Consider the following 144,179-nt stretch of genomic DNA (forward strand, 5'->3'; position numbering starts at 1 on the left):
CAGCAAAACACACGAGTACACACCATTATACGTTCTCCTAGAGCCAATATAACAGTGATCACCCGCACATCGACCGTGTACCACACAAGCATAAAATATGGAAAGGATCCAACTCAAAATATCGGAGAACTCACCTTAAAGCTGAAGACAAATTTTCCACCTTTGTAAAAGCCCTTTAAACAAAGCAAAAAATACATGTTACAAGCATCCATACGGCCATATGAGGGTTCCATACAGACTACGGCAGACAAGACAGCTGAATCCTAATTAACATCACCTGTGCCTAACAGGTACTAATCACCTGGTGCATGGCAGACTTAGTATGCGACAAGGGGACTTCACAATGATGCATGGTTCAGGAGCCTTCAATAGAAGTCCTTACAAACAAGGCACCAACATTTCTTTTGTGTAGAATCCATATCTCTTAAAATGAGCTGATTAATAAGGTAAGCCCCCCTTATACAATGCTTGGGACAAGGTATACGCCACAAATACAGGGCAATGCGGAGAACAAATTAAACCACAGAGTATCGCACATCCTGGAGCAATCAAAGTCTGCACCAAAAGCTCCCAGTGCAACGAATATCACATAAAAACATAATTAATATTTAAAGGTGTGGGCTGGGAAACATAGAATTTGACGGCAGATAAGAACCACTTGGCCCAACTAGTCTGCCCCTTTTTTTAAACATGTTACCTCAAACCATATTTGATTCTTATTTTTCTGTAGGGATATCAATATGCCTATCCCAAGCATGTTTAAATTGTTCTACTGTAGAAGATTTACTCCTGATACGGGGGGGGTAGGAGCCATGAATATTGGGGAAGACAATTTGTAAGACTGGCCTATTAATAGAAGCAATCTTGTTCCGAGTTTTGGTAACAGCTCATTGTGCCTGTAAGTTAGTGTTACCGGCAGCAGGGAGACCGCGTATCGGAGCACAAAGGTCTCTAGTAAGCCAACACGTATGTACTTAAGAACTCAAATCTTAACAATTCACTTGCGCAAATATTCCAGAGCAGCAAAATTTAACATTCAAAAAGAAAATTGTTATGGAAACTTGCGGTGACTCGTTTTAAAATGGTTTTCTGGTGAATTTGCCTTCATTACATATAAGGCTTACTAATACAGCAGAATACTAAAAACACCAAAAGGCCACAATTTTTGTAATACACAAACAGATTGCAATTTTGTGAGCTTAATATCTCATTGAAAGTATCAGCTCATAGTTACGGCAATAGATTAGTCCCTCCCCTTGTTTAGGTGACAAGTACACTATAAGGGGGTATGCAATACTCCTCTGCTGTTTCCAACAGGGGAAATAGTGGCGGGGCCCTACTCAATGCTGTCTTTACCAACAGCATTGAAGAGGGATCACAGCAGATCGAGCCTGACTTTAGAAGCTGTTGGGCCCTATCTGCTGATAACGGCCATGGATTGAGCTGTTGGATCCCACCTGCCGATGTGCTGTCGGGTAAATGCAGACGGGCCAGCATCACGGCTGTCAGGAGGGATCGACAGCCATGATCCGGGATCTCATACCCCCTAAGGCTGCGATCAGGTCTCTAGGTTTGAGGGACTTAATCTACATACATTTATTTTACACAAAGACCAGGATTTATTTTCTCCAAAATTGACCCTATGACCACCGAAAGAGAAGTGCAACACCTGTATTAACGTGAAAATAGCAGATGCCCTCTCCAAGTACTCTTAAAGAACCATACACAGTGGGTGATTTTAAAGTTCAAAAGTAGATCACTTTTCCCATGTTGCGAGCTCCTGTATCGTCCCGAGCTGCCACCCTGTACTACAGGACCAGTGAGCCACTTTCCACAATCTCCCACTCTGGGCAGTGGTTCACCCCATGTGACACTTGCTCAGTGTGTATGCACTGAGTGATTTATTGGCCTGATATTTTCAAAACCTTGTTCATGGCCAAAAACGCCCAGTGTGTACACACAAAGGCCCTTATTCAGGTCTGATTGCAGTACAAATTTGTTTGGAAAATGGGCAAAACCATGTGCACTGCAGGTGAGGCAGATGTAACATGTGCTGAGAGAGTTAAATTTGGGTGGGGTGTGTTGAAACTGAAATCTAAATTGCAGTGTAAAAATAATGCAGCCAGTATTTACCCTGCACAGAAACTAAATAACTCACACAAATCTAACTCTCTCTGCACATGTTACATCTTCCCCACCTGCAGTGTACAAGGTTTTGCCCATTTTCCAAACAAATTTGTACTGCGCTCAGATTGGAATAAAGGCCAATGCGTGAACATAAAAGGATCGGTAGAGACACTTACCTCATCGGGGCAGATGACTAGTTTGAAATTAAGAAGGTCGTCGTGGTCTGAAAACTCTATTTCACATGTTTTCGGCAAATTCAGTTCATTAATATCTGCAAAACAAAGCACCAGGTCTATGAACGCTGAGAGCAATATTTCTGTTATTATTCCCCAGTCCGGTAATTCAATACAACTCTGCCGATGGGAGTACAGTAAGTGCCGCAGGTCTTTTTTTTGTTTTGTTTAAACATTCAATACCACAAAATGAAAAGATTTAGTAGCCTGCATGTAAGCTACTTGGTTAATTTGTTCCTTTGTAGCAGTAACCTGACCCTCAAGCATACAGAGGATCCTGTTGATAGGGGTCTCAAAGATGAACTTTACTTCATAGGTATTGAGTAGTCAGAATTTATTTTTGCACCTTATTACTTTGAGCTTCATATTACGACTGCACACCAAATGCAGAAGGAAGTGCATCAATCCAAAACCAGTGCTGATCCTCTCTATTTCCTGGTGTGCCGCTTTCTGATGTGGTGCTGCTAGCACAGTGTGGTCTGTATATCAGTGCTGAGAAACAGACCAGCCTGTGCTAAAAGCACCACAGCAGAAACTAACATTCCAGGCAGGAAAGAGGAACTGTAAGGCTTTTGAAAGGGGCATGAATGCACACTATGTCACATACATGTATGGATAGTCAAACCCAAATATCCTGGCCATTTGGTGACCTTACCAAATTATTGAGTCTAGAACTCGAGTTCGAGAGGCCTCCACTCTAGAATCCACCAAAAATACTTATTTAGGGTACACGCAAAGACGAATCGTCCATCCTGCCGACCCATCTGATGATTGGCAAGTGCATACACCCATACATTTGCCCGATCAGACATGCATGACCTAACTGGCCAGGTCCAAATTTGGCACCGTCCCCAATGGCCAGGGTGCGCACGTGCAAACCCCTGGCACGATTCATGGGCATGCTCATAAAAATGGTGGGCGTAACCCTGCAGGCGTGTCCCAATCAAATCGCAAGCAAAATCGCACCGTGTATACCCACTAGAACACCACATAAAGTTGGGAAAGTAGTTTAAAAAACAAACCATCCATCTTATTACATATAAAACAAATGTATACAAATAAACACTACTGTATAGTATAGCAAGAATTGTTCAGTCTTGCCGTTCTGCGGAAAAAACGTGAAATAGTGACTATTTCCGCACAGAATAGACAGAATTCACATTCCATCTTTCATTTTTATTTTTCCAGTTTTCAGAAACAATAGAAAAAACGGAAAAGGTGCAAAATCACGTGTTTTTCTGCGGAAAAGGCCAGTAAATTCATAATTTAGCAGCCGTTTCCGGGAAAGCATCTTTGTCTTTCAAAGAATCTGCAGACACGAATACTGGCCGTTTCCTTGGAGAAATTGGCCGTGATTAAATACTCAAATCCCATTATTTTTCATTAATCATTAAATACCCCCCATATTGTCATTTAAATGATTCTTGCCTGGATATAAGCTACTATTGGTAGTTTAAATGGATACACAATATAGTGTCTGTTTTTGTAACAATTTGTATTATATGCAAAAAATATATATTTTTAAACCACTTTCCCAATTTTCTTTATACTGTATATCATGTGGCTTACACTGTTGTGGTTTCTATACTGTTTCGCATTGGTAATGTTTTCATACACCGGAATCTGAAATTAGCAGCAGCTATGATTTAATGCATAACATACCCCCAAAAGGTATTTACCATATCATTTTATTTTTGGATTTACTGTAGAGCACCCAGGGATTTTTCAATACTGGATCCAGTGGTCTTACCTGCAATTATTGCATATCGCAGGCACAAAAGTGGAAACCCAAGCCAGTATAAGGGAAGGGAATAGATTTTTACCAAGTGACATGCGACTGAGCAATTTGAAATGAGACCTTTTTGTGCGTGTGCAAACGACTTACGTTGAGGGATGAGGAATGCAAGAGGCCAGGAAGGGTGCTGGTTTAGGTGGATAAATGAAGGGGTCAATTGTGAACTCAAATGGAAGGAAACCAGTGGCATTCGCTAAAGAGTAATAGAGGTGAACGATAAATTTAGAAGAGATAGCTGCATGCTCTCTGGGATATCCAATTATAATAAAAATGCATGCTGGGTTTTCAGCTCTGAAAACCCTGCGGTGCGATGGAAAACAAATACATGCCATTCCACAGTTTTCCCCTCCATCTTTTCACTGGGGAGGTGACTGCTGGGAGATGTAGTTCTAGGAGCAAAAGAGTCGGTCGCGGTGGGCGGCTGATGTCACATGGCGTCAGCCTCCAATTCAGAGAAAACCATGCAGGCAAAGAGTAAAGGAGCCATATACGGTCCGTTGTGTATGGCTCCATTCTGTACTATGCGATGCGCGCTGCAGCGCATCACATAGTACGGTACAAAAAGTATGTGCTGCACATACTTTTTGTACTAGGTACACATTGGATCGGATCGCAGTGCATGCACTAGGAATCCGATCCGATGTGTGCTAATTAAGTCCCAAACGGATCCGTAAAAAGGGACCGTGTATGGGCTGCTTTAGTCCTGGGCTTCTTTTTGGCTGTGTGCAGAGGAATAGGAAAACACGGTACTTGTTTCCTAGCACGGCCACACCGATTCAGATCGGGGTGGTCGTGTCGGAAAAATCGGGTCGATCGCATCGCATGCGATTTGGTCGCATGCGATGCGATCGACGCGACCGACTTTTGACCCGATTTTTTTCATTGAATCCAATGTAAATTGGGTCCCTGGGACCCAATTTTACATTGGATTAAATGAAAAAAATTCCCAACCCCCCCAAATTTAAGCGCGTTAACCCCAGCCCACGATAGACGCCAACCCGAAGCGTGGCGAGCGCAGCGAGCCCGCGAGGGGCGGCGGTACGCGTCCTCCGACCTTTTCATGCCCTACTATCCACGTCGGCGTGGAGTGAGAATAGAATAGTGTGGCGAGCGCAGCGAGCCACCGAGCCCGAAGCGTGGCGAGCGCAGCGAGCCCCGCGAGGGGACGTGGATACCTTCACAGGTAAACGCGTCCCTTCGCGGGCTTCACAGGTGTCTGCGTCGCCACGGACACCTGTGAAGCCCGCAAGGGGACGCGTATACCTGTGAAGGTATCCGCGTGCGCTCGCCACGCTTCGGGCTCGGCGGCTCGCTGCGCTCGCCACACTATTCTATTCTCACTCCACGCCGACGTGGATAGTAGGGCATGAAAAGGTCGGAGGACGCGTACCGCCGCCCCTCGCGGGCTCGCTGCGCTCGCCACGCTTTGGGTTGGCGTCTATCGTGGGGTGACGACGGGGACATCTATAATGTGAAATGGGTCATATTGGCCCATTTCACATTTTTACAGCATTTCAATGTTAAAAAATATTTTAACATTGAAGCCTTTGCAAAAATCGGGTGCATCGCGTCGCATCGCGTCGGGACCAATGTTAATGGTCCCGACCGACGCGATGCCCCCGATATTTTACCTTTTCCGACAAGATTTCAATGTTAAAATATTTTTTAACATTGAAGCCTATGGAAATATCGGGGGCATCGCGTCGGTCGCGTCGGGACCAATGTTAATGGTCCCGACCGACGCGATGCCCCCGATATTGTCTCCTAGCCGGCAAAATGGACCTGATTTCAAAAGAAATCGGGTCCATCGGGGGTAATCGTGTCCCTTAAGTAAGGGACACGATTACTTAAGATTGTGGCCGTGCTAGGAAACAAGTACCGAAAACACAAACTGTTTAGACCGGATTTGAGAACCTGCACTCCGGTAGCGTTAAATCTACCTGTGCAGTTCCTCTGTCCTGCCTGAGGTGTTGCGGTCTGCTTTGGTGTTTCTGGTACAGTCTGATCTGTATTCAGATACAGGCCGCAATGTGATAGAGAAACCACAGCAGACAGCTACACCCCAGGCAGGAAAGAGGAACTGCAAAGGCTTTAAAGATGCAGGGTGCTAAAATGAAAACATCAGAGAAATCATATATGACTCACCAGCGCCATCCAACATGGATCATTGGCCTTCCAACCAGTATTTTACCATTGGCTAAAGCATAGGCTGGGAATCTGCTATCGCCATAACTGCCCCATAGTGTCCCTACCTCTGAAGCACCACACCGTAGATTTGTGGACCATCTCCCCTGGAAATTTGTACTTGGCTCCAACCCGGATTGAGAACCCTTCCAGATTGGTGGCTCTAGCTGGATTACTGCCAGGCTGGTGACATCACCAGGTGTGCCCCCACCCAATACGCTCATCCTGCCGACATGGGCACCACCGCAGGGAGTGGGATGTAAGATGCTGATACTACCTTCTGTTACTAGTGGCAGGGTAGGTAGCCCTGGTCTCTCCAGCTGTTGTGGAACTACAAGTCCCAGCCTGAGGCACTACAGGTACACCCCAGGGGTGGGGAGTGTGTGGGAGGTATGAGGGTGCTGGCAATGTGCCGCCCCCCGGTGGTGGAGGCAGGGAGGGCAGGAAGGCAACTAGGCCCCGCTCTCACCTTTCTGGATGCGCAGCTGCGCCGCTGACGCCTTCTTGCTGCTGCCCTTGGTGCCGCCGCCACCGGCCGACTCCTCCTCCTTCTTCTGCTGCTTCAGGGAGAACAGTTTGATCATGGTCGCTGGATCCCCCCGCGGGCCGCCCCTCAGCTCTCCTCCGGCTCTCCCTGTGTCCCGCACCGGGGCAGCTCCCGGCCTCCCTCCGTCCTTTCCTCCCCTCACCTACAGGGGGCTCGGAGGACGCTGCTCGCACTAGGCCGCTGCTGCTGCTGCTACACTCACTGCCTCTCCCCGGAGCCCGGCAGCGGAAACACTGATCACTGATCTCCGCCCGGCCGCCCCAGCACTGGCTGCTGTGCTGCCGCTACTGCGCAGCTTCGGAAGCGCTCGGAGGAGCACGCGCTCGGCAATCTCCGGAAACGCTAGGAGCAACCGCTCGGCAATCTCCGGACGTGTTCGGGAATACTTCGGCACTGCGCCGCTCGGGAAACGCCGTAAGAGCATGAAAGCCAGAGCGACGTTTGGCAACGTCACAGGGTCAGGTGAATCCCGGAAGTGATGCAGCATGCTGCTTGGTGATTGGTTGATTTTATATAACGATAGAAATTTAGAGCTCTATCTATATATATATTATGGTAAAAGTGTGTGTGTAATCTATATATATATATATATATTTTTTTTCATATATAATATCAAAATGTTTTTGTACTTCCTCAACTTTGTGGCCACTGCTACGCCACTTAGTTACGTTAGCCGCTATATTCACCATTGTCCCCAGCTACGTAAGGATTTTTGTTGAGGGAAACCGTTACAAATCCTCTGTCCACGCCACCATCTATTACCTTTAGTAAAGTTGTGGCAAGCGGAGCGAAGCGAGCTACTGAGACAGAAGCGTGGTGAGCGAAGCGTAGGGTTACCAACTCATCCCTTTAATTCGGGACACATATTAATTACACAGGTTCTGTGGCAGTTTAAAACCATGCGAAATGGAGTCTTGAAGTGTGGCAGTTTAAAACATACTTGCCTACCCTCCCGCATTCAGTGGGAGGCTCCCTACTTTCACCCGCAAACCCCCTGTATCCTCCCGGTTTTCTGGAACCCTCTATTAAAAGACGGACGGCGCAATGCACATGCGCGAGTCCTGAAATAGTGGTGGTCAGAGAGAACATTGCAGCCGGACACCGCGCTGGCCGAGCTGCTGTGCGTCGCTGAGAGGAAATCACTGTATGTGACTAATCGGGAGGAGCAGAGACCAGAGCTGGCAGCTCTGCTTGCCGGAGGCTGGCCCCGCCCACCACACACAGAGCAGCAGGCTCAGTCAGTGCATCAGACCAGCTCTCCGTGTTCCTCTGACTGTGGTCAGCTGCCTCCTCCACCACACTCCCAGGTGTCTGCCTCCCAGCAAAGGAGCATCAACACTGCCAGGTGAGTATTTAATGGGGGAAAGGGGGCTGTGTGTAATGTAATACAGTGAAGTGTGTGTACTGTCTGTAATAAGGGAATGGGGGGGGGGGGGGGGGGGGAGAGCTGATGTGCACATAATGTAATATAATGGTGTTTGTACTGGATGTAATATGGGGTGGGGGACTGTAATGTAATCGTGCATGTACTGGCTGTATTATGGGGTGGATGTAGGTTTTGGTCTAAAACCAAGTGGGCTAAAAGACATGTGATGTGACAGGGGAGGAGTAAGGTCCAGAGAAGGGACCCAAATGGACCCCTGTGGACTCGCTTTGCTCGCCACGCTTCGTCGCAATGACTTTGCTCGCCACCTGGTTACTAAAGTTAACCAGAGGTAGTGTGGATAGTGGAGCTGCACAGAACCTGTGTAATTAATGTGTCCCGAATTAAAGGGATGAGTTGGTAACCCTAGCGAAGCGAGCCCGAGATTGGACAATGATGCTACATAAGCTTTGTAGCATAAGCACCAATTTTATATATAAAATAGTTTGGCACTCTGGATGAGCGGACAACTGCTGCGGTGCCTTCCTAAATTAACAAATAATAGTGCACCGCTATAATACTTCCTGCTTTGCCTGATAAGAGAGGCGAAGCAGCAAGGGACATCTCCCCTCCTGGAGATATCACATCAGTTAACACTGATGCGCTATATCCTTCCCCTGGCCGGCTGGACTGGGCATACGCGGGATCTCACTACTCACGCGAGATCCCCAGTGCAGCCCAGAGACAACAGCAGGGACAGCGCTGTCCCTGCTGTTCAGATAGGGCTTTGCCAGCCTGCTGCTGGCAAAGCCAATAGCAGCAGCAGGTGGAACGGTCATCAATGCTGACCTTCATACATTCAGCCTGCTATCATTTAGATAGCAGCGCTGATATGGACAGGGGCGCATAAAACCCCTGTCACTTAGCAGCTTCATACATGGGGGATAAGCGGTATCAGTGCACATAACGTGCGCTGATACCCCTTCTCCCCCATACCGCAGTCACACATCTGCCCCATTGATAGAAATGTTTACTGTGAATTTTACTAGATATGTTGTAAGATCTTTTAGCCGCATAGTATTCATCTTTATAGTACTCTATATGAATTTTTGTTTTTTCATACTGTATACACATTTTTTTTAATCCAACTGTTTTGCAGTTGGTCTTCCTTACACTGTCTGCCTCTCTCCCGAACAACCAGGGAGCGGTGAAGCTGAGGGTTGCCCAGCAACAGGATGCAAAGGAGTAAAGACAATCACCTTGGCCAAAGCACAAGTGGACTAATTCCTGAATCTTGTTTGCAAAAAAGAACCACCCATTACATAGATGTGTCCAAAATCATCCCTAGGAACTGAAGATGTTGTGGGGGCACCATGCTTCATTTTGGGAAATTGAGAATACAACCAATTTGAAGAAGAAAATATGTTTGGCCAGTTCTACTGCAGAAATTTCGAGCAGAATCTCCTGTTTAATGGACAGGGTTGCATCTTCACATATATATACCAGCTGGTGCGTCTGGACCCATGTGTCTCTACAAATCTGTTGGCAGGTCACCACTTTGATTTTGGGACTGGGTTCTCCTGAGGAAGGATGCCAGTCTCCGCAACTGGGGGGTACTGGTCCTGGACAATCAACTCCAGGGTTGCTGGTCTCGCCAGATAACACTCATCCCCATATGAAGGGCAACTAAAACAATACCAGGCTTCATTAGCTAAAAGACCAGCCTTCTACCTTCAGGTCAACATTTACAGTGTTGGGCATTCTGCTCACATGGGATCACCGGTGTTCAGTGTTTCAGCTCTGAGTCAAATGTCTTTGTGAGGAAAGATGGTTTAGGTCATAGATATTCCAAACCCATACACATATCCTTTTTCATAAAGTGCCTTCCCGCAGACCAAAAAAAAAAGGCTATTGAATTTTTAGTGTCTGTAGAAAGGGTTGTTCCATTTCAAGAAGAACAGAAATGGTTAGGGTTCTATTGGCACGTTTTTACAGTCCAGAAACCAGATGGAATTTTTCCTATCATGTGTAATCTGAGCATTCTAAGTACCCATCTTTGTGTGTACAGGTAAATCGGGGTACATAACATTACCCAGTCACCAGCACATTCACATGATTCCATTCCAGTCCCCTCATCATTACTCTTGGACTGTATCTTTCAGTCTATTCCTGAAAATATGAGGGTACACACAGGGCCGGTGTAAGGCTTTTCAGCACCCAAGGCAAAATGTAATCTACTGTCCCCCGTCCCCCCCATATTGCCACCAATACCCACTTTTCAACCCTTAAGGAATACTTGCCTAACATTCCAGAATGGCAGGGAGGCTCCCAATAATCGGGTGTTACGCCCAGTCCCATCAAGGTGGGAAAGACTTCTGCTTTCCCTGGAGGCCTACACCTTTGCCACCCACAACAGAGTACAAGGAGGATGAGGCAGCAACATAGGGAAGTATGCCTTAAGGAAAAGTATGGGGGTGAGGTCTTAGAGGATCCAAAGCAAGCCATCTGCATTAAGTACAAGGATCCTCATAGACATCCTTGATTTTTTGATCGTCAGACTTGGTTCCCCCCCCCAGACCATTTGCTACAAAATTAAACAGGTCTTGCTAAAGAGTATGAGAGCCACAGATGAACAAGTTTTTAGGAAGCCACATCATCAACTGTCCAGATGTTTACATTGTTGTTATAATTATTAGGTTTACATACAAATAATTCTAATTGAAAAGGGTTTTTTTTATGGGATGCGGTCATCTATTAGAATGAACTTAGGTCTACAGTCATTAGGTCGACCCCACTAGGTCGACTGGCAGGAAGGTCGACCTGACTTAAGGTCGACATGGGCCAAGGTCGACATGACTTAAGGTCGAATTTGCATAAAGGTCGACATGAGGAAGGTCGACTGGTCATAAGGTCGACATGGGTTTTTCACAGTTTTTTGAGCCGACATGTGCCGACAGGCGGTATTTCATGCCCTACCATCCACTAGGGCGTGGTGGGAGAATAAAATAGTGTGCCGAGCGCAGCGAGGCACCGTGCCCGAAGCATTGCGAGCGAAGCGAGCGATGCAAGGGTCCGATTCTCATTGCCAACTGTGTCCATGTCGACTGTGTCGACATTCGGATAAAAAAACAGTGAAAAACCCATGTCGACCTTCCTCATGTCGACCTTTATGCAAATTCGACCTTAAGTCATGTCGACCTTGGCCCATGTCGACCTTAAGTCAGGTCGACCTTCCTGCCAGTCGACCTAGTGGGGTCGACCTAATGACTGTAGACCTAAATGCAGTCTGACGAATGATCCCATTCCTTTTTTACATATCAACTTAATCACATGTTAATATGGACCTGCATCTCCATAACCAGTCTCTAGAAATGTAAGGTAACAAGCCTCAGCCCTCCTACAAGTCCTGATGTAGTTCATGTAAATAAATACATTTAATACACAAATATATAGATATTCCATTTTTTATGGAAATTGTTTTCCTTTCTAGTGAAAGACGATTTCTTTTTTTTTTTTTGCAGAAACCCATTAGCTTAAAGAATCATGGACTTACAGCAATCCCATTATATAAAAGATAATTCAAATAGAAAAAATGTGCCCTAATTTAACAGGTCCCATCTAGTGGATAAAGCGGGTCCAATTTCCTTCCTTAAAGACATTCCATTACTGCAATATATTTGCCCAATCCGGTGTTACAAGAACCACCGGAATTTTCCTATTCTAGTTTGTTGCATCATTGTTAGTTACTAGAAGAATATAGACTTGGAAGGCAGATCTGCTCTGCCCTTTCGGGTTAGTTTAGGGTATCAGGAGTAGGATATTATTATTGGTTTAGCCATTTTGGTTAAGGAAATAGGTGTGGGTGTTATTGTTAAAGGTTATGATTAGACTAGGATATTAGGATTAATTACGGTTTAGAATAAATTTTAGGTTCGGGTACAAGAGTGAGATTAGGGATACTGGGTGTGGTATAGCAACCGACGGTCAGTAAACAGACATCGGAATCCTGACTGCCGGTACTCCGACAGGGACAAGCGCATCAAAGCCCCTTGCGGACTTGCTGTGCTTGTCACATGTTCCATTCTCTCTCTAAGAGGGTCATGGACTCCCACGAGGGAGAGTAGCCCCTGTAAGTTGGGATCCCGACTGTCAGGCATTTAACAGTCAAGATTCCGATGTCGGTCTACTGACTCTCTGGATGCTGACCTAGACAAAGAAATTTAATAGGATGAGAGATTCAGACAGTGAGAGATTTGGCATTTACACTGGCATATACAAAATCAAACTGGCTTTGCAGTGTAAATGATTGCCGCTTTTGAAAAAAACTGGTGATTTCTTACCAAATCTCTCACTTTCTGAATTTCTCACCCTAATAAATTTCGTCCATACAGGATTCCGACGTTGGTCTACTAACTCTCTGGATGCTGACCTAGACCAAGACCTGCATGGCAGCTTGACAGAGGTGAAGCTTGGAGACACTGGGCTCACCCCAGTATATGACCGCCTAGGTTTGTAGTATTCCTATTGATCGCGTGATGAAGGCAGCTGTCTTGAAGGCAAGATGTTTATTTGCTCAATAAATCTAAAAAGATTTAGTGACGCCTGTCACTAAAGTTGCCAAGACCTATTCACCACATGTTTACAGCAGCAAGAGTATCCCTTCTCAGCCAGAAGAGCTCTCTTTTTACCAGGGCTCACATTCCCCTTTATATAGTCACAAGACACAATAGCATGACCAAATCCTCACCATATATAAATATACTGTAGATTACATTTCAAAGGGGTGAACCCAGATGTCTTCTTCTCTTTAAAAGAGTAGAGTAGAATAGTGCTCTAGCGTTTGCTAGACACGTAATCACACTCGAAAATTCACAGTTAATACATATATGTAGCAGGGGCCTCTTATAGGTGAATTCTTAGAGCACAGAGAGAATGGTGATAAAGTTTTAGGCTTTATTAAGAAATTAGCTCATGGGTTAAGTTACAGAAAAACAGGTAAATAAACAAGACTTAAGCCCTGTACACACGGCTGCGATAGGGGCTGATATCACTGGGAATATGGTCACTGGCGACCATATTGCCAGTGATGGGAGTGTGCCCCGGCGATAATTTGTCAGGTGCGCGCTCCCGTTTTCAGCCCCGTTCTAATCGCTGGTCGCAGGAGCTTGCTGGTGCCGCAGCTAATTACCTCTGCGGCACCACCAGCAGAGGTTTCTTTTCATCAGCGACCATCTCTGGTCACCGATGAAAAGGGGGCATTCAGCGATATATATATCGCTCGGTGATATATCGCCCCGTGTGTACGCACCTTTAGTGTGAAATTTAATAGGATGAGAGATTTAGAAAGTGAGAGATTTGGTAAGAAATCTCCAGGTTTTTTTTAAAGCGGCAATCCTTTATACTGAAAAATGAAACTGGTTTTGCTGTGTAAATGATTGCCGCTTTAAACAAAACTGGAGATTTCTTACCAAATCTCTCACTTTCTGAATCTCTCATCCTATTAAATTTCCCCCATACAGGTCTAATATGTGCAGTGACCAGATCTGCAAGGAGCGACCCGTTTGTAGATTTTCCAACTCCCTCCACCATTGAAGAAACTCCCTTGTCTCCTGTGACAAGATTATCTTTTCCTGCTTCATGGCTTTGGGGTCCCCTGACCAACAGCTCAAAATGTTCCATTGGAACAACCTTGAATGAAAACGGGCATACTGTAAGGTCTCGAATGTGGCAACCATCTTGCTCAATAGCTTGCGGCACATCCAAACGGATGGTCAGGGTGTCTGGAGGATTTGCATCACCAATTGACAAATTCCCTTTGCCTTGTCCTCCGGTAGGAACACCCAATGTAGAGGTGTGTGTCAAGTACTATGCCTAGAAACTGTAGTTTCTGTGTCGGGTTCAAATGAGACTTCCTGAAGCTCAGAATCCAACCGTGATCCTGCAAAAACTGCATCGCCATCCTGAAGTGTTCCTGTAGCAACTCCACTGACTCCTTGAAAACTAGGTTGTCCAAATATGGAATAATCACTATTGCTTTCAGTCTGAGATCTGCTGCCTTAACCACCATCATTTTGGTGAAAACTATTGGCGCCGTTGCCAGCCCAAAGGGAAGGTCCTGGAATTGAAGATGCAGTGGGACCATGACTGATGCTCCTTCAAAATAGGAACGTGTAAATACGCGTCCTGAATGTCTACAGAGGCCAGAATTCTCCCGGCTCCATGCTCTGTAAAACAGATCGTAGAGACTCCATTCTGAAGTGATCCACCCACAAATGCTTGTTTAGGGACTTCAGGTTCAGAATAGGCCTAAAAGAGCCATCTGGCTTGGGAACCAAAAAGGTAATTGAATAGAATCCCCTCTTTCGCTCCCCTGGAGGCACTGGCATCACCACTGAGTGAGACATGTCACAACCCCCAAAAGGGGAAAGCACTCACCCCGTCATACCTCGGACTTTGAGGAGGGCATCTTTAGTAAAGGCACCAAAACGGGGCTTTGCAGACTTTCCACTGACAGAGGATAATTACCTCTTCCAGATTGTCCCCTCACAGATGCACCCCCCCCCCCCCCCCCCCGAAAGGAGGAATGAAAGGAAGGGCAAAAATTACATATATTTAGAGGAACCTTGTTTTGCCGTCGGAACAGGCAGAAAGGTACTCTTTCCATCTGTAGCTTGGTTTAACCAGGGACTCCAACTCAGCACCAAAAAGAAATTTCCCTTTAAATGCTAAAGCCTCTAGTGATTTTTGTGGACTCACTATTAGTCTCCCAAGCCTTGAGCCATAACACTCTCTTAGCAGCGACCGCAGTAGCTGACACCTTTGACGCCATTATGGCGCCCTCCTGTCCCACTTGACATACATATTCAGCAGCACACCTCAATTTCTCAGCCAAAGCAAACAGCTCTGAGTCCGGCTGAAGTTCAGCACACAAAGCATCTGCCCAATCAATCATGGCCCTTGAGGCCCAGGCTGAAGCAATTATTGGGTGCAATACAAATCCCACCCCTTCAAAGGTGGCTTTAAGACAGCCCTCTATCTTTTTATCAACAGGGTCTTAAATGCTGCTCCCCCCTGCATAGGGAGCACTGTAGCCTTGGACGGGTGCAACCACTAGGAGAACTTTTTCACACAACTTAACTTGATCCTCAGGCATGGGGTACACATTTCTGGCCATAACAACCCTTTTATTCTGGGTCCCCCCCCCCCCCCCCAAGGATTTTCCTCAGAAAAAATCACCCTCCTCCTCCTCATCTGGTCTAAGGAGAGGTTGAGATAATAAGGGGCGCCTGGTAGACTGAGTGTCAGGGACCCTCAGAAACTATTCCATAAAGGAACTCATCTTATGTACACCCCGTGCAGTTGTGCTGCATTACCTGCAGTAAAGCAGGATCCCCCTGTAAAGGTGGAGGGGAGCTCAGAGTAGGCTGAGATGAGGGAAACAACTTAAGGGAGCTGCTAAGATCATCCCCCTGCCTGTTCTAGGGCCCTTATTCTGATTGACTCGCTCGGGCGTGAATTCACACACCCTTGCGAGTCATTCAGAACACGCTCTGCGAATGGTGGTACGCCCGCCAGGTTTGTTCGCCCAGCATGTGAATGGATGTTTTACATAAACATCCATTCGCATGCCAGTGGGAACCTCCCTTCGCCAACCATCGAATGATGTTGAAGGTGCACGCATATGTAAGGGTGGCATATATGTGTGTAGAAATCCAGGAAATTGGACAGGCAGCTGACATCTGGTTATGTCGTCAGCTGTCCAAACGTGCATCACGAACGAATTAACATGTGTAAGCCCAGTGTTTTCATGGGAACGCCCATGAAATGCTGGGTGTTCACATATGCTAATGGAACAGCCCCTCCACGCCCCTCTCCACCCCCCGCTTGAAAGCCAGGGAGCGTGAACTTGGCAAACAGATTTGCGCCGAGTTCACACGCTCCCAGCATATGCACATGCGCAGAAATGATGCTGCGCATGCGCATATGCAAAACATCGGTCTTGGTGCAAATCCGCGCCCTGACAAATCAACCAAAATAAGGGCCTAGGTCTGTTATAGATCTGCCCAGAGCTGCTACCTACGCAGGCTCTGGCTGCTCTAGCCTCTGCCTTTGTGCCCCACTGGGAACAGCTTTGCAGGCAGGGCACAAATCCCCCCGGTCCATCTGCTCACTAGTTAATTTAACTCTGCAAAACCTGCAGTGAATCAACATGGCAGATGCCCCCTCTTCAGCAACAGCAGAATTACACCTTTCTGTCATTGTAATAGAAACACAATGCAATTGACAGGCGCTCTACAGAGTAATGAACGAGTGGTACTTATCTGTTAGCTGCTGTTGTCCCTCACCCACAGTGGTCACAGGTAAGGCACTGCATGGAAGAATCACAGCTGCAGACTGTAAACAAGGAAAACTCTCTCAGCTCTGCATTACAGGGGAAAAAGTGCGCCAGACTGCAGCTATAAAGAGACCAAGTCCCTGCTTCAGCGGGGAGGAACTGTATTTTGGTGCCCTACCCCTTCAACCGTTCCCATTAGCTGATTCGTCTATCTCCTAGTGACTCCCCTTCAAAGGGATCACTTTGGAGTGCGTCGCAGCGCAGGGCTCCTGTAACTGGCATGTCCTCCCTTGGAGTTAGCCAGCAAACCATGTAAAATGGCAGCACCATAACTGGTGGTCTGTCACCTGAGACCTCCCTCTAGCAGAGAGCCGGTGAAGTGTGCCCCCAGGGCTCAGGAGACCTCGTCATGCAAACAACAGAGGGGGAAACTTACTATGATGTGTATTCTACATCACATGTGATGTTGCTATGGGCAACCAATCAGATCCTGTCTATTATCTTCTAGAAGGTGCTAAATAAATAAGTAGATTCTGATTGGTTGCCCATTGCAACATCACATGTGAAGTAGAATACACAGCTTAGTAAATTTCCTCCAGACAAGTCTTAGCGCTGAGCTGGAGAAAAGCAAGGCTTTCTCACCAGCTCACAGGGAAGCACTGCGGTTAGCCCCTGGAGCACTAAATACCAGTGTAATGAGGTTTCCTTAGGAAACCTCACACTGAGCCTGCTGCTAGCTAAAATAAAAAATTCCTAACTAACTCTAATCTGGCTGCATCACGCAGCCCCATAGCATATGCACCCACTCCTGTGGGCACCTAAAGGAAACTGGGGTCTTCTGGGATGCAGCAGGGGGGGAGCCTGCCTCTTAAAGACATAGCATAAGAGCCTTGGCTCCTGCACCCATGGTTAGCTGTGTCACCAGGATGGATGATAGAGAAATATCCGCTAAAAATGCCAGTGTCGCTCACATTTGTTATAGAACTTGAAACAAAAATGTGTAAAAAAAATATATCATATTTCCTATATGAGGTAAACATTACAGGTCATTATAATGAATAAAAATGTTTGTCAATTTTTACCACTATTTTGACAAATTCACTTAGTACTCAAAGGGTTACGTTATAGAGATATGTGTATGTTATTTCCTTTTTAATTATATTTTGTTAGATCTTCAAAGTCCATGCTTTTAACTTTTTCTATTTCTGTTTTAATGTGATTTTCTTTGTTAGCCGAATTATGTTTCTTCCGTGCAATTTCTTTTTAGTCGTCTGAAATAACCACCCAGTATGTTGTTTATCCATCTTCTATGGTGGTTGCTACCAGAACAAAGACTAGTCTTCTATGACATCTACCCTACATCAGATGGCCTTAACCACTCAAGCAGACAATAAGGCTGGGCATGAATAACAGCGGCAGCATAAGGAAGTTCTCTAGTCGCCGATTAGAAGGATACTTAAGAGATGCAAAATTACCAATATTACATTATCTTCTTGTGTTCTTTTTGTAAACACATATTGCACTCCCTAAAAGTGACTGTAAATATTCCGCTTTTATCGTTCCATCTGACTCAAATTTTTGTCATATTAAAAAAAACCCAGGGATTTTGTACTTACCGTAAATCCTTTTCTCCTAGTCCACAGGTGTCACTGAAGTTACACTGGGGAATAGAAGGCGACCACAGGGAGCATGGGCACTTTAAATATAAATTAGTGTGACCAACTCCTCCCCTTCTACTTCCCCTCCCAGGCAGTCATAAAGATTGTGCCCAGAAGGAGCAGGAAGATACTCACACACTTCCGAAGAGGTGGTTAACCACTTGAGTGGTATGCCCTGAAATTTTTCGGGCATAGCACTAAAATGAAGGGCAGCGGCGGTAGGGGAGGGGAGGGCAAGCGGAGGTGAGGGGAGGATGTGGGGGACGGCCTCTGACGATCTGTGGTGGGTTTTGCTGGGGCAGGACAAACCTGCCCTGGAGTGGTCAACCTCTGCCGACATGATGGGGCCCACACCCCAGACTCATACCCAGTATTAGGGACCCCCAGTGACACAGAGATGCCTTCATGTACGGCCTGGGGGGCTTAGCCCTATATCTTCAGATATATGCAACCAAGATCTCTGTATTATCTGATTATTATGTGTATATTTCTCACGCACCTGAGTGACATCACAATCTGATTGAGCAGCTTGCCAACAAATGTGTTGTGCAGGACAAACCTGCCCTGGTAGGTTTGTCCTGCCCCAGCAAAACCCACCACTCAAGGGGTTAATCACAACATAACAAAATTCAATACGTATAGTAAAAAAAGTAACAGTGAGAAAAACACTGAAGAACAATAACATACAGAGTCAAACAGACCATGTGGTATAATAACCATATATCTATGAACCCTGACAAGGGAAAACTCCAAGGTTACCTGGTAGGAACCTAACCATGAACACTATTATGGTGGAGAACAGTGCCAAGGCGGGCGTCCATTGACACCTGTGGACTCAGAGAAAAGGATTTACGGTAAGTACAAAATTCCTGTTTCTCCTTCATCCACTAGGTGTCACTGAAGTTACACTGGGGATGTCCCAGAGCTCCCAATAAGGGCGGGAGAGCGCTGAGAACCCCTTAAGACAGAGCGGCCAAACTGTGAAGCTGGCACAGCAAAGGTATGAAACCTATAGAAACAGACAAAGGTTTGACGACCTGACCATGTAGCAGCTCGGCAGAGCTGTTGGAGAGAAACCCCCACAGGTGGCTGCCCATGAGGGACCCACTGATCTAGTGGAGTGCACCCCTATGGTAGTAGGAGGCATCTGAGACTCAGCAATGTACGCCTGATGAATGGTCAGATTAATCCATCTGGCAAATCCGAATCTCCAAATACGGTGGTAGTGTCTTGAAGTGACTTCTTTTCTGGCCTGCATCATGGCAGGCATAACTGCTCTTGGGATACTTGCTTGTCTTAAGATGGACCTTTCAGCAGCCACGCCATCAAATGAAGACGTCCTAAATCTGGAAAGATGAAGGGTCCTTAACTGAGAAGGTCTTCTTGAAGAGGCAGTGGCCATGGCTCATTGACTAGAAGAGCCATCAGATTAATGTACCAAGAGTGACAAGGCCAGTCCGGCGCTATTAGAAGGGCTGTGACTCCCTCTCTCCGTATGCATTGAAATACCCAAGGTATCAATGAGAATGGAGGAAAAAGGTATGCGAACTGAAAAGGCCAAGGAGCGACCAGAGCATCCACCCCCACAGCCTGTGAGTCTTGAGTCCGTGCAAAGTACTTGGGAAGCTGGAAATTGTGTCGGGACGCCATCAGGTTCACCTGAGGTCGGCCCCAATGATGCACCAAGGTCTGAAACACCTGTGGGTGGAGACACCATTCTCCTTGATGGACATCCGGCCGCCCTGTTTGTTGATATAGGTGACGGCCATGGAGTTGTCGACTGGACTTGGATGACAGAAGATGTTTCGCCTGAAGTAGGGCATAATATACCGCTCTGAGTTCCAGCATGTTGATGGAGAGCAGGCTCTCTTGTTTCATCCATAATTCCTGGAACAGGTGATCCAGAGTGACAGCTCCCCAACCCCAAAGACTGGCATCTGTGGTGAGGAGTGTCCACTCCCAGATTCCAAACCTTTTCCCTTTCTGCAGATTTTCGGAGTTGAGCCACCACAACAGAGACAGCTGCGCTCGAGGAGATAGAGCCACCCTCTGCTGCAGATGCAGGTGTGAACCAGACCACTGATGGAGGAGGGACAACTGAAAAGGTCGCAAGTGGAAGAGACTGTATTGAATTGCCTCGAAGGAGGCCACCATTTTTCTTAGGAGTCTGGTACAAGGATGTACCGACACCTGTCGATGTTGCAGCACCATGCAGGGCCTGCAAGGACTGAATCTTGTCGGATGAGAGGAAAACCCTCATCTGGTGTTTGTCCAGAGTCATCCCTAGGAAAAGATGCTCAGAGGGTTGGAGTTGGGACTTTGCGAAGTTCAAGATCCACCCGTGAGAAATAAGTCTTCTGCGTGAGAAGGATATTGGACAACAGGGTATCACTTGAAAGGCTCTTCAGCAGACGGTCATCCAAATAAGGGATAATTGTCACACCCTGAGAGCGGAGAATCTCCATCATCACTGCCATCACCTTGGTAAAGACCCGTGGCGCCGATGAAAGACTGAACGTCAGGGCCTGGAACTGCCAGTGATGATTTTGTACCACGAATCGAAGGAAGGCCTGGTGAAGAGACCAGATAGGGATATGTAGATACGCATCCCTGATATCAAGAGATACCAGAAATTCTCCCTGTTCCAAACCCTGTATCACCGACTGCATGGACTCATCTTGAATTTGACCACTTATAAGCACGGGTTCAAATCCTTTAGGTTTAGTATAGGCCGCACCGAGCTGTCTGGCTTTGGCATCAGAAAAAGACTGGAGTAGTATCCCTGAGTACGTTGATCTTTAGGTACTGGAACCACAACTCCCATTGTCCTCAGTCTTGAGACAGCCGACAATAGAAGTTGTCCCTTCTCCTGAGGGACAGGTAAACCTGTCTTGAAGAACCTGTTTGGGGGTGACGAGCGTAAGTGAATCTTGTAGCCCTGAGCTACCAGATCCCTTACCCATGATTCCTGACAAGACTGAAGCCAGACGTGACTGAAGGACTTTAGTCGAGCCCCGACCCTGGAATCCCCCAGATGGGACAGGAGACAGTCATGCAGTGGGCTTAGTGGACTTGGGTTCCTGGCAGGTTGCAGAGGCGCCTCTTCCACGTCCTCTGGAACCTCTATGTGTTGGTGCACCGCCTCTAGAAAGTCCTCTGAATCTGCTAGTGGGACGAAAGGACCGAAAGGTAGGTCTTTGTGGTGTCCTGCAAGTGGCTGCCGTAGCTGCTGAGGGAAGAAAGTGAGACGGTACTTGTTTCCTAGCAGGGCGCCCAGATTTCCTATGTACGCTCAGTAGTTAATTTATTCACTGCACCCTGAGTGAAATCACATCGCATAACCCTTTTTTGTGGCATGAGATGTGAGATAAGATCTCAGTAGTTCATATGGTAAAACACCTAGAACAGCACCACTCTCCACATCGCCCCGAAGCGTGGCGAGCCCCGCGAGGAGCGGCAGAACGCATCCTCCGACCTTTTCATACCCCCACTATCCACGTCGGCATGGAGTTGATTTTATATAGTGTGGAGAGCGCAGCGAGCCCAAAGCGCGGCGAGCGGACGCGGAATACATGTAAAGTAATCCGCCTGTGTTATTTGTGAATAATAGTTAACCAGATATTTGTAGGAATATTGCTGGAGACCATTCAATACAAGTTTGAGCATTCCTAACAGGAGACTTCCCAGTATTTATAACCGGAATGTGTGCCTCAGATTGCTGGCACAATTAAAGCCACACTTCTTGTTTACTGGTGAACATTTGCTGCGTCTCTGGTGGTGGATGTTACTGCTCAGCCATTGGTAGATTATTGATATATGAAGTTTTATTGAAGGTTAAGGGAGTCATGCTTTAATCAGACCTTAGAATATTGCTTAATTTCACACAGATACAAAACTTGGATGATAGTGACTGTAGCCGACTTTCTTGGCTCCTGATTGGCCGCTAGGCGGCCAATGGAATCATTCTGAGGAGAGGTGCCGAGTATGAAATATCTCTGCAACTCTCCTCAGTGCAATGCGGACAGTGCGGGGACCGGCGACAGCTTGAAGATTACCTGGATTACGGCGGACCAAGAGAAGACATCTTCAGCACAGGACCAGGTGAGTAGGATTTCCTTCCACAGCTCCAACATGGATTTCTTCGGACCCGGACACCGCCATGGACCTGGAGGACGACACGGAGCGCCGACATGGACCTGAAGGACAACACAGGACACCGGACACCGGACACCAGGACAGAGGGCTACCTACGGGATCAAGATAGGTAAGTATCAGTGTGTGTGTAATGGATGCATTAAACTTTTATTTTCATTGTGTCAGTGTGTGTTTATTGTACTATTTTTATTACTGTGGAACTACAAGTGCCAGCGGGCCCTTTAATGCCCCGCAGGCTGGGACTTGTGGTTCTCCAAGTCCCAGCTTGCGGGGGAGGCTTGCTGGAACTCATAGTTCCACAGTTTTAAACAATAGGTTTTCATCTATTCTTTTACACAGTATCAGCTCGATGCCCACCGCCCAGGGGCATCAAGGACAGCACCAGGCTTCAGCCTGGTCAGGTAAGTCCTGGAGGGGGGGGACCCCTTTATTGGGGGGTCCCCACTCCCCCAGGACCCCTGGCCAGGCTGACTGGTCGGTAGGGAGAATGTTTTGGCCGTGGGACCTTATATAATAAGTGTCCCCCGGCTGTGACATTACCCTGCTGGCTGGTTTGGCCTGGGGCTGGTTCTTAAAATACGGGGGACCCCTACTCATTTTGTCCCCCGTATTTTGGGAACCAGCCCCAGACCTGGAGCCTGGGGCTGGTTGTTAAAAATCAGGGAACCCCTATTTGTCGGGTTCCCTGATTTTTAATTACCGGCCTGGCTCTTTCAGCCTGGTGCTGGTTACGGCTGTGGGGGGGGGGACCCCACGCCTTTTTTTTTTTATATTTATTTATTTTTTCTATTTTTTTTACACCTTGCAGGCTGCACGGATCTGACTGATCCGTGCAGACTGCCTGAAAAATTCGTATTAGCTAATACGAATGGTTACATCATCGGAGGGTTACAAAGCAGTCGTATCTGACTGCTTTGTACATTCCCCTCCGGAACACGACTGTGCATACGGCTGAAACAGTCGTATGCAGTCATAGGGGAAATACTAATACGAAAAACTAGGTTTTTTCATATTAGTAAATTTACCCCTAATTGTCAACACCTGGAAATGATCAATATATCAGTCAGCATTGACATGTCGACACAAGCTTAAGGTCAACATAGACAACACTCAAAAGGATAACACAAGTTTTTCAAGTTTCTTTGGCATAGACCAACTTGGTTCACGCTTTACTTTCCAAGTGGACATAGAGTGAGAATTTAATAGTGTGCCGAGCGCAGCATGAGGACACTGTACACTTATACAGTGTCCATGCTGACATGTCAACAAAAAGGAGATTTTTGTAAGAAATTACCGTTCGAATCCCTTTCTCTGATTCCATCCTGGTGACACAGCTCAACCATAGGATGTAGGAGGGTCCGAAGGAGCCAGGCACCTATGCTAAAGCTGTGAGAGGCAGGATCCTCCCTTCTGCATCCCAGCATTCCTCTATACAGCTTCCAGAGCACACCAGGATACATTAACTCGTTACATCGCCTGAACATATTAATATGCACAATCAAGTAATCATAACCATCATAACATGACAAACATAAAACGGCATTACTTACTGAGCATAAAGGGAGGGATCGCTGTGTCACCAGGATGGAATCAGAGAATGGGATTTGAATGGTAAGTTCTTACAAAAATCCCCTTTTCTCTTTCATCCATCCTGGTGACACAGCTCAACCATGGGACGTTCAAGAGCCGCTCCTTTGGGAGGGTACGCTCAGGCCCGCAGTTCTCATCACTGCTCGCCCAAATCAAGCGCCCTCCGACGCAAACTCATGGAACCTGTAGAATTTGGTGAATGTGTGAACAGATGACCAAGTGGCAGCCCTGCATACTTGATATGCCGTGGCCCCATGGCGCACAGCCCAAGAGGTAGCAACCGACCTGGTGGTATGAGCATTGATTCTGGAGGGCACTGGTCTGCAAACTTTAGTATAGGCAAATTCAATCACCGACCTTAACCAACGTGCAATGGTCTGCTTAGAAGCTGGCCAGCCCCTTTTCTGTACATCATACCAACACACAAGACCACACCAAGACCAACAATAAGTCAGTTTTACTAAACTCCTTCACTCTGTCCTCATAAATGTGCAACATGCGAACCACATACAAATTCTTTAGTCTGTCCCTATTCCTGGCCTCCTCAGGAGGAGTAAACACCGGAAGAACAATTTCCTGGATTAAATGAAATGAGGAAACTTTAGGCAAAAACTTAGGGACTGTTCTCAGCACAGCCCTATCCTCATGAAATACCAAAAATAGAGACATGCTAGGCAAGGCTCCTAAATCGGAAACATGCCTAGCAGAGGCAATAGCCAACAAAAAGGTCAGTTTCCAAGTAAGAAACTTCAGGTCAGCCGACCTTAACAGTTGAAATGGAGGTTTCTGTAGAACAGATAACACTAAAGATAAATCCCAAGGAGCTACAGGCTGTCTATAAGGAGGCTTCAAATGTGTAAAGGCCCCCATACACTAGGGTGACTTGTCCTTAGGACAAGTCGCCCCCGACTTCCCCCTGAGCTTCCCCTGCTGCTCCCCGGGGGAGCTTGATTAGATTGGCACTTGATGTGCCATTTTTTACATGTGATAAATCGTCTCGATTAATCACATGTAAAAAACCCGGGGAGCAGGGGGGGGGCTACCGAGCAGGGCTGCTGGTGGGAGAAGGGGGGGCTGGGGACGCTGCGGGGGACACAGGAGGCATAGAGCCGGGCAGGGGGAGCCGGCCGGGAGCTGTCAGTAATGAATAAAAAAAAAAAGCCCATACAATGAATGGGCAGCCTGTGATTGGCTGCTGAGCGCTCTCTCAGCCAATTGCTGACTGGCTGAGAGAGCGCTCAGCCAATCACAGGCCGCACATTCATTGTATGGGCTTTTTTTTTTTATTCATTACTGACAGCTCCCGGCCGGCTCCCCCTGGCCGGCTCTATGCCGCCTGTGTCCCCCGCAGCGTCCCCAGCCCCCCCTGCTCCCTCCACCACCGCGCCGCCCCACTAGGTCCCAAGTCGGGTGGTCGGACGTGCAGCAGGTCCGACCACCCGACGCAGATCCGATGCGCACGGGACCGCGCATCGGATCTGAGGGGACATCAAAACTAGCCGATTTTGGTCCGATTTCGGCCAGATCCGACTGATCTGGCCGAAATCGGACCAAAATCGGCTAGTGTATGGGGGCCTTAACCCTTTGGTGAAATGTCTGCATCTCTGGTAGCAAAGCCACTTTCTTCTGAAAGAAAAAATCGACAAAGCTGACAATTGCACTTTTAGTGATTGAATACTTAAGGTGCCCATACACTAGTAAGATTTATCTTCAGATCTGGCTGGTTGGAAAAAAAAACATGGTTATGGATTGGAGTGACAGTGTGTCATTTTTCCTGCATTTCCAAGCAAATGGTCAACTGTCATTTGCTCTCATCCATAACCATGTTATTGTTCCAACCAGCCAGATCTGAAGATAAATCTGCATGTGTATGGCCACCTTAAGTCCTGACGAGAAACCATCCTGTCAGACTATGAGTTTGTGAACCCAGCGTGTGTGTGAAGTCTGTGCAAGAGGGTGGAGACAGGCGAGAGACAGAGATCAATCCCTAACTGGGAATCGAACCCGGGCTTCAGCAGAGAGCCGTATCCTGACCACTGGATCACCGGGGAGTTGCTATTGGAAGCAGAATGATAGATGTATAGTTGTATGACTGAATTATACAGGGTATAAGAGTTCTATGGATGAGACAAGATATAGATAGGACTGTACCTGATCGGATACGGGAAACAACTGGACTGGCTGGATACAGGATACGACTGGAGGCTGGCACGATTGACCAGGAATACTGCACCGGATGTCAGGAGGTGCACTGGTGGTAGAATCAGGTGGAGCACAGGTGCTGGATGCAGGTAAGAGGGAATGGATGCAGGTAACAGGTGTTGGATACTGGTAACTGGCAGTGGATGAAGGTAACTGGTAAAATATGCTGGTAACTGGCACTGGATGCTGGTAACTGGTAATGGATGCAAGCAACTACCAACATGAACCAGGGAGGTCAGTATACACACTGAGCTGCGTGACTTAAGGAACTGACAACCTTGGAGTCCCAGGTCTCTCTATTTCAGTGGTTAGGGAACTCGGTTCTCATTACCCCACGCAGTACATGTTTTGCAGGTCTCCTCACAGAATCACAAGTGAAATAATTAACTCCACCTGCGGACCTTATAAAATATGTCGGTGAGTAATTAGTACACCGGTGCACCTGCTGGGTTACCAGCAAAACATGCACTGTGTGTGGTAATGAGAACCGAGTTCCCTGACCACTGTTCTATTTATACCTGGGTGATTGATGATTGATGACTGGAGACCGGTGATTCTGAGAGACCCAGGAAGACTCATGATTGGATGATTCATGGTCAGAAGTTCAGACCCTGTGGTGTCAGTACTCCAGGCAGGCTTGAATTAGAGAGAGGCCTAGTAGGCCAAAAAACACTGAAGCCTAATGCTGGCCACACATCAGACCAACTTTCCTCCAACCATCCAACTATCCAACTAGTTGGTTGGTTGGACTGAAAATCTGGTACTGTATGGGGGCAAATGCCAATAAGCAATTTGCTCACAAACTCAGGACAATGGACAAAAACATTCAGTGAAATTGTTTCAATCAAATAGGTCCAACTACAGTACGTTGTCTGAGTGACAGTTGTTGTCCATTTTCCGATTTGGGAAACAAATGACTTCATTACAAATTACATTTGCTCCTATCCAGTACCAGATTTTTATTCCATCCAACCAACTAGTTGGATGGTTGGAGGAAAGTTGGTCTGATGTGTGGCCAGCATTAGTCCTAACATACACAAGGAATGCTGGCTTTCAGATCCGGATACTAAGTGCCGATTTGCAGAGGTTTATCAAGGGCTGCACCAAGGCTGTAATAATAACTTATAGAGGAAATCCATGAGAGTTCAGATGGAGAAATGCTAACTACTGCTAGCAGGGAGCTTTGGGGTTACAGCTGTTAGAACCTGGGCTAGAGAAGTCTCACAGGTGTGTAATTGAGGAGAGCTGACTATAGTTCCACACACAGTGATTGCAGCCTAGGTGCAGACCAAATGAATCCAGACAGAATACACTGAAATACCTTGTAGAAACTGGAGAATGGAAGAATAAACACCCAGGTTCGTGACACATCCTGTAAAAACTCCAACAGTTTAGAAACTTTGAACCCAGACGTGTGGACTTTTTGTCTCTCACACCATATAATATATGTTTTCCAAACCCTGTAATAATTAGCTGCAGAAACTGGTTTTCTTGCACTAATCATGGTAGGGATAACCTCCTCAGAGAAACCTTTCTTCTTTAGAATGGAGGTTTCAAGAGCCAGGCCGTCAAATTGAGCCGAGGAAGGTCCTGATTAAAGAAGAGCCCTTGCCTGAGAAGGTCTGGCCGAAGAGGAAGACGCCAGGACTGTCGACAAGCTCAGAATGTTGGAATACCAAGATCTCCTTGGCCAAGCCGGAGCTATCAGAATGACAAATGCACCTTGTGTCCTCACTCTCGAGGACCCGGGCAAGCATGGGAAATGGCGGAAAACATATGCAATCTTGAAAATCCAGGGCAATGTTATGGCATCCACCGCCCACGCCAAGGGATCCCTGGTCCTCGCACAGAACCTGGGTACTTGACAATTGTGCCGGGATGCCTTCAAGTCCAGCTCTGGCAGTCCCCAACGAGTCACTATTTCCATTGAACACCTCCAGGTGTAATGCCCATTCCCCTTCCATGAGATCCACTCTGCTGAGGAAATCCACTTCTACATTCCGAACTCCTGGAATGAACACAGCAGATAAGGCCGGCACATTGGCCTCTTCCCACTCAAAGATCTGGGACACTTCCTTCAAACGCCATATTGCTGCGAGTGCCCCCTTGATGGTTCAGGTAAGCCACAGCGGTGGCATTGTCTGACTGGATCCGAATGGGAGATCCCCTCAGTACTTTTTCCGCCTACAAAAGTGTTTCCAGACTGCCCGCAGTTCCAGAACATTGATGGGTAATGCCGATTCCTCCCTGGACCACAGGCCCTGTAATCTCAACTCCAGGTCCACTGCCCCCCAGCCCCTGAGACTGGCGGAGGTGGTGCCCACCAGCCACTCCCATGACTGAAGGGATCGCCCTAACTGGAAGGATTCCACATCCGTCCACCACAGTAAGGAATTCCTCGTTTCTGGGGTTAAGATAACATTCTCTGTTTTCATGGTCTTGAGATTCCCCGACCAACACTTAAGAATGTTCCATTGGAACGGCCTTGAATGGAATCTGGCATACTGAAGGGTCTCGAATGTCGCCACCATCTTGCCCAGTAGTTTCAAGCAATGCCATACTGATGGACCGGGTGACTGTAAAATGGTCCAGACTAGTTGAAAAATGTCTCTGGCTTTTGCTTCTGGAAGAAACACCTGATGAAGATGTGTGTCCAGAAGAACTCCCAAGAACTGAAACCTCTGAGTAGGGCACAGCTGAGACTTTGGCAGATTTAAAATCCACCCATGGCTCTGCAGAAAATGAATTGCCGCTGACAGATTTTCCTGCAGCTTCTCTGCTGACTCTGCTTTGAACAACAGGTCGTTCAGATACGGGATGATTACAATTCCCCGAAGCCTGAGTGCTGCTGCCATGACCGCCATAATTTTCATGAACACCCTTGGGGCTGTTGCCAGTCCAAAGGGGAGAGCCCGAAATTGCAGATGCAGATCGCCTATCGCGAAACGCAGCAAAGACTGATGTTCTTCGCATATAGGAACGCGCAAATAGGTGTCTTAAATATCCATGGACGCTAGGAATTCTTCCGGCTCCAGGCTCAGGAGCACTGTTCTTAAGGATTCCATCCTGAAGTGATCCACCCACAAATGTAGGTTCAAAGACTTCAAGTTCAGGATTGGTCTGAACGAGTTGTCCGGTTTGTGTACCAAGAAAAGAATGGAGTAAAACCCTTTCTTCCTTTCCTCTCGCGGTACCGAGACCACCACACCCCTTTTCCAAGAGAGACTTCGCCGCCCCCAAAGCAGCCTTTCTTAAGCGTACCTCCCTGGGTAAAGGTGTAGGGAGAAACCTCCGGTACTGCCAAAGGCAACCCCCCACTCTGAATCCCAACCAGGAAATCTCTGGCCCGTCATGTGGGGGGCTTCTCACCCTTGGCAGTCTGCTTTTTTGCAAAGGCACCAAAATGGGACATGGGAGCTTTACCTTTCCCAGCCACAAATCATCCTCTACCAGACTGCCCTCTGGAGGAAAACGGTCATCTGTCAGACCACATAGTCATTAGGTCGACCCCGGAAGGTCGACTGGCCCCAAGGTTGACATGGGCTTAGGTCGACAGTCATTAGGTCGACATGAGATTTTCACTGTTTTTTGAGCCGACAGGCGGTATTTCATGCCCTACCATCCACTAGGGCGTGGTGGGAGAATAAAATAGTGTGCCCGAAGCATAGCGAGCAATGCGGGGGGCTGTGGTTCAACTCCAACTGTGTCCATGTCGACTGTGTTGACATTCGGGTAAAAAAACAGAGAAAAACTCATGTCGACCTAAACCCATGTCGACCTTTAACCCTGTCGACCTTGGGGTCAGTCAACCTAATGACTGTAGACCTAAGTCTGGTCTGACCGATGTACTGATTCCTTCTAAAGGAGGGACGAAAGGACTGATGAAAAGCAGTAAACCTAGAAGATCCTTGTTTTGCTGCCAGTGTGGAAAGAAATGAGCACTTTCGCCCCGTCACCTGTTTAATGAAGGATTCCAATTCCGAACCAAAAAGCAACTCCCCTTTAAAGGCCAAAGCTTCCAGATACTTCTTGGATTCATTCATTAAGCCACAAAGCCCTTCTGGCTGTCACTGAAATGGCGGACACCTTGGAAGCCATTTTCACTCCCTCTTCACCAGCCTCACAGGTGTATTCAGCTGCCACCTTTCATTTCTCTGCCAAAGCAAACTCTTTCGAATCTGGCTAAAGCAGTGAACACAAATTATTTGCCCAAGCCATCATGGTCTTGGAGTCCCAGGCTGAAGCAATAATAGGTCTCAGTGTAAAACCAACACCCTCAAAGACTGCCTTTAAACAACCCTCTAACGCAGGTCTACCTGGTCCTCAAGTACCCCCAACAGTGCACGTTTTCCAGGTCACCCAGCTGGTGCACAGATTATTCAGGCACATTTTTAAAGATCCACAGGTGGAGCTAATTATATCACTTGTGATTCTGTGTGGGGACCTGGAAAACATGCACTGTTGGGGGTACTTGAGGACCAGAGTTGGGAACCAATGCTCACACGTTTTATCCACAGGGTCCTTAAATGCAGCACCCCCTTGCACAGGCAAAGCAGTTGCTTTTGACAGCCTGGCGAAGGGGGCATCTACCAGTGGGACTCTCTCCCACAATTTCACATGCTCCTCAGGCATAGGGTAAAGATTCAAAAATATTTTGGGTATAAGAAGTCTTTTATCCGGCGTCTTCCACGCCCCTCCCAGCAATTCCTGCATGCCTTCATCAGAAGGAAACGTGACTGCGTCCCTGCTCTGTCTTTTGAACACTCCCTGCTGCAGAGCCTTATCCGCCTCAGATAAATTTAACGCCTGCTTAACAGCAATAATGAAATCATCCACACCTGGGACAGAAGCTTTCAATTCCCTCCGGTCCCATGACACGTCTTCCATGCACTCCCCACCCTCCTCAGGGTCAATATTAGGGATAGGTGGTGGATAAAGGATGTCTGGGAGAGACCTCAGACTCCTTTGTAAACTGCTCCATAAAAGCATTAATCTTGTGCACACTGAGCAGTATCCTGTATCACTTATAAAACCGCAGGGTCCCCCTGTGAGGGGAATGGAGCCTACAGAATGTTGAGATGATGACTGGCCTGGGAGATCTCACCAATTCATCTCTGTCTGTTCAAAGCTTGTACTAAATCCGACAGATTTCCCCACGCAGGTTCTGGTTGCTCAACCCTCTGGGCATGCGCTCCACTGGGCACTGACTCGCATAAAAAGACATATATCCCCATGGTCCATCTGTTCAGGGGTTAATATAAGCCCACATAATTTGCAGTTAATTAACATGGCTGACACTCCCTCCCCTAACACCGCGTCGCCTCAAAAGAAACTAGTCACTCTGTCTGCAGAAAAAATCCTCTACTTCCAGCTCCGCACAGTGAGGGTGAAACGGCACCAATGCAGAGTGAAGTAAGAGCCCAAAGTCCCTGCCACCTGTGAGCCGCACCTACTGCAAGTTTCTTCCAACCAGTGTCTCCCCTTCAATGGGGACCACATGGAATCGCCCAGCTGTGCTGAGCTCCTGGCTGCAACCTCCACATAGTTCAGCCTGCAAACCCTTTCAAGATGGCGGCCGCCATCGTAGGGTGCCTGTCACTCATGATCCCCCCCCCTATGCAGGGAGCCGGCCCAGTGGTCCCCCAGGGTCCATGAAACCTCTAGTGAGGTTTTAGCGCTGAGGAAGCGTCACACTGTGCCTGCACTAACTAAGACGTAATATTAATAGCCGGGCGCCCAATTAACATACGTACGGCACCGTAGGGAAATCTCATCACATGCGATTTTCCTATGTAATTTATTCACTGGCCTTGGGCATCCGCTAACATCAGCTGCCCGCCCCACCGGACGATTTGAATGGGAAAGCCCATGAACCCCACTGGGCATTCCCATGGGTTGTGCCTCCTGCCGCCGACCCCCTGCCCACACTGCTAGATTTAGTTGACCGCAAATCTGGTTAGGATTTTAATAAGTAGAGGAGGGGGGTAAGAGAAAGATTTGCTCTGCGGATGCACTCCGAAAGGACAGAAATTAATAGACTCGTTAAAATCTTTTAATCTTTATTTCAAACAATTTAAAAAAAAAAAAAAAAGTTTTTTTCAAGATCCTGTGTCCATTTTTAATTAATGGATTTACAGGAAAAGGCTCCTACTGGCAGTGAAAATTTTTTTTGAAGGAGTTTTTTTTATCGTTTTTTTGAAAAAAATCAGTATCTCCCTGCTACCTCTCCTATTTTAATCTTTATACACATTTTCTTCTCTTTTCTCCACAAGTGCAATTAGCACTTTATTATATGTTGTGTGTCAAGTGTGTTTTAAAAAACGATAAAAAAAACTCCTTAAAAAAAAAAATTTTCACTGCCAGTAGGAGCCTTTTCCTGTAAATCCATTAATTAAAAATGGACACAGGATCTTGAAAAAAACTTTTTTTTTTTAAATTGTTTGAAATAAAGATTAAAAGATTTTAACGAGTCTATTAATTTCTGTCCTTTCGGAGTGCATCCGCAGAGCAAATCTTTCTCTTACCCCCCTCCTCTACTCTGCATGACATTTGCCTGGATGGCACCCCCGCCAGAATAAATAAGGCGGTACCCTGAGAACCCCCTACCAAAAATCAATATATAGGGGTAATCTATCTGTGTGCGGAAAACCCATATTCCCTTCACCCCATTTTCCCAGTATCTAGGATTTTAATAAAGAATATTCAATTTGAGCATCTGGACACATTGGGGCAGATGTATTAAGCCTTAACAAGAGATAAATGCAAGGGTGATAAGGAGAGAAACTTCCAGCCAATCAGCTCCTTACTGACACTTTTCTAACACAGCCTGTAACATGGCAGTTAAGGTGCCCATACACTGCCTGCGACGTCTCGCAGCAGTGTACGGACACCCGATGGAGTGAGAGCCGCCGGGAAGGTCCCGGCGGCAGGGAAACATGCGATCCGTTGTGATGGATCGCATGCGTCCCTGCTTCCGCCCGCCCTAGAACAGGTGGTCGGACGGGCAGCCCGTCCGACCACCTAGTCGGGTCCGATGCGCACAGGACCGCGCATCGGACCCGGCTACATGTCAGGAACAGGCGATTTGGTCCGATTTTACGGCCGATTGGTCGCAATCGTCCGAAAATCGGACCAAATCGCCTTGAAGTATGCCCACCTTTAGGTGGTGATTGGCTGGACGTTTATCTCTCCTTATCACCCTTGCATTTAACTCTTGTTAAAGCTTAATACATCTGCCCCATGGTCTACAACCTGCACTGTAAAAGGCAGAGTTTGGGAATCTCTTTAACACAAAGTAGCATTACTACAGAAATAAACGTGGTATTAAAAACAAAAATATTGTAAACCCATTTAAGATTCTTTAGGTAAGATGATATAACTTGTAAAATAGTGAACAATGTATAATGGTCGGTACTTATGTATTATCTGGGCTCCCGTTTATCTTATTCAGACCGCGTCGGCTCGCTGCGCTCACCACGCTTCGGGCACGGTGGCTCGCTGCGCTCGCCACACTATATAAAATCAACTCCATGCGTAGTTGGATAGTAGGGGTATGAAAAAATGGGGTGCATTTAACATGAGAGCCCAGATAATACATAAGTACCTAATGGACTTATTGCACATGGTAGGATATGAAAATGGCTGAAAGTAACAGTATACTAAGCTTGCTTATGTCAAGTGTCTCTACTAGTTATTTACACATCAAGCTGCCTAAATAAGGCTGCAGCATACGCAGGGCAGCTATTTTTTTTTTTTTTTTTAAATAAAACCATTGCATTAAGTTAAAAATGTTTATTCCATAAGCAGCATTCTAAAATATACAGGCATTTTGCAAGGAATGTAAGTTTGTAAAATAAAATTTAGAGTACTACTTTTGTGAAAGAACCCCTCATTAGCTGATATTTAACCCCTTCACTGACAATCCCTAGAATTTTCCGGGCTATGCCTTAATGCCCAGACTGGCAAACACGGAAAATTCTCAGAATTTCCAGTGATTAGCACTGCTGAGTTCATTGCTGAACTAGACTGGCTCCCTCTCCTCCTCCTCTCTCCCCTCCCGCTCACCCAGTGAGGAGCGCTCCCTAAAAAAAAAAAAAAAAAAAAAAAAGAGAAAACCCACTAAAGGGTTTTCATTAATAAAAATTCAAGAAAAAAAAAAGGCTTTAAAAAAAAAAATTAAAAATTATATAAAAAAAAAAAAGTTTACTGCTCTTACAAAAAGGTTCTCATCAGGTGTCATAGCGGATATCTAGGGAAACAGAACAGCACATTGGTTTAGGAGTAATCATGGTTTTTAAAGGTCTACGGACAATTATATAAAGGGGGACATGTCAAGACAATATAGCAATGATACAAGGACACCCTTATCTCAAACATGTCCTGAAAGGGTATTATAAACAATCTTCAAGAGTATGGTTAGTTTTGCTTCTTAAAGTCTCCAGGTATTTCTGGCACCATTGTGATGCAAGAGAAAAGGGGGGGTGACTAGCACTGACACTCATTCAATTATCACAAATAGGTTAACCAACATATTTCTAATAGCTGGACCATTTGGTCCTATCAATGCCTCTCGTTGGTGGTGCTCCCATGAGTCATAAGTAGTTACAATATTACGCAAGAAGAAAAAGGATGACTCTTTTTTTGGGGCACAACTTACAATGATCTATTATGATCTTTCAATTATACATGAGAAAAACCCTTACTCTTATCACAACAAAAGTCACTACTGCATGAGAGGAGTATTACAAGAGTTACAATTTTTTATACGTTTTTTTTAATGCATATGGGTGAGGGGGTGGGAACACCAAATAAAATATAATATAATAGTACAAAAAAATCCCTGCAAAATTAAATTAAATTAGGTGTTACAGCCTTGGTTTAAAATGATCTCAATGTTGGGATAGTATCCCATGAGGCATTGATATAACCAGGCTGTGGTTTATATGAAGTGACAAAAAGAGTCATCCTTTTTCTTCTTGCGTACCATTGTGATGCACTTATGTGAGGCCTGTGCCAATGAACCATAATAGGCTATTTTATGAACAGCCAAAAGTCCCCAAATTCCTAAAAGCCGTATAATTTAGTGCTTAAAAAAGTCTAAACTAAAAGTGGTTTGGGTGGGGGCAGATACATATCCAATTGGTCTACAATTTGTTTATATCGCCATCTCCTACCAACAATAACTATAGCTCGTTTTACGGAAAAGGGGAGTTGGGGGAATACCGGTGCACAGGCATGTAACACGAATGTAGGCGATTATCTACAAAACACAATTATATATCCACAGTATTTAAATGGGGTGCCTTTCTAAACAGGTATTCGAATGGCTGGTGGAGGTGCTCCCCTGAGAGTAAATAAATGTACAGGTATAGAGAAAGAGTACTCGCTTTTTTTGGGGGCACTGCTTATGAAAAAAAGTTTTTCTAAAACTTAACTTTTATTATATTCAACATATATTCAAGAATAAAATCGACACACATTGACATAGATCTAACATGAAAAACAACATAAATTAGACGTGTGTAACCCTATAGGGGTACTTATACTGGGTTAATAACTTCAGTAAGAATAATTATGTGTAAGACACTTCTTGGAGCATGCACAAAAATTCAATATGCATACTTATTCTTCTGAATTTGGTACACAAATTTGATTGGATATCTATTGATATCTATAAGCAACACACTGCGAGATTTCTTGAATCGTCACACTTAAAAGAAACACTTCAATAAGTCTCTGAAACTATTTATATATGGAGATAATAACAATTTAATGAGTTACTTAGTTTCCGATTAAGACATCAGTGTAATCATGGATATTGGTGTGAATCTCGTTTAGTCAATAGATTCATTGATCAGTTATCTGTGGGTTCAGATCACTGCATTTAGTCTTCTTAATAGAGACTGTATTACTGAGATAATCTTTGTGATATATTCTGCTTAACAAGCGTAAAGAACGATGTTCTATATAGTCATAATTTTTTGCGTTAAATGTAATACTACAGACCTCACCTGCTATAATGATATTGATTAGAATTAGTAGCTATCTCTGGTAAATATCCGACAGGCTGGTTCTATATGTAAGCTGGTAATCGCTCAGTTTACCAAATTATTGGAAGAGGGGGTATAGTGTAATATTACCGTGAAAAAGTAGTGAGAGATAAACCCTCTGATTCCAGGACTGTTGCGTCCTGGAAAGGAACTCGGGGCTTTGCAATTCCAGGTGAGCGAGTCTTTAAAGGTCTCAGTTTATTAGGGTGAAAAGGGAGGGTACAACTGCTGTCCTAAGTGTGCTAGACAGATCCCTGGTAGTTGCCCAGTGCAGGGTCCCTGACTGTACACCTTGGATGAGTGTATCCCCGTGTAGGAAATGCTGGGAAGTAGAGGAGGGGATCCCTGGTAATCGGGTATGCGCTGCTGCTGACCACTTACAGGGTGTAGAGGTGGGGAGTGAGCGGCAATCCGGTTAGAGCAGGGAGATCCCTGGGAGGGAGATAAAGAAAAGGAGGGGGGAACAGTCTGCTAGGCGTGTTTCTGTTATGCAGAGTCCCAAAGTTAGAAACAAGTATGTAGGCTCAGTTATTACTTGTGGCAAAGTCCCCTAATTAGACACAGTTTGTAAGTATGATTCAGAGACAATTAAGTATACACAATTAATACTTAATTAGAAACAGTGGTGATTTATGCCCAGTTTGAAAGTATACTTTAGAAACAATTAAGTATACACCATTAGTATTTTAGTGCTGTAGGAAAAGTACCTTGACAGCGTCTATTAAGGTGCGTACACACGGGGGGGGGGGGGGGGGGAGATCTATTGCTAGCAATATATTGCTTGCAATATATTGCTGAGCAATATATTGCTCAGTGTCTCTTTTTCAACAAGCGACCAGAGATGGTCGCTGATGAAAAGGACCCTCTGCTGGGGGTGCCGCAGAGGTAATTAGCTGGTCGCAGGAGCAAGCTCCTGCGACCAGCGATTACAATGGGGCAGAAAACGGGAGCGCGCACCCGGAGATTTATCGCCGGGGCACACTCCCAATCACTGGCAATATGGTCGCCTGCGACCATATTCCCAGCGATTATAGCCCCTATCTCCCCCGTGTGTACACAGCATTAGTCTCAGTCCCCTAATTAGAAACAGTTTTTATACACAGTTTATAAATATGCGCTGTAGGAGAGGTATCCTGCAGTGCTTGACCTGACTATGTATTAGCACGGTCAACACGGTAATCCGTGTATGGGGGACAGAGTTTAGACACAATCAAGTATATATAATAATTGGTACTTTTAGCGCTGCCGGAAAAATACTTCGACGTCGCCTGTTATGCACATTTATACATAGTCTGTAATTGTGTGTTGTAAGACAGGTATCCTATAGAGCTCGGTCTATGTATTAGTGCGGTCAGTACAAAGATCCGTATTAGGGGGACAGGGGCTTGGTGCGGCTGACACTGTGCAGTATAATATCTGCCAGTGTCCAGCCACCCTGGTAACTAGCGATGTCTGCACGGAAGTCTGTGCGGTGCTTGTCTGGGCTTAAATAATCCTAAAATAGGGGGACATGGGCTTGGTGCAGCTGACACTGTGCAGTGTAATGCCTGTCCCCCTAATACGGATCTTTGTACTGACCGCACTAATACATAGACCGAGCTCTATAGGATACCTGTCTTACAACACACAATTACAGACTATGTATAAATGTGCATAACAGGCGAGGTCGAAGTATTTTTCCGGCAGCGCTAAAAGTACCAATTATTATATATACTTGATTGTGTCTAAACTCTGTCCCCCATACACGGATTACCGTGTTGACCGTGCTAATACATAGTCAGGTCAAGCACTGCAGGACACCTCTCCTACAGCGCATTTTTATAAACGGTGTATAAAAACTACGGTTTCTAATTAGGGGACTGAGACTAATAGACGCTGTCTAGGTACTTTTTCTACAACATTAAAGTACTAATTGTGTATCCTTAAATTGTTTCTAAAGCATATTCACAAACTGTGCATAAACTACCACTTTCTAATTAGGGGACTGAGATTAACAGGCACTGTCTAGGTACTTTTCCTACAGCACTAAAATACTAATGGTGTATACTTAATTGTTCCTAAAGTATACTTTCAAACTGGGCATAAATCACCACTGTTTCTAATTAAGTATTAATTGTGTATACTTAATTGTCTCTGAATCATACTTACAAACTGTGTATAAACCACTACTGTCTCTAATTAGGGGACTTTGCCACAAGTAATAACTGAGCCTACATACTTGTTTCTAACTTTGGGACTCTGCATAACAAAAACACGCCTAGCAGACTGTCCCCCCTCCTTTTCTTTATCTCCCTCCCAGGGATCTCCCTGCTCTAACCGGATTGCCGCTCACTCCCCACCTCTACACCCTGTAAGTGGTCAGCAGCAGCGCATACCCGATAACCAGGGATCCCCTCCTCTACCTCCCAGCACTTCCTACACGGGGATACACTCATCCAAGGTGTACAGTCAGGGACCCTGCACTGGGCAACTACCAGGGATCTGTCTAGCACACTTAGGACAGCAGTTGTACCCTCCCTTTTCACCCTAATAAACTGAGACCTTTAAAGACTCGCTCACCTGGAATTGCAAAGCCCCGAGTTCCTTTCCAGGAAGCAGCAGTCCTGGAATCAGAGGGTTTATCTCTCACTACTTTTTCACGGTAATATTACACTATACCCCCTCTTCCAATAATTTGGTAAACTGAGCGATTACCAGCTTACATATAGAACCAGCCTGTCGGATATTTACCAGAGATAGCTACTAATTCTAATCAATATCATTATAGCAGGTGATGTCTGTAGTATTGCATTTAACGCAAAAAATTATGTCTATATAGAACATCGTTATTTACGCTTGTTAAGCAGAATATATCACAAAGATTCTTAGTAATACAGTCTCTATTAAGAAGACTAAATGCAGTGATCTGAACACACAGATAACTGATCAATGAATCTATTGACTAAACGAGATTCACACCAATATCCATTATTACACTGATGTATTAATCGGAAACTAAGTAACTCATTAAATTGTTATTATCTCCATATATAAATACAGTTTCAGAGACTTATTGAAGTGTTTCTTTTAAGTGTGACGATTCAAGAAATATCTCGCAGTGTGTTGCTTATAGATATCAATAGATATCCAATCAAATTTGTGTGCCAAATTCAGAAGTATGCATATTGAATTTTTGTGCATGCTACAAGAAGTGTCTTACACATAATTATTCTTACTGAAGTGATTAACCCAGTATAAGTACCCCTATAGGGTTACACACGTCTAATTTATGTTTTTCATGTTAGATCTATGTCAATGTGTGTCGATTTTATTCTTGAATATAATAAAAGTAAAGTTTTAGAAAAAAAATTTCATAAGCAGTGCCCCCCAAAGAAGAGAGTACTCTTTCTTTCTCTATACCAATAACTATAGCTCATCTGAAAGGTCACCATTTTTCAAAATTGACTTCTCAACATAAATCTTAATCTCACCATGGGATATTGCACCTTTTTTTACTGGAGATCAGAAAATAAAAATGATACAGCTCCACAGTGCACGTTGTCAGATCACACAGCACGTGCTTGCATTAAAATAATTTGCAAGTGTTGTTCTTATAGCGAGTCAGTCAATTTGTCTGCGAGTTTGTGGATGAATGAAAGCAGTTTATTTTTTTATAATGCAACATGCTCCAATGCAAACACAAAATTGACCCAACTGAGATTTCTTCGATACAAGATTAATAGTAGAGCAGTGAGAACTGCACAAAGTGGCTTTCCGCTAACCGAGGTAAAATCAATGAGTAGACTTAATATGCCAGATTTAAGGGTCCTGTAGTTCATGGAAGCCAGTATTCTTGTGTGTCGGAGGCAGCAGTTGTTTGAGGAGGTGGGGGGTTGTGTACAGGGGAGAAGACACATTTGGTCCTGGTTAAAGCTGCCACATAAAAGCCTAATGCTGTGTACACACAGTGAGATTTGACATTAGATTTTGACTATTATAGTCAAAATTGCATGCAGATCGTATAGGTTTTTTCCCTTTCGATCCCCATGCGCACTCCAGTGACAGCACAAATCGAAACCCAGATAGACAGGGCAGCAATGACTATATAGTGCAAATCTAATGCTGATTGTATGTTAAAAGTACAGAGATAGCAATGATTGCATAGCACTCGAATCTTAAGTCGAATTGCAAGGGAATCTCACCATGTGTACACACCATTACATTCATCATCCAGAACAGAAATTAAGGCCAGCAGTACCTACTGGCCGACCACACACAAAATAGACAAAAACTAAATTTAATTGAAGTATGCTTTTACATTGTAGAACTTCAGAGAAAATCTTTGTACATATTCTACCCAGGTCTTGCTGAACAGCAGTTTGGGCACAGCTAGATATCATGGTGTCCCATCATCACGATGTAGACCGTGAAGTCTAAGCAGTGACCGTTGTGTTGCCAAGATCAGTGCCACGAGTGTGATCACACAGTGGAAACTGTAATAGGAGTTATAAAAAACAATGGAAAAAAACTCAAGGACACAATGCGAGTGAACAGAACACATAAAACTCGCTATTTCTATATCATTGGCCTCTTGCGAATGTCTTTACTGCCTAGGGCATCAGTCCGTTTATTTCATTTCCAGTGGCAACCTATCACCCATCTATTGAAAGAGGAGGGGGAAGGACTAAAATTTAAAATGTCCAGTCACTTGCGCAGTAGTGTTTGTGTGAAACAAGATATGCGCATGTCCACTTGAATTCGGTTATCTGGGTACATCCATTCAGGCTGAATTAATCTTGTTCAGCAGCAGTGTTTTTCACAGATGATACACTCTCACTGGTCGAGCTCACTGGGGAACTCCTTTGAGTAACACTTTCACTCTGTGGCTCATCTTCACCTTCGACCTCCCCCAGGAGACACGAGAACTTGCGGTCACCAAACAGAAGGCTGAGTCTTGCCTCAAAGAAAGACTGTAGCTCGATGATTGACTGCACCACAGCTTTATCCTGCAAAAAAAAAAAAAAAAAAAAAAGGGGATTCAGAATTTTCTCAATATCCAACAGCAAGCAGAACAGCCGGGCCGGTAACTTCAGACATCTATCACCATAAGCACATTGCAGTACTGTGATCAATAATGCACAACCTGACACTACCAGTGACTGAAAACTATGTCTCACTGGTGCTACCATCAGTCCATATTTTTCCATGCCACCCGTGGATCTGTAGAATTTAGCTGTGCGGAATGAATGCAGTTTTTCCCCCCCTAAGTTTACTGTTCAGAATGACTTCACCTGTGCACCCAGCTAGGTGGTCTGGGAAATGTGACCTTAATGCCTAAACCTTTGCCCCAGATAGGTGGTCTGGAAGGGTGAATTGGTTTTACTGTAGTCTCGTCCTCGAAATCTACCATGTAGGTGTCAACTTAAATTATCCTGGCTAATAGAACTGCTACTTTAAATAGTACTGCTATAGTTCTGGAGGAAATGATTGAACACCCAGATGATGTAGTAATATTATTTAACCAGCTGCCTGGCATGGTCACAGTCCATATAAAAGTGGATGGCTGAGGAACAATAATCTTCCTGCAGCCACCAGTCAGAATGACCTCCCGGCACCCACTGCAACCTAAGCTAGTGTCTGGCATGCTGCCTACCAATGCTGAATGCTCAGTACAGAAAGACCCCCCCCACCCCCCATCCTCAGCTGCACAGAGGAGCAGCCACCTGGGAGATGCAAATTAACTCCCATCCCAGTGTCCGCCTAGCAACTGTGCAGATAAGCCACTGGGGGAAATCAAAGTCACAATGGTTACCAGTCTTTAAGGTGAACAAAAAAAATAAAATACAAAACAGTTTGGATTAAGTGGGAGATACATGTTCACCTAATTCACTTCTAAAACCTGACAATTCCCAAGGATTTTTATTTATATATTTGCCAGTTAAAAACTTTGACACCTATAGATTTTTTTTTTTTTGTGGGCACAACCATAATTACCAACTTCAGACTTGAACAGGCAAAGTATAATTTAACCTTTGCACTGCCACAATAACTTTACATGTGGCCCTAAACACACCATTGAATATTCAGACATTCATAACATAACGTTAAGTAAGGAGACCTTACAAAAAAATAATAAAAAGGTTTTCTGACCTCTGCAAACTTGCTGACATTTCTAAACATCATCCATACATCTTTAACAAAATCGTCAGGGCTGACATACGAAGGAGACAACTTCTGCTGTAGCTTGGCTCGGATGAGCGTCAAATCCGTTAATGGATCATCATCCTAGAAACAAATTGTGGCATTATTTATTTATAGTTTCTTATATAGCGCAGCAGATTCCGTTGCACTTTACAATAGTAGACAGTGATAAAACAAACCGGGTAACAGACCGACTTGGAGGTCGGAGGGCCCTGCAGCAAGCTTACCATCTATAGCATTAAGGATCAATCTGTTAAACTACCAAAACCCACAACGCATTCTATGTTATCAATAGGGAACAGTGACCATTTGGTCAAAGTATACTTACCGTTCCACTAGACAGTCTGTGGAAGGGTCGGCAAGGATCATGGCAAAGTAGTTCCAATAATATACGCTCACATTTCTGATGGGAAATGGAAGGGATGAATGGGTAGTGTTAGAAACAATCAGGTACCGCATTTTGCATGTGTGTCGGCTGATTTTGTACGGTTCTATCATGAACATTTGGATTGATACCTTTAAAAGTTTTGACCAGATCAAACTAATGCATGTTAAAAATCCCAGACTATCAGATTTTTGGGTAGAAAAGGAGGTTTTTTTTTTTTTTAAACTGGGGATTGCCAGGGAAGCTGCCTTATCTATGGGCCCCCTTACCATGTGTTCTTAGATGCTACGCCAGGGTTACAAAACATATTTTGGCCCATATCCTTATAGCTACAAAAGCTGCCTTTACCCATTTTTTTGGAAACTATATTTGCTGCCAATGATTAAAAAATATAATAATTATGCAGCATCAAAGCAGAAACTAAATGGATTTGATTTACCCCATAGGAGGTACCATATTCTAGCAACCCAATCCTACACTATTGTTGCCAGAGTGGTAGAATTTGTGTATTCTTTTCATCTCCCTTCATTATACACAGCTCCAAAACCACCCATAAAAGTAGCACACCAATGATGCAGTTTCTATGGATTCATTCCTGATCATGGTCTTCCCTGTCATACTAATTTCCTGAAACTACAATTAGGCTATCTGCATTATAAGACAACCCCCCTTCTCCCATCTGGGTAATCTGAGGGTTAGGAGAAGAGTGAGGCTCACTTAAAAATCAACAGCAAACAAACCTTCTGATCAATCGCCGAGAGGCTTGTGGGACTGGCATCCACTAGTGGAATAACCTCACTCTGATCATGCTTGGAAATGTCCTGACAGAGCATACACTTCCACTCGCCACTAAAACGAATGGGGAAATAAAAAAAAAAAAAAAAAAAAAAAAGTTATTTTGGACTAAGATCACATACTCATTGTTCCGCAAGTATACACCTTGCCTTACACAATAAAAAAAAAAATAAAGTGACTGCTATCTACAAATGGTCTGCTAATCACCCAATAAAATATATTCTTAGCGCGTTGAATCCTTTTGAGATCCAAAAGAATTACACTGGGTACAGACGGTGCAAAATGGAGGACACCATAAAAGAAAGTCTGATCAAGCATAAAACAGTCTGTCTCTGAAAGAGTACACAAACAGCAGAAACCTGAAACTTCAAAAAAAGGCCCAATTCCAGGACCACCTGAAGAAAGAAGGCAAATGTAAATAGTTTCACATTAATGCCTCTGGCCAAATGCCAAGAAAAAAGTCCCCCAAACCTGGCGATACTCAATGAAGCAGGATTAAGGGTAGTCATCATGGTACGTACACATTAACTACAATCCCATCACAAAGTGATGGTCAGGAAGTCTGTGTTGGTGGGAGTCGGAAAAGACACAGGCCTTGTAAGTGAGGGTGTGACCCGCCTCGCTAAGCCTGTATCTGCCGCAGATTCATGGAAGGGTCAGACTTAAACTGGGTACACACCTACAGATTTATCTGTTCAATCTAATGAGAACAAAAACCTGGAAATGTATGGGAGTTAGACAAATTTGTTAAATCAATCTGAGACAAACAAGATAAATTTGTTATCTTTAGAAGCAAATGCAGATTTTTCGTTTGCTCATATAGACTTCCAGATTTTTGTTCCCACCAGATTGGACAGAAATCTGCAGGTGTGTACCCAGCTTTATTACTCACATTTGTACAGATTAAGAAAATAATTTAATGGTGAGTAAATTGCATATGGATTTGCACTAAGCTACCATATTGCTACATTTTTGCAATCGACTCGCCAATGCACACAGGGCGGGTTTTCACTGTCCGGCTGACTGTTAAAACTATGGCCCTAACTGCCATTGAAATCCTTTTTACCTTGAGATCTCCAGGAGAGCAGGCAGATGGCAATCTCTATGGAAGCTGGTTTTACACTGGCTACATGTGAGTAGACTCCCTTCCTTCTGGCACACCTTACAACGAGAAGCGGTCCCGGTTTCTGAAAAAACACCAGCACTAGAACCCTGGAAATCAGAGGAAACTCCATCACTGGCTGCGCTTGGTGGGCGAATGACAGGTGGCAAACTTTCGGGCAGACCATCAGGACGGCCGTATGTTTTATCCTCCGCAGAAACATTTGTAGGGATACTGATGCCCGTTTCCATGGCTTCCTCCTGGCAGAGAAAAGACACTGTTAGCACTACAGCACCGTACCAGCAGATCTTGGTTTAACATACATAGAGCAATTGCCCAATATTCTGCAACCATTGATAAAAACCATTACCTTTACAACAGGTTCCCCAGCAGCGTTCCCCCTCTCAATCACTATTAAATTATAGTCCTCATTTGTGTTTCCGGGGAAAACTTTGAAAACTGGCGGCTGTGTGTCTGGATTAAGATCCACATCCAATCGTTCTAAGCTGACACGGGGTACTTTCTTTAACAGTTCATTTACATCACCTTCTGAGCTGCGTCCCCTTCAAAAGAACACACAAAAAGGAATGAAATACATTAAACCCCAGCAAAGGCACGGAGTACTAACAAAAAGTTACATTCGCAAATACCTTTTATGACCCGCTACAGCTTCCAACCCAGAAGTTTCACCCTCTGAAAAGTGGAAAAAGAAAAGTTGTTTGCATCACCAAATTTGTCTCAACAGGACAAACCAAAATGTAATGCTTTATGGCAACATACCTGTCCTATCATAGTCATCCATTGCCTGAAAATAAGATGGAAACCGTTAATAAAAAGGCACCCTAAAGAAAGTCACATTGCGTGCATGTCGGTCTGGGTGTGACCAGTGTGACCCCCAGACTGCACCTGCTGCATGAAGTTTCCAGGACCGCCAGCAGCTGTCCTTCCATGAGAAACACCAGATCGCGATCGATTCTGTACCATTGGGTTAAAGTTGGTGAGAGGTGTCAGTACCTGACTCGAGTTTAAAGATGAAGATCCTGAAGATGGCAGAACACCAGTTTTGTCGGATATGATTTTGCCTGGAAATAAAGAGGCACCTATCACTGAAACCGTTACAAAAAAGCTTCCTGCCTAGACGTGCCCGAAAGAGGATGGAGGGAAAGTGCTTCAGGAGCTCCCGCATTTTCATTCCAGTAATTTTTTTTAAAAGAGAAATGAGAGATTGATTGATAACTGTTCAGTTCTAGCAAGGCATGGTGAAAAGTAGAAACAAGGGAAAATGTAGTAGGAACGGTTTCTATTCCCAGACAAAAAAAAAGAAAGTCCTTAAGGTGCGTACACACGGGGGCGATTTTGTGTAATATCGTGGGAAATATGGTCGCTAAGCGACCATATTGCCCGCGATGGGAGTGTGCACCGGCGATATATATCGCCGGGTGCGCGCTCCCGTTTTTACCCCTGTAGTGATCGCAGGAACATGCTCCTGCGACCAGCTAATTTCCACTGTCGGGCTCCCCCCAGCAGTTTCTTTTTCATCAGCGACCATCTCTGGTCGCTGATGAAAAGGAGAAACTGAGCAATATATTGCTCAGCAATATATCTCCCCCGTGTGTACGGGGCTTAAGGAGCAATCTGGGAGTCTGTGCTGCCTCAATGATGGAGGGTCACTTAAATGGTATCCATTTTCATTTGCATACCACCCCATGCATGAGACATTGATTTGGGATGTTCTGAGCAACACTAAAGAAACCGTGAGGTGCATACAGTTTAGTCATGCCAAATATGGTACGCACACTTTTCATGCTTGGGACCCCTCACGTATGGTGTGATCCCATAAAAAAACCTTTATGTGCACGGAGACTTATGATTTTCTGTGAGTTCTGTATGCTATAGAGGTTCCCCCTGTACTTCTATTAATTCACTAATCCACTGTCAACATTACCGACACCCAGCAATCTTTCTTTTTGTCATGAATTGATCTAATGGATCTTTATCCACGGAGGCCTTGAAACTAATTATCTGAAGATAAAGAAACCGCTACGAGAGTTTAACTTTCTAGTGAGTGCGGTACGCCACCTACTCTCACCCTCTCAGGTTTAGCAGGGAAGGTGATCCCTTAAAGAAACCTTTACACACAGGTACTCAAATTAATTTGTGCGTTCGGTACGCCATTATTGACCATCCCCTTTCTCACATCATTCGTTTGGATTTCAATAACCTGACATTTTATTTCTATGTACACCATTACAACTGATAACCATCTAGCACACTGAGTCAAGCACCATCAGTGTTCTTCTAGCAAAAAAAAAAGTTTTCTTTTCCTAGTTATAGGGGTCACAAGCTTCCTTATTATCCAAGAACAAAGAGGCAACATCTGTAATGAAGCATCGCTAAAGACACAAATGCCAAGTTACTACATAGAGCTCCTAGTGAGCTCAACCAAATACAGAAATCACAGGTGCTTGGACAGAGTGGTGAACTTGTTGTAATCCACCCTAGAAATGTCACAACTCTATCAACACTAGTCCACTAGTGGCGTGTACAGTTTCATTCAGGAGCCTAGGCCCCTGTTCTGGAACTATAGCACTGGTAATTTTAAAACCCAGCCTGTACCATGACAGTTAGGGGCTGACCTATCACTTATCCAGGCTTAATAAATCTGTGCCAATTGCTCTCCTTTCCAGAACTGTGTTTCAGGTGACATAAAAGTGACTGAAAAACACAGATCAAAAGCTGCCCATTCTCCAAGGGGAGACTGTCCGCAATCCCCCCTTGAGCCACCCGAAAACTTCCCAGACAGCGGTTCTTTCTGCATACAATGTATCGTAAGCGTTCCCATCCAAGCCTGGCTGCAACCTCTCGCTCGCCTGCAGCCTATGCGATCCTCAGGCTCCAATGCGTACAGAACCACACATGGGACTGGATGTCAAATACTTTCTATGTGATTGCGACCATAAATTGCATAAGAAGCATCTAAATAACTAAATCACATGTAAAATTGCCTCAGTGTATGTAATATCCAGTAAATACGTATGACATACATAGGTCACTAATCTTACACATTCTCCTGCACTGCCGACTGTAAGGGGGGTTCTTACCAAAAAACTCTGCATGTTTTGTCCAGGTATCCGAATCCCACTGGAACCTCAAGTCTCCCAACGGCTCAACAGGATCTACAACTACTTTCAGAGCACGGTGCAGCTGGAAATAAATCTGAGACAACAGGGATCAGTTCGTTACACGAAGCATTAATAATAAAGTACCAAAAAAAAAAAAAAAAAACACAAGTGAAACCAAGATTTTTACCAGTTTCTTTGAAAGCAGCAATGCGGTATTATTGTCACTCTCTAGGGCCCATGTGGCAAAGCGGAGTATGTGTTCCTGGTGCTTCTGCAGCTTAGCCATAGTCCAGTGCTGTTTCTCTAGTTTATCCTGATGTCCTTCCGTCACTTTCTAAATAAAAACACTTTACTTACACGGCTTCAAAACAGACCGATTCATCAAACCAATATTAAAGTTAAAGTTAAAAAAAAAACAAATCTAAACCCTGATCTGTTACACGTACATCAAGATGGAGGAATTACATCAGACAAACCTGCATATCATTTACTAGCAGTTTGCCTCGCTTGTTCAGCTCCTTCATAATTTGGAGGATGGCCATCTTCACATCTACTTGAAGTTTTTTCTGCACATCAATCACTTGACGAATTCTGCAAGTCAAGGAGGACGTAGGAAAGTATTTGGATGTACGCACATGAAATCCATTTAAAAAACATTTAAAAAAAGGCTTCACATTCATGGGTTAGAAGTGCTAGTAAGCTGGCTTATATGTGACCAGCATCCAGATCCTTCTACATCCCCCCCTGCCCCCGTATTTTCTATGTAAGGTAAACGTTACAGGTCATTATGATGAATGTTTGCTTGGCAATTTCCACACCTATTTTGACAAATTCACTTGGCACTCCAGGAATCTACCACTACCAATATGTCCGCTATGGGCCATTTAATTAAGCTGACCATACACTCACATGATTTGTGCCCTTTTCACTCGATTTTATCTAATCGGGCTGAGAAGTCGGGTGGAAAGTGACAAATCGTACATGTTTGGTCTGCAATTCAAATACAGGTTTAGGAACTGCATGTGACCACATTGTATGGATCCGGGACACATTTACTTACGAAGCTCGAACGTCCTTCGTAGATTTCTGTAGGGTAGTATGCTTTTCTCCAAGCCGCTTCACCAAAGCGGACAGGATTTTCCGCTGGTTTTTGACAGCATCCTCCAAAAACTGATACCTAGAAAAATTCCATGAGAAATTAGGAGTTACCTTCATTACATAGAAAGCAAATCTAACTCTGAACAGCCTTAAGTAGTTTTATTGTAATTACTGATGGTCTTTGTGCCCCTGTAGTTGACAGTCACGGCAGGTCAGAGTGTCACAAGTGTCGCAGAACAACATGAGCGGCTCCTGTTTATGAACTGGACAGAACACTGTATGCTCGCTTTCTTTTTTAGATCCACCTATTCAAGAAAAAAAAAAAAAAGTTACAATTTAAAAAACACCCAATAACTATGGATGAGCCAACAGTCAGTATGCCTCGGATGCATGCTACATCCACTGTGCAGATAAATACATCAGGGAGAACAGATATTCTATACCAGCAGGTCACACATTGTGGGTTGTAACCCCAAAGTGGGACCGGACCATGTCATCATGGAGTCGTCACAGTGTTCCTGAGCGGCAAACTAATGGCTCCTTTGATCCTTGACTGTCTGTAACTACCTAGTTTCATCCCCATTTCCAAGTGTACAGTGCAATAGAACCTTCTGCGCTGTATAATATTTTTGCCAGTGATCCAAGGAGATGAATTGTGGTATACTTCATATTCCTTTTATCACTGGCCGAGAGATCTGAGGTATCATCAGGTAGCTCTACCCCCACTGCAGTGCTCTGATTTTGTACCACCCACCAGCTGCTGCCACCACCAACAGACTGCATGTATTTCCTCATTTCCAGATAACCACGGGAAGCAATTGGATGTCAGCGAGAGCACCCCTGGGTCTTCCAGGTTGTAGGGAACTTACAGATAAAAACAGGCAGACGGTCAGACTCAGCAGCCAGCTCACTAAGCAAGACTCTGAAGCAGTCAAAAACCTCTTGTAAGCAGGTGCACCAGAGAGGCAGTACAAGAAAGCAGTAGAGCATGAGGGGGGGGGGGGGGGCCTCCATTCATTACCCACTGCCTTCCCATCACTTCACCTTTTTAGGGAAATGTCAGAGTATAATGTGGTCTGCTGACCATTCTGCAATAGTTAGTATTTTTTTTACTGGGTCCCAGAGCAACCTAGTTTGAGAACTACTGTTCTATATGAAGGGTGTGCAAGGGAAAGCGCTCCTTTACACAGCACATGCTGATGGCTACACACGACCTGCTGCGCACATATCGGACATTAAACTGCAGGAGGTTCAAAAGCTTGTGCCGGCCTGGTAGTAAGCTACTGATAATGGAACAATCTGTATAAGAGGAAGAACAGCTTCCAATAATAATAAAAAAAATAAAAAAAAGATAGAGGGAAAAATAGCAACCAGACAATAATTAATGAAGGCTGATGTGATGTCTGGAAGATTCAGCCCCAGGAGACCACATTGAACACAGCAGCCGTACGGAAAGATCCGCTCTCCTGGGTGGAAACGGCAATAGGGAGTCTGTGGCCCATTTCCCTCATCATGGGGTAAATATGGGCATAGGGAATTTTGTACCGAATAGTCCATGGCGAGAAAGACCTAGTCCTAGATTAATGTTTTACCTTTGTATTTCAGGATCAGAAGATTGCTTTGTATACCAGACAAACTTTCAAGATCATGGGGAAGATTCAGTTGTTGATACAACTGAATGGCCATCACTTTCACCTGCCAAATACCAGCATACCAAAACAGTCAAGGCATGCTGGGACATGTAGTTCCACAACATCTGGAGCGCCACAGGTAGAAGACCTGTGAGCTAAAGCATTCTAAAGTCCTCATTGTCAATTTCCCCAATTGGTTGCTCATATCAGCACTTTCAATTACTCATGAGACAGTGGCCAAAAAATTACCCCACAGATGTCTATTTTCAGATAACTATTTTGATCTTGTATCTGTGGTGTAACAGCCTGAAAGTGTCCCAGAGTGATGAGATTAGGCATGTGTGCGTTTCATACAGAGAGAAAAAATTATTCTATAAAATACAGGTGATACAGCAAATGCTTTGTTTCAGCCTAAAAACTACCCTGGTTCCCTTGATCCTTACGGTCAGACTTCTGAAATGCAATTACTCTATAGGTGCATGGCAAAACAGAATTAATTTATGATGAGCATCCAAATGGGAAAGGCTTGATAACACTGTCAGTCCCCAAAATATAGTACACATTTATATCTATACATCCTTGTGGGGATTAGGATTTACCAGCCAGTTTAAACTGTTTCATGAACAGAGTAAAGGCCCATACACACTAGCCGATTTTCAGCTGAAAATCGCTCATTTTGGCTGTTTTGAGCGATTTTCAGCTGAAAATCGCCTAGTGTGTATGGACCACAGATGACAGATTAACGATGATGCGCGCTCCCGCATCATCGTTAACGAGGTCCCCCGTCGGCTGGTTTTACCAGCATGTCTAGCGATGATGGCTGGTTTCTCAGCCATCATCGCTGAGTGTGTACGCATGGCCGCCGGGCTGAAAGATGATACACTTTCAGCCCGAGTGACCGTCCCGCCCTGTTCCCCTGCCCGAGTCCCGCCCCGCAGTGTGCGCTATGCGCTTTAGCTTGGCTGGGCTTCCCCTGCTCCCTCCCTGCTCCGTATTGACACTGAACAGAGCAGGGAGAAGAGGCTGCACGCTCCATCCGCCCCGCCCCCCTGCTTCCTCGCCCCGCAGTCTCCCCGTCCCTGTGCTCTCTCCTTTCCCTCCCCCTCCCCCTGCTCCGCTTTTTGACACTGACTGCGTCGCATGGAGCAGGGAGGAGAAGAGTCTGCAGCACACACGATAATGTATATTTATTAAAGTACCACTGCCCACCAATGTTTTATAATAGGCAGTAACATATACATTGCTGTGTCCACAGCAATGTATATGTTACCCCAGACATTGCCCACCAATCTATATTTTGTAATGGCAGTAATGTATAGATTGCTGGCGCAGGCCAGCAATGTATATGTTACCGCCTACACTGTCCAGTGCCCACCAATGTATATTATGCTATGGCAGTAATGTATACATTGCTGGTGCAGGTCAGCAATGTATACGTTACCGCCGACACTGCCCACCAATGTATATTTTGTAATGGCGGTACCGTATACATTGCTGGTGCAGGCCAGCAAGTTATAAGTCGCCACTGCCCACCAATGTATATATAAAAACCGGTAAAGTATGTAAATTGCTGGCACAGTCCAGCAAGGTATATACATTACCAGCTTTTTCCTATAAAATGTAAACATTTCTTGCCTGTGCGATTAAAAAAGGCCCATACAAACTGGGTGACTTTGAGCTGAAAATCGCTCAAAACACCCAGTTTGAGCGGCTTTCAGCTCAAAGCCGCCCAGTGTGTATGGTCCGGCATCATCACCGGGAAAGCCGCTCATCTGCTTGTAATACCAGCAGATGAGCAGCGTTGAGGATGGCTTTGCAAAGCTCTGCGCTATGCAACGCCATCCTCTCCCCTCCATCGGCGCCGGGCAGGGGGAAAGTCGCTCAGTGTGTATGCACTGAGCGGCTTTCCCCGCAGCGATGAACGCAATCAACGCTGTCCATACACGCTGGGCATAGTCGCCCAGTGTGTATGGACCTTAAGGGGAAAATCATTAGATGAAAACACAGCCGTGCAGATATGTGGGATTTCACCTTGGGTGGGGCGGAGTTTACCTGATTGCTGGGCTCTGAATATATGCAGCCCAGCGATCAGTTCTGAATCAGGCCCAAAGAGCAGACATGCACTGAATAAAACCCTGCGCCCACCCTTGGTATTCAAACCCAGCCCATTATGTAAATCGCCTTTTATATGAAAGATTTTCAGCAAAGTCTTTCGCCTCCTGAAAATCTCTCGCTCTTTGGGAAAATAGCTCAGTGTGTACGCACTACTTTGGTGACAGGTATATCTATCAAAGATTTTGGCAAAGTCTTTTGAAATGAAAATCTCTAAGTGTGTATGGGCCTTAACTCTAGAACATGTGCCGTTACAAACTTTACACATTAGAAAATAAATCTCTCCAAGGACTCAGCGGTGGCTCAGTTAGGCAGCATTGTCATACAGGCCTGTTCCAAGCAGCCAACAACATGTCAGCAATCTTAGATAAACCAGACTTGTATTCGGCCCCCATGATGTAGCCGAGGTCCGTACCCCTGCGCAACTCATCATTGCCACCGCCCTTTTCTTATAACACTAATTATAAACATACATCTTGGCAGCAAATCAGTTATGGAATTACCATCTGCTGTTTAATCACAATTCTTCTAACACAATGGGCTAGATGCACCAAGATACAATAAGTTATAAAGTGGAGAGTGATAAACAACCAGCTCTTAAATGTCATTTTTCAAACACAGTCTGTAGGTTTAACAGCGACATACATTCAGCCCATAGTGTGAAAATTAAATATGAACTGTATACAGGGATCAAGATGGTAAAGAATAATCTAGTAATGTTCTATTACATAAGAGGTCTTGCAAACGCCGCCGCCCCCCCCGCGCAGACAGGATTCCGATAACCGATTGTATCCCGATTGTGGGACCGCCATACCACGCCCACATTTAACATTGGGAGAAGCAAACCTGTGTAATGGCAGTTTTATGGGAACTAGGTTATTTTATCAGAACCTTTGTGAGGTCACTGGTCTTTATGCCCCTTCGGACAAATCTCAGAACAAATCCATAATAATGAGCACTGTGCTAACCAATGTTGATCCCTTTCACACCAAGGTAAAGACCAGTGAAAAACCAGGTCACATGTCAGCTGTTGACCTCAATTATGTGACCCTGGAAAGGACCAAGGTTTTCTTTCGAGGGTCCATACCAGAAACACTGTTCTGAAAAGGTGTTACTCACTTGGTACTGTAGGAGAGCACAGGTTTTACACATATTTCTTCTTATACTCCTTTTACACCAACTACAGTTCCTGGATTTCTCAGTGTAAATGGGCCCTTTAAAAAAACAACCCGCGTCCAAATACCCAGCAATCCAAACCAGAAAACGTGGCAGGTCATCCAACCTAGGACCCGTTTAAATGATGTAGTGTCCCGCTGTCAGTGCGGAGGCTGGGACAGGGCACATGCAGCCTCCTGCTGTACTATTCAGACAGCAGCAGAGCCAGGGAAGTGGTGTATGGATGCCTCTGTGCGGTGCCCATTCTCCTCACAGACAGTTCATCGGGGCAGCACAGTAGCTTTCCTCAGTGCTAGGCTTGCCCTATTATGACGTAGGTGCTGTGGGCTTCCCGGCCAGTGGACTTCAGGCGCTTGGTAATATCTCCAAGCACCAGCACTGAGTGCAGTGTGAACAGTGCCGACTCAAGAATATCCTGGGTCGTCAGTGTAAACGTTATGAATCCTGGATCTGACCTCGATGGCAATAGTGTTCCAAATACTAGGTATATACATCACCCATATGTTCAGTTATTTGGCGATATCAATAGTTGTGTTTGTCCACATATTTTAAGATTGGAAGCCACAAGCACTGGTTCTCTCTGACATTCACCATAAATAACTTGAATTGATCCAGGGCACCTAGGCACACAGTTTGGTAACCACTGAAAGAGCATTGATGACCGCAGCAAGGAAAACAAAGCATATGGATCACCCCCATGGGTCCATTTTTGTAGGTCCCCTAAATTACGGGAATGCAAAATCCACCCCCTCAATCACACACGTCCTATACATATCATATTTCTGAGCATAATCCCCTATAGACCAAAGAACACCTGTTATAGATTCTAGTTTATACCATACGGATGTTTGCTTAATTATATAGTCTGGAGGTCACCATAAGTAGCATAACTACAGATTAGACTTAAATATCACACCTCATAATAACACACTCAGGGGTATGTGTAACTGTGCAATCTGAACAATTAAGGGACCTAGGCAATTAGACGTGATCTTAACCCGATGGTCATTCGGTAAACCAATTTTAGTTTTTTTTCTCACTAGAAAAATGACCAGTTCTTAGGCAAGAATACATGGGATCCAGATTAAGATCCCAACCTCATGTGTTATCGAAACACAGAGGGTCAGCTGTTCGGGGATTATGCTTCAAGTGGATTGGGTATAATACCTAATAAATGCTGGTTATCAGAGATAATTGGTAACTTACCACTGCCAGTAGCACACCACCAGCCTAAAGGGCAGTTAATTGAAAAAGGAAAATCCAGTGTTTTTAGGTGATAGGATTGTAACTTTACCTCGCCACCTTAATTGTGCCAAATGTAATACTCTAACAACCTCCAGGACAAACTATATCCTTACTCTGACTTCCAAATAGAGCCGGATTGCTGAAGGACTGTTGAAGAAATAACCATGCTGCAGCCTGATGTGCGGCCTTGACCTCTCTCCATGCACAAAGTGGGAGCTGACAGAGCAGAGGGAGTCACCACATTGTGGTGTCGCCTGATGAGAGCTGGAACACACAAAGGTTGGCTGACACCAGATGGGTAATTACCTGTTACTTTGACAGTATGATCCTTCGTGTACTTGACTCGCTGATGGGCCTCAACACAGGTCTCGCAGAGCCATTCTGTGCACTCAATGCAGTAACTATTGGCTATAGCATTATCCTCACAGCTGGTGCATCTCTGAATGACAAACAAATAAAGTTACATATCAAACTGGTGCAAGAGATTTTAGAACATATCTATTGAGAAAAGCAAAACATAAAAAAAAAAAGCTATAAATTACCCGTGTACATTTCTGAATGTATTGTATCAGGTGTGCATGTATTAAAAGAACCTTGTAGGGGGCTGGTCATGCAAACATCTGCACAGCTCCTGCGCAGTATAGATGTGACCAATTCAATTATGTAGTTTTAACTTAATACTGATAGATGTAAAGCTGGCCATAAACTTATACGATTTGGGCGCTTCTCACCTGATTTCAAAAGCTAGGCTGAGAAAAACTGGGTGAAAAGTGGCAAATCATATGCGCACTCCTGTGCATATCGGATCCAGGGATCCCAAGCGATACATTGTCTGCTCAAGGACAGCATACAGTGTATTGCATATAATCCTGGTGCTTTGCTATGAAATCTCTACATTGCAAACTAAGGCATTTCAAAGCGGCCTAATATAAAGGGCACTGTTGTGCCTTGACAATTGCAAGATCTTGCCGAGTGCGCCATAACAGCATTTGGATTTCCTATTCAGGCTGCATTTGGAATGTTGTAGAGCACAGGTTCTCAAACTCAGTCCTCAGGACCCCACACAACGCACGTTTTGCAGGTCTCCTCACAGAATGGCAAGTGAAGAATTAGCTACACCTGTGTTTTTTTTTAAAATGTGTCTGAGTAATGAGTCCACCTGTCGGGTGGACTGAGAACTGTGTGGGGTCCTGAGGACCAAGTTTGAGAACCACTGTTGTAGAGCCATGTCTATCTAGTCAGCCACCCTCCTGTATTTGAACACTTCTTACTTTAACAGGACACAAGCCAGTGACCAATAATCCACAGCCTCAGAAACGTTTTCTCCTGAGGCCATAGCAGCAGCCAGCACACACTACATTTACACCCAAAGCCTAGATCGGACACCAGTTTATAAATGGGACTGGAGTAATATGTTCTGTCAAAAATGACCTTTAGTTGTTATGGATTAATTTTATGTAGTTACGAATTATGTCTGAAATGTGCTGCAGAGCTTGCAAACCAATCTAAAAGGCTTTCAATAATGACAGGCTAGCGTGACCTCTGAACAGAAGCAACAAACTACAGGAAAATTAGGAGAATACAGTATGAAGGGTAATGCTGTGTACACGGGGTAATAGGATTGCTGGGGATATATTGCTAGCAATATATCCCCAGCAATCATATTGCTCAGTGTCTCCTTTTCATCAGCGATGAAAAGGAGACACTGCTACGGGGCGTAGGGGGAGCGCAGCAGCAGCAGCAGATGCTGCTGCTGTCACTTTGATGGGAGGAGGGAGGGAGCTGGGGAGAGCAACGCTGATCTCCCCGGAGCTGACCTCCCGGCACAGCGATCGCCGGGGAAAGCCGCTGGAGCATGCTCCTGCGACCAGCTACCATTAGGTAGTGCACACGGGAGCGCGCAGCTGGTGATTTATCGCCAGCTGCGCTCCAAATCACTGGCAATATGGTCGCTCAGTGACCATATTCCCAGCGATTTTACATGAAATTGCACCCGTGTGTACTCACCTTTAGTCATGTTGGAAGTGTGTGCCAAGTGTAGAGACGCAAAACCCATAACTCCTACCAACAACGCCACTGTAATGCTGTATAATTCATGCACCATGCACCAACTTAATAAGGTTATATTTAGTTTTAAAGCTTTATTTTTGGCCCAAACCATTTTGCACTTTTGTGAACATTCAGAATAAGGGAAACTGGGGTACTTATAAGACAGGACTCCAGAGTACTTGACCGCCACACTACTCCTACAGGAAGCTGCATTGTCAAATAACCGTTATTTTCTGTTGGATCATTCCTCTTCCTACACGTCTGCATTTTGAGAGACGTTATTTGCCTGTTATGTATACTGTAGCATATAGGAAATAAGGCTGTCAAACTGCTGGATATAGCAAGTACTTTTTCTTACAATTTCTTGTCATACCAAGTTCCAATCATGTCAATTTCCCCAGTTGGTTGCTCATATCAGCACTTTCAATTACTCATGAGACAGTGGCCAAAAAATGACCCCACAGATGTCTATTTTCAGATAATTATTTTGATCTTGTATCTGTGGTGTAACAGCCTGAAAGTGTCCCAGAGTGATGAGATTAGGCATGTGTGCGTTTCATACAGAGAAAAAATTATTCTATAAAATACAGGTGTTACAGCAAATGCTTTGTTTCAGCCTAAAAACTACCCTGGTTCCCTTGTTCCTTACTGTCCGACTTCTGAAATGCAATTACTTTATAGGTGCATGGCAAAACAGAATTTATGATGAGCATCCAAATGGGAAAGGCTTGATACCACTGTCAGTCCCCAAAATATAGTACACATTTATATCTATGCATCCTTGTGGGGATTAGGATTTACCAGCCAGCTTAAACTGTTTCATGAACAGAGTAACTCTAGAACATGTGCCGTTACAAACTTTACACATTAGAAAATAAATCTCTCCAAGGACTCAGCGGTGGCTCAGTTAGGCAGCATTGTCATACAGGCCTGTTCCAAGCAGCCAACAACATGTCAGCAATCTTAGATAAACCAGACTTGTATTCGGCCCCCATGATGTAGCCGAGGTCCGTACCCCTGCGCAACTCATCATTGCCACCGCCCTTTTCTTATAACACTAATTATAAACATACATCTTGGCAGCAAATCAATTATGGAATTACCATCTGCTGTTTAATCACAATTCTTCTAACACAATGGGCTAGATGCACCAAGATACAATAAGTTATAAAGTGGAGAGTGATAAACAACCTGCTCTTAAATGTCATTTTTCAAACCCAGTCTGTAGGTTTAACAGCGACATACATTCAGCCCATAGTGTGAAAATTAAATATGAACTGTATACAGGGATCAAGATGGTGAAGAATAATCTAGTAATGTTCTATTACATAAGAGGTCTTGCAAACGCGCGCCCCCCCCCCCCCCCGTCAGAGCACCGGCAGACAGGATTCCGATGATCGATTGTATCCCGATTGTGGGACCGCCGTACCACGCCCACATTTAACATTGGAAGAAGCAAACCTGTGTAATTGCAGTTTTATGGGAGCTAGGTTATTTTATCAGAACCTTTGTGAGGTCACTGGTCTTTATGTCCCTTTCGGACAAATCTCAGAACAAATCCATAATAATGAGCACTTACATACATAGTTACATAGTAGGTAAGGCTGAAAAAAGACTTGCGTCCATCTAGTTCAACCTGGTATAGATATCCATTGCTAATTTGGTAGGTTCTGGTATTTTACAGACAAATTATATTTCTTATTTGTACCCATGGATGTTTTTCTCCAGTAAATGTTTGTCCAACTTTGCCTTGAACGCATTTAATGAGCCAGCCGTTACCACCTCTCTGGGAAGAGAGTTCCAGAGTTTGACTGTTCTGACCGTAAAGAAATTCTTTCTACTAGCTGAATGAAATCTTTTTTCTTCTAATCTATACTCATGCCCTCGCGTCCTAGATTCCTTTCTAGTAGAAAATAGGGTGTGTGACAGTTCCTTATATTGGCCCTTGATATACTTGTACATGTTGAGCATGTCCCCCCTTAAACGTCTCTTTTCTAATGTAAATAGTCCCAAATTGCTTAATCTCTCCCCGTAGCTTAAATTCTCCATTCCCCTAATAAGCTTTGTTGCTCGCCTTTGGACTTTTTCTAATTCTTTGATGTCCTTTTTATAGTGTGGGGCCCAGAACTGTACTCCGTACTCTAGGTGAGGTCTCACCAATGCTTTATATAGTGGCATAATTACCCTTGAGTCCCTAGTTTCCATTCCCCTCTTAATACATGCCAGAATTTTGTTGGCCTTTTTTGTAGCTACATTACAATGGGCACTACATCCTAGATTGCTGTCTATTTGGACTCCTAGATCCTTTTCAAGTATGGAATTACCCAGTTCCTCTCCGCTAAGGCTGTAACTTGCACACTGGTTGTGTCTCCCAAGGTGCATAACCTTACATTTATCTACATTGAACCTCATCTTCCATTTTTTTGCCCACTCATCTAGAATTGCAAGATCATTTTGAAGCATGGTGACATCTTCTGGTGATTTGATGACTTTGCTAAGTTTTGTATCGTCCGCAAAGATGGATACATTGCTGAGTAACCCTATCCCAATATCGTTAATAAAAATGTTAAACAAAATGGGCCCCAAAACCGAACCCTGGGGCACTCCACTTAGTACCGGTATCATATCTGATATGGCACCATTCACAACCACTCTTTGTTCTCTATTACATAGCCAATTCCCTACCCATCTGCAGATATTTTCACCCAATCCTATGTTCTCCATTTTATTAATCAATCTCTTGTGTGGGACGGTATCAAATGCTTTAGCGAAATCTAGGAAAATCACATCTACAGCATTTCCATTATCAAGGTTTTTGCTAACCTCTTCATAGAACCCTAGTAGATTAGTTTGGCATGAACGATTTTTCACGAACCCATGTTGGTTAGTACTGAGTAGACGGTGATGATCTAAATATTCCTGGATACCATCCCTTAAAAATCCTTCAAATAGTTTACCCACAATTGATGTTAAACTAACGGGTCTGTAATTAGCGGGATCTTCCTTTTTTGAATATAGGCACTACCTCTGCTATTCTCCAATCTTTTGGTACTATACCTGACGATAGTGACTTCCTAAAGATATAATGTAGGGGGGTAGCTAGTTCATCCCTTAATTCCATTAATACCCTCGGATGAATCCCATCTGGCCCTGGTGACTTATTTGTTTTGAGTTTGCTTAGCCTCAGTATTATTTCCTTCGGCGTGAAATCCACAATGAGATCTGGCTTATTTGTCCCGTTTGTGGTAAATGTTCGTTCCACAGTCTGCTCTCCCTTAGTAAATACTGATGAGAAGAACTCATTTAACAGTTTTGCTTTTCCCTTGTCCTCAGTAACACTTTTTCCACTAGTATCAGTTAGTGGGCCTATGTTTTCCTTAATTAAACGTTTACTATTTATGTATTTAAAAAACTTCTTTGGGTTAGTTTTGCTTTCAGTGGCTATGCACTCTTCATATAATATTTTAGCTGCTTTGATTACCCCTTTACAAGTTTTGTTTGATTCTTTGTATTTTGCGAACGCCTCCTCATTCAAGTTATTTTTATAGAATTTAAAGGCTCTGGTTTTATTGTTGATAGCTGACCTTACTTCTTTGTCCAACCATGGTGGCTTTTTTTTTGTTGAATTTACCTTTAGTTACTTTAGGAATGTATTCAATAGTTAGTGAATCAAGCACCTTTTTTAGAGTATCCCACATTTCCTCTGCATTTTTTCCCTCCATAACCGTTTCCCACCCAATTCCTGTTAGGGCATCCCTGAATAATTCAAAGTTCGCTTTTCTGAAGTTTAGTATTTTTGCAGATCGCTAACCAATGTTGATTCCTTTCACACCAAGGTAAAGACCAGTGAAAAACCAGGTCACATGTCAGCTGTTGACCTCAATTATGTGACCCTGGAAAGGACCAAGGTTTTTCGAGGGTCCATACCAGAAACACTTCTACTGCAGGGCTGGGCAATTGCGGCCCTCCAGATGTTGATGATCTACACATCCCAGCATGCCTTGCGTCCGTTTCAGCATGGCCACATAGCAAAACTAATGCAAAGCATCCTGGGATGTGTAGTTCATCAACATCTGGAGGGCCGCAATTGCCCAGCCCTGTGTTACTTGGTACTGTACCCAAAACTTCTACAATTGTGTTGGTACTAGTTTTATTTAAAAAAAATAGGTAATTCAGTAAGCAAAACAACCTACTCATTAAATATAATATTACAGCAGGTGAACAACCAGAAAGTCTCACCTGGATGGTCTCAGTCACTTGCTTGGATGAGGAGTCCTCTCTAAGGAAGTAGTTCTCAACAACATCTTTCTGAAAGCATTGATTCTTGCACACCGGGCAATGGACCACAGCTGAAAATGCAAAATGAGGATCTTTAATCTACAAGAATTGTAGTTCTAATCAGTACATTTTATGGTTTTAAATAATGCAAACGTCCCTCTACTGTGTGTAAAGAGCAAAGCTTGACCGATATGAATCCTGAGCAAAAATGTCAACATGGAGGTTTTTCCTTACTTTGAGACTGAGCAATTGTCTCATGTTACTCAATAGGAATTGGGAGGGATCAGGATAACACCATGAGGTCAATATAGGCCAAAGGTTGACATGATTTTAACAATCTTTCATTAAGGGCAGTGGAATCGGGGACATGGGAAGGAAATCCACCAAAGTCTCAGGAGTGTGACCCGGGACATGGTGGAATCACAGTGCAAGATGCCCCACCAATCAGCCAGGTTCAACAAAACGACAGAAGTGTTCATACCCAAGTAGTTGGAGTTGTCTATTAAAGGAATTACCTTTCATTTTCTCAAATTCTGGACAAGGGGATTTCATTATTACAGATCAATTGTTTTCCTTTTAAGTACAGAGTCATGTTTGCAAGCATTATTCAATAAAAAAATGGATTTACCAATTTGTGTTTCTTTTGTTATAAGACAAGCTGTAGTTTTACTGCAAGCACTGTTCAGAATTTCACTGCAGCCAGCATGGACACTCCACTGTTCTGCTAGCCAGAGGAAGAAATTCATGTAAATACTGCTTTAACGGGTAACCAAATCCTCTGCATTACTGATTCAAGCAATGAACTGCTTAAGAGCAGGGCCCCTTCACCCATTACCCAGTGATTTTACTGCTTTGTTCCCCAAGAAAAAGTAGTGAGATCACTATAGGATTAAAATCTAACATCTGAAAATGGGAATCCACTGATGGAGATAGGTTGTCATTCCATCACTATAGGGATGGTGCAGATTTAAGGACTGTTTCTGGTAAAACTACTTATTGGTAAGATTAAAGTCTTGTAGGAATGTTTGGCTTAGTGGTCTCCAACTTTAATTGGGTGTGAGCTACTCGGGACAATATACCTCCTGCGGGGCTACTAAAAATTTGAAAAAAATAAATCTACTTAATAACTGAAAAATGCCCCCATTTACATTATGCCACACACCGTAATGTTCTAAGCCTCTGACAATATGCTGCCCAACGTTTCCCACAGTAAAGCTTCTAATTAATGTTAATCACCAGGGGTTCAACGCTCGTTGCCAGGGGGTTACATGGTAGAAGATGCAGCTGAAAGCTGCATCTTTCTCCATGCGCATCAGCGCTAAGCAAACCCGAAACTTCCAGGTAACACTGCAGCGCTGTGCTCCCTTTTAGAAGCTAGAGGTCAAATAGAGAGGGGGATTGTTAACGATGTACCGTACCTATGCGCACTCCTGCACATAGTTAGAAATCCCCCTCTATTTTACACACTTGGCGATATTGTTCACAACATTGCTCAGAAAGCCCTTTCTGAGTGATACCGCTTACAATGTCATCTAGTTAGATCGAAAACCCTCGCTCCATCTGTATGCCCAATAACAATGGCGATGCGCGGCCCATGCATCACCATCGCCTGCATGCTACACACGTGCAGTCAAGATGTAGATAGATCTCCTGCATGTGCATAACAAATAGTGACTTAACACAGATCGTTTACATCCCATAACTTTTTTTTTGCACTTTTCTAAGAATATATCTGCCACTTTTATAATTGCATCAGTGTCGCTACTGTAATTCTTTTATTTATTGTGTTCTTGTCCTAATTTGTATTTGTACTATAAACCACCATATTCTTGTCTACTTGCTCATCTATGTATTGTCAGATGCTGCGGATCCCTTGTGGCACCATATAAACAAACGATAAAATTGCATACACACTTATTCAGCGCATAAAAAGGAGCCATATTTATTAATAAAATGGGACCGCCTTTGTGAGAAGATAAATACACATACCATGATTAAATTGTGTTTTTTTTTTTTTATAAACCACAACTATAACCTTTGGGTGCCCAAAAGAGCAATTACATTGCTATATAAAAAAAAAATAATAATAAAAAAAATATATAGTACTTGTTTCCTAGAACGGCCACAATCGCGGCCATCGTGTACCTTAAAGTTAAGGTACACGATGGACCCGATTTCCTTTGAAATCAGGCGGTGCGCGTCCTCCAACCTTTTCATACCCCTACTATCCACGTCGGCGTGGAGTTGAGAATATAAAGTGTGGCGATCGCAGCGAGCCCGAAGCGTGGTGAGCCCCGCGAGGGGACGCGTATACATGTGAAGTTATACGCGTCCCCTCGCGGGGCTCGCCACGCTTCGGGCTCGGTGGCTCGCTGCGCACGCCACACTTTATATTCTCAACTCTACGCCGACGTGGATAGTAGGGGTATGAAAAGGTCGGAGGACGCGCACCGCTGCGCTCGCCACGCTTCGGGTTGGCGTCAATCGTGGGGTGACGTTGAGGGGGTAAAATTGGGGGTCTGGGGAATACTTTACATTGAATCCAATGTAAAATAGGATCCCTATTCACATTTGATTCAATGTAAAAATCGCGTCGGTCGCATCGCATGCGATGCGACCGACGCGATTTTTCCGACACGATCACCCCGATGCAAATCGGTGTGGCCGTGCTAGGAAACAAGTACCCAAAAAAAATGAAAGATTTGAAGTCAAAATACTTCTGTCTATGGGAAACTGAACCTTGAACAAATTGTAGCTGGGTTCATCAGACAGACACAGCTCAGCAAAGAAATGGCCAACAGTGTAGATCAGTATTGCATGTGACATCTGTAATAGATATTACTTTATTGAATCACAGAATACTTGTTAAGAATCCCCATACTACAGGGTACATTGTGTATACTGGGACACATCCTCATGAGCTAAGGAATTGTGTCCTACTGTTAAGTTCTCTCTGCTGAATCCTACTGTTCTGTATATCATATGTTGTTACAAGCCGTACATTTAGGTCCTGTGAAGAAGAGGGCTCTAACTTGCAGTGATTATGAATCTATAATCTGACTAGTACTTTGATTTCTACAGAAGTATTTTCACTTTATAAGATGTATCTGGATGTTTTTATTCCCTCTTCCCTTCCACACCAACTATAGTAAGCAAACCGTTTCATGCAACAAAATAAACCTAAACATCTTCTTGGTGATGAAGCAGCTCAGCTTAACCTGGGCACCTATACAGGCTTAAGCAACAGACAATGGGAAATCCTAAAGAATTCAGTGGTGGCTCAGTTAAGCAGCAATGTCATACAGGCCTGTTCCAAGCAGCCAACAACATGTCAGCAATCTTAGATAAACCAGACTTGTATTCGGCCCCCATGATGTAGCCGAGGTCCGTACCCCTGCGCAACTCATCATTGCCACCATTTTACTAGGTTTTGTTTTACCATACCAGGGACAAAAAAACTTTTTAATGTAAAAAATTGAGCTGAAGACTTGTATTTTATGTAGACAACATAATTCATTGTGAAAGGGCCAGACACTCCGTTCTCAGCTAACACAGTATGAGCGATGCCACAGTGGCAAATCAAGTCCATCTACTCCACAAGTTTAACCACACACCAATCAGGGTACCCAAGGAAACGAGCAATGTTGGAGATACAGGGGGACCAGCACTACTACTACTATACTACCACAATACAATGCACATGGGAGGGGGAGGGCGATGGACGTCGACACTAGCACCAGGTACAGGTGGTGCACCACTACAGTACATAGGGGGGCACAGGTGATGTAGCACTACAGTACAGTACACATAGGGGGTGGTGCACTAGCACCCAATTGGCGTATACTACAGTACATGGGGTGAGGGTAGGCACAAGTGATGTACCACTACAGTACATATGGGGGTAGGCACTAGCACCCCAGTATAGGCGGTGTACCACTACATAGATTGGGAGGGGGAGTACACGGTTATGGTACAGTGTACTAAGCCACCACTTCTACACAGGTGTAAGAAGGGGGAGTACACGCACAGAACACTCCAAAACAGGGAAGCGGCAGCATGCTTGGATTTGCAGTCCAACACCATCTGGAAAGCCACAAGCAGCTTCCTCCTGCACGCTGGGACAAATAGTACACTGGGTGGGTGGCATACACGGGAGCCGCGCCGGGTGGAGGGGCCCGGCACCGGAAGCCACGCTGCTCTTTGTTCTGCAGCAGCCCGGGCCCTGGCGGCAGTGGGCCTGTGAGAGGAGCGCGCTGGGGTAGAGACCGGTGTGATCTGGGAGGAGGAAGGGGGACGGGGACACACGAACGGGCACCGCCGCTGCGGGACACCTTACCCGAGTCGGGCTCCGTTGCTCCGGTGTCGGCGGGTTCGGCGGCAAGGCAGCTCCGGCACACGGAGTGGAGGCACGGCAGCAGCTGCGGCACCCGCTCCGCACTCAGCCGGCTCTGGCATACGCCGCAATTCTGTAGCATCTCTTGCCCGTCCCCGGCCGTCGCCTCCCCGCCGTTATCCCCGTTGTTGCTGCTGCTGGCGGGAGGAGCAGCAGCGGCGGAGGCTGTGGCGGCGGCGCTCCTCTTCTCACGCGTAGCGGTGGCCGACATGTCGTCCGGGGGTCTCCTCTCTCTCACCTCGGCGGTGTCGGTGGCGGATGGATACGCACGCGGTCCCTCAGCGCGGCAAAGAAGAAAAAAATAACACCCCAATTCTAGCGGCGGAACAATCAATTAACTTTACGTTGCTCCTAGCGCGCTGACGTCAGGTGGGGGCGTGTCCCCATGCGCACGGCGCCATGTGGTGACTGGCTCACTGATTTTAACTGAGGCTCCGGCGCTGCTTTTTATTCTTTCAACTCCTTCCGCGCAGGGGAAAGGAACCTACAGTATCACTACGCTCAGAAGAGAGTTCTACGATTTGATTGTGTACTCCTGCAGACTACTCAGTGGGGATGGGCATCGGAAGCCCACCATCAAATGATGGCTGGGCTTCCACCATCAAATCTTTAGATGCAAAGGCAGCTGACTAGTGCATCAAAATAATTCAATAGAAGAACCGGGTTATAAGTTGTTTGCTTTCACAATCACACTGTACCTCGGCAATTACCTGGGTCCGAGGTTGGGTGTGAAAGGGGTACTAAGGGTAAGTTAACCAAGATGGGAGTTCTATTGAAGAGGCGATGCTGCTATGGGCCACCAATCAGATTCTATCTATTATCTTCTAAAATGTACTACATAAATAAGTAGAAGCTGATTTTTGCTATGGGCAACATCCCATGTTCAATAGAACTCCCATCATAGTGCATTCACCCTTTAGGATAATGCCAAATATTGATTTGATTTAGATTGCTCATCTGTTCATTCAGTTTGCTTTTTGTTAATTGATCAAAATAAATTAGTAAAACTTCTGTTTTTGAAAGCATTGTTTGCAGCATTTTTTCCACATCTGTCTTTTGCACAGTGCTGTACATCCTAGGACACGGGGTATGGGTGAAAACCGGACCAGGACAAAACCCCCGGACCGGACATCAAACTCTGCATTTTGGAGCTTGTAGCCTCCGGTCCGGGGGGTGTCCTGTCCGGGGGGCTGCCTTTCACACTTGTCACCAGGTAGTGGAAGAGAGGGAGAATAAAGCCTCCCTGTATGGTCCGGGCATGCAGCAAAAGCCGGACGGTCTGGACCACACGGGGAAGCTGTAATCTCCCCTCCCCCATGTCCCTGGTGATATCTATCACAGCCCCCCTCCCCCCCCACTCCCCCCGGACAAGACACCCCCCGGACAGGACACCCCCCGGACCGGACCCTACAAGCTCCGGACTGCAGATTTTGATGTCCTGTCCGGGGGTCCGGAGTGTAGTGCGGTCCGGTTTTTACATAGTCCCTAGGACACGTTGGGCTTGATTCAATTCCAAAAAAGCACGCAAAATCATGTTAGGCAAAACCATGCTGCACTGCAGGTGGGGCGGATGTATTGTGTAATGCAGGGATAGGGAACCTTCGGCCCTCCAGCTGTTGTTGAACTACACATCCCAGCATGCCTTGCAACAGACGTATCATGGGCAAATAGCAAAACTGTAGCAGGGCATGTTGGGATGTGTAGTTCAATAACACCTGGAGGGCCGAAGTGTAATGGTTAGCATTACTGCCTCACAGCACTGAGGTCATGGGCTCGATTCCCACCATGGCTGTAACTGTGTGGAGTTTGTATATACTCCCCGTACTAGCGAGGGAACTCCGGTTTCTCTCCACATTCCAAAAATATACTGGTAGGTTAATTGGCTCCCAACAAATTAACCCTAGAATGTCTGTGTGTGCGTGTACATGTTGTAGGGAATATAGATTGAAAGCTCCAATAGGGCAGGGACTGATGTGAATGTTCAAATATTCTCTGTAAAGCGCTGCGGAAAATGTGTGCACTGTATAAGAAACTGTTAATAATAATAAATAAATTGTGTGCAGAGAGAGAGATTTGGGTGGGGATATCTGAACTGGTTGGGATCGGTTGCTGGTTGGGTAACAGCCTGGCAGCTGTGTTTTGTACCAACTGTAATTGGTGCAGTTCTTTTGCGGGTAGACCAAGGTAGCGGACATTGTAGAAATCTAATCAAGATGATACAAATGCATGTATGACTTCTGGCAGATCTTCAGAGGGAATTAAAGCTGGGTACACATCTATACAATCCCTGTTTTCTTGCGACCGTTCGACCGACCGTAGACACGTTGGACCGTCTACAAACAACAGCCGATACGCGCGCACACATCTGTACAATTTTACTTGCGACGTACGATGTACTCCCATCCAAACAGTTGCAAGAAAAAGATTGTACCACTGTACACACTCTCTCGATTGTCATTATATGATGGTGCACCCCTGTTGCACAGGTACTTGTAGTGCCACGTAAAAAGATGTAGTCAGCCGGCAGGGTGACTAGAGACAGACATATGGCAAATAGCCGGGGTCCGCGTATACATGTAGTCAGCCGGCAGGGGGACTAGAGACAGACATACGGCAAATAGCTGAGGTCCGCGTATGCATGTAGTCAGCCGGCAGGGGGACTAGAGACAGACATACGGCAAATAGCTGAGGTGTGCGTCTAGATGTAGTCAGCCGGCTGACTACATCTAGACGCACACCCCGACTATTTGCCGTATGTCTGTCTCTAGTCACCCTGCCGGCTGACTACATCTAGACGCACACCCCAGCTATTTGCTGTATGTCTGTCTCTAGGTCACCCTGCCGGCTGACTACGACTATTTGCCGTATGTCTGTCTCTAGTCACCCTGCCGGCTGACTACATCTAGACGCGCACCCCGACTATTTGCCGTATGTCTGTCTCTCTAGTCACCCTGCCGGCTGGCTACATCTAGTCGGCCAGATACACCGTTCTTCGGAGCGGTTTGCCGGACTTAAGTTTTTACATGGCACTACAAGTACCTGTGCAGTAGGGGTGTTAACCATCATGAAATGACAATCGAGAGAGTGACTACATGCTGTGCTGTAGGAGAGATCATGCAGCTATGGAACGTATAGTCGCAAGAACGTCCAGCATATCGATCGAACGTGCGTACACACTGCACTTTTGTACCGATATGGACCCGGCCGGTCGGATGAAAATTAAACAGCAATGAACCTTCGACCGACCGAGTATGGACGGACAAGACCGTTTCTGTCCGTTTATCTCTCGTACGGGACAGCGTACACACCTATACAATTGAACGGCCGTCCGACCCAGAACGGAAGAACGGCCTGAGGATTGTATGTATGTGTACCCAGCTTAAGTGTTTGATTCTGACTATGTTCCACAGATGAAAGAATCAGGATTTGATTGTGGCTGATATCTGATGTTAAAGTGTCACACCCCCTCCAGCACCAAACCAATATTCTGCCAAGGTCTACACCATGGGTCCTCAAACTGCGGTCCTCCAGATGTTGTGAAACTACAAATCCCAGCATGCCTTGCCACAGTTTTAACACTCCCTTATAGCAAAACTGTGGCAAGGCATGCTGGCATTTGTAGTTTCACAACATCTGGAGGGCCGCAGTTTGAGGACCCATGGTCTACACTCACAGAACAGAGAATGGAAACATTTATTTCATATGAATAGCCTCTCTTGGAACTAGGGTGGCCAATCCCGTGACATTTTTTCAATCCCGGGTTTCGGGAGTGAAAAAATGTCAATCCCGGGATCGGCCTCCTGATAGGGAGAGGGCATTCAAAAAGCACGGGGCCCGAAGCGTGCCGAGCGCAGCGAGCCCATGAGGGGTGGCCGTACGTGTCCTCCGACCTTTTCATACCCCCACTATCCACGTCGGCGTGGAGTTGATTTTATATAGTGTGGCGAGCGCAGCAGGCCACCGAGCCAGAAGCATGGCGAGCCCCACGAGGGGACGCGGATTACTTAACATGTATTCCGTGTCAGCTCGCCACGCTTCGGGCTTGGTAGATCGCTGCGCTCGCCACACTATATAAAATCAACTCCACGCCGATGTGGATAGTGGGGATATGAAAAGGTCGGAGGACGCATACCGCCGCCGCTCGCCACGCTTCGGGCTGTTGTTCATAGTGGGGGTGGTGTTAACAATGGGGGTACATTTTACATAGTAATCACCCATCAGGATGCCTGTACAATTAAAAATCGCATTGCATGCCATTGTAATGGCATGTGATGCGACCTTAAAATTGTACAGTTTGGGTCTTAGGACCCGAAAATCGGGTCCCATTGCATACCTTAATTAGTGGTATGCGATGGCATACGATGGGCGCCGTGCTTGGAAACAAGTACCAAAAAAAAAAATCTAGATCCACTCCTAAAATGGTACTACCAGATCTTTGGCTGGTGCCTGCAGGCTATACCTATCCTCACTTTGTTTCACTATATATTTCTTTCAGTCTTGTGTTGCCCTGGGGTCACCCGGCTGCATCGTTTTGGGGTGCCCTAGATTTGTACCCCCAAAAATTTTAGGGACTTGCCCGACTAATAAGGTCACCTGGACGCGGTGGGCAAGCCGTTACTTATGGCCATAAATAAGCGAAGAACCTAGCTAAAAATGCAAAATGTTATTGCAATATTCATTAAATTGGGAGTTTGATTTGTGCACCTGCAACTTTGACTTTGTATGCAGTTCTACTGAAAGGTTTCCGCATGGTCGCACCTCTCAATTAGTGTGCACCCCAGGACCCCACCCCTGTATATCTACTGGTCAGTTCAGGTGTACCCAACTTGTGACTCCAGCTATTGTGAAACTACACCATACTTGCCTACCTGACCCTCTCCATGAGGGAGAAAATGCTCTGTACCTGGACTTCCCTGGTAATGTATGATTGCCGTCACTTGTGGTGAGCTAGGTCAGGCATGTCCAAACTATGGCCCTCCAGCTGATGTTAAACTACACATCCCAGCATGCCTTGCAATAATTTTAGGCTTCCCTAAAAGCAAAACTGGGGCAAGGCATGATGGGACTTGTAGTTTCACAACAGCTGGAGAGTCATTGTTTGGACATGCCTGAGCTAGGTAATTGATAACAAAGGTGTTTCACCACAGGTGATGGCAATCCTACATTACCAGGGAAGTCCAGGAACAGAGCATTTTTTCCCTCATGGAGAGGGTCAGGTAGGCAAGTATGAACTACACATCCCAGCATGCTGTGCCACAGTTTTAGCATTCCCTAAATCAAATATGTGCCATAGCATAATGGGAATTGTAGTTTTACAACAGCTGGAGAATAACAAGTATAAAGGAACATCAATGAAGCATTCCTGGTATTATGCGCCGGGGACCGAATCAATTAGAATCACCTTCTAACTCAGGTTCTGATTGGCTCACAGGCCTGTGAGAGAAAGAGTGGGTAAAACCATTAACATTCTTCTGTTGCATGGGTTGCTGCAATTGATGGTCACTTGAAGTTCTAATATCCACTTGCCTTAAATATTCAGTGGTCCTTTAAAAAGGCCTAATAGATAAAAATAAATGAACGCCATAAAGAAAAGTGAATTAAAACTAAAATGTTTTTCTTTTTGGGCTAATATAATTCTAAAACTCATTTACATATATTTATATAGTCACTGGATGGATTACCAAGTCAAATTTGCAGCAAAATAGTAGGTACTTTATACTACAGTTAATACAAGCTTTAATTCTGTGACAAGATAGGTTTTAAAAAAAAAATTTGAACAAAAAAAACTGAAGACCAGAACTAGCATTCATTCTAGCACCCTTCATCTTCCAAATCCTGTGCAGTTAGTCTTCCCTGCCTGGGGTGATGCTTCTAGCTCAGTTTGCTCTGTATTTCACCACTGATATACAGAACAGACCTGTGCTACAAGCACCACAGCAGATAACGACACCCCAGGCAGGGAAGAGGCACTGCACGGATTTTAAAAGATTCAGGGTTCTAGAATGAACACCAAACAACGCCATCTCTGCAGGCAAGAAGGTAGATGTAGCAGAATATTGTTAGCTGGGGACCCAAACATGGAGCAAATATGAAGTCAGTCTTTGCGGCGCCACCTCTCTGTTGGCATTCACTTTGGAAAACTATACAAAGTCATTGATGAGCTGGAGCTCAAACACTTGAAGATGTTCCTTCAGCTTCTCTCTGACATCTGTCTGCGCCCGTCTCTCCCGCATGTGTTCTTGCTGTAAAGCAGAGATGCGAAGACGGAGACGTTGTTCCCTCCGCCGGCAAGCCTCCAGCTGCCGCTGAACCTTGGCCAGAGCCTCCAGTGCAGACTCTGCTCTCCGTTTCCACAGGAGAGCATTACCAACATGGTAACTGTGTTCATTTTGAATATAGGCTCCAGGTGGCTGTGGTATACGCATCATGTATGTTGAAGGAGAGACTGGGCGAGGGGTTTCATGCACCTCTCCTGTGGGGTCAGTTGGTTCTGTATTTAAAGACATCTCAGAGGACATCTCCCGTACATGAGACAATTCTAAGTCTGAGAGAGGCCCATTTATCACTGATGCAACCTCCATATCTTCCAGCGTGGTCTCCGGATGTATTTGGTGGTCAACAGTGGTTGCCAGGGCCCCTTCAGCTGGAGCAGCAGCACCTGGAATATCAATGTTTTCAGGGCATAGTCCATGAAAGTTAACCAGAACTGGTGCGGGGACACTGTCGTAACGTCTGCTATCAAAGCACAGGTTGTCAGGAAGATCGGAACTCTCCAAGCGGGCTGTGTCATCGCTGGTTTGAAAGTCCCTATAGAGGAGACAAGAATTACTGGGTGGGTTGCGAATCACAAAACATTGGATTATTGTTTTCACTGAAAGTACACTATTTGACAGCAACATGCATTTTTGTATTAGTGAGCTGAATAACCTAAATGGAAAATGTGAATGGTTTTGAAATTACCACATATGCCCACCATAGTCTGCATCAGTCCTCTGCAGCACATTTCAGATTAGGGGGGAATACTCTGGAATATAATCCTTAACCAATGATTGGCTGATTCAAAAAGGATCATGATCAGAGATGTGACAGTAGCTCAAATGACTGCATTCTCATGATCAGAGATGTGACAGTAGCTCAAATGACTGTATTCTCATGATCAGAGATGTGACAGTAGCTTGAATGACTGCATTCTCATGATCAGAGATGTGACAGTAGCTCACATGACTGCATTCTCATAATCAGATATTTGACTATAGATCAAATTACTGTATTCTCATGATCATAGATGTAACAGTAGCTGAAAGACTGCATTCTCATAATCATATATGTGACAGTAGCTCAAATGACTGCATTCTCATTTATCAGACCTGTATACTCTCCTAATGATGTGAGCAGAGCTCTGTCGTGTTACACCTTTATTCCCACTGACCTGACACCAATAAGCAAAAGTGGGTCAATCTAAATTCATGGACAATGTGAACTTCGGGGGCAGAATTAGATTTTTCTTATTTTTTAAAACACTGGGTGGCCCTTTGATTGGCTGAGAGTTCAGCCAATCTGAGGGCTGCTCAGTGTTTTAAACACTGGTCCCTCTGGCCCCCTCTTCCCAAACCACATGAGATCGCTCCTGCAATACTATAGATACTATGTACAGCTCATACTATCTATCGACGTGACATTTGATGGCGGGCCCACGCATCGCATCACATGGTCCCTAAAATGTGCATACAATCATTTAATTTATCGAACAGATGTGGTCGAAATCGAATGATTGCATGCAATATTATGGGCTACATTACCTGGCAGGAATGTGGTAGGGATGTATACATCGCAAGTGTCATTATGTTGCTAAGCTTACTTTATGAAATTATTTATGAACCATGAGGATGGGGGCAATATGTACAAATACTCCTGTGTGCATTGTGATCGTGATCTGGTGAAAGAAATATGGCTGATGGGTACAAGCATTGTGCAAATCCTACCTTGAGTTATCTAGCGGGCCCCAGCTTTAAACCCCAGGGCCCTCACAGTGATCCACATTTCAAGAAAGGTGGGATGAGGGTTATTGCATTTAAAGGGGAAAGCAGCACGATTATTTTGGCAATGGAGATGATAGGATCTACATAGTACATTTTACAATATACAACAATATAATATCTATATATGCCAGTGACTACATTTAACAACTTAACTGGTACAGTCACATGAGATGGGACCAACCACAGCCAGATGGGCTTTCACTGTTACGGTCACATCCCATGTAACCATACCCTCCACCTCCGTTCCTTGACAGTTTGAACAAAATACATTATGCAAATGTGCAGAACTGATTTCCTCCTGATAGTCCTCCCCTATCGGCTGTAATGGTACATGGTCATTAGGTCGACAGCACTAAGGTCGACATGCATTGGTTCGACCACTAAAGGACGACATGGCGTTTTTCCCCTTTTTTTAGCCGACAGGTGGTATTTCATGCCCTACCATCCACTAGGGCGTGGAGGGAGAATAAAATAGTGTGCCGAGCGTAGCACACTGCCAAGTTACAGAGTCCATGTCAACTGTGATGATATTCGGGACCAAAAAAAGGTGAAAACCCCAAGTCGACCTAACGGCCCTGTTGACCTAATAATCCCATGTCGACCTTCGTGCTGTACACCCGCTGTAATGTAGCGGTCTGTGGATGCCATCACCACATGATCATTGTGTCAAAGAATACAATGTGATTGGCTGTTTGGAAAGCATGCGCTAATTACATAAAGGGAATCTTCAGATTATGGATATTTCTATTTATGGTCAGTCTCTTCTTATACACACTCTGCTGGCCCTGGCATAAAAGGGATGGGTAATGGGGGTCATTCGGGTTTGTTCGCACGGGGAAGTGATGTTTTTGATCTGCGCATAACGAATGAAGCGCACGTGCAGGGTCTCTGGGCAAACGGTCTTGGCGACTTGCATAGTCGCCGATCTGTAAGATGCGAGTTTCGCAGCTTACCGAGTCAACCAGAATGAGGGCCAATGTCCACTGGGGGGAATCTATTTCCACTGGTAGGTATTGCTACATTAGACACAAAACGACAAGCCGCACTCACTTTTTCCTCTTTACTTTTGTTGCCTTTGCATTTTTCTTTTTCTGTGTCTTGAGTTTGGATGTTTTCCGCAGTTTTGTTGAAGTTATAAATATTGTGGGCACGGCGTCCTCTTTCAGGCGATGGTAACCGCTGTAAAACAAACAAGAGACCCAGCTCACATAAAGGTAAGTTGTTCATTGTTCGAAATCTTACTTTCAAATAATATATTTTACCTGAACTCACCATTTATTTCCCATCAATATGATCCTATACTGAAAGGAAGGCCACGTGTGGCGTTCCATCTGTTGTGAAACTACAGGTGCCAGAATGTCCTGCCAATTACACTGCTGGAGAGAAAAGCAGAGAACACTGATTCTAGTAGTTCCACAACATCTAGAAAGCCAAAGTCCATCAATAGTTTTAGTCTGGAAGAATCGAGTGCGATTTAATTGGTGGGATGTATCATTCTGGAGCCGCAGGGACAAGAGCTCAGAAAAGGCCTGCGATGTTCAAGAGTCTGCTGTACATGCCAGGTCCCGCTGCCCGCACAGACAAAGCGGTCATTTCCGGTCAGAGTTCCAGGGGAACCCTCTGTAGGCTGAAAATGTGATCAGTAGCTCATAGGCTACAATGGGGGGCTCCAGAATACGGATAGTGGTAAATCTGGCAGCATCGCAACCTATGAGGGATGAAGCTGTAGTTGGGATCGCAGCAGATATTGCAGATATCTGCTGCCGCCCCTCTTTAACAGGGCCGGATTAACAATGGGCCTGATGGAGCTACAGCTCCAGGCCCACTCTCCAAATAGGCCCATTTTGTAGCTGAGGGCCAGGGCTTTCCAACGAGCCCAGCCCCGCATTGCTAGCCCCCCCCTGGAACGTTTTCCCCATAGGATAACATGGAACCCGCTAATTCCGACCTCCACCCGGTCCCCCCCCCCCCCCCCCGGCTGCCAGTTCCCCCTCCGTCATCACAGAAGCTCGAGGTTGATCTCAGTCGAACCCAAATCGCTGGACCTTCAATCTGATACCTGGTCCATATGGGTTCATTGGTTCTAAAGATTTTGCGGGTAAACCAATTTTTTTTCATTTCTGAAATGTAATTTCATGGACCCAAACGGCCCAGTTTCACAGCTCCAAAATCATTCGAATCATACATGTAAATGGATCAGTTGGTCCGAAGATATAGCTGGTTGTTTAAAGGGGGTCGGCGGTGGTTTTCTCTCACACCAGAGAATGCAGACACTAGGCTGGTGTAAAAGGTGCCAGTCCGGGAATGTCCCTGCATGATCCTGGGACCATATTCCCGGGTAAATCCCTGCATTTTCTGTTATGAAAGGGTTATTATTTCAAATAGCCGGGATATGCAGTGCTCTGAATACAGCCGGGCAGCCCCCTGCTCTCTGCCCGGCTGTCAATCGCTGTCATTTCTGCATAGTGGCGTCTGTCCCCCAGTTACCGTGAGCATGTATTCCCCCTTGACAATGATCATGTAATCCCACATGGCAGTGAGCATGGAACCCCTGGCAATGAACATGTAGGTAAGCAACACTTATGTAGCATAATTTTTAATAGGCATTATGGTGTTTGGCATAATACGTAATGGAGATTATGGTGTGTGGCTTAACATGTAATGGGCATTATGGTGTAAATTCTTAATGTGCGCCTTAATGCCCCTATTTATGAAGCATATTGTGCATTATTGCTCAATCTGGTATAGTGCAGGCATGTCCAAACTATGGCCCTCCAGCTGTTGTTAAACTACAATTCCCATCATACAGTTTTGCTATTAGGGAATGCTAAAACTATAGAAAAAATGGAGGATGACTGACTGCGCGGTGGTTTGATAGGGTGCCGCTGGGTGTCTGGGGTAAGACTATGAAAATCTGCATATCCTGATGAAGCCCGTACCACGGGTGAAACTTGTCGATTAACAGAGAGGGACCTCCGGGCACGCCACGCTATCCAGCCACAGCGGCAGGAGAGGACCTGAAGTCTGCCGGCAGACACCTCCATTTTTCCGAGGACAGTGACGGTACCTTCCTCCTAGTCCCCCCCCTCACAAGTACTTCTTAAATTACACAGGAGTGTGGAACTTTATGCTTTGTGCTGTTATCATCCACTTTGCTTAATATATCGCTGAAAAAGTGAACTGCAACAAATTCAAATACCCTACTAAGGGTTTTTATATGTTTCATGTGTGTATGTATATGTAAATCCAAATTGTATACCGGTATTAGGTCACACCACCCCCTATTTTTTATTCAATATTAAGAGTACAAACTGTATGAATTTCCTGTTTTTATTACATGAATTTTATTCAATAAATGTACATTTATATACAGAAGCTTAAATGGTCATTTATACTATCCATGGTGCAGGGTTGCGCAGGAATGTTTTTTCTGTGTATTTCTAATGCTAAAACTATGTCAAGTAATGCTGGGACATGTAGTTTCACTACAGCTGGAGGGCCACTGTTTGGACATGCCTGGTATAGTGTGCATTTTGGCTCAATCCATGTGGCAAATGTAAATGTTGCCTTAATCTGTGTGCCATAGTGTGAATTTTGGCTCAATCGGTGTGATTTTGGTTAATTCCATGTGGCATAATGTGTAAGAGGCAAGTACAGTATAAGGGGGTTACTATTGTGGTGCATGATTTGTATAAGGGATATATGGTGTGGTAAACTTAGGTGACCACATAAAAGGTGCTGAAATGTTGTCTATAGTTTCGGCTTTCAGTAATTTTTTTATGACTGGAGTGCCGCCTCACCCCGCAAGTATCTTAGGACATCGGCGTCCTGCTGGTGCACCTTTGGAGTGCACCCGACAATATATCTCCCTGCGTTTTTCTTATGCCAGCCCTCTACCTTTTTCAGGCATATATAATTAGTTTAAAGTATTTACACAAAATATAGACACATCCATGAGCAGACCACCCAACCAGAACACTGGCTACGCCCCCCACAACCCCTATTATTGCGCATAATAGGCCCTTGATAATTTTCAGATCCAGGCCCATTTAGACTTTAATCTGGCTCTGCTCTTTAATATATTCATGGGATACTTAATACTTTATAATCGGTCTTAACTCCCTAAAAAATGGGAAATAGCCACAAATAATGTATGATAAATAGGCCCCATGCCGGGTGATCAGGACGGAAACAATGAGGCAATCCTTTTGAAAAACGTGAAATTCTAAAATAGAACTTTAATTTCGTTAATTTAAAAAGGCCGCAGTGAACCTAGATAATCACCTCCAAAGACGTATATTAAAAAATCATTCAATTGTAAACAAATAATCCTGGGCAATTCTATTTTCCGTCACATAGGAGTTTCCTTCCAGCAGGAGTTCAAATGCATTTATTTATATCCAAAGTGTTACCATTGTTTAATAGTAATGCCGATTTAGGGCCTTATTCTAGTTCACTCTTAGAGGCAAATTCCTTTTTAGCTGGACAAAACCATGTACACTGCAGGTGGGGCAGATGTAACATGTGCAGAGAGAGATAGATTTGGGTAGGGTTTTTCTTCAAAGTGAGATCTATATTGCAGTGTAAAAATAAAGCAGTCACTATTTTACCCGCACAGAAACAAAATAACTCACCCAAAGCTAAATCTCTCTGCACATGTTACATCTGCCCCCCTGAAGTGCACATGGTTTTGTCCAGCTAAGAAGGAATTTGCCTCAAAGAGTGAACTAGAATAAGGCCCTTAATTCCAGCCCATTCTTTCCCAGCATATAAAGCAGGGAATTATGGACTGCACCCAGTTCTTTTGAGTGTACATTATAATCCACAATGAAAAGACTAACAGTGATATTATAAAGCTCATTCAATCTTGAAATACACTACAACTACATTGCACATTCTTTTCAATTGTATATTTATATTCCACAGTTGTAACAGAATTAACATTTTGAAAGTAAAAATTAAAGTATACATACAGCTGCGTCCACATACACCTTTCCTCAAATCACGCTAACAGCCCAATAGATGCGCCATGGACTAAGGGCCGCATGCGTAACTGCGTACACATTTTTACATAATATGCATATTATTTGCATCACTAATACAAAATGCATGGGTACCCTGGACACTGGTAACGAATACTTACCAGCATAGTTTTGGGAAAAAACTAGAGTACCCGAAAGAAACGCACACAAGCACGGGGAGAATATACAAATTCCGCACAGTTAGGGCCATGGTGGTTATCAAACCCATGATTTCAGTGCTGTGGGACAACGTGGACAGTGTAATGGTTAGCATTACTGCAACACAGCACTGTGAAATGTATCTGGAATCAGCCATATAGCAATGCAAGGGAGGCAAATTCATTTGCTAGGTTTACATAGAGGGTAAATACTGGCTGCTTTTCCATGTAGCCCACAAATACAGATAGACAGCTTTATCTTTACACTGCACATTAGAATAGAGTTTGGACAGGACTCTCGGAGACCGAAATTACTGTGCATGTTACAGCTGCCTTATCTGCAGTGCAATATGGACTTACCAAGACAGGCATGTCCAAACTATGGCCCTCCAGCTGTTGTGAAACTACAAGTCTCATCATGCCTTGCCACAGTTTTTCTATTAGGGAATGCTAAAATTGTGGCAAGGCATGTTGGGGTGTGTAGTTTCACAACAGCTGGAGGGCCACAGCTTGGACATGCATGTACTAAGGTTACTGGCTGTTTTGCTTTGCTTTCCCTGGTGTAAGGTTTAAATTATATGTATCATTGTTTTATAGCCACTGCTGAAGATGATTAGGGACCCAGGTCAACTACCCATTTAACAATAACAATGGAGGGGCAGACTGTAATTCAAACACAACACAGTTGCGGTCATGCTTTAGGTGAGGCGGCCATGACACGTACCTAATTCCAACCACTTCAAAACAGCTCTTCTCAAAGTGTTTGGAGCAGAAATACACATAGTCGGATGAAGGGTCCCAAAGCCCATTTCCACTGGGGTCTGTTCGTCTGCAGTTTGCAATCCAGAGACTTCTACGAGGGTCGTCTTTTCTTGGGAGCCTAGAAACAAAGATACGTCATCTGCTGAACAAGCAACACCACTGATGGTTCCCATGAAGAGTGTGGAACATAACTAGAAGTATTTTATATTAAATTGGTGAAATACAGGCAAACAATGTACATGACATGCCCGTGTCGGCTTACTATAACAGACGTATGTCTATGTCACGCCCAAGAATAAGACAAATCTTCAGAGAAAGGTTATTACCTGATCTACTTGTCGGGATATCTAACCAAAAGTTATTTGTTCATTTAGCAGAAAACTTTGAAAAGTCCCCAAGGTTGACCTCATAGTTTAATTCTCAGTAATGTTCCCCAGACGACTGAGAATAAGTACTCTGTGCTGACCTGTGAAAGGAGATGTTGTTGTCTCTGGTCAGGCGGGAGTCGCGAGTGGTGCAGCCCAGGGCAGAGCAATGACGTGGCATCTAGACCAAACATAGGACATCCAGAAACAACATCAGAAGCATTGGACATATGAAACCGCCAACCAAACCAATGATAAGCCCATATTTTACCTCACAAGAGCAAACAGGACACCTAGACCTACAACTCTCCTCATGGCTGGGGCTTGTACCTTTACTCCTAACACTTACAGAGATTTGATAAAAGGGCCTTGATGGCTAACCTTGACACATACCAGCATGCTCTGCTTCAGTTTTGCTATTTGGCCATGCTAAATCTGATGCAGGGCACGCTGGGATGTGTAGTTCAACAACAGCTGGAGTGTCAAGGTTAGCCATCAAGGAAATAGGGCTTAACGCATGGATTCAGAGCATCAAGAACATTGTATTTTAATCCATGCACGTATTTAAAATTCAAGGGTCTCCTTTCTTCTATGCAAGGAGGTAGGAAGCCATTTTATTGCATAGTCTAATATGTAGCCTGTGACTTCAGGGACATCACTGAAGTAGAGCAGGAGCAGCCATTTCGAGGGCAACTCATGTTCCGGAAAATCCTCGCCAACCTGTGGCTCTTTAGAAATTGTAAAACTACAAGTCTCAGTCCCTGACACAGTTTTGCCCTTAAGGGATGCTAAAGCTGTGGCAGGTTATGCTGGGATGTGTAGTTTCTGCACTGGAGACACAATGTCAAAGGATCCGCAAGGAATTGATAAGATGTATTCTTCTGAAGATTGGCTCAGGACACAAAATGGCTGTTCATACTATTGATAACATGATATTTTACGGTCTGTCGCTGTTGCGGTGAGCCAGCGAGAGCTCTAGAATGTTACCTTTTGGCAACCGAGTGTAGTGAAAATGACCGGGACAGCAGAGTCCCTCAGTCGCACCGTCTGCCCAGTTCGGTCAAACTGTTTGTCGTGGAAGTGCTGTGAGCACAGGGAGCTGTGAATGGAAGGGGTCCACTCACTGCCGACAGCCTCATGAGAATGGGACACAGCATTCACCCACAACGTTCTCCGAGACTCTTCTTTTGGAAACCTACACAATGAAAACCAGGAAATGGTCTCAAAAGACACATAGGGGTATAACACAATGAAACGGGAGACACAAAAACTAAATAAAAGATACTGACGGTAAAACAATATATTGTAGTTGAACAGAAGTGCAGAGATGTCAGTGATATTACAGATTATTAATCAGTTAAAACATTAGGTGAATGGAAGGTACCTGGAACGGCAATCTTATTGCTTGCTGAAGAAGGGTCAAATAACGCTGTTGCGGAAGAATTCCATACCTCCAACTAGCAGAGTGACCTGCATCTGGCTTGTGTTCATTCTAGCATCCTCTTCCCTGCTTGGGGTGTCGCTCTCTGCTGTGGTCATTCTAGCAATGTGGTCTGTATTTCAGCACAGATATGCAGACCAGACATGTGCCAGTAACACCACAGCAGAGTGCAGCTCAGAAAAGAGGAACTGCAAGCATTTTCAAAGATGCAGAACACTACTGATTACCCTCTGCCATACAGGTGGCATACACCAAAGGAGACCCTGTAGCTGGTCGCTTAGGGGTAGATGTATGAACCAGTGGTGAGGGAGGAGAAGTTCGCCAGAGGAGAAGTGACCCATGGCAACCAATCGGCTGCTCTGTACAATTTTATATTCTGCAAATTATAGATTACTCAGCCCCCCCATAAAAAAGTCACTGTTAGCGAGGCTGGCATTTTTACTGGATTTTGCACATCACTCACAGCAACGTTGGCACTCAAAGGGTTAATAGACATGCTGCACACTGTACCCCATATAACAGAGACTTCCACTGTAAAATGTATAAAACCCTGCTGATTGCACTCGGGGTATAGACATGAGCATGTGATCTCACATACCGGTGGAAAGTTATTCCCTTGCGTTTGGTCAGCACTGTCTGGCGGTTAACACAATTAGCAGCAGAGCACGAACGCACCATTTCGTTCTTCTCAGGCGTGGATCTAGCCTGGTAAAAGAGATGTAAAATACAGCAAATATTAATTGATGATGTTCATAACAACCACCCACTAGATCAGCTTAGACAGCGGTACATTTGCTGGTAGATGGATTTTTACCCTTAGGGCTATTTCGCTCCCTGCAGTTGCTACCGGACGGCAAACCGCCAGACTGGAAAAAGTCATACTTTACTCCAAAATCACCAGTGACAGCTTATGCATCCTTCCATTTGAGCCGACCAGAGGATCTATCCACTAAAAAAGACGGCTTTTCGGTGTACAAGTTCAGCTCTCCCCACCCTCAATTTGATATCATACATAAAGCCCGCCAGCAGAATTAATGTGACAACCATGGCAGAAAAATACTTTTAAATATTTTTATATTGTATTTTTTATTTATTTCATTTTATACATTTATTTAGAAGCACACCACTAAATCTGGCTAAAAACCGATGCATTATTATTTATTTATAAGGCGCCACAAGTGTTTTGCAGCGCCGTACAAAGGAACAGTACAGGGAGACAAAACTTGGCATAACATAGAATACCAAAAATAGAGTACAAATAATGAGCGCCACAGTACAATACACATTACAGCTTAAATGTAAGTAGTGAGGACTCAATCAACATACTATAAGGCTGGTTTCACATACTCCGGCTCCTGCCGGACGGTGAAATCCCGCACGGCCAGGGAGCCGTGCCGCACACACTAGTTTATCATGGAAGGGATGGCCACAGCCCGGCAGCCTTCCAGTGGCGGGATCCGGCTGCAACCGTGCAATAATGTCCATTCACAACTAATGTGTGCGGCACGGCTCCCTGGCCGTGCGGGATTTCACCGTCCGGCAGGAGCCGGAGTGTGTGAAACCAGCCTTAGAGGCTTGAGGCCAATGATGGAGATGAGTATGCGGATGAAGATGGTCTCTGAGTGTTTGAAGGCACTGCTGTCCGGCAAAAAAGCGGACAGAGATTGTCCGGCTTTTTGCTGTCCGGTGAAAACCGGAGTGTGTGAAGCAGCCCTAATGGCATTATGCAATAGGTTCTGAGATTACGGAGCTGCAAGCGTCACAATTACTGATGAGACCATACGGATGTCAGTCCTATCTCTACTTGCGTGGGTGGAAATGGCCATTTGCACATATGACAAGTTGACCCATCCTCTCTCAGACGGATCTCTTGTACCGAGGATAGAACATGTGTGCTGATGATAATGACCATCCCCAAATGGGACTCTAAATGCATTAGAAACCTGCTTTTATCTCCCAAAATGTAACAACAGACACTTTACCTTTCACTTTTGTAATATATATATATATATATATATAATGTGGGTCTGCGGACCGGCACTCTCCTCGTTGGGGCAATTGCCCTGGTGCCTAGCTAAACAATGGACATATCGACGAAAAAGCAGGCACTCCTGGGACTTGGTTAAATGCAAACAAATTCTGTATTAGGCAAACATGCCAAAAAGGCCAACGTTTCGGGGCAACAACGCCCCTTTGTCAAGGCAATACAAATTGCCTTGACAAAGGGGCGTTGTTGCCCCGAAACGTTGGCCTTTTTGGCATGTTTGCCTAATACAGAATTTGTTTGCATTTAACCAAGTCCCAGGAGTGCCTGCTTTTTCGTCGATATATATATATATATATATATATATATATATATATATATATATATATATATATATATATTACAATAAATAAAAGTAATACAAAATAACATTCAGAATGAATCAGTGATAGAAGCAGTGATAAGGGACAGGATTGGAGCCCAGAACACCCTAGGTTCATGCAAAGTTCATGTATAATTGCAGACTGAAGCAGCTGTTGTAGGGACAGGCTAGCATGCTGGAACTAGTAGTTCAACCACAGCTGCCATATGCTGTTTACCCCTGCATTAGACCCGCTGATGCATAGCAGTGACAGTGTGGAGGATTGGGGTTGTAGTGTGATGACAGAGCTGGATATAGGACATGAGATGCCTCCGTGACACTTGTCCCAGCAGCCCCCGCCCATTGCTCTGACCCCCTAATCCTATACCTGCCCGGTGGGTGTAATGAGAGGGGGTATACCGACCCACAGGAGTCCTCCGGGCTCATCTGTCTCCAGCAACCCTCATCCTCCTCCTCGCTTCCCCCATCCTCCTCTCTGGAGGACACTCCGTTCTGCTGCTGCCAATGCACCGCCACCTGCTGGCCGGGAGGAGTTACAGCAAGCTGCTGCTGCACTGTGTACATGTTCTGTCATTGCACTGTGCACACAGTCACTAACTGTCCCGATTTTCCAGGCACACAGGAGTCTATGTGCTAACTAAGTATTAGAGAGAGATACAAGGGGTAATTCAGACCTGCTCGTTAGGTTGTGTATGTTCTGTGCCTAGCGAGCAGGTAAATGATGCACCGTCGAATGATTGCCTACCCCTAATCCCTGCGCTTCCATGCAAGTGGATGTGTACACTTACACGTGCTCGCATGTGCCCGTACAGAGGAAAAATCATTCGATGATCGCTCCTCATCAAATGTTTTTTCCTACGTTTGCATACCGTCCAACTGTAAAGGTGGCCATACATACGCAGATTTATCTGCAGATCTGTCTGGTTGGAACAAAAACATGGTTATGGATGAGAGCAAATGACAGTTGACCATTTGCTTGGAAATGCTGGAAAACTGACAAACTGTCACTCATCCATAACCATGTTTTTGTTCCAACCAGCCAGATCTGAAGATAAATCTTACTAGTGTATGGGCACCTTAACACTTTTCGCGGGTCCCATCCTGGGGCTGCCAGTGTCCCGCAGCGGGGGTCGGAGGGGGGGTCAGTTGGGAGTTTCCCCCTGTCACCCGTGAATAGACCCTATGCTCACAGCATTTATTCCTGCCCCCACAGCGACAAAAATGGGGTGTGGCCTTGTGGAAGCGTTGCACGTACAGACCACACCCCCTTTCCACTATGTCACGTCCCTCCCCGTACCTCTTCAAAGTTGGGAGGTATGTGTTTATTCTGAAAAGTAGCAAGGGCTTATTTTTCAGATGATCACTCTCCACCGAATTGGGGGCGGGCGCTGAAGTCTTGGGACGTCATCCGCCTGCCATGAGCAGGCATGGGCCACGCCTGCGCTTCGACGGGCCCACCCACAATTTCTATCGGCGCGCCCATGAATCTCTGAGTGGGACCATTGGAACGCCCCCTTCATGTCACTCATGTGCAAACCCCTAGCATTTGGGATGGGGCCGAATTTGGACCTGTGTGAACAGGGCTGAATCAGCTCCAAAGCACCAACCAGCTCCTATCATTATTCAGCCTTTTTTCCCTTTGACAATACCGAGCAACTGTACAATGATGTTCCTATTTGTTCTGCCTGTTCCTGTTATGCATTCTTATCCCATTTATAGGGTCATATTTATGGGTGAGGTTTTATAAGTAAACAATTCCTCATAAACTAATTTGGTGCACCTGGCATGTTGGTAGGGTAACCACCCATACGGGATTACTCTGGAGAGTCTGGTAATTAAGGGCAGGATGTACCAATATCCACCACCCTACACCGCCCCTCTCCGTCGGGTACCGCATTCTTAATAATCACATATGCACTAACATAAGCAATTAGTAACGCAAAGGACAGCTCTTCCGATAAGACCTGTCCTTTGCGATGTGGCTCCGGTGCAGGACTTCCGGGTCTGAGACCTGGGTGTCACTCTGTGCATGTGCAGAGTGCCGAAGTCGGCCGCGGGGCATGCTGGGAGGGCTCCATGTCGTATCCCTCACTCCGCGCAACTTCTGTAGGGTAACGACAGCAAAAGCGCTTGCAATTTTGAGGACTGAGTTTGAGAACCTATGCTATAGATATATGGGCCCTGATTCTGATTCACTCGCAAAAGCAAATTCTCTCTTTAATGGACAAAACCATGTGCACTGCACGTGGGGCTGATGTAACATGTGCAGAGAGAGAGTTAGATTTGGGTAGGGTTTGTACTTCAAACTGATATTTATATTGCAGTTTAAAAATAAAGAAATCAGTATTTACAAAATAACTACCCAAATCTAACTCTCTCTGCACATGTCACATCTGCCCCACCTGCAGTGCAGCATGGTTTTGTCCATTAGAGAGAGAAATCGTTTTTATGAGTGAATCAGAATCAGGCCCATGGACAACAGCACTATACCCTATCCCTCTCTACAGTAATCCCAGCATCTTCTTTTACGCTATGCCTCCGTCAGACCCAAATTAGGTCGCTGCTATATAAAGCCTTGAAGGGCGTAGACAAAAATATAGACAATTCCTCTGTACAGTATATTTAGGATTGCAATTTGCGCTGAGCACAAACTCTCTCAGTTCAGCTAAATCTATATACAGCTGGAATGTGCAGTATGGAGCCTACAGAAAATAGATGTTTTCTCTCTATATATATTTAGTATCGGAATGTGATGTGACTAAGATCTGCCTGAAATAATCTGTCCTATATAAAGTGTAGGAAAATGGTGCTTCCTCCACATATTTAGGATTATAATTGACACGCAGTGCACCTTCTGAATTATGCTCAGCCAGTGCCACTGTCACAATGTACTAATCTGCACAGCAGTGCAAGGTTACATTTGGGAGTCACATGTAATATATATTTATTATATGCAACTATGCTCTTCTCAAAAAAGTATACCTCCCAACTGTCCCGTTTTTCGCAGGACCACCCTTCTTTTTCTTTGGCCCGTGGACGGCAGTGTCCTGTGGTAGGGGGGGCAGTTGTGAGTCCCTCATGCTGAGGGAGTTGAAGACAGAATAATAATCACAGAACTCATGAATCACAGAATTTTAGGATGGGGTCAGCTGCAAATATTAAGTACCCCCAGCACAGTGGCGGAACTTGTGAGTGGTTGGCCCAGGTGCAAAAATATCATTTGCAACCCCCCTCCTCCACTCCAACCCAAGTTCACAATTTACCACACAGCAGTAGATGCACCCCTTAGTCCTCAGCGGCCCTGGTGCAATGCACCTGCTGCACCAATGGTAGTACTGCCTCTGCCTCCGCAGGAATCATGGAGGAACAGTAGCGGGAATCTTCAATATTGCTGCAATCCCTCCTGACCCACTGGCAGCTACATCACCCATAGGCTTTTATGGTGAATGCGATGCTGCCTGATTTACCAATATCTGTCCACAGGACGCGCTTGTGCAGCCCCTCCCCTGGCACCCGGCTGAGCATTTTGCAGGAACGGCCCGCCTCTGCTATATGGTAAATGCCGCCGATGGGATCACATATTGCAATGCAAATCTGGCAGTAACATCCCACCCAGATTGCATTACATATGCGATCCTTCGTACATGAGGCCCTCTCTCACAAATCCTTGTCCAGTCTCTCCCCTTCTCTCTGTCCGCTTCTCTCTCCTCCCACCTCCCCTCGACCCCCTGCATGTCTCTCTCTTCCTCATCTCTGTCCCAATAGTACCACTCCCCTACCTGTTTATATCTGTCACCTAGGGCCTTATTTTGGTCCATTCTTTCTGACAAAATCCTTCTTAGATGGACAAAACCATGTGCACTGCAGGGGGGGCAGATGTAACATGTGCAGAGAGAATTAGATTTGGGTGAGTAATTTTGTTTCTGTGCAGGGAAAATACTGACTGCTTTATTTTTACACTGCAATATAGCTTTCACTTTGAAGTAAAACCCCACCCAAATCTAATTCTCTCTGCACATGTTACATCTGCCCACCTGCAGTGCACATGGTTTTGCCCATCTAAGAAGGATTTTGTCAGAAAGAATGAACCAAAATAAGGCCCTACTGGCATATAGTAACTGCCTAACAGATCTGACTTATAGGTGTAACTGCCACCTGTTTCCTCACCCCACCAACCTCTGGAGTATGCTTCTGGGAAGACACTCCAGGCCATCCCTGACATCCTCCCAACTACGACCAGTGTCAGATGAGCAGTGACAGTTGGAGGGATCTTTTTGGCAGGCGGCTGCATGATGTCTGTTCTACTGCACATGTGGAACCCAGACACTTAGGGCCAGATGTATTAACAGTGCAAAATACATCTGGCCCTGCATCGCAATGCTACTAATCTCATATGTATTAGTATATGCGATTAGTATCGCAAAGGACAGATCTTGCAAAAAGAGCTACCATTTGTGAAGCCGCCAGGTAGGACGGTCTCTGCAGGTCCTTCCCACCTTCCTCCTACACCCAGGGCCGGATTAAGCCTTCGGGGGGCCCAGGTAATTTTAGAGAGGGGTTCCCTCTTGTCATTACTGGCCCAAACTGCACGGGAAAATATTACACAGAGTAATAGTTCCCATCCGCTGCTGGGACCCCCCGCTGACTGCCCATCTGCCGCAGGGACCCCACTGACTGCCCAGCCGCCGCAGGGACCCCACTGCCTCCCCAGTGCTGCACGGATCCCGATGCCACTCCAGCCGCCGCTCCCTGCCCCACTGCACATTGGTGTGTGGAAGAGGTAGTGGATAACGAGTTAGCCACTGGTGTAGGGGGCGCAATGAATATGAGGTGCTTTGCCAAGCTGCAGTGTGAAGAAGGGGTTAGTCAGCCCCTGTTTGAAAGCAAAGAAAAAACAGGGGTACACTGCGCTAGATGACACAATTCTGCAAAAATAACATCTGGTGCCAATGGTTAGAGAAATTTAAAAATTATTTAATATAACATATAAACATGTAAAAAATCATAAAAAATCAAACTCCCTTCTCCTTCCATTAGGGGGATAAGGGGGGGTATTAAAAAGAAGAGGAATGGAAGTGTAGTCCAGTTCATACGGTACCGTATTCAGTAGAGGCCATGTATTAGTGGGTCCGTTCCTATAATATCTCCAAACTGTAAAGCTGTGAATTTGTATCCAATATGTCCAGTATAGTAATGGGACAGGATTTCTGTGGAGTGGCGATCTCCTGGTGTAACACCTGTATCCTGGTTCAGACAACTGGGCCCCTGGTTGGGGGGGGGGGAATAACCCGTTCTCGGTGGTCACAGCTGGGAATGCGTGAGAATTGGAGACTGGTCCGGATCCAATGTATGGCAAGGAATGCTGTTAGGGAACTGGATGTAAGTTTTCCTCTGGTTTACCAACGCGTTTCGCCAGGTCTCTGGCTTTATCAAGGTCACACCTCCCAACCAGGGGCCCAGTTGTCTGAACCAGGATACAGGTGTTACACCAGGAGACCGCCACTCCACAGAAATCCTGTCCCATTACTATACTGGACATATTGGATACAAATTCACAGCTTTACAGTTTGGAGATATTATAGGAACGGACCCACTAATACATGGCCTCTACTGAATACGGTACCGTATGAACTGGACTACACTTCCATTCCTCTTCTTTTTAATACCCCCCCTTATCCCCCTAATGGAAGGAGAAGGGATTTTGATTTTTTATGATTTTTTACATGTTTATATGTTATATTAAATAATTTTAATATTTCTCTAACCATTGGCACCAGATGTTATTTTTGCAGAATTGTGTCATCTAGCGCAGTGTACCCCTGTTTTTTCTTTGCACATTGGTGTGTGCCGGCGGTGCTTTACCGCGGGCACACACCTGGGATCGGATCCGATATATTTAATGTGCAGCCCGTCTAACCACTCTGACCCGATGCGCACGGGACCGTGAAAACAGGCATATCCAGCCTGCTGCTGCAATCACACACCCTCCCCAAACTGCATGGCACTAGGCATGCCTGCGTTTTCCCTGTGACTCCCAGCTCTTTTTTCGGTACTTATGTATTATCTGGGCTCCCATGTTAAATGCACCCCATTTTTTCATACCCCTACTATCCAACTACGCATGGAGTTGATTTTATATAGTGTGGCGAGCGCAGCGAGCCACCGTGCCCGAAGCGTGGCGAGCGCAGCGAGCCCTGCGAGGGGACGCGGTCTCATAAGAAAAACGGGAGCCCAGATATTACATAAGTACCCTTTTTTCTGACACACCTACGTTTTTCTTGGCACTGCCATGAAATGTTCGGTTACCACCCCCGGCGCCTACTTCCTGTCAATCACCTTGTGTACGGCCAGTGATCAAAAAGTAGCAGAAATCGGTTATCATCGCAGGAGGGCATCGCGCATGCATACTATGGGTGGTATGCATGCACAAACTAACAATAATTGGTGCAAATTATATTGCTGTGCATTGTCTTCTATGTACACACATATATATATATATATATATATATATATATATATATTATAACAATGCAATTGTTATGACCAGGCTTTATTAATATCTCTGTAGCAAACAAGCAGCAGTAGTTATATAAAATATATATATATATATATATATATACACATTATATATATATATATATATATATATATATATATATATATATATATATATATATATATATATATAATCAGCACCACATTGATGAGTCGTCAGAACATTTCCTTTATTTCCTAGTAAGGGGACTCCGCTATAGTTGTCCTTTGTGATATTGAGCACCGAGACTGCTGTAACCAGTCTGCACAGTAATGTAATTATAGGAGAAGCAGACAGCAGCACTGGTCTGTCTTCTTTGTCTTTACCAATAAAGTTATTCTGTGTCTGGCTGGAGAGGCGCTGGCGCATGCGTGGTAGTCACACAGACGCTGGCTACACTGACTGCTGTCGCTGCCCATTCCCGGAGACTCCGACGCCAGCAGCAGCCGACGCTGCACAGTCCACACCCGGAGCACGGAGGCAGGCCAGCAGCGGAGCGGCCGCACGGAGAGACTGGCGGCGGTGACGCTCGCCCACTCCCTCCCCCAGAGGGACACCGGAGCCGATCGGCCGGCGCACAGCAACATCCTGACGGGTGCCAGGACCGCGAACGCGCGGGTGCGCGCCCCCGGGAGAGCTGGTGAGTGTCCGCTCGGTGGAGTGGGGTACATGCAAGAGTAGTGTGTGTGTGCGTGTATGTATAGAAAATACACATCTCATGGTTGCCTACCCGACCCTCTCCTTCAGGGAGAAAAGGCTCTGTTCCTGGACTTCCCTGGTAATGTATGATTGCCATCACCTGTGGGGTGCTATGTAATTGATAAGAAAGGTGTTGGCAATCATACATTACCAGGGAAGTCCAGGTACAGAGCATTTTCTCCCTGAAGGAGAGGGTCAGGTGGGCAACCATGATATATCTATCACACTAGTATGCCAACTCCAAGCAAAAGCTAGTCTGCTACCTTCTGTGTTCATGTGTGTGCATGTGTGAGAAAGATGTTTCTGTCGCTGCCAACAGATGGCAGTGGTACCTAGACACGAACACTAGACGCACATATACAGTATATATTCCATTTAGCAAAAAGCCTACAGTAGATGGTATCAGACACACGCTTGCCATGTACTAACCATGTGGTATAGGGGTCCCGACATGGTATATTGATGGTCAGTACTGTAGTAGCAAGGGGCTTCTCTGCGCTCGCCCCCACTGTTGGAGTACCAGCAGTTGGGATTCCGATGTTGGTAAAATGAGCACCGGAATCCTGACTGTTGGAGCCGCATACCACACCCGCGTTCTATGATGTCTTCTATCCAGTTTTTATACCTGGGCAGAATGATTGTAGCGTGACTTGTGGACTTGTGTATTATGATTGCTTTGTGACCCTGGATCATACTGTTGCTGTGTTAGAAGACATTGTTTAATAGAAAGGTGTTTTTTTTTTTTTTTTGCAATTGAGTAATCGCTAGATCCAATTTAATGTCTTTTCGCTTCTGTCATCTAATGGAAATAAGAATGCAACTGTCACAATTGAGACTTAAGGTGGCCATGCACTTGTGGGATTTATCCGAAGGGAGAAGTCCCACGCAATTCACCTTGTATCTGCCGAGAATCTTCCTGCATTTTTTTTTTGCATGCGATGTATTGTATGCAATCCCAGCTAAGTCTGCGACATCTCCTATCTGCTCCCCCCGCGCATCGCATCTGATGATTTGTACACTTTTTATGCGATTTATCACCACGATTTTATAAAAAGTAACCAACTCGCATGTACATCACCCCACTGTATGGGCACCTTAATTGTGAATAAAAATGCATTAATTCTGACCAGGCTGCTGTTAATTTCTGTGTAGCAAAATGGAGTTAAGTTGCAGTAACAGGAACAGTCACCTTTTGTCTTTAGACTGGGACTTTTGTGTTTTCCTCTTTGCATTCTTCCCGTGTTTGCAGTAGACCTCAGTTTATACATGGCAAATTGAAATAGTTTTAAGTGATGTTCATATCCACGCTTTAAAGTAAATGTTTGCATTGGCATGAAATACAGGGAAAAGGTGGGCACCAAAAGCCTGAAATCCTGTGTGTGTGTGTGTGTGTGTATATGTAAATATATACATACACTGTGTCTATGTATATATAAACATTTCCATGCTGGCTGTTTTTCATAAACCATTTCAGAAACTTATTAGGATGCCTATTTAATAACCACTGACATTTTTTGTTTATTATGGGAGGGAAAAACCTTGGTTGTTTCTATTGTTTTATAAGCATAAAGAGAAAATGTTTACCTGCCCTAATAACCTGCGTTATAGTAACATGCTAGGTCCTGGCAGCTAAATATGTCTCCCTCATTGTCTGCATAGGAAAAGTAACACTTATGTTCACACCTTCAATTCTGCTATTTTTGTTGATGTTGGATGTGTGTTTGTGGCCCTTTGACCATCATTTTATTAATGAAACCACTTTCCTTTCCTTCAATCTAGCAAACCACATACCAGGAAAGATGACTGACGCAGTTCATTACATCCACCTGCAAAACTTCAGCAAGTCTCTCCTGGAGACTCTAAATGCTCAGCGCTTGGGTGGGCATTTCTGTGATGTCACTGTGCACATCCATGACGCAACTCTGCGGGCTCATCGTTGCGTGCTGGCTGCTGGGAGCCCTTTCTTCCATGATAAGCTTCTCCTGGGTTACTCGGAGATAGAGGTTCCTCCGGTGGTGCCCACTCAGGTGGTACAGCAGTTGGTGGAATTTATGTACAGCGGATCCCTTGTTGTTGCGCAATCTGAGGCTCTACAGATCTTGACGGCTGCCAGTATTTTGCAGATAAAGACGGTCATCGATGAATGCACACAGATCATATCGCAGAGTAGAGTAAACAAGCCAGTGTCTATTGCTGGGGCGATGGCATCTTGTGGATCACAGAGTAGGTCTTCCATGAACAAAATTCAAGAGCAATCTAATAAGGATGCCAGTTGTCCACCGGCTATAGCGATCAGAGATTCCAGTTGTTCCTTACAGCCTTCCCTAAGGTCCAATGATATGGAGATTATATCCCAGATGGGGCCAGTCAGTGAAACACCCAAGTTAATGTGTGCTTCCGAAGTGCGGTACAAACTAAGGGACATGCTCTCCTCACAGCAGAGACAGCTACCGGAGCCAAGGGAAATATCAGTGTCTGAGGTTGAGCACGTGTCTGATGGGGAGAGCATGTCGACAGCATACCTGCCACAAGCAGAGGCACCGCAGAGCTGCCACAGCCGCAAACAGCGCCAACCGGTGCGCCTTCAGCTCACGGATTCCATGCCTGTTATAATTAAAGATGAGGACGATGATGACGAAGAGGATGAGAATGAAGAGAACAATTGCAAGGATGAAACTGAAGATGACAAGGGAGCTGTGTTCAGTGAGTGCAATGTTGGCTTCACCAGTTGTGGAGAGAACGAGAAGGTCAAAAGTCCAGAAGATAAGGTGCGTAATGCACCAAGTGGGAGTAAAGACACTGCTAACCAGATGGAGTTCTCCTCTGAGGGGCCGGATTTCTTCTCCAACCAGGATGTCTTCTCTGAATCGTTTATACCTCCTTGGCAAAATGAAGAAAACCTTACAGAAGGTGCCAGAGAGAGTTCAGTAGACAATGAAGAGAAATTCCGGCCAGACTGTAGTCTAGATGGCGCCAGTCTTAGAAATTTGGCTGTAGTCGCTGGCACGGACTTTAAGTCTAGCCCACCCTTTAATGCACGGGGTGCAGAGCAAAGGGGACTACCGTTCTTGGCTTCAGTCGTTCCCAGAGACGTAAAGAACTCTGTGTCAGCTGCTGCTGTGGCCACCAGCTCCTCCAGCATTTTCCAGTTCCACCTAATGCATCCTAACCAGAATCAGTCCGGAGTCACACAGAGCTTCTTCAGTGTCCAACAAGATGGCACAAGCAATATCGTGCAGATGAACTCCAATATGATCCCTGGAAATGTACAAAATGACCAGGCCCTGCGATCCGGGCCTTCACGGAACCCAGAGCCTTCTTATGTGTGCAGTCACTGCCAGAAGACCTTCAGTTCTAGGAAGAACTATACCAAACACATGTTCATCCATTCAGGTAAGTGCTGCACTGTTAGTGTCTTTTTATGTCATACAGGAATTGTCTAGCTATGTGGCAGAGGGGCCCAAGATACTGTGACTTCAATCACATGCTCCTCATCTGCAAGTTCAGATACAGTAGTTACCTCTACCAGAATTTTTGTAGCAGAAATATCCTGAAAAAAAAAAAAACAGTTTATCAATTCAATGGAAGGGGAACACATTTACTGAATCGGAAAATGAACTGTAAAGAAAGTATATTTAAGGTGCTTAAATCAATATGAGATTTAAAAGGACAATGTTTAATGATTGGATAATGTTTAGAGGCTGCATGAATTCACTTTTGGAAATTTCATAGTTCAAGATGAAAATTCAAATAATTGCTGGTTTGGTTGTAAATTCCCAAATCGGGGATGCAGTCAATAGGTTGATTTGGGCGACACATGACAAAGGTGCACTAGGTTGACGTGTTCAAAAGGTCGGCATAAAAAAAGATTAACATGTTTTTTTCTTGATTTAAAAACAAAAACAAAACTAGCTTGTTCGTACTTTACCATCCCAGTGGGCATAGACATATAGAGAATATAGCAGGGTGCCAAGCGCGAAACATGGCAAGGGTATGTGGTATACTCCTAAGCTGTCCATATCAACCTAGGTTGAGACACCCAAAGAAACCATGGAAAAAAACTAGTGCGAACATTTTCCTGCATCAAACTGCCTGTCAACCTTAGTCTTGTTGACATAACTAACCACACATTTTTGCCTAAACAGCCGTTCTGCCCACTTTGCTTAACGATTTATGGAGGGTATATGGTCGACGGATTTACGCTGTCTAGATCAGCCCTTTAATTGCATAGGTCTAGTGCAGGAGTGGGCAACAGGTGGCCCGCGGGTTACATGCGGGCCACCTGACTGGCTCGGCGCTGCTGTATGTGTGTCTGATGGCAGTTGTGTGTGCGTAGTTCTGTGTAGCCGATGCTCAGCCTGTGCACACACAGCTGCCATTGGACACACATACAGCAGCGCCAAGCTACCCGCCCCCCTGTATGTCACTACAGCCGCAGCGCCGATGCCGAGGATGGGTGAGTCGCCGTGACTGTATGGAACTGCAATCGGTGCCATTTTTGGTATAGCTAAAGAGGGGCAGATGTGTGTAATAACTAAGGGGGAGCTGGTGTGTGGAAATGTGAGGGGCATGTGTGGGATTACTAATGTAAGGGGCCTACTATTGTGTTGCATGATGTGTAAAAGGGATATATGGTGGGCTACAATACATTCATAGACACACACCCTTTTGAGTTACCACACCCCTATTTCTGTAGTGCGGCCCTCAAATATCTGCTGGAAGTATTAACCCCTTGAGTGGCCGCCACCTTCACCTTTGCTCCGACGTTAGTACGCCGGAGCTCCCGTGCCGCCACTGCCCCAGCCGCCTGTCCGTCATCAGACAGGCGGCAGGCTCGGGGATGTTTTGCGGCGGCTCTGGAGGACTCAGGTGCCTGAACTCTCCCGAGTCTCCCCGAGCCTGCCGCCAACGTCACTACAGAAGGATGATTGGCGGTGGGGTAGCTCCAGCGTACGATCGCCGGGTACCCTGGAGTAGAGGGACCGGGGGGGGGGGGGGGTGACAACAGGAGGGGTGGGGGGTGACGGAGGGGTGACCCCTAAAGGTAGTGCGCCAGTGGTGATCCGATGGAGGCAGCACTGGCGTGCACCTACTACATAGTGGCATGCCCGGAAATTTTCCGGGACAGCCCACTGCGGCAGTGCAGCTGAGCCTGGAAAATTTCCGGGCATACCATTTAAGTGGTTAAGTGGCTGAAATAATTGCCCACCCCTGGACTAGTGGATATTTGACCTAATACCAGAGAGAAATCCTTTCTATACCTCTGTGTTGAGTGCAGCCATATGAGAAACTGCTTGCCTCTCCTAGGACCTGCTTTCCAGATCTCTATAGGTAGTGTAGTGTTCATTCTAGCACCCGCCGTCTTTGAAAACCCATGCAGTTCCTGCTCCTTGCCTGGGGTGTCACTGTCTGCTGTAGTGCTGCTAGCACAGTGTGGTCTGTATCTCAGCACTGATATGCAAACCAGACCCGTGCTAGAAACACCACAGCAGACAGTGACAACCCAGGCAGGGAACAGGAACTGCATGGGTTTTCAAAGATGGCGGGTGCTAGAATGAACACTAGTAGTGGTAGTGCCACTCCCGGGGTTGATAGGTAACAAGATCATGGCCACACATGACATATGTCTCTAAGAATTACTATATATATTAGGGGATGATGCAAATTGCTCTTTATGATGTGTATTTCTGTGCTGGGCATATCTGAGTCAATCTGTTATCTTCTTCTTAGACCCTACTTATTTAGGAGATGGTTTAAATTCCACGTTGCCACTGAAATAGCAGAAGAGAGTGCCTGCCATATATAGCACATCAGGGGCAGCTATTATTACCGTGCCTAAACTGGTTTCTGAGCAGCGTATTCCAGCGCTGCCTGGTCTGGGGCTATGTGGGAAACCAGAGTCATCGCTAAATGCCACAATTCACATTTGAATGCAATATAGCCACAATTCACATTTGAAATATATATAGATATAGATATATAGATATATAGATATATAGATAGATAGATAGTATTGCCGCATGTCCTTTTCAGTGCTCATGTTAAATGAATGAATCAATGGGGCAATGCTTCGCGGAACTCTCCTTGAAATAAGGAATTGCCGCCCTGCAGAGCACATTAATTTATTGGGTGATCGGTGTCAGTATGGCAGCACTGAGAACAATGACATTATTGGCTTAGTTTAAAAAAAAAAAAAAAAAAAAAAATGTAGGTATGTGGGTGGCTCATACAGGGCCTTATTCTAGTTCACTCTTTCTGACAAAATCCTTCTTGGATGGACAAAACCATGTGCACTGCAGGGGGGCAGATGTAAAATGTTCAAATACCGTATATACTCGAGTATAAGCCGACCCGAATATAAGCCGAGGCACCTAATTTTACCACAAAAAGCTGGGAAAACTTATTGACCCGAGTATAAGCCTAGGGTGGGAAATGCAGCAATGGTACATTTCCCTGTATAATAATAGCATGACACCACAGGCTGCTCCCCCTGCCTAATAGCAGGACACCACAGGCTGCTCCCCCTGCCTAATAGCAGGACACCACAGGCTGCTCCCCCTGCCTAATAGCAGGACACCACAGGTGGCTCCCCCTGCACAATACACCTTGGGACAACACAGGCTGCTCAGGCTGGGACACCACAGGCAGCTCCCCCTGCCTAATAGCAGGACACCACAGGTGGCTCCCCCTGCACAATACACCTCAGGCTGGGACAACACAGGCTGCTCAGGCTGGGACACCACAGGCTGATCCCCCTGCTCACCCCTGGGACACCACACGGAGGGGGGAGGGAGCAACCGCCCCTTACCTCCTCCAGCTTCCGATTCCAGGGGGTTTGGTGTGCGCCGCTGACTGCTCCACTGGTACACGGCCGCCGCCATTGCCCTGCCGTCCACTTCGCTGCCCGGCTCCACTTTGAACAAAGGCGCGGCTACGGCAACATGGCCGCCGGCCTCCTGCACTGAGGACATGTATAGTGTAGGAGGCCAGCGGCCATGTTGCCGTAGCCGCGCCTGTGTTCAAAGTGGAGCCGGGGCATTGAAATGGATGGCTGGACGCACTGACTCGAGTATAAGCCGAGTGGGGGCTTTTTCAGCTAAAAAGAAGGCTGAAAAACTCGGCTTATACTCGAGTATATACGGTAGTTAGATTTGGGTGAGTTATTTTGTTTCTGTGCAGGGTAAATACTGGCTGCTTTTTACACTGCAATATAGATCGCACTTTGAAGTAAAACCCCCACCCAAATGTAATTCTCTTTGCACAAGTTACATCTGCCCCAGCTGCAGTGCACATGTTTTTGTCCATCTAAGAAGGATTTTGTCAGAAATTGACAAAATGTCCACGTGGTAATGGTTGACACATTAAAAGGTCTATATACATTTTCCCGTGTGTGTGTTTTTTTATTTTTTTTTTTTTTTTTTTTTACAATTTCTTGCTTTTTTTTTTTTTTTTTTTTTCATGCTTTACCTAGCGATCCCTCCAGGAGTACGACAGGGCACTGGGGGGAAAAGGGGCACTTTCAATGTGACTGATGTGGGCCCGCCCGCCTATGTCTTTGTTGGGGGTTTCCTGGCATCTACGTATGTTTTGAGCTTCCCCTCTGGACAAGTGGTACGAATGGGCCCAGCTTAACGGGTAGGGTGCTAATTGCCCTTTAAAAATTGGGAAAGGTGCTGTGCCTGCTTTTGAACACGGTTACCATCCATGTAGATCCAATCAGGAGTAGTAAAGTGTGCCGAGCGCAAGAGTAGTAGAGCAAAGCACCTGGCCTATAGCGAGTGACCGTGCTACAATAATTGGGGGTCCATGTGTTCAGGTGTCAACATTGACACACAAAAACATGAAAAACCCATGTTGACCTTTAGCTTAAGTCAACCCTTTATTGCAGACCTTTTGCATGTTGACCTTTTGGTGTCGACCTATTGAAGACATTATCTGTGAGATGATCCACACCCGGAAAAGTAGACGTCACTGTTGATTCAGCAGACACCGCATGTCAACCTATGTCTATGGGACTTGGTAGTCTGCTTTGTGTCACATAAGATGCTTTTATCGGCTGGTGCACCTGCATAGTTACTGCCGACACACCTATACAGTCAACATATGTTTGCCTGTTATCAAGAGAAGGGGCTGACCATTGTATAGGTGTGTACCCAGCTAATACCCCTTTACACCAAGGCAAAAACCAGGGGTGGACCCGAGTCCGCATCATTGTAAAATGGGTAGCTGAAAAAAAAAATTGCAGGTACATTTCCCTGCGAATGCTACCCTGGTTCTGACCAAGGGAGGACCCAGATGGGGGGCAGTGTAAATGAGTATGCCGGGTCCTCCTACCTGGCTCCCATTTACAGCAGTGGGGAAGCCCAAACTCTGGCCCGTAGTGTCCTGCGGTCAATATGGAGGTTGGGTGGGGGGCCCACGCAGCCTCCGCTGCTGTCTGCTGTACTGTGCAGACAGCAGAGGAGGCAAATAGATGCCTATGTGCAGCATCCATTCACCTTAGGGATGGGGGCCAGGGGGGGTTCATGGAGGCTGGGGGCAGCCCAGCAGTTAACCTTGGTGCTGGGCTTGCCCGCAGCGTGGCAGTCCTGGGCACCGGCGAGGCGATCAGTGGTTCTGGCGCTTGGAGAGGATGTCCAAATCCCGCATTTCTGACCTGGCTTGGTGTTCCAAATACCGGTTTGGATCCGTGATTTTTGTGTAAAAGCGGTATTAATTTACCGTTGAGTAATATCAACTGCATATATTTTACCATAAAATAATTGGTTTACAGCAGGGACGTTGTCTGGCATAAGTCAGTCTCCTGCTATCATTGCCAACTAGAATGCACCATAAGCTCAGCTTATAGGTGGAGGGCTGCTACTTGTGTCTTGCACTATTTCACATACAGTACTTTAAAAGTCCGTGCACACTTGGTGATTATGCCCAGCGTGTATGGACAGCGATGATCGCTATCATCACTGGGGGGAAAGTCGCTCAGTGCATACACACTAATCGGTTTTCCCCCTCCCCCGCGCCATCAGCGCAGGGAGGACAGCTTTGCATTGCATAGCGCTATGTGAAGGCGTCCTCACAGCTGCTCATCTGCTGGTATTACCAGCAGATGAGCGAGTTTCCCGGTGATGATGTGGGAGCACTCATCGCCGGGGCATACACACTGGGCAGCTTTCAGCTTAGTCGCCAAGTGGGTATGGGCCTTTAGTCAATTTTTCAACCAGCTCTACTACAGCTTCATTGTGCTTTTTTGTTTGTTTATTTCATTTAACATTCTCATCCTTAAAGTGAATGTCGACCACTGACTGTGCAGGAGGCCACTCTGTAGCTGCACTTAATACTAATGTTTGTGGTATAATAATATTACATCAGAAGGATCTAATGATGTCTTGTGGTTGCAATGGTGCCGGCAGTGCAGTGCTTAAAGTTGCCACTAGATGGCAGGTTTGCTGAATACTTTAGAATTAAAAATGTTTCCCTCCTCCCCCCAGGTGTTAATAGGTGAAACATTAAAATTCTGTAACAATGAGAGTCCTTATTTTGGCAACAACCACCCTGTTTACGCCCAAATTTCCTTACAATTTTCAATACATATTTGAAGTGTGCAGTGTTTGCAAACATAGTGCTTTGTGTACATAGGAATAGAAATCTCTGAAAAAACTGTAAAGTATTTATAAGGAAATTTGGTGCAGGCAGCACCGCACATGCTCTGCCCGGTTCAGTGGAGTTTGAGTTGCCAAAGCTGACATTAGTTGTCCAGGTTTCTCTCTCCGTGATTAACCTCTTAGCAGAGATCCGCAACGGTCACATGTCTAAGAATGTGTCATATTCTTTACGAGGTCACTTTCCATTGTAGGGTTCCGTGATTCTTTGCCTTGAAGACACAATCTAACATTAATTCTGCAACTTGGTTTCTCTTAGTACAGAATTGACCATTTACAATGTGTAATAGGAATATCTAAACAGGTGGTTTGTAAAGCGAGGAGCGCTTTGTTTATTGTGGACTATAAACTGTTCTGTGCAGAATAAACATCCGGCTCTGTCCTCACTACGTAAACTAGGCGATAGTAATGCCTTCATTCCAGAGCTGGTTTCAGAGGAGTAAAATTCTCTTTGGGACGTATTTCCAGCCATCTCACATTGTTTGTGTTCATTTCTTAAGGTGCATACACACTGGTTTGGGCAACGATTCAATGTCTTTAACAATTTCTTCTGAACTCCTGCACAAACGATTTGGTGTCAAATGATTAACGATTGATCAAACTATTACACATGAACGATTGATCTTTAACAATGGTGGAGGGAGAGGGAGCCAGTCATTCAGCCTTATCCCCCCTTTGTCACCTGTGCTTGCACAGACGACGGAGGGGATCGTTCATGAGCTGATGGTTGGCACTTATATTGGGGTTGGGACCTGGTAGAAAGGTGCTGGGTTTATGTTTGAGCCGTAGTACCCAAGAAATGACGGGATGCAGTCATTCAGTCTACCATCTCTAGGTAGACAGTCAACCGTCAAAAGGACGTTTTTTTTTTTTTTGTATGGACTTTTACATACTTTAACATAATACTAAAGGGAGAATAAAATAACAATAGAGGGAGAATAAAATAGCGCCCAAAGCATGGTGAGCCATGCGAGCGGACGCAGCATACTTCTACAGTATCCATGTCAATCTATGTTGACAGACACCCTTTTTTTTATGTGTCGACCTTTTTAATGTCTATCTTGGCAACTCGTAACCCGAAATGACATTGTTCTAGTTCACTGGCAAAAGCAAATTCTCTTCTCTAATGGACAAAACCAAACTGCACTGCAGGTGGGGCATATGTAACATTTGCAAAGAGAGTTAGATTTGGGTGGGATTTGTATTTGAAAATGATGATTTTGTCCAATGGTTTTGTACATTAGAGAGAGAATTTGCTTTTGTGAGTGAATCAGAATCAGGCCCATTATCTGTATTTGTGTGAAGCTGTTACTGTCAGGCAGGTAAGGGCCTGGAGGCTATACTGTATGTGTGTTCCTAGTGGTCCTGTATTGTAACGTTCCCCCTTTTTGTCTCTTCCCAGGTGAGAAGCCTCATCAGTGCAGCATCTGTTGGAGGTCCTTCTCCTTGCGAGATTACCTTCTGAAGCACATGGTGACCCACACCGGTGTACGCGCTTTCCAGTGCTCCATCTGCTGCAAGCGCTTCACCCAGAAGAGCTCGCTGAACGTTCACATGCGCACCCACCGACCCGAGCGCTTCCAGTGCTGCTTCTGCAATAAGTACTTTTCCCACCGCACCCTGCTGGAGAGACACATCGCCACCCATACCGCTTGATCCATTCCCCTCCCCCGCCCTGCTAGTTCTCACTTGCAATGTCCTGTCCTTCGGGGCATCTCCCAACTCTGCTTCCTATTGGATGGATTATTATCGAGGGGTAGAGCTGGAAGAGAACGGTGTTGTGTCCATATTAGCATTTTCTTCTGGAGAACCTCGGTATGGAGGTTCTTTGATTTTTATACTTGTCGAAGTACAGAGCACTTAATGCATGGTATCCAAAGGTAACCTTTAATCTAGAACTTGTGTTCAAAATAAAGGCTGTGATCCCACAGTCTTCTATAGTGGGTCCCGGTCTGGCTCACACTTCATAGAATGCCACGTAGTGGCCAAGAACCTTGTGCTTCTATAAGGGCACCGTGCGTGCCCACGTTACTGACCCATGTACCAGTGTAAGGTCACTTATACCTGTGGTTCCACATTCCATTGAAAACCTAGTTTACGATGATCTAGGGACAGGTGCTCAATGGGATAACCGGATATGACGTATGTGCCAGGAATGTCGTCTTACCTGGTACAACATAAGTTCATATCCACTGGGGACCCATGTTCTGGCTGCTAGAACAGTATTGTGATAGTCTACTTTTAATTTAACAGTATAAAACAAATGGTAAGTGTTACTCGTTCCCATTTGTAATTGGGGATTAAGACGTCTTCAACTGGGCGTGCGAATGATGTTCTGGATATGTTGAACTTGCGCGTCGTGGATCTCTCGCCCTCTCCCCTTTAGATTTCCAGATTATGCGCATTCTATTACTCTATGATAATTGTCGCACGTGCGGATTTAATGGTGAGAAACCATGTTCACATAGTACATGAGGTTACTATTCGATGAAGGAAACCGGTGATTCCTTTTTTCTATTTTCTAGTTTGTTAGTGTGTGTGTGTGTGTGTGTGTGTGTGTGTGTAAAAACAAAATTACTACAAAATACAAATATTCTGTTGCTATTTGTAAATAGACTATTTAACCACCTTATATGTTTGTATTTATGAAAGTGTGTGGCCTGCTGTCATGTGTTTATATACTTGTGTATCTGTATAATCCTGTTACCCGCTTTTAAGGACGTTGCCTCGAAATGTATTGAAAATGGAGCAAGGAATTGGTTTCAAAGAAGTGTTTAGAAGTGCTATGCGACGCCAAAATAGTACAGCGTATTTGTTTTACGTACCCAGTTCGTGTAGGCACTTGTTGTAGGCAGAACCCGAACTGCCTAACCTGTAATACATAATATTTGCACTTTTAGATTAATGTTATAATTGACGTTGTTACATTTCTCCCCCTTTTTTAATGTACATTTCTCAATTTACGAAACATCTTAACGAGGAAGTTAGTTTAGCTTTATGCCTAATATTATTATGATTGCAAATTATTTTACGATTGCCTTTTTGTTTTGTTTCCTCTAATGCTCATGTTACGTTACTTACAATCAATGTATCCCCCTGTTCATCAGAGGTCGCCTGTTATTAACTAAACTGATGCTTGCGGACGTGGCACTCATCAATCCACTGTGATCTAATGATGTCCGTGAGACCCCATGCTTGTATATTGGACTAATGCACTGTTGGGATGATAAATCATATTGAACACAAATTGTTACAGCTGCTGAGGCCTGAGCTATGTAAACATCATTAAACAGAGTTACGGGGTCCCCTAGCATATCCTCCCATTGTCCATCATTAATGGTAAAGTGTTCATTCTTGCACCCAGAAACTTTTAAGTGTAGTTCTTCTTTCCTGCCTGGGGTGTCGCTTTATGCTGTGTGCTTCTAGCACAGGTCTGGTCTGCATATCAGTGCTGAAATAAAGATCATACTGTGCTAGAAGCACTACAACACAGAGCAGGTTCTGCACACTTTTAAAAGATGTACGAAGAACACTAATCCTCCCCTTGTACTGTGTATAGGAAGCAGTACTGCAGCAAGCAGTATAATCTTTTGCATGGCATACTAGATTCTTGCTTATCTTGTGCAAAATAACAGATGCAAGAGAAGAGATTGGTGTTACTTGACACTAATGTCGTTTGTTGCATTATAACCCAGGACTGACACCCCCCCCCCCCCCCCCCCCACACACACACACACACACACACACACACACACACACACACACACACACATTTTGTGTTACTCCTGCATGTGTCTGATTATAATACGCAAGTGAACCTAATATAAGTACGAAGGCCTAGAAATACTAGTTTAAATAGTATTCATTAGGAAAATGTGTGTTAGCACTAGCACATCCCTTTCTGAATATTATGGATCGTAGAAGTGACCTTGGAAAGCCATGACCTTGTTGTATAAGGCTGCGTCTACACTTTGCATTTTAGCAGGATGCAGTTGAACAGGAACTGTTTAGCAGGATGCTTACTCAAGAGGATATATACAAAAGGCTGCTGCATCCTGCTAAACAGGATCCTGTTCAACTGCAATGTGTAGACAAAGCCTAAAAGCAGACGACAAAGTGATTTGGTGCCTTTTTATATGTGTTTGATACTCATGGCGACATCTAATAATAGTATTTACAGTAGAGGGCACATTATTCTTTCTCGCTACATACATCTGCAATCAATTCTGTGTTTATCAATGCAATAAATGAGCTTCATATTTTGGGGGTTCTGTCCTGTTAGCTTTCCTCTTCTCACCGATATGCCAATGAAGCAGTGCACTAAATTTGCTTCTCCATAGACAGATGTGTTGGGTTTAACTTTTTTCTTGGTGCTTCTATAGGCACAATGCCTAAACAATACGCACGCATGCCTTAACCTAGTCTGTTTTTGGCAGGTAAGTAGATTTGGAGAGAAGTGATCTTTATGAAGAAGCCGATTGGCCCTTCACATATGGGTCACTGGACAGGGAAATGTGGAGATTGTCCACGTTGTAATAACCTATTGTCCAACTTGCAAGGAAGCTTGTGTACTTTGCCGATCTGTTTCTTCATAGCGAACAACTGTGACTGCGTAGCAATTATCTGTCTGTAAGCTGTACGCAGCATGGGGTCCGAGTGTTTATGCAGTAATCTCGGCAAGGCAAAACCAATATATTACTCCATTGTAGTAAGCGCAAATGGCTAATGTAGCTAAACATTTCATGGCTGGATGACCTATTGATGAATTGCCCTTTCCACTGGGTATATTAAGCCTGTTTTGGGCAGGATTTTTTCCTCCATGTAAAATGGAGCGCCCTTTTTGTAGCAAAATGGATAAAATATATATTTATTTTCTAGGCATTATATAGGGAATAATAGCAAGCAATTGCCTTTTATGTTCTTTTATGTAGTACAGCATGTTCTGTTTCTCTTTACAACACTTGATTCTTCACCAAGTAACTTTTACACAAACTGAGCGAACTCCAAATATTTATAATGAAATGTGTTAAGTTTTCCTAAGCTTTAAAATATCAAATTTATGTATGTTGTATGTCCGACATGGTTACAGTGTACAGGAACAAATGTTTACTTGCCCCTCTCACATTATGCAGCCACTAGGCAGTAATACAGCTTACACAGGTCATCGCAGAGGAAAGGGGGATAGGGTCAGGATGACACAATTGGGAGGGGGGCATATTGGGTCAGGAGGTTACCAATGGGGTGGGGCAAATTTGATCAGGACACAAATGGGGGGCATATTGGGTCAGGAAGGCACAAAAGGGGGGGGCAAATTGGGTCAGGAAGTCACAAGGGGAGGGCATATCTGGTCAGGAGGACAGAATTGGCAGTGGGGGGGGGGGGGCGGTAAGGTCAGGAGGATAGAAGTGGGGGGGGGGGGGGTGGTAAGGTCAGGAGGACAGAATTGGCAGTGGTGCCAGAAAGGTCAGGAGGACAGAATTGGTGTTGGGGGGGGGGGGGGGAGAGGAGTGGTGAGGTCAGGAGGACAGAATTGGTGTTGGGGGGGGGGGGGGAGTGGTAAGGTCAGAAGGACAGAATTGGCAGTGGGGGCGGGGTAAGGTCAGGAGGACAGAATTGGCAGTGGAGGGCATTGGGGTCAGGAGGACAGAATTGGGGGGTGGATTATTGGGTGTCGCTAAGAAGTAACCATTGTCCAATGTGATGTTTTTGTAGAGTGTGTGGGTTTATTATATTGGGGAGAGATGGGAAAGGAAGATACCGGTTTTATTCACATCTCTGCTTTGTATTTGTTTTTTGGTCTTGCTATGAAAAATCCCTCTAGATTAGAATAAGAGGACATCCTAGGGACTCTCGCCCTAACACTGCCTGCTGCCTGGAAGGTATTTAAATGGTTCATTTTTACTGCTCAATATAACTATTACCTTTGCTAAGCTGGCCATTGGCGTCTGGCATTATTATGACACGATTAATGTGTTTTTAATAAAAATGCACATTATTTAACACCTCCTCCCTGTGTTTAAACATCCACCTCTTGCACATATATAATGAATTACTCACATAATATCATAGCATCTCTATAAATAATGTTGGTGTGTGTCGCATGTTTGTTTTCTTTAGATGTGAGCAAAAAACTAAATAATTGTAAGGATTTGATGTGTCCTTAATCCAGTCCAACCATAGAGAGTAACAACACCTGCGTAACACATTGTGATCTTAGTGAGCAAGGTCTGGCATGATTAAAATGCTGTGCTGTACGGATCGGTAACATATCGGAAATGTACTCCTAACATTTAGATGGATGTGCCATCTCTGGCTGCTCGCAGGGTGATTGAAACCCTGTGGCCTTTTGGTGGCGCAAGCGCAGCGTTTTTTGGCCATTGGAAGGGACGGCCACTGACGTTATCAGTCCAAAGACGGGGTATCATATCATCTGCATGTACATCATCCTCTAAATAACCCACAGGATGGATGGTGTTTTCATCCTGTGTCCAAGGTGCGCTCCCCTCCTTTTTCTATAACACTAACCTTCCTACCCCACCCCAGAATGACCGCTGCATGTCAATCATGTTGTGACTTAGAGGGCATTGCACCCACCTTTCCTTGAGCTTTCCAGAATCTAGATCGCTCAGAAAGTGCCAGCGATGTGCACCAGAGATTAAGCAAGGAAATTAAGCATGGGAGATTTGTTAAACATGTTAACGCTGATGGCTATCACCCACTTCGCAAAACACGGGCGATGTGCAGTCTCTTGCTTAGCGATCTGACTAGTTATCCAGCAGGCTGGTTATACATCTCCCGGCGATAGCGGCGCGCGGAGCCACGCATCTCTGAGCCCTACACACACAGCGATTTGTGTTTTAATTTCTAAGCGATTCACTCAATTGAGTCAGATCGCTTAGAAAATAGCCCATTATCACTACATTAGGGGTCTGTTCAATTAATGGCGTCGACCTCATGGGTGCGAGTTGTTACGGATTCCCGAACTCGCACAAATGCGCTTGCACCTACATAGAACTCCAATAAATTTTGTGTGCATATGGGCAGAAATCAGCCCATGAAGGGTGCGCATTCTGATGCCGCTCTTAAAACACACTGGTACAATGCACCGTTCGCACCTTATTGGATTGACACCCTATATGTGTTGGAAATATAAGTGTGTTTGCAATGACCGTTTTTCTCCATCCGGAACGGTCACCCCCCCTTCCCCCACACATACTTTCCCCTGATAATGCTAGTAATTTCAGATATAGCTAAGCTGATAGAACTAAGCTGATATTGCCGTTGTTTGGCAACCATGCTCTAGGTCAGGCATTCCCAACCACGGTCCTCAAGGCACACCAACAGTGCAGGTTTTGTAGATATCCAGGCTTGAGCACAGGTGACTTAATTAGTACCTAAGTGATTCTGATTAAACCATCTGTGCTGAAGCCTGGATATCACTAAAACCTGCACTGTTGGTGTGCCTTGAGGACCGTGGTTGGGAATGCCTGCTTTAGTGTGTGGGTGCAATTTGGCAAATCTCCTGCCCCATAATACACAGTAATAGAATTATGATGACAGATTGTGATCAGAATTGGAAAATGATTATGGAAGGTGTGATTTTTAGTAGACTTCTGTGCATTGGAGAAAAATGATTACCCACATTAAAAACCCCATTTTAAATATATATATTTTTTATATGATTCTTCGATCAACATGTAAGCACCAGCAACCTTGTTAGACCTTAGATTAGTTCATGGTGGTGGAAACATCTTGTAGCAAGTTGGATCCTTTTAATGTTTTTTTTTTTCTCTTGTATTGGAAGTTACAAATAAACTAATTTAGCTCTGCCTTAGCTATGCCTTCCGTAAACAGGAAAGCAACTTTCAGATATACCAAGGATTTTATTAAGATACAGGAGGGAGACGAGGAGCAGTAGAACTCAAGGGCATGCACTGAGACTGGGGGGAGGTAGGGAGGTTCAGGGGAAATTTGAGGAAAAATTGCTTCACAGAAAGTGTAGTGGACACGTGGAATAGCGTCTGATCAGAGGCGGTAGCGGCTAAGACGGTAGGACAATTTAGGCATAGGAATATTTCTTCTAATGGCTCAAAAAGAGTTGAAATTGCCTAAAGGATACACAGTGCAGCCTAGATGGACCAAATTTTTATCAGCCTTCAAATTGTATTTTTCTATTACCCCTTTCACATCGCAATGCCAGGTCGGACCCAGCACCCACCTGGGTCATCCATTATACAGAGGGCCACCCGGGTTTAACCTTTGTTATAACTCTGGTAGACTTGCCGGGTTGGTCGACCCGGGTTATAAGCTTTGGTTGCATGTCAGCAACCTGGCAATTACCCAGGCGTGCAATATAAAGGCCCCCATACACCAGTCCTGCTGAATTTGAAAACATTGAAAAGACTGGGCAGACGCTGATTGGCTGAGGCTCAGTCAATCAGTGTCCGGCCAGTGTTTCCAAATTCAGCAGCACTTCTCGTGACGCTGCCCGGCAAATAGTGAAGGGACCCCTTTGACTTACTGCTCAGCGCCGCAGGGACCCGCTGTCCGCCCCACACCACAGATACCGGCTTCCCAGCCACCTCTGCTGCACATAGGTATGTGACAGTGGTGCTTCACCGCTGTGTCACACCTACCGATTGGACTAACACATCGTTAGTGCTAAAAAACACCCGCAATGTGCCACTGATTGGTCCGATCAGACAGATTGAACCTGCAGCAGGTTCAAACTGTAGGGTCCGATGAGGGTCGGAAGATGAGGTGTCAAACGCATCTGATTTGAGACAATTTCTTGGCCGAATCCATCTGGATCTGGCGAAATCGTCCCAAATCGGAGAGGTGTATGGCACCTCAAGGGGTATATGTAACCATGGTATCTGAAACTAGCACATGCCTCAAAAGTTAAATTAAGTAAACCCAGTATAGAACCCCTCTGCACTCACAATGATGCTGTCCCTTTGGCTGCAACATGCTCCTGGGATGCAAAGTTAGAGATCACTGAATAGGGCAGAATAGCCTTAGCCAGCTGGTAGCTCTCCAGCTGCTGTGGAACTACAAGCACTAGCATGATCTGGTATCTCAAGCACCTCTTCACACAAAATGAGGAATGATGACCGATGACGCTGTTCATTAGAGGTCTATGCTTACTATATTGGAAGAATGGTGCAGTATATAAAAACAGTTGTTAAAGTAATGCAGTTTGACTGTTGCATTGTATTTTTTTTAAATGTTTTACTCTGTAGGAAGGAATTGTCTCATGAGTGATATTCTAGGAGTAGGTGTCATATAGGGCTCCATTAAATTAGCTACAAGACAAATAATATAAGAAAACAGTGCCGGTGTATAAAATCTTTGCTATAACCATGAATTAGTGGCATGGTGATTTAGGCAATCTCTCACATTGGTTATTAGTATTGTGGTGCAGTCCCGTCAATTCGAGCCAACTATAAGAGCTCTAAATATAGTGAGTGACATTGATTGGGAGGAATGGGGAGGGGAATGGTTTAAGGTCAAACGGTCACCATAGGAACGGGACTGCACCACAATACCAATTACCACTGTGATTGCATATATAAATATTATTGGTATTCAACTATCCCATGTATTTTATTTTTGATCCTTCTTCTAAACCAGCACTGTGTTTTCTTGTATCTGTTTGTCTTTGGCTATCAATAATGGGAGTGACTGCCCCGCTTTACACAGCAGCTCGGAAATACCACCCATTCCAGCGCCTGTATATGCCTATTCTCCATTGAAATAGATGCTGTCCCATCTTGCCCCAAAATTATGCTTGTATTGAGTCATATGGGGTTGACAACAAAACCCTTAGGGCCAGATGTAGCAAGCTTCAAAAAGTTGCAGAGTGGAGAGTGATGAACAAACAGCCAATCGGCTCCTGTCATGTTACAGGCTAGGTTTGTAAAATGACAGGTAGGAGCTGATTGGCTGGCTGTACTACTCTCCACTTTATCACTTTTTTTAAACTGTAATTGAATTGAGAGCATAGTGATGCAGTTTTGGGTAAATACATAAGGTCAGGTTATGCTCTGAATTTTTGTTATGGGCTCCATTCAATTGGCTGTCAGACGAAATACCAAGGAAATGGACTCTCTGAGATTTGTACTTGACCCTATTAGGCTGTGAATTCTGTTGATGCAACTTTACCCAGTGTACTGAGCTGAGCTTTTTTTATATCCAGAAGCAATAAAAATATAATCAACTTTCTGGACTCAATACATCAGTTTAAGTCTGAGGGCAGGAAACTACTTTTTTAGTAAAAAATACTAACCCTTCATGTGGGCGAGTGGTGTAATAATGGTACTACAGATCTAACTTCTGGTCTGATCATTTCACTTGTTTGGGAGATGGAAGTAAATGATTGTTTTGTGGGGGGACTTGTATTATTGAGATTTGTTATCGCTTTCAGTGATCGCAGTTATATGGGACTTGTAGTTACTTGTGATGTCTGTCCCCCATTGTTTTATGTTCACAAAACACAAGCGTATTATTCAACATGAAATAAAATTGTTTTATGATCAATGAATGTTTGTATTTACTGCTGTTTGCGATGTTGTATTCCCTATGTTACCACAACAGTATATTAGGGCATTTCTCAGCCACAGAATGGAATGTTCTCCTCCTACGGCAACTACACAAATGGGAATGGTAACACTAGGCTGTAGCGTCCGTTCTGTTTTTTTCAGGTGTCTATTTCATTTAAATTTCATTAAACAACAAAATAATTACTACGTACATTTTCTTTATTCTTGAGCGATGCACTCCTTCCATACATGACTATTCCCATTCAGTTCAATAGGTCTCTGTTAAACTTCATAAATATTTTTTATCCTAAAATTCCAGCACTTCTGGAAAATACTAGGGGGGGTTATTCAGACCTGATTGCTGCTGTGCGAAATAGCAGAGCCCTGCAATCAAATAGCCACCGCCCTGACAGACTGAAAACCTGCCCTGTGCAAGTCTGCAAATAGCTTGCGAAAATCACGCCGATCGACAGCCAGCTGCACATCCATTCACAACTCGCTATCAAATCATTTTTCCCAGTCTCTGTATGACCCAGAACTTCTCTGCCTGTGCAATAGAAACAGGCTGACTGAGGCCAGGGCTGACATCACACACCTTCCCTAAAAACGCTGGGGCACACCTACATTTTTGTAGGTATGGATTGTATGGTCAGCCTAAAGATGGTCGACAGGTCATTAGGTTGACATGGTCTAGGTCAACAGTCAAAAGGTCAACATGGGGGTATTCATTTTTTTTTTTTACCCGAATGTCGACACAAGATTAAGTACACCACCTCCCCTCGCATGGCACGCTGCGCTGGCCATGCTTCGGGCACACTATTTTATTCTCCCACCACGCCCTAGTGGATGGTAGGGCATCAAATACTGCCTGTCGGCACGTCTGCTCAAAAAAAGTGAAAAACCCCATGTTGACCTTTTGACTGTCGACCATGTCCCATTATCAACCTTTTGACTGTCGTCCTAGACCATGTCAACCTAATGCTTGTCAAACTTGTCCCATGTTGACCTAGCCCCATGTCAACCTAGTGGTGTTCACCTACTGACTGTCGACCATCTTTCGGTCAACCAACCGACGGTATTCCATTTTTCCTAACTCTCCCAGAAAACGGCCGGTTATCAACACTTCACCCTGTTGCATAAACTTGCATCTTCCAGAAGTAGATTATATATAACTGATAGAGTATCAGACTGGGCATATTGGCTGGAACACACTATACAAGCTCAAATGATGCAGGAGCCTTATTTAATGTGCCATATGGTCCAAAAGACTGTAGGAAATGGCAGATTAGTAGGTCACAGAGAAGCCTTGCCACCGTCATTGAGAAAACAAAAAAAAAAAATTGCACCGCCGGATCAAAGGCCAGAGGTGTAGGTAAGAGCAGGGATAGATAAAGGGGCAAGCTACCTTCCTCCCCTCCTAATAGTGCCGCACATCCTATCAGAAGAGCACTCCACCGCTCACACTGGGCCATCCTCATATGCTCTAATTAGGGCTGTAACATTTGGTGTCTGGTGTTTTTTTTTTTTTAAGGCTGCTTAGCACTTTATTTAAGGTATGCACATAGTTCTATTTATTTCACCTTATTTTAATTATTTTCATTTTCTAACAAAGTGCATAGTTACCAATTACAAATCTGCTAAATTTGGTGTAAGCTGCTTAGTTTTGCTTCATGTTAAGTATACTGCTGCCATGACTAACCACATAACACACAAGATAAAAAAAATATGTGTAAAATATTTGAAACTAGACAGATTTTATGTACAGGCAGTGAAGCAATGGTGGGAAACAACAACACTCACAAAGTACTTAGAAAATATTGTAATACCACGGTGACTGAGGTTACAAAAGAACTGAACTTTGAACCAATAAATAGCAATTTCTTAACCAAATGGAAAGATGAACAAGATCACTGCTCCAGAAATGTAATAAAGCTGATCATAGAAGATAGAAAAACATCTTTGAAAAACATCAATGAAAATATACAAATTTATAGAAAAAAAAAAAAAAAGATTCAAACCATCGGAAAATATGGAGGTCTTTTCAAACGTAATAAAAAGGACAAATAAAAAAAAAAAAAAAGCCTTTTTATACAACAAAAACAGAAGAAATTTAGAAGGGAAGCCCAAGAAAATGATTCACTAAACATACTACTCAAAACATAAATGAAGAGCAATGAGCGACTAGTGAGATAAAACGTACAACAAAACTGTATATACAACAACAAAAGAACACATTCTAATCCAGGACCTCAAGGAACACATCGACCAACCAACACACAGGGCTTTATTTATGTAACTGTCTGGTCCCCCAGCCACCATGACACGGACCGAGCATTCTGCGTTCCCCCGGCTTTACAAGCCGCTGTGACTAAAGATGGATCGTTCGCAAACAAAGCAGGTATTTTGAACGGATCCCATAAAAGACTGAGGGAGCCACCAATCCCAAAAAGGTGATCCGTCGTTCTTTTACTTTCAGTTTAGTTTTTCATTACAATGGATTTGCCTTATCTCAGCACTGCCACCTGTGGCAGCTGAGAGATACTAACTGGAGACTGAGTTCAGTGCTGCTACTGCAAGTAAAAGAAAGAATAACAAGGCTGCTGCTGCTAGGGATGGCCATTGGTACAGATGCCATCGATCAGTGTTTTACTCGGTCATGTATGTTCTTATTTGTTCAGGTCACTGTTTAAAAAAGAAAGTAAAAAAAAATGACAATAAATGATTGTAAAACAAATTATGCTTCGCTATTCTCAAATGACCCCTGAACCGGTTTTTTTTTTTTTTTTCAGGAGCCCGAGGTGTGCTCCCTACCACCAGTGCTGTGCCTAAACACGTGCAAAGGGGGCCGTGCGATCGATGTGGGCTTATCTCCCGAAGGAGAAGGGCCCCGTTTTTCCCCTAACCCCTCTCAACCATAAGGCCGAATAGGGGAAAATAGGGAACGGTGGGTCCTCTTCGCCGAAGCTTAGAGAGACCCTCATTCCTCAACCCCCGGAAGGGTTAGGACGGTGGGTCCTCCGCACCCGAAGGTTTGGAGAGACCCTCAGTGGACTTCCCTCCGCCTTGTGGCTCGGGGTCGTCCTCAGGGGGACCGCAGCTCTCCCCAAAAGGCGAGAGCTTTGGCACATTGGGGAAATGGAAGGCCCGTAAGGGTCGACCACACTACCCAAAAAAATGTGACAAACTACAGAAAAACAGAAAACGTGAAAGTGCACGAACGTGAAGAGGAAGAGAAATAAACAATAAAGAGGACCCCAGCCAGAAGGCCGGGGTGGGGGTGTGAAATATTGTCCTACCCCATCCAAAAGAACGAGGTAAGGACGTGAAGCGCTAACCTAGAGGGAAGTGCGCAGTGCTAGTGCATGGTGATTTTGGGATCACCCGTGCATGTTCGGCACCCCCGAGTTTCCCCGGGGGCACAGTGCAGCCTCGGACTCCAATCAGCCGACCGATCAGCGTCCGACCAAGTGTTTCTCTGCTCCCATCATAGGGCACTTTCCAGCCCCTGGCATGGGAATGGGTACTCCACTGGGCTTTTCGACTGACTCCCTTAGGGGCTGCGATCCCCTCGGAAGAGCAATCGACTCAGTCTCAATGTTTCTCCGATCCAAAGGTTAAGGTACTAATCTGGGCCTTTCGCGGTCTCCCCATCAGAGGCTACGAACCTCTGGAACAGGAGCCATCTACTCAGTCCCAGCCTTTCTCCGCTCCTTGGGAATGGATACTAGACTGAGCCTTTCTCTGTCTCATCCTTCAGGGGCTACGAACCCCGTCAAGAGAGCCAAACTACTAGCCCCAGTGTTTCTCCCCCCCTCTCACCAGTGGGTTTACGGAAACAACCCCTCCTACCACTGGCAGAGGTGAAGGTACTCAGCCAGACTTTTCACCACTCCCAGGCAAAAAAGAGGGGTCCCACACCCTCCGCCCATCAGTCCAGCCTTTCTCTATTCTCTGCCAGAGGCCAGTCCATACCCACTGATAAGAACAGATACTACACTTGATCTTAGCCAAAAGGCCGAGAAGCGATAAATTGTTGAGTTTGAAAAAACTCAGGAGCCCGAGGTGTGCTCCCTACCACCAGTGCTGTGCCTAAACACATGCAAACGGGGCCGTGCGATCGAATTGGGCCATCTCCCGAAGGAGACGGGCCCCGTTTTTCCCCTAACCCCTCTCAACCATAAGGCCGAAGAGGGGAAAATAGGGAACGGTGGGTCCTCTTCGCCGAAGCTTAGAGTGACCCTCATTCCTCAACCCCCGTAAGGGTTAGGACGGTGGGTCCTCCGCACCCGAAGGTTTGGAGAGACCCTCAGTAGACTTCCCTCCGCCTTGCGGCTCGAGGTCGTCCTCGGGGGACCGAAGCTCTCCCCAAAAGGCGAGAGCTTCGGCACATTGGGGAAATGGAAGGCCCGAAAGGGTCGACCACACTACCCAAAAAAACGTGACAAAACTACAAAAAACAAGGAACGTGAAAAGTGACGAACGTGAGAGGGGAAGAGAAATAAATAATAAAGACCTCAGCCAGAAGGCCAGGGTGGGGGTGTGAAAAATTGAGAAGCGACAAACCGTTGATCCACCTAAAAGATACAGATCTTTTCACTGACTGATCTGCTGGATCCCAGCTCTCATTAGTGACCCGTTTTGCCCATCTCTAGCTGTGGAGAGAAAAAAGTGCTTTAGTGAGCTTAAATCCCTTAAAGCAGCTTAACCACACTAAACAATGAGTGACATCCCCATACCACTCAAATACAGAATACAGCAAAAAAGGGGTTTTAGTGTAGGAGTATAGCGCTTAAGGTGTTCTCATAAATCAGCATAGATGTCTTAAATCACCAAATAAATTTTTTTTAAAACATGAAATTTAATTTAAAATTGCACTCACAGACAGACTATTTTAAAAGCATATAAAGGGAGTCCCCAGGCAGATCAGCAACCACAGATGATATATGCAAGCGTCCTGAGCAGCACCCGGTCCGGACCAGTCACACTTAACGCGTTTCTGGATTGATCCCTTCTTCAGAAGTGTGGCTATTCGGTTAGATAGCAGGGTTTAAATACCCTGTCTTCAATGTGTTCTAATTACAACTATTTTCTGGTGATCGCAATCGCGAACCCGGAAACAATATGGCCGTGCGTTCCATTCGGCCGGAAGTACGCGCCATTTGCGTTCCACTTCACCAGAAGCATCAGTCTCCGGCGCTTACTCTATTAATACACAGACTATTGATAATTTTCTTCCATATGGTTATCAGGTCCATGAACATCGACCATTATTAAACATATCACAAAACAAAACACTGCGCTTGGAGAAATATACAAGAATTAAAAAGACATATACATAAATGTATAACTAGATATTTCTCTTAAGTGCACATCTCTAGCTGTGACACGAGAATCCTGTATATTGATGGAGCGGAAGTGATGCGCGTCAAATGCGTTCCAAATACCGGAAGTTGGAGCGCGGCGTGGGCTCCAGCAACCAGAAATGGTGCGCTGAGAGCTGTGCATCACTTCAAACTCCTCAAATTGGACATTTAACGGTAATCATCCTTTTCAAAATATATATAATCAGTCTGCCTCCTTTTATCTTTTTATATTATTAAATAAATACATACCTATAATACTTTTAATTGTGTAATCTGGTTTAAACACTTGAATCAATTGGGCTAATTAGCTGATTAATTAAGTTGAGTAAACTTCCTAAGGGTATAAAAACCCAGACCTGTTACTAGGTGCCATATCTTTGATAAAGTTGTCAGTAGGACAAAGAAATATGTCAGAAAGCATCTGTCATTTTTAACAGCAAATTGGGACTCTGGTTGTACTTGGACTTTCCCATTTGAGGCAATAAGTCATAAACTCCCCACTCCTTGATCCTGAGCACTCACTTTTCTTTGGAACCACCACCTGCAGATTTTGGACTACAAAAATATTGCAACATTGTGGAGGACATCTCCTTAATTTTGGGACCACATTCATCCTCCAGCGTTATTTCCTACAATCCGGCAAGGTATATGGACTCCCTCATTCAACTTTAACATTACAATGGTTCTGGTTTCAAGATGAAACAAACGGGACTGCATACAATAAGTATACAACCTCTGACTGCCCTTTCCTTATTGAGGATTTTACTCTCTTTATATATGCTTAACGGAATTGTCTAATTTTATACCCATTTATTATGTTGATTTTTTTTTACAAACAAATGTTGTTTAATACTTATCCTTAATTACCCAATTGATCAATTTCATAGCGCTCCATCACTTTTGTTACCCAGTATTTCCTATAGGGCTTTGACACCACCCAGCAGGAGCAGCTTGACACAACACCCCTACAGGCGCCCCTTTGGTCGTGAGGCTCAAAGTAATCCTTTTGTCCAGAACAATATCCACACCAGAAGAACAAGAGAGCCCTGAATAGAAACACTCCAAAGAGAACAGGACAACATAGAAACTATGAACAATATGACAAAATAAATTTCACATATCAAAACAGATTTGCAGAAAACTAATTCAAAATGGGTACAAGAACAGCACAATTTAAAAACAAAAGAGCAACTTAATGAAAAAATGAATACGAAATCACACCGGAATCTAAGAAAAATAAGTATTGTTGGCAAGAAACTGAACATTTCCTACAACGATGTACAGGTCGAGTATCCCGTATCCGAATATCCGTTATCCGAATTATTCCGAAATACGGACATTCCAGAAAGTGAAAAAAAAAATTTTTTTTGCTAAAAACTCACTGGGGACATATGTAACAGCATCACTGGGGACATGATATGTAACTGGCACTATATATGTGCAAGACAATGATTGCTTGGCATTCAAATTCAGTGCTGAGATAGTACACACATTTTGTTTCACGTTTTGAAACCTTGTTTTTTGAACAATTAAAATATGTTTGTGTGTATTTTATGTGGTAATAAAATATATTTGTGTGTATATTATGTGTTTATACAGCATAAATGCAAGATACTTCAAAATACATCATTGAAATATTAAAATATTCCAAAATACGGAATAATCCGTTATCCAAAATTCTCCTGGTCCCGAGCATTTTGGATACGGGATACTCAACCTGTACTACTTTCTTCAGAGAACAGCATGTACCAGAGTAGAAAGAGAAATTGGAAGCCCCAGTGCACAACTGAGTAAGAAGATAAGTACATTAGAGTCTCTAGAAATAGATGCCTCACAGGTCCTCAGCTGGCATCTTCATTAAATGGTACTCGCAAAATGCCAGTTACTCAATTACTTATACTATGTAACTATGTGGGTACTCTGTTACCCAAACATAACCTACTGTACACTATAGAGAAAATTGGTCTCAGAGAGCACTAACTGGTCACAACCATCTGTATGTTCCAAATTACTGAGACTTATTCTTATATGAAAGTACGCATATTAAAATGTCAAAATAGCCCTTAGACAGTTTGTGTGTGTGTGTTCTTTGTTAACTTGCACTGCCAAACCCTTAGGTGTTGATATAAAAAATTCCAATGGATCTGAAATTATGCCCATGCACCAAAAGTCACCCAAAAATTGGCCGATTGGCCACACAGTAATCAAATTTCACGTTATTTGATTATACACATATTTATTAAAATGATCAATACATAAAACTTTGAAGGTTACTCTTAAAAATATGGTATAAGTGTCGAATTTAATGATAAACAATCATTATAACTGCAAAACAGGGAGGTATTCAATCCGTGCATATTTTTCAAACAATGTGAAAAATTGTCAGTTTTCTTCAATTTTCAGACTTGCATTTGACCTATTTAATTCAAGCACTGATTTTCTGACTCCTAAATCGTTGGAAAACCTGTTGATCAACAAATTACTCTCCAATCTAGGTGTTTTAGTCAAAAATGTGGCAGTTTTCGAACATTTATTTGCTGATACAGATTAAATTTCAAACAAAGCCGAACCATCCCAAAAAAACAGGGCGCATTGAATAGGTATGTCCAGATTTTTGTCTAGAAGAAAAATACAGAAAACATTGAATACTCCTGTAGTTGTAAAAGACCGGAGGACTGTCTAATTTATTACTTAACCCCTTCCCGACATTTGACATATATATACGTCATGGCCGGGATGTACTTCCCGACACATGACGTATATATACGTCATGACTTTAAACTGTCACCGCGTCTATAGACGCGGTGACAGTTTAAACATGTCTGCTGTCCCTGACAGCAGACATGTCCCAGCATGCCCAGGGGGGGCGGCGATGCCTCCCCCCGTCGGCGATCGCTGTGATTGGCTGTTCAATGTGAACAGCCAATCGCAGCGTTTTCCTGTGTTACCGGCGAATCAGACGCTCGGTAACACAGGGATCAATCACCGCCGGGTGTGAGGGGGTCACCGGTGATGACCACACCTCACCCCACCTGCCCCCAAGGCTGTGATTGGTCCGTCGGACCGACGGACCAATCACAGCCATGGCGCGTGATTTAAACTAACGGTGACTGCGCTGTAGACGCCATTCCGGTCTGGAATTGCGTGCAGAGCGGTCACCGTGCCAATCTGTCGTGATATACTGACCTGATCCTTGCCTGATACTTACCTGATCACCGCTGGTAGCGTGCTGCCAGCAGCTGGATGCTTCCTGGATCTTGTGACTTCCTGTGTGCTGCTGCTGCAGTGTCATAGAGTGAGAGATAGTGATAGAGAGTGCTATATTTTGTGCTGATCAGTATATCTGTGCTGATCAGCAACTTTTTGGGGGTGCAGGTTTTTTTTTAATATATATACCTGTCAGTTGCACCAAAGGTTGTGCTGCCTGTGCAACTGACTGCTGCCCCCCCTGCTGCCCCCCCTTTTGTGCTGATCAGTATAAATTAACTGATCAGCAACTTTTTGGGGGTGCAGGGTTTTTTTTTTATATATACCCTGTCAGGTTGCACCCACAGTTGTGTGCCTGCTGCCCCTCACTGCTAATCAGTGTTGCATCACTGCATCACTGATCTGCAGTTTTTTTTTTTTTTGGAGAGTGCAGTGGGGTTTTGTTTTTACACCCACGTTGCTTTTGTGGGTGTCCTGTGGCCGCTGAGCGCTGATCAGTGACGTACATCACTGAACAGCATTTTTGGCACAGGGTTGATATAATTTTTTTTCTGCAGTTTTTTTAAATTGTTTTTTTTTTGGAGAGTGCTGTGGTTTATTTTTTTTAAATTGTTTTTACACCCACGTTGCTTTTGTGGGTGTCCTGTGGCCGCTGAGCGCTGATCAGTGACGTACATCACTGATCAGCATTTTCGGCACAGGGTTGATCTATGTTTTTTTTTTTTTTGGATCAAATTCCTGTTGCCTTTGAGCGCTGTTCAGTGACGGACGTTACTGACCAACATCTGTGCTCAATTTTTGGCGCAGGACCTTTTTTTTTTTTTTTTTTTTAACCCCTTCAAGGTTGTACCAAAAGCTGCCTTGAAGTTGCTGAGTGACGTACATCACAGATCAGCATTTTTGCCACAGGGTTGATCTAATTTTTTTTTTTTTTATTGGGATCAAATTCCTGTATAAAGTATTTTTTTTTCTGCACTACATACACACTACACACTACATACCCCCCGTGTTGAAATAAAGTTTGTACCCCCCTACACTATACACGTGTTGAAACATTACACTTACAGAAACACAAAAATAAAAATGGCATCCCAAATGTCATCCCAAATGTCATCCCAAAGAATGTATTCAGCGGAGGAGGCATATGCCATGCTTGCCTCTGACTCTGACACAGCCAGTGATGCAAGCGGGGAATTTGAAGGATTCATCTTAACCTCATCTTCCTCCTCTAGTGATGAGGGACCCCCTCAAAGACGCCCCCGTAGAGCAGCTGAGACCCCCCCCCCAAATGATTGATCCCGTATGGACCCCACCACCAGACAATTTTGAGCCCCAGGTTTCTGAGTTTTTGGCCATCCCAGGAATCCAATTTGATTCAACAGGTCTCAGAGAAATTGACTTTTTCAAATTATTTTTCTCTGATGATTTTATAAATTTAATGGTGGACCAAAGTCATTTATATGCCCAGCAGTTTATTGCTCAAAACCCCACGTCATCATTTGCTAGGTGGACCCCTGTAGATGCAGTAGAGATGATGACGTTTTGGGGTCTGGTGTTACATATGGGCATAGTAAAAAAGCCAGAAATTAGGCAATATTGGAGTACAGATGTTCTGTACAGCACCCCACTTTACCGTATGGCCATGACTCGGACTCGTTTTGAGACAATCCTTAAATTTTTACATTACACCGATAATGAACAGTGCCCACCCAGAGATGATCCCACCTTTGACCGGCTATTCAAAGTCATTGATCATTTCAGTGCCAAATTTGCAGAGATGTACATCCCTGAAAAATTTATTTGTATCGACGAGTCCCTTATACATTTTAAAGGAAGGGTTAAATTCCGCCAGTACCTTCCCAGTAAGAGGGCAAGGTATGGCATAAAAATGTATAAACTGTGTGAAAGCACCTCAGGGTACACCCACAGGTTTAGGGTATATGAAGGGAAGGATTCAAGAATTGAACCGCCAGAATGCCCCCCCCTCCCTCGTAGGTGTTAGTGGAAAAATTGTCTGGGATTTAGTGCACCCCTTCCTGGATAAAGGTTATCACCTCTATGTGGATAACTTTTACACTAGCATCCCCCTGTTTAAGGCCCTTGGTTCAAGAGGAACAGCAGCTTGCGGTACTGTGCGCAAGAACCAAAGAGGCCTCCCAAAAACGCACATTGCCCAAGTACTGAGAAGGGGTCAAAGCAGGGCACAATCCACCGAAAATATGTTGTTGGTCAAATATAAGGACAAGAGGGATGTCCTTATACTGACAACAATTCATGGAGACAGTACCACCTCCGTCCCTGTACGAGGTACCAGTACCCACACCTCAAAACCTAATTGTATCCTAGATTACAATAAGTACATGGGCGGAGTGGATCTTTCAGATCAGGTACTGAAGCCGTACAGTGCCCTGCGGAAAACAAAAATCTGGTACAAGAAGCTGGCCGTGAATATCATCCAGATGGCACTGTATAACGCTTACGTGCTATTCCGTTCATCCAGCCAGAGGGGGACATATATGCACTTTCAAGAGGAAGTCATAAAGGGCCTAATATTTGGGAACCAGCAGGCAGAGGGCCCCAGTACTTCTAGTACTGGCCCCCGTATTGTACCAGGGCAGCATTTTCCTAACGAAATCCCCTCCACTGCAAAAAAGGGCAGGACACAAAAAAGGTGCAAAGTTTGCTATAAAAAGGGAATAAGAAAGGATACTATTTCCCACTGTGAAACTTGCCCCGACAAACCCGGCCTATGTATAAAGGAGTGTTTTAAAATATACCACACATCTATGGATTATTAGGTTCATCATTTCACCGTGCTTCGGGGGTCTTGCTAATGCCACATAGCACCCACCATTCATTCCACCAGAATCTGAGCTGCAAAATCCAAAAATCACTCCTTCCCTTCTGAGTCCTGCCATTTTTGGTCACATATGAGGCATTGCCGTACTCGGGAGAAATTGGGGCACAGATTTTGGGGTGCTTTGTCTCCTTCATTCCTTGTGAAAATGAAAAATTTTGAGCCCGAACTGCATTTTTGTGTAAAAAAAATGTAATTTTTCATTTTCACAGCCCAGTTGTACCACAATTGGTGAAACCCCTGGGGGTTTGAAATGTACACTATACCCCTAGATGAATTCCCTGAGGGGTGTAGTTTGCAAAATGGGGTCACTTGTGGGGGGGTTCCACTGTATTGGTGCTTCGGGGGTCTTGCTAATGCGACATAGCACCCACCATTCATTCCACCAGAATGTGTGCTGCAAAATCCAAAAATCACTCCTTCCCTTCTGAGTCCTGCCATTTTTGGTCACATATGAGGCATTGCCGTACTCGGGAGAAATTGGGGCACCGATTTTGGGGTGCTTTTTCTCCTTCATTCCTTGTGAAAATGAAAAATTTTGAGCCCGAACTGCATTTTTGTGTAAAAAAAATGTAATTTTTCATTTTCACAGCCCAGTTGTACCAAAATTAGTGAAACCCCTGGGGGTTTGAAATGTACACTATACCCCTAGATGAATTCCCTGAGGGGTGTAGTTTGCAAAATGGGGTCACTTGTGGGGGGGTTCCACTGTATTGGTGCTTCGGGGGTCTTGCTAATGCAACATAGCACCCACCATTCATTCCACCAGAATCTGTGCTGCAAAATCCAAAAATCACTCCTTCCCTTCTGAGTCCTGCCATGCACCCAAATGGTATTCTTTGGTCACATATGAGGCATTGCCGTACTCGGGAGAAATTGGGGCACAGATTTTAGGGTGCTTTGTCTCCTTCATTCCTTGTGAAAATGAAAAATTTTGAGCCAGAACTGCATTTTTGTGTAAAAAATGTAATTTTTCATTTTCACAGCCCAGTTGTACCACAATTGGTGAAACCCCTGGGGGTTTGAAATGTACACTATACCCCTAGATGAATTCCCTGAGGGGTGTAGTTTGCAAAATGGGGTCACTTGTGCGGGGGGTTCCACTATATTGGTGCTTCGGGGGTCTTGCTAATGCAACATAGCACCCACCATTCATTCCACCAGAATGTGTGCTGCAAAATCCAAATATCACTCCTTCCCTTCTGAGTCCTGCCATGCACCCAAATGGTATTTTTTGGTCACATATGAGGCATTGCCGTACTCGGGAGAAATTAGGGCACAGATTTTGGGGTGCTTTGTCTCCTTCATTCCTTGTGAAAATGAAAAATTTTGAGCCAGAACTGCATTTTTGTGTAAAAAAATGTAATTTTTCATTTTCACAGCCCAGTTGTACCACAATTGGTGAAACCCCTGGGGGTTAGAAATGTACACTATACCCCTAGATAAATTCCCTGAGGGGTGTAGTTTGCAAAATGGGGTCACTTGTGGGGGGGTTCCACTGTATTGGTGCTTCGGGGGTCTTGCTAATGCGATATAGCACCCACCATTCATTCCACCAGAATCTGTGCTGCAAAATCCAAAAATCACTCCTTCCCTTCTGAGTCCTTCCATGCACCCAAATGGTATTTTTTGGTCACATATGAGGCATTGCCGTACTCGGGAGAAATTGGGGCACAGATTTTGGGGTGCTTTGTCTCCTTCATTCCTTGTGAAAATGAAAAATTTTGAGCCAGAACTGCATTTTTGTGTAAAAAATGTAATTTTTCATTTTCACAGCCCAGTTGTACCACAATTGGTGAAACCCCTGGGGGTTTGAAATGTACACTATACCCCTAGATGAATTCCCTGAGGGGTGTAGTTTGCAAAATGGGGTCACTTGTGGGGGGGTTCCACTGTATTGGTGCTTCGGGGGTCTTGCTAATGCGACATAGCACCCACCATTCATTCCACCAGAATCTGTGCTGCAAAATCCCAAAATCACTCCTTCCCTTCTGAGTCCTGCTATGCACCCAAATGGTATTTTTTGGTCACATATGAGGCATTGCCGTACTCGGGAGAAATTGGGGCACAGATTTTGGGGTGCTTTGTCTCCTTCATTCCTTGCGAAAATGAAAAATTTTGAGCCAGAACTGCATTTTTGTGTAAAAAAATGTAATTTTTCATTTTCACAGCCCAGTTGTACCACAATTGGTGAAACCCCTGGGGGTTTGAAATGTACACTATACCCCTAGATGAATTCCCTGAGGGGTGTAGTTTGCAAAATGGGGTCACTTGTGGGGGGGTTCCTAACTTTTAGCATCTTATGGTGCCTAGAAACCTACATGGTGCCTAAAAAATAATCTCATAAAAAGGAGGCTCCAAAATCAAGTAGGTGCTCCTTCTATTATGAAGCCTGTGGTTTAGTCAACGTGCACACTAGTGCCACAAATAGGATATTTATGAAAACAAAAGAATTGGGGGAATCAATTTTTAGTCACATTTCTCTAGTAAAATCTACTGTGTTCCTTAGAAAAATGTATTAAAATTGAAAATCTGCAAAAAAAATGAAATTTTGAAATTTCACCTACACTTTGTTTTAATTCCTGTGAAACACCAAGGGTTAACAAACTTCCAAAATGCTGTTTTGAATACTGTGAGGGGTGCAGTTTTTGAAATGGCATCATTTATGGGGGTGTCTCACATACAAGTCCCTCAAAGTCACATCAGAACTGAACTGGTCCCTAAAAAAATCAGTGTTTGAAATTTTCTTGAAAATTTGAGAATTTGCTATTCATATTTTAAGCCTCCTAGTGTCCAAAAAAATTAAAAGGTGGTTGAAATAATGATGGAAACATAAAGTAGACATATGGTCTATGTTAGTTATTAACTATTTTGAGTGGTATGATTATTTGTCTCACAAGCAGAAAATTTAACATTTTGCAAATTGAAAAATTTTCCATTTTTTTACGACATTTTGGTATTTTTCACAAAAAAGCACAGACTGTATCGACCAAAATTTACCACTAACTTGAAGTACAATGTGTCACGAGAAAACAATCTCAAAATCACTGGGATAAGTAAAAGCAAAAAAAAGTTATCCCCACTTAAGTGATACATGTCAGATTTGAAAAAAAGGGCTCTGTCAGGAAGGCAAAAACAGGCTGCGGCGGGAAGGGGTTAATCACCCAACTACCTCTCTTCTAAATATGCACTTGTTTAATTATTTAGCCTTGAAATTAGTTGGGCTATAGAGATCTTGTTGATTTGTTTCCATAAATACAATGTTGTTTGAATATTTTAATAAATCCCAGAAGTCTTTTAATGACTGAACCATTGTGAAGCTGCAGAGAACACAGTTTATAGAAAATAAGAGTAATTGCATTTGTGTTAATGAGTCCCTTGAGAATAACCCGGTTAGATACATAGGGCATTTCATAATACAGTATTATTATTATTATTATTACTACAGTTAATTGCATTAGCATACCAGTGTGTTAAATTTAACAAAATGGGTACAAGTGACATTTGTACAAGGTCCCATTATCCTTCCTGGAAATTAATTCTGAGTAGATGGTTAATTTTTGGGTTCTAGCATCATAGAAGATACATGTATTTAGGAGCAGGAGCAGTGTCTATTTCTTCAAGATCCAAGTAAAACCTTTGCTTTTTTTTTTTTTTTTTTACAATATCAAGAGTTTCAATGATCAAAGAATGGCTTAAGAGTTTAGAAATTTGTTCTCTTGAATTGATGAACTTGAAAGTTTTGGAGAGGTAAGAAATGTACAGAGATTGGCCTAATTTAGAGGACAATTTAGAACCAAATATATATTTAGAAACAAAAATGGAAGAAATTCATGTTATTTGAAAAGAAAGATAAAGAATAATGAAAGTTACATACATTTTTAACTTTTTAATTTAATTAAGGTAAGGGAATGAGGTGTGAACTGTTTTTTTTTTTTTATTTGAAAGAAAAAATAACAGGGGCGTGACCACGGCAGGACGTGAGTGAGAGTGTACGCCTGCCCTCTCCCTTGCACACCACGCTAATGGTGCCTGTCCCTATGCTTTGAGATAGGCTCCAGCGAGCGCTGCTTTACCCGTTTCAAACAGCTGATTCCGGCTGCCGTCTCCAGGAGTCCCTGGTGCTTTGTATCGCGGCTGGCGGAAGTGTGAGAGAGCTCCGGCGGCGTGACGCAAGGCGTGGGGGCTTGAGAGAGTGCCCGAGGGGGTGCCGGTCCACGGAGGACAGCCACAACGCCGGCGTGTGCGGCAGGAGATTGCGGTGGCAGACGCAATAACTGCCGAGGACGGCTGGCGGCAGTATCTAGCGGGCCCTGCTTTCCCGGAAACTGCGGGTGTGAGACGCAGTGACCCGGGACTGCCCTTCCCGGCAACTACTAGCTGGACGGGGGGCACACGCTTAATAAGCCAGTTGGAGAGCCCAGCGGTGCGGAGAGTTTCCCCTGCAAGAGGCGGAGGATTGCCCTGTGACGCACGGAGGTACATGAGGGTCCTCGAGAGAAGACAGAGGTAACCAGCTGCATAGAGTGGCCGGAGTGAACTATCTTTATTACAAGCGGTCCCCTCCCCGGCCCTGGGTGTGAGGCAGGTTGCCGGGAAAAGGTCCAGATTGGAATTGACTGCTGGGGCCCGTGACCTGAGGTACTGGAAAGGCCCTTGCCTGGTTCTTACAGCGGGGCAGCTACTAATAATTTGGTCTTGGGGCGCATTGTGTGCAAAAAACCCTTGCAAAAATATACATAAAACAACACTAAAAAGGGCAAGACAGGACACATAGTATATCCTCTGCCCACTTACTAGTTGAATCTGGGGGTATAACTACTCCATAACCCGGGACTTTTTTTCTCCTCTGTCTTTGAACCTCTGTAGCAGTAGAGAAGTGTAGTGCCTAAAGACTCTGCTGCATAACCCGGCTGGGAGAAGCAGTGGGGCTGGCCCGCTGATTAAACGGCCAGGGACAGACAACTTCAGGTGTCACTCTGTTTCCTCCTCGCTTGGGTGTGTGCTGCTTTGATCATGGGGAAAACCGGCCAGACAGCGGCCGCGGCTCGGCTGGAGAAATACGCCAGGTCGCAGGCGGGCAATAGTACACAGTCCAGTACCCCATTATCTACCCCTACTAAAGAAAGTAAAAATCCGGGGGCATCTGAAGTAACACTACAACAGCTGCTCGAGGCGATTAATACATGTGAGACCCGTCTTCTCGAGCAGATGAATAAAGTACAGTCTGATATCTCTCTGCTTAGGAATGATGCTCAATTACTGCGGGAGAGAGTCACGGAGGCCGAGACCAGAATTTCAGCAGTGGAAGATCTGGTTGGCCCACTACAATCCCAGGTTAAAACCTTGAGTGGCCAAATGACTGAAATTCGTTACAAAATGTCGGACATGGAAGGTCGCCTGAGACGGAATAATATCCGTTTTATCGGCTTTGAAGAAAGGTGTGAGGGAAATACCCCGGAAAAATTTTTGCAAGACTGGCTGATCCTGATATTTGGCGACAAGGCTTTCTCTGCTCAGTTTGTAATTGAGAGAGCTCACCGTATCCCTGGTCGGGCCCCTCCTCCGGGAGGACCACCCCGGACTCTGATCGCGAAGTTCTTAAACTTTAAAGATCGGGACACTGTTTTAAGGCTGGCTAGAGACAAGGCAGAATTTGCCCATAACGGCAGCAGGATTTCTGCCTTCCCGGATTTCCCCTTAGAAGTCCAGAAGGACCGTGCAAAATTTCGGGAAATAAAAATCCGTCTCAGGGAGTTGGAATTGAAATATTCTATGCTCTACCCATCAAAACTGAGAGTGGTGGTGGATGGGGCTACGAAATTTTTTTTCACTCCCGGGGAGGCAGCTAGTTGGCTGGATGCCACTTACCCCGGAAGGAAGCAGGTTTTGGCAAATTAAAAACGTGTTCCGGTACCGATAGAAGCCTTGAGGCTATAGTGGCAGGCTCAGGTCTGGGTACTCGGCTGAAATGTATTGGGCCCCGAGTAAGGGCCGTTTATATTGTGTGATATTTTGCCTCTATTATCGGATGTGGTGAGGGGATCATTTAAGGGGAACAGGTGGGGGAAACTGAGCTATTAATTTTTGTTATGTGTATTTCTTTTTAATGTTTCTGTTTTGGCTCTTTTTCTCCATAAAGATAGAATTTCAGTAGGGCGAGGTGGTGTGCAGGGGGGAGGGGGATGGGGGTAGGCTTCTTTGGTGGTCATTAGTAAATTGCCTCAGGGGTGTTTGTGTTAGTGTAAGGGATTTATATGTGGATGGGTGGAAGGGGTATAGGTATACCATGGGGTTTGGGTATACAGGGTGGGGGAGGAGGGCAGGGGTGTTCGTATATGTGGGTATGTGTGTTTTTTGTGTTTTTTTTGGTGTTGTTGTTTTTACCGTATCACAGCAGCATTAAGACAAGATCCAGTACTAGCCCGTCCCCAAAGGGCCTCGATAACTCACTTAGTCCAAGAAGGCTAGGGTGTTCCAATCGGAATGGTTGGGATAAATGTAAAAAAAATTTTTTGGTTTTTCCCCGCTTCATTTTATAGTATAAATGGTTAGAGTTCTGACTTGGAATGTTAGAGGTTTGAATTGTAAAGTTAAAAGAGCTCTTGTCATGAAGCAATGTAGGAGTTTTGATTCTGATATTATTTGTCTACAAGAGACACACTTAACCAAGGATCGTATGGGCTCTTTAAAACGTCCCTGGATTGGACATAGTTTCCAAGCACCCTTCTCCTCTTCGTCCCGTGGGGTGGCGATTCTTATTAAAAAGTCTGTGGTGTTTGAAGTGGGAACGGTAAAGATTGACCAAGGGGGAAGATATATATTCTTAGAATGCGCTATTGACCATCTGCGGTTTTGTATACTTACAGTGTATATTCCACCTCCATTCTCCTACGATGTGGTAAGAATGGCTGTGGAATTTGCAGCTTCCTTTCCGGATAATATGGTAATTTGTTTGGGGGATTTTTATAAAGTTCTCCACCCGCGCCTCGATAGATGGAATAGGACAGAGAAGGAAATCCGTAGCGAGGGTAATAGGTTTTCTAAACTAATAGATGAGATAGGATGGAAGGACCCCTGGAGGATGAGAAATCCCGAGGTACAGCAGTATTCCTGCTATTCCTCCTCCCACAAAGCATTCTCCAGGATCGATTTGATTCTTGTCTCAGACAAAGCTCTTACCATAATTAAACATGTAGACTATAAAGCCCGAGGGATTTCTGACCATTCCCCGGTATTAATGGAGATGGATCTTGAGACCCCGATAGGGTTTAGATACTGGAAACTACAGGCTTATTGGTTAGCGCAATTGGGAGAACAGGAGGGGATGGAGGTAATGATAGAGGAGTTTTTTGAGGGCAATGTTGGATCCTCCCCCAACATTTTCGTCTGGGATGCATTTAAGGCCTATTTGCGAGGGGTTTTCATTAAAAGGATAGCATATCTAAAGGGTTTGAATCGAAAAAGGGCTAAGGAACTGGAGGCAAGAGCGGTGGATCTGGAGAATGCTTTTCTGTTAGGTAAATCCGATCAAGCCAGGTCCCTGTGGTATTCTGCTCAAAAGGAATGGGTGGAGTATCTGCAGGAGGTGACCTGTCGGAGGTTGGGGGTCGGGTCACATAAGTGGTATGCGAACTCTGATCGAACAGGGAAGTTTCTGGCCCACCTAATGAAGCAGGATAGCCCATCTAATATTATCCCCATGATTAAATTAGAAACAGGCGAGGTGGTGACTAAGACCTCTGAAATTACAGAGCTCTTCTCTACACACTTGGTAGAAGTGTACAAATCCAAATTAGCTCGCAGCGATAAAGAAATTGACGAGTACTTGGCAAAGCTTGATCTCCCAAATTTGTTGCCCTTATCAAGAGAAAAACTCGAGGCCCCTCTGTCAGTAGAAGAAGTGAAAGCGGCAGTTAATTCCTTCCCAGGGGGTAAAGCCCCTGGGTTGGATGGTCTTCCTGGTGAAGTATACCAGAAATACATAAATAAACTAGGCCCGCGTCTGCTGCAGGTATTTCAGCACATGGAGGCCGAGGAGTGTATCCCCCAGTCAATGACTGAGGCCGCAATAATAATGATCCCTAAAAGTGGGAAAAACCCAACCCGTGTCGATTCGTATAGGCCTATATCACTCATAACGGCTGACGCTAAGATCTATGCTAAAATACTGGCATCTAGGCTTCAGACAGTTATTCATCAAGTGGTGCATCCAGACCAAACTGGATTTATGGTCGGGAAGTCCACTATGATTAATCTCAGAAGGGCGTATACCTATCTTCAGGGGGTTGAAATGGGGGGGTCGGACGCCTTGCTCGCGTCTTTTGATGCGAACAAGGCGTTCGACTCGGTCGAATGGCCATTTCTATGGAGGGTGTTACGGGCATTTGGGTTCGGGGAAAGGTATATTAAACGGATATCATTGCTGTATCAAAACCCTAAGGCCAGAGTCACCATAAATGGGTTTACGTCTCCCTCATTCTCTCTCTTCAGGGGCACGCGTCAGGGATGTCCTCTATCCCCTCTGCTGTTCGCGGTGGTGGTGGAGCCGCTCGCGTGTGTCCTGAGGGCGGCCCTGGGGGGAGGGAGTGGGGGAGATGGGCCCAGCAGAAACTTAGTCTCGTTGTACGCTGATGACCTGTTGGTTGGATTGGCAGTACCCGGAGACCTATCAAGGGTGATAAAATCTATTCTGGAGTTTGGGGGATACTCCGGGCTTACAATGAATTGGGGTAAATCCAACTATATTCAGTTAGGAAAAAACGGGGGGATAAGTCCTGCGATTGATTCACGGTTAAAACTGGTGGAAAAATTTAGGTATTTGGGCATTGTGGTGGCCAGGAACCCATTTGATTTTATCACCGATAATCTTATTCCGTTTATAAACGATCTTAAGTCAAAGTGTAGGAGCTGGTCAAGATTCCAGATTACACAACTTGGCCGGGTCAACCTGGTCAAGATGGCAATTCTGCCTAAATTCTTGTATATTGTTCAACACTCCCCTGTCTTCATAAGGGACGAGCACTTTAGGAAGATAAAGAGTATAGTCTCCTCGTTTGTCTGGAGGGATAAATTGCCTAGAGTTAGAATGGATATTGTTTGCCGGGACAGGGAAAAAGGGGGCCTGGCCCTTCCTGACTTTAAATTATATTATATGGCCGCTCAGATGGTGCAAATCTGTGGGTGGGTCAAGCCAGAGGAGGTCTCCGTTGAACTACAAAGTCTGGCACAGTGTGTGGATCCAGACTTCTCACCTCTCCAAAGACTGTTTGTGAGGGGGCTTCGTCGAAATTTCCCTCCACTGATTAGTCAAGCCGTCAGGGTATGGAGATGGGCCTGCAAACTAACGAAAGCAGAGGGTCTGGACCCAGACACTCCTATCCTGTCCCTGCCAGGAATGAGGGAACTTAAAGAACAACAGGCCGGGAAAGTGTGGCAGGGGTATGGTATCATGAATTTGGGACAATGGTGCCAAGACGGGAGGGTGAAATCCTTCTCCCAGTTGCAAGAAGAATACAGTTTGCCCAAGGAAGTATTTTTCAGATATTTACAAGTTAGAAGTGCTTTGACCCAAGGGGGCAAGGCAGAAATCTGGGAGGTGAAGGAGGCCCCTTGTAAGATTTTTATAAAACAACTCGTAAAGGGGAAGCGAATGTCTAAAATGTATCAGTATCTTCATTCTTTTTCTCAAATCGAGGAGCTGGGGGCCCTGCGGGCCAAATGGTCCGAGGACATCCCCCAATTGGATGAAGAAGGGTGGAGATCGGCTCTGGCAAGTCCTCGTCAGTCAACCAATCTAATGCGAACACAACAGGTTCAATTTAATATCCTTCATAGGATCTATATCACCCCGGTCAAAGTTAAAAAATTCTCAGAGTCAGCATCTGATCGATGCCCTAGATGTGGGGAAGGGCCGGCCGCACTCGACCATCTACTTTGGAGCTGTAGGGACATCAGTAGGTTTTGGGGGGAGGTAAGGGAAACCTTAGCCCAGATTGGGGTCCCGAGAGTGGCTCTAACTAAACTAAACTTGCTTCTGGGTATTTGGAAGGAAGTAGCAATAAATGTGGAGCTGAGGCAATTGGCAAGAAGCATTGCGGCCCTAGCCAAGGTGATAATAGCCCGGAGGTGGATGTCCCCTATGGCTCCGACTCACGGTGAATGGGTCAACGTAGTTAACCAGACTAGCGAACATGAAAAATATGTATTCGCATCTAGAGGATCCTATGCAAAGTATCAGGGAATATGGGGCCCTTGGAACAACTCAGGGTATTTTAGGATTTCCAACAGTGAGAGGGCAAATCGATAATTTGGGGGAAATGGGGGAGTTTTTTTTTTTTTTTTTTTTTTATATTTTCTTTCTTTCTTAGGGGTAGTCGGATAAGGGACTACAAGCGACACGTTAGATAGAAATAGTGCATTGCAGGGTAAGACAGCTTGTAGAAGAAATGGGCAAATAAGGTTTAAGGACACCTTTGGAGGCACAGTATAGCGTCACAGATAAGAAGGCACGGGGGAATGTAGTTGTGGAAGAGAATTGAGGATGATTAGTACGATAGGTTGGGGTGGGGGGCTCCCTTTTGGAGCGTTATTAATGGGGATAGGATGGCACAGAGATACGAGTTGCACGTTATTCCATACCAGAAGGAGAGGAATGAAGTATGGTCTTAAATGAGTCACTTTCCACATAGTGAGCCCAGCAGGTTCAAATAGAATGTTTTTCGAGTGAGTGAAGGATTCACGGTCACATGGGAATGTAATGTACAGGTTGATACAAATTATGTGTCGGCCTGTAATTAACACTAATATAGGCGGGTTAGCGCGGGTGGTTTTTTTTTTTTTTTTTCTATTTCTCTTCCCCAAGCGTGTGCCTTGACCATGGAATTATGGAAGTCTGCCCTCTAGCCTGTGGGGAACTTTGATTACGGGGGTCCACAGGGTATAAAGTATGTAATAGGGTGGAAGAGATGTCCTGGGGTAGTATGGCTTTGGGCATCGTGGGTGAGGGGGGGGGATCGGGAATAGGAGGATGCGAGTTGAGAAAGGAGATCGGGATGTAGAAAGGGCGAGGAGAAACAAGAGGAGAGGGTGGTGTGAGGAGGGGATGATACTCCCTTCGAGAAAGGACGAGTGACAGAGAGCGGGGTTTTGTGTTAATACTATGGCTCTGCAAAGGGCGAGTTGGCTGGATCGAGGAAGTCGGTTAGTAAAGAGAGGGTCGGGTAAAAAGTCTTATGTTAAAAAATTTTACTGCTGTGATGTATGTTTGTGATTGTAATGTAATTATGTTTTTTTTATTTCTTGTTAATATGGAAAAAGTAAATAAAAATAAAAACGCAATTTAAAAAAGAAAGAAAAAATAACAAATGTAAAATAAAAACTGAAGTGTTATTGGAAAAAGTTTTGGAAAATAATATTAATTTTTGTATATTGAAGACTAAAAAAAGCTTATAAAGTCCCTCAGCTTGACCAATTATAACTGGAACTGGGTCAGTCACCTATTACATTTCTGAGTACAGATATGTTTATTCCTAAAGACTATACAGCAGTATAAAACTGGTTTGAAAAAAGTTCAGGAAAATACTATAAAGGAAAAAGCTATTTTATATACAATTGTTAATTTCAAAGCTTTTGAAATTGTTTTTTCAAGGCTCCTTTAACTTCTTTGTTCCTTAGGCAGTAGATTATAGGATTTACAAGAGGAGTCAAAATGCTGTACAAGAGAGAAGCCAAGCGCTCAATTTCCAAAGAGTAACCAGCAGGTCCAACATAGTTAAAGTTAGCTGTCCCATAGAAAACGGTCACAACGATGAGGTGGGAGGAACATGTTGAGAATGCTTTCCATCGACCTTTGGAAGACGTGATTTTCTGAATAATGTAGATAATGTGGACATAAGATATGACAATGTAAAGGAATGGAGTAAAACCAAGAAATATACTGACAATGTTCAACAATAACTGAATGGCTGTGGTTGAATTACAAGCCACTTGTATGAGTGGGGGTACGTCGCAGTAGAAATGATTGATGTTCTGTTCCACCTGACAGAACGTGAGATTTTCAGTCATGACTGTATGGATAATGGAGTTTAGGATTCCACACAGCCATGACAATGCAGCAAGACTGGTGCACATTTGGTTGCTCATGACCACTGCATAATGTAGTGGGTTACATATGGCCATGAACCGGTCGTACGCCATGACGGCCAACAGAATGCACTCTGTTCCTCCTAGTGATACAAACATTGATAACTGTGCAATACAATTGTTGTAAGAAATCTTTCTGTTGCCTGTGACGCAGTTATATAACATGACAGGAAGTGTAACGGATGAGTAACAGATGTCCAACAAGGACAGGTTACTCAGAAAATAAAACATGGGAGTGTGAAGCTTTGGTTCTATCCTAATGATGGCAAAAATGGTGCAATTTCCAAACAAGATGATACAGTAAATAATAGAAAACAAAATAGTGATAAAAACCCATTCATCTGAAAAACTGAGCAATAAGAAATTCCTAAGTGTTGTCTGGTTTTCATGTTTTTGTAGTTCAATATGTGGCATCTGAAACATAAGAATAAAAATCAACAAAAATGAATCCCCCGTGGACAGGTAATGTAATAAAAATAACATGGATTGAACTAAACTTTTCTCATCACTTTCATTTCTTTTTCTGACATTGAGGCATATGTATTAACCCTGAGAATTTTCTGGACTATGCCTCAGTGCCCAGACTGACAAGCCTGAAAAATTCTCGGGATTGCCACTCAGCTTCAGCGCTGCCTGGCTCTGGCTACTCGCCGGTGCATGCATCCCCCCCCCCCAATATGGGGCAGATGAATCGGGGAGAGTGATATAGGGGGGGGGGGGAGATAAACTACCAGCCAATCCGCTCCTGACATTTTTCAAATGCATCCTGTAGCATGTCAGTTAGGAGCTGATTGGCTGGCACTTTATCTCTTTCCATGTTGTCACTCCTCAGTGCTTAGAATACATCCCCCATGATAATTTTAATAGCATGATTATTTTGACTGCACATTCATTCAACATTTACATTCACACTGTACAAAATGTCTACTAAATTTAACTTATTATCTTTTTTTTATAAGGGCTTCATAGTATTGTATATCAAGATGGAACAGTAAAATTACTGGAGATCAAGGAGGACAGTTAAAGAAAAATTCACAACTGTACATATACATATAATATATAAGTATCTATAATGACACAATTAAAATCTGCAGAATTCATAATGACATACAGAGAAGCAGAGAGGGCCCTGCTCTCAAGAACTTACATTGAAGAAGGGATGTTGATTGAAACAAAGGAAGAAGAAAACAGTTGAGAAATGGATGGGTGCATTAGGAGGAAGAACCTGAAGGGTGGTAGAATTCAATGAATAGATTAATTCTAAGGCTGGATGCACAGCAGATGGACACATCCACTGATTTATCACTCGATATGCTGGTCAGGATTCCCAGATGGGTGGACATTTAACTTTACCATCCCAGCAAGTGTACGGGAGGATGGCGGACCACCAATATACAGCCAGCTCTACCGACACATCTTTAGATATATTGTCCTTCAGCTGTGCTACACAACCAATATGGTATGTCTGTGAATAATGTACTTCACAGACATATAAGGTATACAAACCTGCAGTCCGTCCCATGACGTTTTGGATGTTGGAACAACCAATGTTGTCTAGTGTGTACGCTCATTGTGGCCACTTTCGAATGGTGGTAATATGAAAGTATTGAGAGTATCTGATGGAGCACAGGTATAAGCATAGGAAAAATACCACTTGGGAGAAGGAGGGTCAAAGAAGAGGAGAGGTAGCATTCATTGGAAGAGCAAATTAAAATTTTAGGGAATGCGTGGGCGTATGAAACTGGACTCATTAACAAGAGTCACTGAGGACTTTTGTTAATGAGAGAGAAAGAGAGAGAGAGAAGAAATGTGGATCTAAGTATGACTGGGAGGCTAGAGTGCAGTGGCATGCGGTGGGGTGAGGCAGGTGAGGCACAGTCTTTCCTGTTATACTAGCGTATATGCCAGAGTTTTGAATTTATAAAGTATGTCAAAGATACAAAGAATATACAAAAAAAATCTTATTTATTATTCGAATAATTGTTATAGTCGAAACTCTAGAGTAAAAAGTCTATGGCAGGTGAGGCACCTGGCTACCTTTTCAGCACATCTCTTATCAAAACTCATCAAATCTCCAGCAGTGTATACTGCTGCATATGTATATAATGCTGGCATGTACCCCATGGCTCATATATTGTGTGCAAATCTGGCTCTGGTACTTGCCAGGGACTCTTGAGCCATTTGCCTCACCGCAAAGGTCCACAAAGAATGGCGACCCTTGAAGGATAAGTGTGGTGGTTGAGGGAGTGGCTGATGTCGGAGCCCTACTTCTACCTCACCGCCGTTTGTACCTAATTTTGGGAGATGATTTGGCTGTGGAAGTCCAGAAAAGGAGGAACTTGTGTTCAGGCAGGTATACAGATGAAGGCCAATGAAACACCACGGTTCTGGAAAAGGAAATAGCACCACCAACGCATTTCACTGGACTACCGCCAGCTTTATCAAGGTTGACTTATCCTTCAAGGGTCGCCATTCTTTGTGGACCTTGCCTTTCATAGGTACCATTGACTGTGAGGACAGTACAGGTCATACTCATTTCAATTGTGGACATTCCCAACCACGTGAGATCTGGATCAACTATTTTATTATTGTTTTTAAGATTATATCTATTTCCTACCATTTATTCATTTGTATTACATTAAATGTGTTCTTTTTTAACATAATTGATTCACCCATCATTAATTTAAAGCGCTGCTTACAACTTTTCTCTTTTCATTTCGATTTTCTTGGGGACCGACCCACCCCATCTAAGCAGCTGCTATAAGGAAGCAAAACAGATTAAAGCTCTCTTCAGTCAGAGGCAAGTCTATCACTGACTTTTGTATTATTCTATATACGTATAAGGCCTTAGGGTTTAAATCATATTCAGTTCTAGCATTAATGTATCACTGTTTCTTTAAGAACAATATACTCCTTAATATGCTTCTAGCAGAACAGATTTTAATTTCAGCATAAGATGGAAAAGTTTGAGGTGGTTGTAAGAGTTGTTACCAAGGTCAGAAAATGAGCCAACAAAGATATTGCACCTGTGACTTGAAGATAGCGTTTTGGAATGTAAAGGAGGGCATCAAATGTTTTGAGAATCAGAAGGAGGAGGCAAAGTTACTGCTTGCTTATTAACATTGATCCAATCATTTGTATGATAAACAAGCTTTTGTTTTGATATCTCATTAAAAAGTATCAATTTATTGCTTAATCTTAAAACTTAAAAATAAATATTTAATGAGCACTGACGTGGATTGCATTCCACATTTTAGGTATAACTGTGGATAATAAACTGCAGATCAGAAAGGTCTGCTGAGATACTCTGTGTGCGTCATCTCCTAATTTCAAGTCTCCAGCCCCAGGGCCGGTGCTAGGGTGTCTGGCGCCCTCCTGGAAACCATAAATTTTGCACCCTTTCACATTGCCCTTGCAACAAGCTGCAGCCCGATTGTGGGAGTGTATGCAACATGCGATCCTATGGAGGATCTCGGGTGCATGTACATGTATGCATACACCATCTCAGTGCTGTGTCCACAAAATGTTGCAGGCACTAAAGGTGCCCATACATGCTGCATGAATCGCATATGTTATGCGCTAGATCGCATTGCATGGCATGCATGCAATGTGTATGCGATGTGATCCGAAAGCAGTACAAAAAGTATGTGCAGCACTCGTGACTGAGGGGGAAAGGAGGGGAGAGAAGGAAGAGATGGAAGAAGAGGGGAGGAGATAGAGGGGGCGGAGTGTTGAGGACTGGCACAGCACACTGAGAAGAGGGAAGGAAGGGGAGGCGGCGCTGCTGCCTGTTCATCATTTGATTGACAGCTGACAGGCGCAGGGAGCAATGGGTAGGGGGCGGATCCGGACATGACATGTCATCCAGGCGTTCACAGACAGCGCTACATTCCTCAGCGCAAGTGTCCGTGAGGAAGAGGGGGCAGGTCGCAGGAGGAGGACAGTGTGTGCGCGGTGCAGGGAGCTGCTCAGCCTCTCCATACTGCCGCCCGCTGTCAGACAGGCGCTGCGGGCAGCGTGCAGGAGGCAGTGACAGTGAGGGCTGGGGCAGCTTTAGCAGAGCAGGGAGGGAGACAGAGCCTTTTCAGCATGGCGCCTCCCTGCTTTGCAGGAGCTGCTGAGTGGGTAGCGCCGGCCCTGTCCAGCCCGCTGTCAATCATACAACCTCTGACTGGACATTGAAGGTAGTTGTCAGACCATGTGTCATTTCACAGGGACCCTAACATCCCCCTTTCCAACAAGCATGTAATCCCCCTGGAAATGAGCATGGAACCCCCTAAGGCAACAAGCATGTAATCCCCCCTGGCAAAATGCATAGAACCCCCTTTCAAAAAGGAGCATGTAATCCCCCCTGGCAATGAGCATGGAACCCCTAGCAACGAGAATCAAAGTAAGTGGAATTTATGTACCTAACAATGCGATTAATCTCAGTTAATTGGAAAAAAAATAATGTGAATAATCGCGATTAAAAAAATTTGCACTACTATTATACATACAATCCATGTACTGTACCAAATTTAATATTTTGGGTCAAAATGAGCTGTAAATCCAAAATAATTATTCACATAATATATTATAAATATATACATACTCACCTCATAAATCCTGTGTAAAAGTGTTAGTGGCATAGAAGCACATACACATACATCTATACTCTACATCTATTGTATTGCTCTGTAATAGATCAGTTTTCTTGTCTATAGTACATACTGTTAATAACACTTTCTTGTTACTATTGCTACATAAGTATTGTTGGATTCTATAACACCAATGTATAGCAGTATTTACACACTCTGCACCTACCTAATGAGGACCGCTGGAAGTTCACAATATTTATACTGAAAATGTGTCTCCTGGGAAACGTTGCTCCCATTTCCAATTAGGTTCTTATTAAACCCACCGCACAAGTGAAAAACAAACCAAGATATGATGCAACACTTAAAGCGCAAAGGGAAATGTTTATAGCATGTGATGTGATTAGCGGCACCTACAGCGCCTGGGAGCCAACCACACAGTCCAGGGGGCTTAACACATATAATCGTCCTTGTTATTTTGTTTCATGCAAGCTCTGTCCCTGCATGCAAATTTGTCTACATTTTATGCAATATTTGTAAATGCAAATGCAGGCACATGCATCACATCCAGGGAAAGCAGCAGCCCCTGGTCTGCAACACACCGTGCATGAAGTGAGGCGCTTGTCACATATAAACATACATATTATGCTGCATGTATTGTATGTGCTGGCTGCAGGGCCGGTGAGAGATGGGGGTCAAAGGGGACACCCATACCAGGCTCACCCGCAGCCAAGACCTTCGCTCCAGTAGCCTAAACCCGGAGGGAGAATAAATTAGTGTGCCGAGCATAGCGAGGCACCGGGCCCGCTGCGTGGCGAGCGCAGCGAGCCCGCAAGGGGGGGCGATCCACGCCCCCCCCTTGTCGGGATTTTGGCTGTCGGGATTCCGGCGTCGGGATTCTGAATGCCGGGATCCCGACCGCCGGGATTCAGTACTGAATCCCCCTGACCATCCCTCCAGCAGCCTAAACCAGGACCTTCCCTCCTGCATCTTACACCCAGACCTTCCTTCCTGCAGCCTAAACTATGACGTTCACTCCCGCAGTCTAAATCATGACCTTCCCTCCTGCAGCCTACTCCCTGGCCTTCCCTCCCACAGTCTACATCCAGACCTTCCTTCCTTCAGCCTAAACCATGAACTTTCCTCCCGCATCCTACACCCAGACCTTCCTTCCTGCAGCCTAATCTAGGACCTTCCCTCCTGCAGCCTACACCCAAACCTTTCCACCTGTGGCCTACACCCTGACCATCCCTCCTGCAGCCTAAACCATGACCTTCCCACCTGTATCCTACATCCAGACCTTCCGTCCTTCAGCCTACACCCTGACCTTCCCTCCCGCAGCCTAAACCCTGACCTTCTCTTCCGCAGCCTAAACCATGACCTTCCCTCCCACATCTTACACCTAGACCTTCCTACCTGCAGCCTAAACTATGACCTTCCCTCCCGCTTCCTACACCCTGACCTTCCCTCCCGCAGCCCAATCCTGCCCTTCCCTCCTGCAGCCTACACCCTGACCTTCCCTCCAGCAACCTTAACCCCATTCTGCTGCAGCATAAACTGCAAAGTTCCCTCCTGCAGCCTTAACCCTAACCTACTGCAGCCTACACCTGACCTTCTCTCCCGCAGTCTACATCCAGACCTTCCTTCCTGTAGCCAAAACCAAGACCTTCCTTTCTGGATTAGAGGAATGGTCAAGAGCATGGCAACTACAGTTTAATGCCAAAAAATGCAAAATCATGCACTTGGGTTGCAAAAATCCAAAGACTAAATATAGTATAAATGGCACTATAATGGAAACTACTGAGGAAGAGAGGGATCTAGGTGTCACTATTTCAGGGGACTTAAAGGCAGGTAGGCAATGTAACAAAGCAATGAAGAAGGCAAGTCAGATGCTTGGTTGCATAGGGAGAGGTATCAGCAGTAGAAAGAAAGAAGTAATAATGCCACTATATAGGTCATTGGTACGACCTCATCTAGAGTATTGTGTTCAGTTCTGGAGGCCATATCTCCAGAAGGATATAAATACATTAGAGACTGTACAAAGAAGGGCAACTAAAATGGTGCATGGCCTACATCACAAAACGTACCAGGAAAGACTAATAGATCTTAATATGTATACTTTAGAGCAGAGAAGGGAAAGGGGGGACATGATAGAAACTTTCAAATATATCAAGGGTTTTAACAAGGTACAGGTGGGAGACATTCTTCACAGGAAGAGGAGCAGCAGAACACGAGGACATGCACTGAAACTAGAGGGAGGAAGATTCAGGGGAAATTTGAGGAAGAATTACTTCACAGAAAGAGTAGTAGATAAGTGGAATAGCCTCCCATCAGAGGTGGTAGAGGCAAATACAGTAGTACAATTTAAACATGCTTGGGATAGGCATATTGATATCCTTACAAAAAAATAAGGATCAAATATGGTTTGAGGTAACATGTTGAAAAAAGGGGCAGACTAGATGGGCCAAGTGGTTCTTATCTGCCGTCAAATTCTATGTTTCTATGTTTCTGCAGCCTACACCCTGACCTTCCCTCCCGCAGCCTAAACCATGACCTTCCCTCCAACATCCTACACCCATACCTTCCTTCCTGCAGCCTAAACTATGACCTTCCCTTCCGCAGCCTACACCCAGACCTTCCCTCCCACTTCCTACACCCTGACCTTCCCTCCCGCAGCCTAAATCCTGACTTCCCTCCTGCAGCCTACACCCTGACCTTCCCTCCCGCAGCCTAAACCATGACCTTCCCTCCCACATCCTACACCCAGACCTTCCTTCCTGCAGCCTAAACTATGACCTTCCCTCCCACAACCTACACCCAGACCTTCCCTCCCACTTCCTACACCCTGACCTTCCCTCCCGCAGCCTAAATCCTGACCTTCTCTCCTGCAGCCTACACCCTGACCTTCCTTCCCGCCGCCTTAACCCTAAGCTGCTGCAGCCGAAACCCGAACTTCTCTCCCGCAGCCTACATCCAGACCTTCCTTCCTGCAGCCTAAACTATGACCTTCCCTCCTGCAGCCTACACCCAGACCTTCCCTCCCACAGCCTAAGTCCTGACCTTCCCTCCTGCAGCCTACACCCTGACCTTTCCTCCCACAGCCCCCTAATCTGCTGCAGCATAAACCACAAAGTTCCCATCTGCAGCCTTAACCCTAACCTACTGCAGCCTACACCCGACCTTTTCTCCCGCAGTCTACATCCAAACCTTCCTTCCTGCAGCCTAAACCATGATCTTCCCTCCTGCAGCCTAAACCATGACCTTCCCACTTGCAGTGTAAACCATGACCTTCCCTCCTGCAGCCTAAACCCTTACCATCTCTCGCAGCCTACACCCTGACTGTGGCCGGAGACTACTTCAGCTCTGGCGCCAAAATTCAAAATGACCTGTGTTCAGTGGCACCGGCCGTCTGTGGTGTGAAAATAGACCCTACCTGCCTGCATTGTATGGGCACCGGTCCCATCCCTGGCGGCCGTGACCATTCTTTGTGGGCCCCCAGATCCATCCAGGCTAGAGAGAGGCTGCTGGGCACTGGGAGCCACTGGTGCGGGGTAACATGGCTGGGGGACAGTCAGGCGCTGAAGTTGGGAATCCGAACACTCTGGCTCCCGGCATACAGCACCAGCAGGGGAGTGGGGACACTGGTGCACTGCAGCCCTGGGTCAGCTACGGGGGCTGCAGCAGAAGTTAACCCCTGGCATGCCGGAGACAGTAAGCGGCGGCTGTGCCACACTGCCTCTGGGCGCTGGGGGGAAGGGAAGTGGCCTTCACCAGACTGCTGCAAGGCATAATAATGTTTCTCAGATGTGCAGGGGGCTAGGGGGCAGCGGCTGCACCAACCAACCTCCCAGCACCAATCAGAGGGAGCCCCCTCCAGCCAAAGCCGACCCCCAAGAAACCGCCTGCTCGGGGGAAGGGTGCCCCTGCAGCCAGGATGGCTTTCCTGGGCTGCAGGGCTAAGGAAGCCCAGCACTGAACACAGTATATAAAAACACACTGTACGGTATCACAAATGTATGACAAACTGATATGCAATGTATTATAAGATGCACTTACTGTACTTGTTATGTCCCAGGGGGAATCCAGAGTCCTGTGTGGGCTGCTGGGTTCCCCCCAGTTTTTATCCCAAAAATGGAATACTTTCCCATATAGCCTCCAAGCTGTGAGCTATAGGGATGGTAGCAGGGAACATCAGCTTTCCAACAAGCTGAGTAATTCCCTGGAGCTCCATGGGGCTCTCCGTCAGTGGGCAGGGGATCAGGTTGCCCATCTCTGGAGCTCACATCTGGGCTAGAGCCAGGAGTTCAGCTGGTCCCCTGGCAGGCTCCTAGAAGTATATTTTGGAGGGAAGCCTTCCCCCTAGCCAGACAGACCGGCACCTGGGTGGTACCTGCCCCCAGGTGGACTGTGACTCAGAGCAGTAACCACTCCCCTCTGTTCATAGAGGACAATGCTGAGTGTGTTCATGTGCCCAATGCATGCATGTTTCTGGCACTTAAGATGATTGGTTGGAGACCACAGGGTAGGCTTACCCCCTGTGGTAATGTGTATTGGAGTAACTTAATAGGAGGGCTGCTGCCCTGCATAAAGTTGTTCTGCCTGTATCTGAATGTTGTAACATCTGTATGCTGTGCCTCCTAGCGATAG

At 44.9% G+C, this 144,179-nt stretch overlaps 5 protein-coding genes, 3 non-coding genes and 1 pseudogene across 10 annotated transcripts in view; 1 reads left to right on the forward strand and 8 right to left on the reverse strand.

Moving 5' to 3' along the window:
* The window catches only part of UBE2M (ubiquitin conjugating enzyme E2 M), a 13,228-nt gene extending 5,948 nt beyond the window's left edge, over window positions 1-7,280 (reverse strand). Inside the window, exons 1-3 of the mRNA XM_083162904.1 lie at window positions 6,809-7,280; window positions 2,304-2,398; window positions 135-173 (exon numbers count right to left, since the gene is read on the reverse strand). Coding sequence (XP_083019030.1) covers window positions 135-173; window positions 2,304-2,398; window positions 6,809-6,923 — 249 coding nt within the window. The 5' untranslated portion in view covers window positions 6,924-7,280. The remainder of the gene's footprint in view (window positions 1-134; window positions 174-2,303; window positions 2,399-6,808) is intronic.
* A 32,827-nt stretch (window positions 7,281-40,107) lies between these two features.
* TRIM28 (tripartite motif containing 28) lies at window positions 40,108-66,214 on the reverse strand. 2 transcript variants are annotated; one of them, XM_083162906.1, is made up of 17 exons: window positions 65,748-66,214; window positions 61,373-61,482; window positions 55,391-55,523; window positions 49,093-49,225; window positions 48,883-48,999; window positions 48,299-48,413; window positions 48,010-48,156; window positions 47,802-47,916; window positions 45,715-45,782; window positions 45,481-45,505; window positions 45,351-45,393; window positions 45,071-45,263; window positions 44,665-44,960; window positions 43,544-43,652; window positions 42,747-42,821; window positions 42,368-42,502; window positions 40,108-41,223 (listed from the first exon to the last, which is right to left on the reverse strand). In XM_083162906.1, exons 1-17 carry the CDS (start codon window positions 66,013-66,015, stop codon window positions 41,008-41,010), a joined length of 2,298 nt encoding a protein of 765 aa, XP_083019032.1. In that variant the 5' UTR covers window positions 66,016-66,214; the 3' UTR covers window positions 40,108-41,007. The 2 variants fall into 2 exon arrangements, with proteins under 2 accessions (XP_083019032.1, XP_083019031.1); XM_083162905.1 differs by having other exon boundaries at window positions 45,607-45,782; window positions 65,748-66,213.
* LOC146044524 (small nucleolar RNA SNORD94) lies at window positions 52,962-53,102 on the reverse strand. Its single transcript, XR_014464961.1, has one exon. It is a non-coding gene; the product is annotated as a small nucleolar RNA SNORD94 (small nucleolar RNA).
* LOC146044526 (small nucleolar RNA SNORD94) lies at window positions 58,032-58,172 on the reverse strand. Its single transcript, XR_014464962.1, has one exon. It is a non-coding gene; the product is annotated as a small nucleolar RNA SNORD94 (small nucleolar RNA).
* On the reverse strand, window positions 64,687-64,827 carry LOC146044527 (small nucleolar RNA SNORD94). Its single transcript, XR_014464963.1, has one exon. It is a non-coding gene; the product is annotated as a small nucleolar RNA SNORD94 (small nucleolar RNA).
* A 5,199-nt stretch (window positions 66,215-71,413) lies between the features above and the next one.
* Window positions 71,414-84,477, reverse strand: THAP7 (THAP domain containing 7). Of its 2 annotated transcripts, none has more exons than XM_083162907.1 (7): window positions 84,360-84,477; window positions 82,189-82,295; window positions 81,137-81,344; window positions 80,251-80,330; window positions 79,747-79,902; window positions 74,894-75,022; window positions 71,414-72,611 (listed from the first exon to the last, which is right to left on the reverse strand). In XM_083162907.1, exons 2-7 carry the CDS (start codon window positions 82,266-82,268, stop codon window positions 71,945-71,947), a joined length of 1,320 nt encoding a protein of 439 aa, XP_083019033.1. In that variant the 5' UTR covers window positions 82,269-82,295; window positions 84,360-84,477; the 3' UTR covers window positions 71,414-71,944. The 2 variants fall into 2 exon arrangements, with proteins under 2 accessions (XP_083019033.1, XP_083019034.1); XM_083162908.1 differs by having other exon boundaries at window positions 84,324-84,455.
* A 6,363-nt stretch (window positions 84,478-90,840) lies between these two features.
* On the forward strand, window positions 90,841-103,404 carry ZBTB45 (zinc finger and BTB domain containing 45). The gene is made up of 3 exons (XM_083162909.1): window positions 90,841-91,131; window positions 92,970-94,583; window positions 102,249-103,404. The coding sequence occupies exons 2-3, from the start codon at window positions 92,990-92,992 to the stop codon at window positions 102,500-102,502; spliced, it is 1,848 nt and encodes a 615-aa protein (XP_083019035.1). The 5' UTR covers window positions 90,841-91,131; window positions 92,970-92,989; the 3' UTR covers window positions 102,503-103,404.
* Window positions 103,405-115,291: 11,887 nt separating this feature from the next.
* On the reverse strand, window positions 115,292-115,414 carry LOC146044449 (U2 spliceosomal RNA; annotated as a pseudogene).
* Window positions 115,415-134,436: 19,022 nt separating this feature from the next.
* Window positions 134,437-135,372, reverse strand: LOC146041901 (olfactory receptor 5V1-like). Its single transcript, XM_083161758.1, has one exon. The coding sequence runs from the start codon at window positions 135,370-135,372 to the stop codon at window positions 134,437-134,439; it is 936 nt and encodes a 311-aa protein (XP_083017884.1).
* Between the last annotated feature and the right edge of the window lie 8,807 nt (window positions 135,373-144,179).

The sequence above is a fragment of the Crinia signifera genome, chromosome 19 (assembly GCF_055691185.1).
Source record: "Crinia signifera chromosome 19, ASM5569118v1, whole genome shotgun sequence".
NCBI classification, from domain to species: Eukaryota; Metazoa; Chordata; class Amphibia; order Anura; family Myobatrachidae; genus Crinia; species Crinia signifera.

Bases quoted from the DNA above. Each gene is read 5' to 3' on its own strand.
- LOC146041901 (XM_083161758.1), bottom strand. From the start codon at position 135,372: ATGCCACATATTGAACTACAAAAACATGAAAACCAGACAACACTTAGG.
- TRIM28 (XM_083162905.1), bottom strand. From the start codon at position 66,015: ATGTCGGCCACCGCTACGCGTGAGAAGAGGAGCGCCGCCGCCACAGCC. The intron at 49,000-49,092 runs GTAATTACAATA...GAATTTTTCTAG, and splicing joins CAGGGGCACAAAGACCATCA to GTATCAGTTTTTGGAGGATG. The intron at 48,157-48,298 runs GTTTGTCTGATG...GTTTTTATTTAG, and splicing joins TGCTAGTAAATGATATGCAG to AAAGTGACGGAAGGACATCA.
- THAP7 (XM_083162907.1), bottom strand. From the start codon at position 82,268: ATGGTGCGTTCGTGCTCTGCTGCTAATTGTGTTAACCGCCAGACAGTG. The intron at 80,331-81,136 runs GTAACATTCTAG...TGTTTGGTCTAG, and splicing joins CTACACTCGGTTGCCAAAAG to ATGCCACGTCATTGCTCTGC. The intron at 75,023-79,746 runs GTACGTGTCATG...TTTGTTTTACAG, and splicing joins TTTGAAGTGGTTGGAATTAG to CGGTTACCATCGCCTGAAAG.
- ZBTB45 (XM_083162909.1), top strand. From the start codon at position 92,990: ATGACTGACGCAGTTCATTACATCCACCTGCAAAACTTCAGCAAGTCT. The intron at 94,584-102,248 runs GTAAGTGCTGCA...GTCTCTTCCCAG, and splicing joins ACACATGTTCATCCATTCAG to GTGAGAAGCCTCATCAGTGC.